At 40.6% G+C, this 121896-nt stretch overlaps 1 protein-coding gene across 5 annotated transcripts; it reads right to left on the bottom strand.

The window, feature by feature from the left end:
* Window positions 1-10244: 10244 nt before the first annotated feature.
* Window positions 10245-79994, bottom strand: FAM110B (family with sequence similarity 110 member B). 5 transcript variants are annotated; one of them, XM_048507879.1, is made up of 2 exons: window positions 79552-79958; window positions 10245-13408 (listed from the first exon to the last, which is right to left on the bottom strand). In XM_048507879.1, the coding sequence occupies exon 2, from the start codon at window positions 13058-13060 to the stop codon at window positions 11948-11950; it is 1113 nt and encodes a 370-aa protein (XP_048363836.1). In that variant the 5' UTR covers window positions 13061-13408; window positions 79552-79958; the 3' UTR covers window positions 10245-11947. The 5 variants fall into 5 exon arrangements, 3 of the variants coding, with proteins under 3 accessions (XP_048363836.1, XP_048363837.1, XP_048363838.1); XM_048507880.1 differs by lacking the exon at window positions 79552-79958 and adding an exon at window positions 78841-79009; XM_048507881.1 differs by lacking the exon at window positions 79552-79958 and adding an exon at window positions 47771-47792.
* Between the last annotated feature and the right edge of the window lie 41902 nt (window positions 79995-121896).

The following is a 121896-nucleotide window of genomic DNA, read 5'->3' as shown; positions in this document are numbered from 1 at the left end:
CTATCTGTCTGCCAATTATTGCATTTCATCAACACTTTAGGCATTTGATATTTCAGCATTTTTGCTTGTAACAGGAGATGTTCAGTGTATGAGAAAGAGATTGGTGGGGGGGATAAGTAAAAATTGTCTACTGCAGGTGTCAACATTACATAGTTCATATGCTTACTAACTGCTATATATTTTGCTGTATTCCCATAATACAAAATAGGAAAAGTCCTGTTTGGCTGACCTACTTCCAACTCTAGTTGTTGATGAACATTGAATAAGATTTGGAAATATAACAACTAAATCAACATGTCCCCATTCCATTTATACTCCACTTATATAATAGTGTATGGCACAATTTTAAATCTAGGGAACACGCTTGATTTTGTCTTTTTGCTAATGCATGCTACAATGTTAAATTTAGGCATCACTTAGTTCAGTGGTGGCGAACCTATGGCACTCCAGATGTTCATGGACTACAATTCCCATCAGTCCCTGCCAGCATGGCCAATTGGGAATTGTAGTCCATGAACATCTGGAGTGCCATAGGTTTGACACCACTGACTTAGTTTGTCTTTTTGGCCTTATCTAAGTGAACATACCGGACAATTTGAATTCATTTGAACAACTATTTTGTATTTAACAGCTGGGGAAAGTGCAAAGATGAGAACCTTGGGAAACTTGCAGGCCTATGACAGCTCTCTTTATTCACAAACTTTATGAAACAGAAACATAAGCAGATGGGAGTCCAATCCATAAGCTCATAGGAAGGGTTTTCGGGAGAATAAATTCATTTTGTGCCAGATTCTTGTAAGCTGATACGCTTGGAGACATGCATAGCACAGATACAGCAAATTAAGCATTTATTGAGATTTAATACTATAATTTTCATGCAGCCAGGCACGTTAGCTGAACACACATTCCCAAGTCATTTGCAGGTCAAAGTTAATGGAGAAGAGATGTGGAAATTGTCTGACTTAAAACTGAAAAGAATTTATTGAACACTGCAGAGACAGCAGCATAATATCCTATTATTTTAAAATGAGTGGGGAATCGGCACAATTTTTTCCCTGCACATTGTCTGCAGATGTAATGGGAGGAAAAAAACTATTAAATCTAATAAAGACAAGATTATAAAAAATGCTTGAAAGGCAGATTACATTTCAGTGTTTCTTGACAGCAGTAAAGCTGTTTGTTCTTCTAAAATTCTAATTTTTATAATGGTAAGAAATGTATATAGATATTTCCCTTTTTCTTGTGTTTGTCACCCTCCCACTGTCCTCATCTGGGGCCAGCCTTGGCCAAAGAGTGCCATGGGCACTTGTCGTATAATTAGTGTTTCCTGGGTGCAGGATTTGTATTGCTTTAGGCATGGTATATATACACAGTCCATAATAGTTTCAGGGTATAAAGGCTATTCTCTTTTTCTGTGGCTATTTGATTTATTTTTAAAAAACAATTTGTAAAATTTCATCCCCCCCCCCTCCCCACAGATCTAAAGGCAATTATTTGGGAGGAATTTTGTACCTTTCAAAGAGTTGCAAATATTTTTAGTTCTATAGTGAGGAAAACTGCACCTAGCAGAAGTTCTTATTTTGTAAAGCTGTGAAGATGCAGGAGCCCGATTAAATTCTCCTAAGGTAAAGAAGGGATAATTTGGGGTTAAAAATGTCAGAAAACACTTCAGCGACATTTGCCTTTCTCCGCTACATCGCCCAAATGCAGCATTTCAATTATTTTTGTGTGAATTGGGCCCTCCTTAGTGCTGCTGCTATTGCTTCCTCCCTCTTTGTCTTTTTCATCTAAATTTTGTTATCAGAGAAACGGGACTTTGCTGCTAAAAACTTCATGCCTGGGCAGTTTTAATGTTTATGAAACTGAAAAACATCACAAAAGGTCAGTGAACTGTCATCAGAGGATTATCCCTGCCACCAAAATCTCTTAACGTAGGATAGCACATGTCATCTATATATATAAAAATCTAACAGTGTGTTTGTCCCTGATGGTCTCCCTCAGAAGCTGCTGGATGGATCGCCCCCAAATTTTCACAGGACGTTTCTCCCTGTTGCGAGCAGGTAATCAGACCTTTAAATTGCCAAAAGTACATACCTGAGCCAGGTAAAACATCTTTTTCCTGGTGCACCAGGCTATGAAGCTGGCTATGTTTAACTGTCACCCTTAGAATGTTCGTGCAGCCTGTCTGTGGCCTGAGGGCTTAGAATGTTCACGCAGATGACCAGAGATGAGCAGTGAAAACAGTAAATAAGTAATACTGTTAGGTAATACGAGTGGAAGTGAAACACATACACACTTTGCTGTGTGAGACGTCAGGTGGCGTTTTCCCCCACCTCACACACAGGTAACTTTCACTCTTTGTGCCTCACCCACTGCTACCACAATACACATACTCTCATAAACATCCAGCTCATCCTCACACACCTCACTCTGCCCTCCCTCACATCCAACCACCACTTACCCACTTCCTCACCCATATTTGCCACAGCTCTCTTTTACTAAAAGCGAGCTGAAGTTTGCCTTTTTCTTCTAAGAAAATCCGTGGTGTGGGGGCGAACCAACACACCGGCTCTGCTTCTTTTGTATGTGGCCCTTTAAGAACCCAGGGAGCTGGCCTCGATCTGAGCACCTCACCACCCTGCCTCTGCTGCCTCACTGGGATAGCCTGCTTGCCCCAGTTCTGCCTTACCCAAGCCAGGACTGTGTGTGTCAACCAGCCTCATGGACAACGAGATTCACACTCTGGACAGTTCCGTTGTGGAATGGGAAGGGTTACCTTATACTAAAAAAACAGCACCATATAATAATGTGCATTGAAAAGGGAAAGAGGGATTCCATTTGACCACCCCAAAAGGCTATGCTGGGGATCATTGGACCTGCATGGACATTTGTGTGGGTTGCGGACTGTGATGAGAAGGACAATTGCCACAGCAACGCATGGCTGGGCCCGCTAGTATATATATATGAACCCTGTGGGGATAGGGCAGGATATACATTTGAAAAATAAATAAATATCCTGAGCTGTAAATCACAAGGCCTCTATCATATGGCAGGCCGATTTGGACACATATTTATTTAGAAAGTCTTTGTTCCCCATTGCTTAATTAATATTGACTAACATATTGGGAAATTTTAGGAGTTCTGCCACCCACCTAAATTAGCAAACCATTGTATTCTAACCTTGTTGCATGTGGCACTGATATTCCTTTGTCCTGTACAAGGGTTGGATTGCAATTTTCTCAAAGTATTGTTCTAGGGTTAAGCATCATAAATCTAAGATTATGGCTATCTCCAAGAGGAGAAAATTGATCTCTTTTCATTGGCTATTGGATGGTAATAAAGTTGAACAGGTGAAAGGTTTAGTTTATTCTGACATTCTTTTTTCATATAACCAAAGTTGGAATTCTCACCCAAAGGTGGTATGTAATAAAATTAAACCTGATATTGAGGCTACTGTACATTCCTTTTATACTGAAGGTGGAAAATATATTCCACAACCTATTCAAGTTTTCAATTTTAAAGTTATTCCAATAGTTCTTTTTGGAGCTGCCATGTGGATAAATTCAGTTGAGACCATAGATTAACCTCTCATTCAGTTTTTATGAAGGTTGCTAAATGTTCCATGAGAATTTATGTGCAGTTCTCGGCACCGCAATTCAAGAAGGACATTGACAAGCTGGAACAGATCCAGAGGAGGGCAACCAAAATGGTAAAAAATCTGGAATCCATGCTCTACAAGGAGAGCCTTAGGAAGCTGGGTATGTTTAGTTTGGTGAAGAGAATATTAAGATGTGACATGATAGCCATATTTAGATATTTGAAGGTATGCCATTTGGTGAGGGAGCAAGCTTCTTTTCTGCTGCTCCAAAGACTAGGACCTGGAGTAATTATTATTATTATTATTATTTATTTAATTTGTATACCGCCCGATCCCCGAAGGGCTCCGGGTGGTGAACAACATTCACTACAACATCAACAGGAGCGGTCGTACAAATATAAACACATAGGCTCCATCCCATAAAATAGCTTAAAACTCATAAAACAGCAAAAAACCATAATGGGTTCAAGGTGAAGGAAAAGAGATTCCACCTAAACATAAAGGAAAACTTCCTGACAGTAAGGGCTGTTCGACAGTGGAATGTACTACCTAGGAGTGTGGTGGAGTCTCCTTCTTTGGAGGTTTTGAACAGAGGTTGGATGGCCATCTGTCAGGGGTGCTTTGATTATGTGTTCCTGCATTGCAGGGGATTGGACTTGATGGACTCATCCAATTCTATGATTCTATGAATTTCAAGTGTTGTTCTCTGTCATGACTTTGGTCAAAAGTCTCCTGAAGCTAGGGCATGGTTGTTTGCTTTTAAGCTACACATTGAGTTTTTCTTTGGTGTAGAGAGGGATATATAGCTCTTTTGATTCAAGATTCTTACAGGTCCTCCTGGAAAAAAGCTCTTTTTGAGAAATGGTTGCTGATTGGTTTATTGTAGGATTGCAGAGCTCAGGAATTTGAAGGCTGTTATAATAAAAATGTATTGAAGAAAGTGAGCATGCTAGCATGGTGACTTGAGCTCATTATGCTGGCTTATCTCAGTTTTTTGGTATTTCTCACCCAAAATGTTCACCATCATATACTTACTTTTTTGATAATCTCATGTCTTTTAATAGCTCTTTTTCTTGCCAGATTAAAAGTCAGCCCTTCTATAGTTATGAAAGGTAGGTATATTACATGAGCTTATTAAAAAAGGACCTATTTATGTTCCTCTGGTTCAATTGACTCTCTTGTGCATTTGTTATTGGTATGTCTCATTTATGAGGTTCTTAGATGGTGTTATAAATATTTTAATTGATTGACCTGGATTATATGTGCCTTTTTAAAATTGAGTGATATATATCCTAAAGTTACATTGGCAGTTGCAAAATTTGTTTCAATTCCATCCCTTAAGAAACAGGTTTTTTAAAATTCTGCTGCTCAAGATCTATGTATCCAGGAGCTTCTATGAAATAAAGGAGAGAAAAAGTTTTTAGAAAATGTACGTGTCACTTTTCCAAGGATCTGCTTGGTGCAGCTCACAAAGTAAAACCAACAGTTCTTAAGATCAATCACTATAAAATGGTCAAGCCATAAAGCCAAGATCTTGCCATTAAATAGCCTAAAACTCACAAAGGTTGGATACAAACAATGAAAATAGCTTAAAACGATGAAACTGTTCAGTTAAAAATCTAGGGAAATGGAACTATTACAATCTGAGGGTATAAGAGACAATGAGAAAGATCTGTCTTTTTAAGCTGAATGAGTGCCACATGGCAGGCTCAATTCACATCAGAACTGAGTGATATAAGATTCAAATTTACATACAAACTAAAATCTTCCCTTTCAGGGTCAATAGCCTTATAAAATAAAGAAAGCTATTTACCTTTTGTCTTCCTATTTTTCTTTAAAGGGATATGATAGCACTAGAAGGGGGGGGGGGTTCAGAGGGGCTGTTTTTATTAAAAATGGCCCCATTACAATTGACCTCTTGTGAGGTTATTACCTAGCTCAGAAGAATGGTAGGAAGTTCCAACCAAAGTTTTTTCAGCATATGTTTTGAACTTTAAGTGTATAAGTTCCCTTGTGTTAAGGTTTATCTTCTGGTTTGCATTCATTTTAAGTGTTTTTTTTAAAATCTGTGTTCATGGCATTACATGAAGGCAGGGAAAGTCTGCTCCAGCTGCTGACACTTGGCACTCTCCTGGTGATAGACTTCTGCACAGTTTATTCAGCTCTTCTCTCAGAGCTCCATTAAGCACTTTGTTTTTTACTGAATGAGCTGAGAGACTTGAATCAGAGCAGCTTCGATGTTTGGAAGAAGCTGCAATGAAAAAAAGAAAGAAAAGTCAGCAATGCTAATTGGCTGTGTTTTCTAAATGTGTCTTTTGATTGTTGAATTCCTGCCAGACACATTATTCCTTCTCAGCTTGCCCTTCAAAAGCCCTTGATCATCAGACGGTACGTTTCCTTCAAAACATACACAGCATTTTGTAGTGCAAAAAAAAAACATTCATAACTTCCATTCTAACATTTTCATCATCATTTCTCTTTCTGTTTTCATTCTAGCACTTAATTGCAAAAGATGAGGCAGAAGAACAGCTGTATTTCCACTTCCTTGCAACTTTCTCTTTTAGGCCTATGCAGGAAGGCACTGAATTGTCGTTCCAGAATTTTGAAAGAAAGTTCAAGATGATACACGCAAGTGCACATAGTATGTGTCTTCTGAAAACTGAGAATTCCTACAAACAACAATTGCCATTTGCGTTGTCAGTGAAGCAGGAGTGAAATTCAGTACAAGGGATGCCAACTCCTGAAATTAAAAAATATATATATCTGATACCCTTGTAGATTTTGCAGTTTTCTGAAGGACTCTATTCATCTATCTTCTGAAATTCCCCTACCATGAAACAATGCCATTTACACATGATACCAGGCCATCACAGAAAACACAACCCACAATGAGCAAGCAGGCAATAGTCTGCCCAGATCAAGTGTCACATTTTGAAATATATGGTCATGATTTAGGCATGCGAGAACAATTTAATCATTTTGCAATGGATACCGTTTCTGATTCTTCGGTTTGAGGGGGTGAGGTTAGTCTCCATGGTAATCAGTACATTAATGAAACAGAAATCAAAACACATCCACAGCAGATCATTCAAGACATTGAGCCAATGCAAGTCTTGTTCAAGTCAAGACACACAAGCAATACAGGGTTAATACATTATGTACGTCAGGCTCACCATTTTTCTACTTACAATAGGTCAAAAAGCCATCCACCCAAATGTACTCAAGGTTCTCCCACTTGCTGTTTGCTCATCTCCTCTATCATGCTGGCTGGTTATCTGTAGATCTCATGAATGATCCTTTGCTTGCAGGCAGATGGGACTTGCTGAAGGCTGGGTAACAAAGGTGGTAGCTGTGGTCTGGACTCAAGCAAGCCAAATGAACCAGTGTGGCTCCTCCTAAACACCTACCTTCCTATTTCATTTTGGTGTCCTGCAAGTTGCCACCTTGAGGCTATGAGTGATGTGGACAGCTGAATTTCTTCTTCTGGCTTCAGTTGCAATAGGGAGATCTGAAGTGACAGTGGTGGATTTGAACTGAGCATAGGTACTGCTGTATGTACAGAGTCTGCTGCTCAGTATTGTGTGTGAACAACACAGGCAAGTACCAGTTAAAAACACAAATGTAATTAATAAGGAAAATCAGAGAAAATGGGGGGCGGAAGGAAGGAAAAGTGACCTCCTTTAGTGCTGTCAGGCAACACTACTATAGACATCAAGAAAATCTCTTCTGCCAAACAGAGATTTCTTGTCCCAATTTGACTTCTTTACAGATGTTTACACTGAGTCTCATTTGCTATTTGGTTGCTTACTCAGCCGAAAGGTCAGTTTGTTTTAAGGTTAGTTGCAGGGCTTTCATCATTTTGAAACATTTGTGATCATTTGCTAATTTGGCTTCTGATTGCGAACTCTTGATTTCATGTTATTTATGAACCTGTCCCAAAGCAGACCCTGGATAATCCAACTGCTTATGTTTCACCATTGTGAACACTATTTACCATCCTTCTCCCAATACTTTACCCAGTTACTGATCATTAAAGGAATCTGTTCCTATGCCATGATTGTTGCCTTACTCAGACTTTGATGAAGGGCTTTGGGAGAAGGTTTCTAAGAAGTCCGAGTAAATAATATAGAGCGGATTGTTTCTTAATAAATCTCAAGGAACACCCTTTTCAAAAGGAATTTTTGTTTTTATGTAAGTTTGAATAATAATATTTGAATAATGCTTTTCACCAAATTACCATGACAGAATTTAGACTAACAGGGGCTGGTTTGCCTCCACATCCCTTTTAAAAATCATACTATATTCTAATAGAGAAATTGGCTAAATCTTTGGATGCTTAAACCTGATGAACAGAACTGTGAACAAGCAAGACATATCTTTTTGTTAGAATGAAAAGGGTTCTAGTTTTACTGAAAAATGTGAATTTTTTTAAAAAAACTAGTTAGCCCCCCCCCCCCCCAAATAATAATAAATGGAATACCTGTAGCTTTAAGCAGTGAATTTCCTCAGTGGCTGTTGCTAGGAAACCACAACTTTGCAAGCTTCAGTTTTGTGACTAAAAGGCAGGGAGAAGGGCAAGGCCTTTTCCAGACCTATTTTGGTCTTCAAGGGAGGTCTCACAGGGGCTAGGTCTAGGGTTACCAGCCCCAGGTTGGGAAATTCCTGGAGAGTATGTGGTGAAGTAGGAAGAGACAGGGTTTGGGAAGGGATTTTGTACTAGTCACATACTTTTAGTCTCACAGGGTTCTGTGGATAAAAAATAGAAAAAGAGACTAATGTAAGCTGCCTTGGTCCCACTGTGGAGAAAGACTGGAGTTATCCAAAACAGAGGCTACAGTGGAGAAGACAGAAGTAGGTTTGCTATCGTGTGGGAAGGAAATAAGGTTACTGATTCCAGGTTGGGAAATTTCTGGAAATTGAGGAGTGGAGCCTGGGAAAGGTGAAGTTTGAGGAGTGAAGAAACCTCAGAAGATTATAAGGCCTTATACTCCACCCTCCAAAGCAGCAGCTCCTCTAGGAGAACTGAGGTTGCCAACCTCCAGATGAGGACTGAAGATCACCAAAAACTACAACTGATCTTCAGATGACAGAGCTCAGTTTCCCAGGAGAAAATGGCTGCTTTTGAGGATATAGTCTATGGCATTATACCCTCCTAAGGTGGCTTCCCTCCCCAAATCTCACCCTTCCAAGGCTCCATCTCTGAATCTTCAGGAATTTCCCAACCTGGAACTGGCAAACCTAAGGATTCCAGAAGAACTGCTGCATTGTGATTCCAGAAGAACTGCTGCCACCACGACTGCTGTGGGAAGGAGAGCGGAAGCAAGCAGGAGACCAGGAGGGTGATTGGGAAAAGAAAAAGAATGATGGGGTCGCGGCCGGAAGGGAAAATGACAGACATGGAGTGGAGAAAGAGAGAAAGAAAAGGTGTATCAAGAGAAAAAAGAGTGAGAAACTGAGATAAGTGGGTGGGAGAGCAAAATTGGGGGAAATGGGATTGCTACTCCTGCAAGTTTTATATTGTACATTGTATTGGCTACTTTCCCATCTTCTGGCAAGAGGATTTGAATAAGCATATTTTTTGTTTGAAGATCAAGAACTGCACATTTCAGAATTTCTTACACAACTCTATGCTCCATACCGTTTGATGTGTTAATTTGTAATTAATCCTAGTATTTCATCTTATCTCCTCTTTTCGACTTTGCATTTCAGATGCCCTTCCTGAAAAAGGCATTTGGGTGTTTGTATCTCAATAACATCTCCCATTGCAAAGCTGACAACTAATTCATTCAGCTCTTCCTATCTACTTTCAGTAATGTTTTCACACCTTTGTTATCTAACGGACCAGCCGCTTTCCTGGCTGCTTTCCTGCTTCTGATGTATTTAAAATGTTTGTTTATTATTTTATATTTTTACCAATGTGATCCTCAAATTCTTTTTCAGCTTGCATTACCATCAAGTTACATTTTTTTTTACCAGGATTTATGCTCTTTCTTGCTCTTCAGACCTGTGTAAAACTTGTTCTTTGTGAAACTTGTTTGCTGACCAAACTGGCAGTCCAACAGACTAGTCTGTACCTTTATTGTAAATATTCTATTATAGTGGTTTTAATTAAGCAAATTAAAGAATTCACAATACACACATGCATAAATCCAGCATTCCCTTTCCAGTCCCTTCTTGAGTTGACTGCCTGTGTGTAAATTATATGTAACTATGCTTGACTATGGGAAGCTGTACACACGGATAGGATGGTAACATGCCAGGTTTCTATGATAATGTAGGATGAAATTTTTTGGTTCTTGGATTTTTTCTTTTTGTCAGCCCGCCAATGTTCAGTTCATTCTGGATTGAACTTGCTTCCAGTTGCCTAATACATTAACACAGGTACTGTTAACATCAGTGGCAGGAAGAGAAGACCAAAATTTGGAAGTAGGGTTTAATCTCGTCCATCCCTTGGATCAAGAGCACTCCATTTATTTTGTCTGAAAGAACTGCAGTTTTATAAACATTTGTGAGGGATGTGTGTGTTTTCTTGTAAGTTTATAACAAAGAGCTGCACTCATGTTCACTGAATTCCATCTCTCTTTTGTACCCACTTTTAGAGTGAAAGGTAAAAAGAGTGTAAGAGCAGAAACACATAACCAGTAGCTGCACCAAGAGCTATTTATTAGCATAATGCTCTCTCTTTTTTTAAAGATCTCATAAGAACTTAAATATGTACAAAGTCTTACAGCATTTACACAATAAAAAGTTTCCTATTAGCTGATGAAGTATTAGATAGTGCTGCAAAGTACTTCAAAGCATGAATATAATAAAGAAGCAAACCACTGCACTTTCAATTTCTCCACTACGCACCACAACTGTCACTTTGACATGACAGTTAAACCATTGGGAAGACACAAGATTGTCAAAAAAATGTGTAACAGATTGACGTGCAGCACTAAACACCGGGGGGGTGGGGGTGGGGCAAGAAGAGAAGAGGATGGAAAAAAGAGCTACATACTGTCTTGTTTCTACAGTTTCCTAGAGCTGTAACAAACCTCCACAGCCTTAAGATATAACATATTTAAGACAACATTATCACAATTTCTCAGATATAGTTCAGCTATATTGAGTGTGTTTCACATCCGGGTAAGAGGCTCTTATACTGATATGGCTGTGTACTTCCATTTTCAGTTCATGAACTGCTCAAACAGGTCTACAAAAATGTAGGCAGCAGTAGGAGCTTGTAATCATGATGTGCTTTGTCTAGTTTAAAGGCATTCAAGATCAGCAAACAGAATCTAATCATTCCTGTCAAAAGTTTAAGACAAGGAACCTTCCTTTAAAAAAAAAAGCCCGTCTTTTGATTGGTTACTTTTTGGACCTCTTTCTAACAATCTCTTGATTGGTTGAACCATAAGACCTTTCTTCACCAACCAACTGCAAAACTAATACACTTTTGAGTCCTTTTTAGAGGAAAACTTAGTGTGCGGGAGCAAAAGGCTTCCCCCCCCCCCCCACAGAAAACCTTAATCTAAAAAGGATTATTAAAAAGGTTCTAATTGAACCCTTAAAAATAAAGTTAACATCTTGTTTCAAAAGATTGCATCTTAGGTTAGACATTATGTACAGATATTTTTAATCACTTTCCATTGATTCTAGGTAAGGTTTTAGACAAGTGGTTTGTGCCAAAGGCCATTTTCTGCTGGTGTAAGGCAGTTCCACCAGCAGCCCAGGAGGACAATATTCGCTGATTTCCCTTCCCACTCTGCTCTTCTCACTGTTCCTGAGGGTTCCCTGTACCTCACAAGTAGCCTTACAGGGAGCTCAGTGGACTGAAGCAGGAAAGATGGGAAATTTCAATTCCTTTCTGAGAGCTGTACTAACAGGACACTGGACCAAGCTCATCTTCCTTATTTTGGCAATGTTCCTCTTTTTCTGCCTCCAAATTGATTTCAATTTAAGCTGAAAAAATACCTGTTCTTTAACTATACCTGTGATTAAGACACAAACGTCGTGAGATATTTTTTAAAAAAAAAACCCACAAGGAACTACAGATATATTGAAAAGAAGCCATACAGCCATTTAATGTAAACATATTTGTTTATAAACAAAGCCCTATATTGATTCTGGTCTTAAACTTTTGGCAGATAATGTGTGTAAGCTCAGCCAGGCTCTGTAGCTAATTATTGTTCAAGTGGAAGCCAGGTCAGTTCACACGTTGACAGGCATGCAACTTGAAAACATTGCACAACAAGCAACACAAAAAAAGATCTGAGAAGTGTATTAAGACTTCAAGTAGACTTCACAACCCTTCACAACTGACTATTCACAAAGATACAGTCCTCGCTTACTCCCCTGTGCATTCGCTTATACATGGGACACTTTCTGTGACTCTCTAGCTTGCTTAATGCTGTATAACCACTTGATGATTCTGGCATTTCTTTCAATTGCAGAAATGCCATATGGCACACGGTCATTGGCACTGTCATCGTTTCTAAGGTCACTGTTGCTGTCCTGAGACTGTTCACAGTCCGAACTGATCATACTTGCACTACGAAAATTGAGAGAGATAATATCAGAGTTAGCCCTTGCAAAATTTTCCATCCCAAGATTTTCAAGCTCTTCAGGATCCAGTCCACAGTAGTTAAAGAATCTTTCAACATCTGCATCAACACGAAAGTATCTGTCACTTAAGTCTGACTTTGAGCGCTGTAATGAAGGTCTTCTGTTGACTCCACAACTTGGCTCTACCACGTCCATCTCTGGTGATTTCAAAGAAGTGATGGCAGCAATTTTGGGTTTGGGAGGCAAAGGTGGAGCTGAACTACTGCATGGTATTGCTTTTAAGGATTTACCACTAGATACTTTTCTAATGTCTGATGAGCTATGGGAAACGTGCAAGAATGACTCTGGCGACTGTTCCAATAGTCTTCTGCTCACACTGGAGTGGCTTTCTTGAGGACTGCTACGGCCTTGAGTTGGAAATACCTTTAAGGACTCTGCAAATGAGTGCCGGTTTAGGTCTCCTGAATCAGATCTGTGGGGAAGCCAATTTCGTGAACTATGTTTGTGGCCTGAACCTGAACTGGAGCCCTCTGAGCTGTTAATGATGTTTTTCAAAATCTCTAATTTTAGATTCTCCCTCTGGACCCCACTCTCAGTCTTTACATTATTGTTGAACACTTTCAAGGTAGGGCTGCCCAAGGCTCGCTTAGCCGCAGGACATACCGGTGGCTTGGCAAGCACGGCAGGCTTTACAGGCTCTTGTTTGGCATTGATGACCTCTTGGCTCTTGACATATTTTGCCTTGTCAGCTTCCAGCCTCTCTACCGCACTCAGTCTTTTTGGATTAGGCTCTGCTTGCCTACGGAAATAGTCAGGTCCTTTGTTTAAAATGCGAAGAGGGACAGCAGAAGTGAACGTGATTGCAGGGCTGACGGGTTTGACCATGCTACCTGTCTGTAGTGTTTCTGTAGGCATGTTTGGTGGCTTTTCCCCAGCAGCCGTTTTGAACTTTCTGGAATCTTCTAAATGCACGGTACCGAAACATGTATATTAAGCAATGAAGAGCAGATGAATCTTGGAATGTGAGGGTTAGGAGCAGTGGCAGTGGTGGTGGCAGCAGCAGTCACAGAAATGGTGCTTCATTTCACAGCTTATTAAATACCACGATGTTTCTTCCTTTCTTTATTCCCCTCCAAGGCAGCCTTTGTACAAAAAGGCCACCAGAAAGAAGCCTGCATTAATCCTGCTCTGCTGGTTTCTTTCTTCTCACTGAAGGATGTGGAAAACTCTGTGGTTTCTTTGTGCTCAACTACAAGCAGTGATCTGAAACGCAAAATAACGAACCACATGTTAGTAACTGTGCATGATATCACAGTTATAGCAACAGAGATCTGTCTGCACATTCTTTTATTTGTTAGCTGGACTATAAGCTATGGTCTGCATTAGCCAAAGCATTAGCCACAGCACCCAGCCAAAGCATTCTTTCATTCTTTTTCCTACTTATTTGTATCTTATTAAGATGATAAGCAAACTGGGATTAACATCCAGTTGCTTGCTTATCTACACAGATGGCATTTATTCATTTTATAAAGATACTACTGATTCATAACATAAGGGTTAAAAACTATTCCAAATTATAGTAGAGTATCCCTAGGCTAATATGGGAATTTATATTCTCTGCTCCTCATGTGATTTTGGGCTTCCTCAATCCTGGTGCTGCATTTCTGACTTCTACTGGAAACAACGATGAAAATGTGTCTTATCCTTGAGTTAACTGGGAAAGTTGGAATAAATATAATTTAAAATAAAATAAATCAACTCCCATGCCTTACACAGAGTGTGTACACACACACATGTACACAAAGGATAGGCTGGTGTTCTGGATAATTGCTCTTTTTAGATACTTTATGTTGAGTATAGTTTTTGCAGAGTCAAAAACAATAATTCATTTTCTTTCCCCAGGACTAAAATATTGTTAAGCATACGATTAAAATCAATACATTTTCTGTTGAACCCCCATTTCCCCCCCAGCCGGAGAGGCGGCTCCACATGGAGACGCTTCTCGGTCAGCCCCCTCCACTGACCTTCATGTCCAGCGTCGCTCTGGAGGGCTGCAGGGACCTGTCCACGTTGCCCTCTGACCTCCAAGGGTCAGAGGGCAGCGTGGGCAGGTCTCTGCAGCCCTCCAGGGCAACACTGGACATGACGGTCAGTGGAGGCGATGGGGAAGACACCGCTTTGCAAAAACCTCGCTCGTTGAGCAAGGTTAAAAGTAGTGGCTTCACTCCGCTACCAGGACGGCCTCCTGTGTGAACAGCAGCCCAGGGATGGCATTTTTGCTGTCCCTAGGCCACTGTATATCGCCCATGCGGAAAGGGCCAGTGAGTCATGAAACAATGCAGGAGACTCATACACAAACAGAGAGGAGCCAATGACTGGCTCCATTACAGAGGAGCCAGTGACTACTAGCCAAGGCAGGCAGAAACACTGTTCTCATGTCAAACACCATATACCCATCATCCCTGTGGGTACTGTTAAACACCAACACCAGTATAAAGGTATGATAATCAAATCCTGTGTTTGGGAACTATAACTGGTCCCAAATAGGGCAGTCGGAATGCTGATAAGTTACAAGTGTTGAGATCAGCAAATCATTTGTAAGATGTTAAAAGCTATTTTATATATATATATATACACACATACACCTGTTGAATGAATTATTTTATGAATAAATTAATTTACTAATTTTAAGAGCCAAATCAGACAAGCAAAGAATTTCATGATGTGCTCTTCCCCTCATTAGAAAAAGGTAAATTATCAGATGCACAGGGCATGAATTAGAAGTGGGCATGAAAATGTTTACACAGTAGTTCTGTAGTTTACACACTATTAATATGTATATGCCAATAAAGGCTTTACTACTACTACTACTACTACTACTACTACTACTACTACACACTAGTTCTGTGATCTTAATGGCTCTAGGAGCCATTGTTTCTCTTACTGAGGAAGCATGTATGTTTACCTGAATAAAGCAATGATGACTCCCTGGGGCTATTTCTGATTAGAAAAACAATGTGGAAGGGAAGAAGACCTCTTGTCTCCTTGTGACATAGCCCCTCCTATGCATGATAAAGGCATTCAACAAAACAATTAGAACCCCAGTCATAGAACTCCCAGCATCTTGTCTGATTGGGCCCTCACTGGTCTGAAACAGCAATCAATGCTATTGTTCAAGGTGTGTGTGTATGCCTTCAAGCCACTTATGACTTATGGCAAACTCTCAGGTTTTGAAGGCAAGAGACATTCGCAGTAGTTTGCTATTGCCTGGCTCTATGTGGACTGTGCTTTGAGAGAATTGTGACTGAGCCAAGGTTACCCAGCAGGCTATATGTAGAATCAAACCCAATTCTCCAGATCAGAATCTGTCGTTCTTATCCCTTACACCACACTGGCTCTCTACAGTTCAAATTACAAACTATGATTAGTGTCTCCTCTATGACCAAACTCTCTAGCAAACTACATACTATTCATTTTAACCTTCAGGATTGCTACATGTTCAACAGCAAAGAGCAAGTGGAATTGGACCCTTGTAGCACCTTATTTGAAGCAGGGGAGTGGAAGGGGGGAGAATACGCTCAACAACTGGTCATGGCTCACCCACCCTGGGGAGAGGGGGGAAGGGTTTCAGGAAGGGAAGGGTCCCAGGGAGGTCTGTTCCCAGAAGGGAGGGGAGGTGTAAGAGCAAAGAACATATGCAAGAATAGTACCTCCAGTGAAATGAGTGGAGTATCCCTTGTATGTAGGGCTCCATGTCAGCACTTCTGAGACCTGTGTTTCAAGTCAGATAATTTTCCCTGGGCACCAAAGTGAGATCTTGATAGAAAAAGGATCTTCACTTTATAGGGCAAATCTTCTTTAATACATCTTTATTAAACAGTCCTATATTATTTTATTGCTATGATGCAAAACTCAAGTTTAAAAGTTCCCCAAGCACTTACTGGAACTAAAGCACTGTATTTGTAGAGAGTGAAGATCTTATGTAAGTTCACTTTTAATCAGCTGATTATTTTACCATCATGGGCATTTTATTAGATGCACCTGGTGTGCAGAAAAGTTGTTTCCTCTTTTAAGGATATCATATTGCATATAAATACTAAAATATTTACCATTCTTTACAATAAAATTAAGATGACAGTAATTCACATACATTATGTATTCTTAAGATCTCTATGTATAATGCACTTATTAGTATCCAACTCAATAAATGTTTTTATGCTACACTTCATATAGTGAGATAACTTTGTACTTCAATTCTAAATGCAGAAATAAACAATGCAATAAAGCCAGATAAACATCACTTAGTGAGTTTAGGAATATAAAATGAGCTCTTTAATAGGCATTATTAGACTAACTAGGAAACAGTAGGGCTACAAATCATTATAAAAAAACTGTACTGAATATCAAATGCAAAATGCATCTAGTGCTGGAAAACATAAGACTCTGGTAGAGTGTGGTTTGTTAAATTTTCCAGCTGTACAAGTTAATTCTGGGGACTCCTAAATGAGTATTCTTACCCCAAACAAACAAACAAACAAACAAACAAACAAACAAACAAACAAACAAACAAACAAACAAACAAGCAAACAAGCAAACAAACAAACAATGGAAATTCATCATTATCAATATATCTAATTCTCAATATGGCCTCATCTATAGTTACTTAAATCTATGGATCAAGACCAGAGAGAGAGAAAGAATTTTTTTCATACCTTGGGAGGAGAGTGACTTAGTTTTGCTGAAAAATCACGATTTTTTTGAAAAATGTGTGCACATTTTTTAAAAACAAAAACAATAACAACCCTGAACAGAAAACAGTTATCTGTGTAAAGGCACATAAATTGTTCTCTAGAAGTAGCTATATTTTTTAAAAAACAAAACAAATGCCCTCAGTAGAGACTTCAAACCAGGGGTTCCCAAACTTTTTAAACAGGGGGCCAGTTCACTGTCCCTCAGACTGTTGGAGGGCCGGACTAAAAAAAACTATGAACAAATTCCTATGCACAAATGATTGTAAAATGTTTGATTTCACCTTTCAGCCTTTCTGTCATGGTCTGTTTTTAGAACAGTAACCAAAGTATGTCAAGTACAGGGTGGGCTCCAAATATTGTTGGGGAGGCTGTCGAATACCTTCCCCTGTAAAAAAAAAAAAGCAGAACTTTCCCAATGAAGCATTCCATCTAACCCAGGATCAGGTATCTTCCTGGGTTCTTTCCTCCCTAGCAGCCAGTGAGCGATTCACCAGCCTGGCTGATGCCAATGTGGGAGTGTTGAGTATGTGAACAGAAAGCCTGAGGAAGCAGCTTACATGGGAGTGGAAGCTGAGAGGGAAGGGCGGAGCAGGAGTTGCCACGTGTAAGGTTTCCAACTCTGGGTCAGAAAATTCATGGAGATTTGGGGGTGCCATCATGTAATTGCAACCAACAGCCGTTGGGGCCGGTTCCTCCTCTCCCTCGAGCCCCCACTGCACATGAATGGAGCCATCGCCGCCATGCCTGGCGGACCGGATAAATGCCTTCAGGGGGCCACATTTGGCCCCCGGGCCATAGTTTGGGGACCCCTGCTTCAAACCATGATTCTGTTCCTTTTCAGGGCAGTTTGGGCATCTGAGGGAAGACTAATTGAGGCAAGGCCATGCAGCAACCACTGGGTAACTTGCTATCACACAAGTTTCTTGGCTCACCCCTGCCCAGCTGCTTGCTACTATTCAACAAAAACAACCTTGCAAAACTCAGTTTGAGTGTCAGACTAGAATCTGGAAGCCTCAGGTTTACCTAACACTCTATGGTGGAAGCTCACTGGGTTGGTCTTGGACCAGTCATGCACTCTCAGTCTAAAGTACCACAGGGCTGTTGAAAGAATAAAATGGAGATGTAAAATGATGTAAGCTGCTTTGGACCCCCAACTGTCAGAAAGGTGGAGTATAAAAAAGTAGCTAATAGATATGGCTTACGATGGGTACAGATAAAAGGTAAATTAGTTGGTGAGTGAGAAGGAAGCAGGGAATGACTAAGGAGAAGGGAATTTCCAGGAGGAAGGAAAGAAGAAATAGAGTGAGGAAGATGATTGAGGGGGAAATGATATTTTTCTCCTGCAAGACCTTGTGGATTCCCTGCTGTGCAACTGGGCTCAGAGTCTGGCACCTAAAACTGGGCCTGGCTTGGCAGGTCATACTGTGCAACTGAGTCCATTCGGCTAGTAGGTGGGAAGGCGAGAAGGAAACAGAAAAAGGGGGAGAGATTAAGGGGGCTTTCAGGAATGGACACAGGAAACAATGGGAGACAGGAAAATAAGATGCCCCCTGCAAATCCGTGTGAGTTCTCCACTTGTCAAGATACCTAATTCCCCAAATGATCTGACTTGTGGATACTTGAATCTGGAGATAGTAGCCATGAACAGACAAATGTTCTCACAAAAGTGACAAAAATCCCAGATTTGCAGGGAAAAAATAGAAATATTAAAAACAAACTTGTTCTGGTGCTTTCATAATATGTACTGGATTAAATTAGTTTTAATTCATTTGTACACTTTCTCCTCCCCTACTATTCCTCTTTTCATTTCCTAAAAATCTCCATAGTCTCTTCCCTTTTCTACTAACTTGTTTCCTTCCCACTCACCAGCCACCCTACCATTATCTTTCCTGGGAAGAGTCTGGCCCCTTCCCCTTCTTTTTTATTGACAGAAACCAAAACTTGAAGGCTGGCAATGTTGTATTTTCCTAGTAATTGCCCTTGAGGCCATTCAGTTCTTAAAAGTTCATGTGGAGCTTCTATTATGGGGGATAGGGGAGATACTTACCCTAAGGGGTTTTATGAAAGCATCAGGACAGGCCTACTTGCATAAAAATGTCAGGATCTCCGAAGGTACGCAGAACATTGCTATAAAAAGACCCCCCCCCCCGCAATTGCCTTAAAGAATGGTTATTTTCACAGTTCCTGGAATGTTGAAAAAATAAAGGCAGGGTACTAAAGGTGGATGGATCCAGGTAAGCTCTTGACAGCTTACAGTATCTAAGAAAAGGAGATTTGTGGTAGGGATCTGGACCATCTACTCTCCTGCAGCCATTTCTCATGTTACCTCTCATAATAGATTTTATGGATTAGTGTTTATTACTAAGAAAGTCCTCCAACAAGACAAGTTTGCAGAACAAGTATTACTTTGCTAATTAAAAAGGAAACCCGCCTCCTCCCCTACCCCCCCTGCCCCCCCAAAGAAGACTGAATACTTTCTGTGCCCTTTGAAACAAGCTGAGGGCCAGAAAAAAGATGTTTGAAAAGATGGGTGAGGGGAAGTTAACGTAAAACTGCATATAATATCCTGCACAAGGTGGTATGGGTCAGAAAGAAGGGAGGGAAAATCTGTTGATAAATTCCAAGATTCCTCATGGGTCTTCCTTTTGTAATACTTCTTACTATCCATCCTTCTATCCATCAGGACATGTTTGCATTCTTGATTCATCCCAGTTCTTCTGAGCAACTGCAGTACTTAGAACTGACATTTTTACCATATATTCATGTTGATTCAACAAAGTTGAACTGGTGAGTGAAAATAGATCTCATTTACCACAAGTATAAAAAGGGGGGAGAGACCACCCAGAGCTAGGAAGAAAGCAAAAGAAGCATTGAGAGTGTTTAAATCTGACACATTGTGTAAGAAAAAAAGAACTTTAAGACACAAGAGCCAGTGCTGTACAGTGCAAGGCCAACTTTTGTTGCATACCATCTGCTCAATAAGAGACCTCCTGGGCAGCAACTGACAGCTCTTCCTTAAATTGATAAGCAAGGACATAGAATTAAAATAGGACTACAAAAGACTGAGACATGATGCTCACAAATCAAACTTCATACAGTTATAGCACTAACGTTATTTAATCAAGTTAGAAGATCAGAATATCCTGCTAAATTTCATCTTGTTTTCTGAATGGTGGTTCATAAAACTTTATCAGGTTATGTCTTCTCACCTTCTAATCATTTCCTAAACCAGGCTTATGTCCAGTAACTACTGTCCAGTTTGCTGCCTTCTCATTTTCCTCATTTCAGTACTTCATTTAGGGCATTCTAAATGCTCTGGAGTTTTCTTTTAAAGCATGCAAAAATTGTCCCATTCACCACTTGCTGGGGACTACCCTGCTAAAGTTTTCAAAGCATCGGGGACAAGATCCATAACTGTGGACAATAGTCTTGGTGTAACCTAATTCTACATTACCAATTAATATAACCAGAACAAAAAAGTACCTAAATGCACATATGTGTACAAATATGTCTTTGAAATGTAGCGGACTCCTTTTAGACTGTGTTATTCAGTTGCCATTTCAGTTTAAGCATGATAAGGAAAAGGTACAGAATTTGGATGAGAAAAAGCAAGCAAGCAACAGTACTGCATTTGAGAGAGTCCGAGCATTTTAAAGTGAAAAAAAGGTTGTGATAAACTCAGGTGAATACTGGAAATCTTTGGGGATGGAGATGGAGAACCAACTCTTGAGATGTGAGCTATTATCACATTTCAAAAGCGAAGAATGCTTCAATTCTGATCTGCCTTACATGAATCTAATGAATAATTCATTTCTAGTAATTTTCTGGTTTTATGCAATGTAAATTGCATGATTGGTGTTTGGAATATGCTGCCACAGGAGGTGGTGATGGCCACTAACCTAGATAGCTTTAAAAGGGGCTTGGACAGATTTATGGAGGAGAAGTCGATCTGTGGCTACCAATCTTGATCCTCCTTGATGTGAAATTGCAAATGCCTTAGCAGACCAGGTGCTCGGGAGCAGCAGCAGCAGAAGGCCATTGCTTTCACATCCTGCATGTGAGCTCCCAAAGGCACCTGGTGGGCCACTGCGAGTAACAGTTGACCAGGTTTTTTAAAAGCTCCATTAAAGAAAGATTTCCCCCCAATATAAGTCAATACAGATTCTAACGATTCATCACTAATTCCCGATTTAATTCATCTTTTAGGTAATGAAGCAAGACCACTTCAGGATTCAAAGTTACAGGATATGCCAGTCCCACCGATTTCCACATAATTTTACAGCACACCAATAGACAGTTAAGCTGTAAGTGACCCAAGGTACACATTTGGAGGGTTTACTCTAATTTTAATCAATAAGGATGAAATCCAAAAATCGATATTTAGTTTTTAAGGAGAAAACATTGGGCATCCTCCCCAACAGAGTTACACATACATACACATACCAACTTCCCTTTGAAAAGGTTAAAAGCAGTTTCTGGGCAGAAAGCCAGTCTCCAACTGTGTTTTCCCCTGTTAATCTGTGCCTAGATTTTTGCAAGCTGAATATATGACATCTGCATAAGAGCTCTTGAAATTTCACAAACAATTCATTGCCTGCAAAGAGTCTGAATGCAGCTGATACTGCTGAGCAAGAGAACTGTATCTCTTCAGGCTAAGAAGAATAGCAATTTAGAACATTTTGATCTGAAATTCATCATATCCACAGCGGTACCTTATGATGTTACAATTCAGTGAAGCGTGTGAGGATTCAGAGAAGAACACCACAGATGAGACAGGTGTGCATCCTATAGATACTAAATTCCATTGACAGGTAATTAAGAAACAGAAAATGAAGGCAAGCAAAGAGAATGGGAAAACAGTGGACAACTACAGTTTAGACAATGAATATATCAGATCTTGTTTTTTTCACTATCCCTCTTATAATGGATACTTTCATTTAATCTTTGTAAATGCTACAGCTTTGTTAGGTTTTAGAAAGAACATGAAACTGACACGGAGATTAGGGACTAAAATAGGTTTCTGAAATACTTCAGGCAGAAATAGGGTGGCTATAAAAGTATTTTTCTTGCACACATGCAATTTACCTTCAGCAATGCAATGAAAATCATTGGCAGCTGCTGTCTCCTTTTAAAAGATCTACACAGCTAATCATACCTCCAATGACCAAATCAGAAACCTTGCCAGGCAAAAGCCCCATCTGGATCTGTCCATTTCCTAAAAAGATTTGGTGTGTGGCAGGAAAGATGGTTCAGATATTTCTCGGAGACACTGGGACTAAAAAACATAAAGTAAAACTTCTGCTTCATCCTCCTTGACCTGTATTAACACCATGACTGTGGATTCTTTTGAAAAAGTGAGGCCTGTGAAGAATCACAGGAGAGGGGATTAGTTTCCAAATCCCTTTTTCTGAGATTCAATAAGTTCTCAGATGTTCAAGAATGGCATGTTCTTCCTCTTTTTCCTTTTAACCAATTCTCAACTTTTCTTAATATTCTGCAACCGGGAAAACATTTAGCCCCTAACAGGCCATTTTTAAAGGGTTTTTTTTTTAAATCCTGTTTTCTTTTGGTTAATTTACAAAATTTTCTCTTTTTTTGCAAACTTGGGATGTTCTTGAGAAGTCTTGTATGAGACAGGTCTCATTTTGCTGCTTTTGTGATTGTACCAGGGATCAACCACTTTGCTATTATTTATTCATTTATTTATATATTCATTATTTATATTTATTTATTATTCATAAAACAATAAATATAATATTCAGCATTAAAAGTAAAGAAACGCCCACCACATTTAAAACCAGTAGACACAATGCCTGTCAACACTAGCTTCTTTTCCTTTCCACAATTGCAACTGAACAACTGAAGCATAGGTGCCTTCCATGGAATTTCTGTAAAGTGGAATAACCAACAACAGTACAATGTATATCACTTGGATCATTCTTTGACATTATTCTCCCTCACACTTTTCTCTGATGACTGCAGAGGCTTTCTTCCACTGTGGCGCTTGCTTCCTCACACACCAGCACGTTCATGTAAGGACCCTTGGGGGGGGGGGGGAACCGATCTTGTGTACCCAGAAGAAAGTAAGCACAGCAGAAGAGAAAAACTACCATAGCAGCTGGACAGAAACATGAGAACAATAACACAGCATACAAGTCCACATTTTTATCTTACCCATTCTTAAATTCTTTACATTATTTCATCCTTTCTTATTCCAGATAAGAGCTGAGATTACTTTTTCCCTTAATTTTCAAGGAAAGACAAAAAAATGTTGGGAAGAAAGAGGTGGGCAGGTGGAAAAATGATGTATTTTGAAGAAAATCAGAAACATATGAAGTCTTACAAAACACCCACTGTAGACAAATGCAATTTGCAAAGAAAGTTATAAATGTTAAATGCTTATATTTCTAGCCATTAAATCAGCTTAGTAAGTAACCACTGAGAGAATTCTTTGCTGAAGTCTTCCACAGAAAACCAGGAGGAATAATGATATCTCTTAATCCTTTACTCCTGTGGAGTTTTAATTGCTGATATAATCAGACTCATAAAATTCCTTCCCAGAAATTTTCTTAGCTCTGGTCATCCCACCTGACTTCCCAGCAAAAAAAACAAAACCCCTCTTGACAAGTCACATCACAGAAACAAGAGTTCATACAATGTGGAACCAAATCTCCAAAGAGGCAGGATCCACACAAACTCCTACCTGGCAAAGCATTTTAGATCTCACTAGGCTCCAGATCACTGTTGAAAAAACACTTTGAGCACTGGCTCTTTGAACAACACATTCTATCTAATATTTTTCATTAGGACCAAACCAAAGACACATCTCATCAACGCTCTGCAAATTATCTTAGTATCATTTTTTACCTCCACAGTGAACTGACCAAGGTGCTGATTGTGACCTTCCAGTAGTCCATCCTACTGACTGACTGCCCAGCCCTGCAACCTGGCAGGGGTCTGCAACCTGCGGCTATCCAGATGTTTAAGAGCTACAATTCCCATCAGCTCCTGTCAGCATGCTGGCAGGGGCTGATGGGAATTGTAGTTCATGAACCTCTGGAGAGCCGCAGGTTGCATACCCCTGTTTCAAAACCTCTGTTCCTTCACAGTTTGACCTTTCCATGCTGGGTAACAACTTTACCTGGGGTGGTAGACTTTACAAAATAATTTCAAGAAAGATAAATGTTTAGACATCAAAAGACCAAACTGAAAGGCAGCACATTTTTTCCTGATTGCCTTTGTAACATCAGCCACTTGTGAAAGTGTTTATTCTTTATTCTTATACTCAGACATTTAACAACCTACACATGATTGAATTGTATGTCTTTGTTCCACTGACAATGATAGTTCCCCCCACCACCCACCCCCCCAGCCTGTGGAAAGATCCCTCCACTGGAAAAAAAACCCTTCCTCCCCCACATAAGTGCAACACAAGTTATTGTTCATATTCCAGAAATGTTTACAAAAAAGAACAAAGCAGGAACATAAAAATTTAATTAAAATATTCAGGGGTAACCTGTCCATTAGACATAGTGTGCCAGAAGGCAGAAAGGGGGACCAGAAGCATGAAAACAAGCTTGCCTCTACTGGCACCCCTGGCCAGCTCGCCTGTTCTGCTCCCATGAAGGAGGAGAAGTGTGGTGGGGGAAAAGTGTGCTTATGACCTAAGATGCAAAAGTTGTAAAAGTTATAGGGTTTTGCTGCAACAAAATAATATCAGAGGAGTAAAAGAGTATAATGTAACATCTCCAACTTGTAATGTCTTTGCACATATATCCATTTAAAAAAAGGCAAAATGGACATCTTTCTGTTCCTCTTTATAATAATTTTATGCAATCAGATTGTACAATGAAAACTCATAGGAATGTATCATCACTCATTTACATGTCTTAATAGAGTTAATCTATTTAGTAACCGCATATGACATATACATATTTAGGCTTAGAAGCAGAAGAGTGCAAAAGAAGAGTTTTCTCATTATGTCCAATGAATTCCATCTGCTACGATGTCTTGTTTCCATTCAGTTGCATTGTTTTAGTCATCTGGCTGTTGTAACAATACATGTGCTCCACACTGGTGATTCCAGTTGTAAAATCTGTCCAACAATTGTGAAAATACCAATTATTCTGACATCCACCCTCTGTGACCATTTGGGTTACGCACAGAAGCAAATCTGTAAGACAGATCATCATTCTATAAGTAATTTGTCCAATTTATTCCAGAGACATAGAACTATCAGAGAAAGAGAAAAAATGCCAAACTATTTTTAAAGTAGTAGTGTTAGAAGACAACTAGGCTCTTTTTTTTCTTAAAACACAGATTCAATTTCACATGCATTTCTAAGACTTGACAAAATAAGAAAAACAACCTATTCTGAAGAATGTAATGAGACTTAAACGTCTTGACAGTCAGCCTGCCAACTGAGATCTGCCTCCACAGCCTTCCTTGGTGTGGCCTGGTATAGATGACGATCCCCAGCCACTGACTGAATGTCTGGGGAGGGAGAGCAGATGTGAGTATGCTGGCCCTGTCCCCTGCCTCCATACAATCATTTGGTCATCTGCAAGGTATGACCATGCAGTTAGTAGCCATGCAACCTATCACCAACATTCCTAATCTTAGGGATGGTGTATGTATGGACTTTTCTGGCCCCATTGTTGCACCTTCAGTCAGTGTATGCTGGGGTGTGTCTGTCCATCTGTACTGAACTTGTGCCTCCAGCTGCAGAGCTGAGGTCCGTGGCCACCAGTTAATAGCTTTTTCAGAAGATGCATCTTGCCTTTGGAACACTCTCCCATTAGTGGCTTGCCTGGCACCTCCTTTACTGTCTTCTAGGTGGCCAGCAAAAACTTTTCTTTTCATTCAGGCTTGTAACCAAGGCATTTTATGGATTTTTAAAAGGCAGCTCAGTAGTTGTTTTATGCCTCTAGCTTGTTTCTAATGTCTTTCGTTTCATATCAACAATTTATACTGCTGTTTTTAATAATTTTATGGTACTGATTTTATTTGGGAGCAGCTTCAAGCAGCATCTCTGGAATATACATTCAATAAATAAGTAAAAGCCTGCTTGAAGCATAAGCAATGCACTGAAATAGACAATAATTTTCAGGTGACATCTTTGTTTTCAAATAGTAATGGAATCATGAGAATCGTAAGAAAAAGTGAAGTACAAGTCACTTAATCCTACTTAGGGTTAATACTTTGACTAGAATTCGTTTTTCAGCATCTCAGATATGGTTTTTCACCTCACTGAATCCTTTTAAGTGGAGGTGCCAAAGATTGAACCTGGAACCATCAACATGAAAAGCAGATGCTCTGCTACCAAGAATGAAGGAAAACATCTTCAACAATGAAGGAAACAGACAATAATTATGTACAGAAAGGACTGTGAGATTCAAGGGAATATTTCACTGTGAAAGCTTGGCTCGTATAAAGGTGCTGCCCTGCAAATAGGTATGATCAATAACTGTATGTAGCTGAGCATTCTTTGTTGTGGGTGCCACCTGGCATAACAGCCTGCCTCACAGTCAGGTAGCTCCCATACTTTTATCAGATTATGTTAGACATAAATTACAATTTATGAAAATCCTATACAGGGTTAGGAGGAAAACCAAGGACATTAATAATTACTGTTTACAATTCTTTAGCTGGGCAGCAAGTTCCCTGAAATGCACGATTACAACTAGGATAGTCCCTGGCAATTTTAAAGTGCACAATTTTAACAAGCAAAAATGCACATACAGTCACTTCAACTAGATGTGCACATAAGTTTCACAGACCGCTTCTTCTGAGAGGATACATAAATGTAGGCTTGGCTTACTTTCCAGGGAAAATTCTCCTGATAGCCAAGCCGATTTTGCTGAAATCAAACAACATAGCAATTAGCTGTTAAGCTTCAGTCATTCAATATGCCATTGGTATAAATATTTCTATCCCAGCTTACTTACCCTCAATGCTCATCATATAATATATTGTAATCTTGGTGTTGTGCTAGAATAATTGCACCTGTAAATATATTAACTGGAGTCTACACCTTTAAATAACCAAGTTGGTTGCCAGCATGGGGGCGGGGGGGTGGCATTTCCAGGCTGAAAGTCTGGCCCTAGAAGCACCCCTGGAATGCCAGCAACGGTGTAGAAGAGCACTTACTGGTTCCTACACTGCTCAGTAAATCTCTCTGCGCTGTTACCCATTCTGCTTGGCATTGTGTTCGTAGCATGGACACCAGCACAACCTTTCAGCTGCTTCCAATGTGGCTTCAGCCCCACCCACTTTGGACTCACTGAAAACAGATTACATTTTTTCTCTATTAAAACTTGTATTTATTCATTAAACATTTATATCTTGTCTTTTCTCTTGAATAAAGGTGGCTCACCTAAAAATTGCAAAAAATCTAAATATTCATTCTATATTCATTCTGTAATGTAATATATTCTACAACAAACTGCTATTTTATTTGGCATAGTAAAATTAAATTCTTATTTCTGAAGGGTTAGTTTTGGACAGCCAGTTGGATAAATAAGAAAAATGCAAACTTGTGTTGAAATGAAAATGATTTCTTCTTCCACTTTCTGTGTTAGAAAATTCTTGCTTCACTTGGCCTAGGATACATGCTAAAAGTTACTGATAGTTTAGAAACAAATGTCAAAAAATAAATAATTCTAAGCAGCGACAAACAGTTTTCCAGTAACAAAACTGCAAAAACATACAGTAGTTTTTCACTAGCCAAATCTGAAATCATCATTACAGGATGGTTGTTAACACTAGTAAGAATTTGCATAATTTTTAGGCTAACAAAGAAATTTAATAGAATCTTAGGCTTTTCCGCACACGCAAAATAATTTGTTTTCAAACCACTTTCACAACTGTCTGCAAGTGGATTTTGCTATTCCGCATAGCTTCAAAGAGCACTGCAAGCAGTTTGAAAGTGCATTATTCTGCATGTGCGGAATGAGCCATAGAGTTGGAAGAGACCACAAGGACCATCCAAACCCCTGTCATTCAGAAATACATAATCAAAGCACTTTTGACAGATAGCCATCCAGCCTCTGTTTAAAAACCTCCAAAGAAGGAGACTCCACCACCCTCTGGTGCAGCATATTCCACTGTCAAACAGCCCTTACTGTCAGAAAGTTCTTCCTAATGTTTCCTAACCTATTTAGCTAGGTTGGAACTTGAGATCATTCTGTGGTTCGGACATTTAAAAGATAGCACCAGTGCAAAGACAGCTGATTTTTGGCCTCATCATTCATACAGGATGATAATTCACGGGCATGAAGTCTGAGCAGAACAGAAACAAAATGTCTTTCCAAGGCAAACATATCTGATAAACCATTTTAGTTCGATAGCCATTCTTCCTTACAGAAATGCATAATGAAAAGGTTTTGTTTTCAAAAATTTGCCTCTGGGCAACAGAATACCATGTCTATGTTAAAAAAGGGAAGTATAATATTTAGATGGCTTTTTCTAGTTGGGTGTAATATTGTAGTCAACCTCTTTCCTTTTACTACGGTTGCCTCAGATGCTGAGACAATAAGAACCTCCTGAATTCAAGCAGTACAAAATCTGAATGTTTTTCATTTGTTTATGTTGATTTATACCATCAAGACATTATTTTCTTAAAAGTGAGAGCAGCCAGGTGCTTTCTTTTGAAGCTAAAATGTGGATGACATTTATCTCTTCATTTCTGTGTCACAGTCTTTGGCTTTGTTGATTTTGTTTTTATTTGTTAGAAAAAACATGAAGGGCCTGGGGAAAAAGCCTACATGCCTTTTCTTCTTTGTTTTTCATTCTTTGCCAGTTGATTTGGAAACTAAAGAAGTCTGTATTTAAGTAATATTTCTGTGCATACGTGGAGCAACTTTCTTAGCTTCCCCTATCTGAGGCAGCTCAAAGCAGGATTTTGATGACTATTTTAGGCTGTCACGAGGGACAGGAACCAAGACAATTGTGCTTCACGGGCCAAAGTACTTACTCTCATAGAAAAGCACCACTGGATCAAACCCATTGTCAGAAGGACTGTAGAAGATCTGCTTTGCATGGAGAAAGTCCACATTCAGTCCTTGATTTTTGCAGCTAAAGGACCTCAGGTGGCAGGTGATGGGAAAACTTTTTTTCTGTGGTAGACTCTGGACAGCTGCTGTCAGTTTTACAATACTGAGTTAGAAAGACCAATGGGTTGACTTGATATAACAAATCTTCATAGGGCCACAGGGTTTATGATGGGACAATCTACTAAGATACACAGATGAGGCAAATATGTTCCTTGCACCATTTCAGTCAACAGTGTTATCAGACTGAACCATGGTGAGTGGGGGTGTCCTGTTTTTAAGACAACAGTGTCTCTACCTATCCATTAACCCTGGGGTGGCCTAGAAATGCAGAGCAAAGATGGGGTGCCATTCTCTGCATTGGCTCAGTGTCACCTATAAGGAAAATAAAACCTGTCTGGACTACCCCTTGCCAACATCAGCCTTGCAAACTAACATGCCTCACCCTCTTCCTAAAGAGATAAAATAAGAGACAATACTTTGGCTTTGAAAAGCCAGTTCCCATCTCCAACATGCTTCCATGAAACAAAGAGTATGCTAATATGACTTCATCAAGGAGTTCCTGCCAATCATTCTTCTATACTCTGTCCCACCAAAAGATAAAACTGCCATTCTGTGTTGTTTGAAGGAAGTGAAAGAAAGTAGTGTGCTTCTGCTGTAGAAAAAAAATCCCAATGCTAAAATGGTCTCCATGGATAAAACCATCTGTATCTCTGGAATCCCTTGGACTACCACAGTGGTTGTAACTGCATCCTGCTTGGGTCACCTAGGAATTCTTCTCCACCCATCAGTTTTTCAAAACTCAAACCTTCCTATTTTGTCATTTTTTTCCTGGTCCCCTAAGACAACTATCACCTCCTTTCAATACAAATAAGGTCCAGGAAGTGGCTGCAGATCAATTCAACACTGAGGTTCTATCTTTCTGTGACACAAGTTATAGAAATACTAATCTTTTTCCCATTTCTGACTAACCTCTTCCAAGACCACCTTCATTTATAGTCAGCATTGTTTAGAAACTGTGATTGAGTCAGCTTCCTCCTACTCTGGACACTCCCTGGCTTAGCAAATTAAGTCAAGTGTCCAGTAAAACATCTACCACTTACATCCAAACACTTAAGTTTCTGTCTATTGTTTTCCCTCCAAACGGTGAAAGCCTCTTTGCCTTGGAGGATCAGGATCACTCAGCATAACCCAAGGGTTTATTCCTCCCTAAAATTAGCCCTTTCACCCAGAACTCAGTGTTCAGTATTCTCCTGGACATCTCTTTGTCAGGTTAATACTGTTCTCAACACATTGCCTTTCTTGTCCTACTGGAGCTCAAGACGGGTCACAGGACTCTGCTTAAATGGACCATTTCACCACTAGATCAGGTAATTATTACCTTTATTCCCAAATCCCTCACTGTTCCAAACCTATCCACTCAACTCTATATACATCCTAGGACTATGTGAATTCTCTGTGTGCTGTGATTACTGTGTGCTTGTATTTTATTATTTTACTTTTTCTGAATAAATTTGTTAAACTTTTACTGTGTTCTAATGCAGATTTTTTGCAGATACTCATCTTTGTAAATGTTGGCAACAAAGATCTCGAGCTTACCCAGTGGTGGGATCCAAAAATTTTAATAACAGGTTCCGATGGTGGTGGGATTAAAACAGTGGCGGCACCACACACCGCGCCTCCAGTCCCTATTGGGCAGGGAGGTTGCTTTAGTAAGCCCTTCTCAGCACTCAGAAAAATTAGTAACCACTTCTAGAGAAGTGGTGAGAACTGGTTGGATCCTACCTCTGAGCTTACCTGGTGTTGCTGATTTACATAATTTTTAGAATTGATTTTACAAAATTTACATTCCATATTTCTGTCTTCACAAGTAACACCATAACATAACACCACACCAAGGTGGCTCATAAATTAAAATGTATGCAATAAATTCAGATTTTAAAATTATTAAAACCACCCCACAAAACTCTGTCATTAAAACAATGAGAATGACATCTTCAGGAATATTTCTGAGTAAGAAGCTTAAGACTCCAGACATACATTCCCAAAATATTTCAAAGAGGAAATAAATTCATTCATGGATTTCCTGCATCTGTATGACCATACACAATTTGATGTGGGATAACAATGAACTCTGACTATAGTAACTTTATTTCCAATAGATCTTTATCGTACATACTCTGAGATTCTGGGAAGAATATGGGGAAGCAGGAATGAGTCTACTGATAGAAATCTGGTCTACATTTTACCTGAGCCACCACTGAAAATTACACATCATCACATAAACTGCATCCTAGATTGTCTGTGTTTTGCTTTTCTGAACATCATGGTATATGTGTGGGCTGGTGCTCCCAAACAATCCTGGATCTAGTACTTTCAAGCCTAAAATAAAAGTAGGAAGCAAAAAGTGGCAGAAAAAACACATAAACATTTATACCTTGACTCGCAGACAGATAGAACCACTATGTTGAATTAATCCACTGCTACTTCCTGGACTTTCTTTGTATTGAAAAGAGATGGCAGTCATCATAGGGGACCAGGAAAACATGATGAAATAGGAAGGTTTGAGTTCCAAAAAACTGATGGGTGAAGAAGAATCCCTTGGTGACCCCCAGCAGAATGCAGTTAAACAACTGTCACAGCCCACAGAATTCTAGAGATACAGCCCTTTTTACTCACAGAAGCCATTTTGGAAAAATTAAGGGTATGAATTAAAAATAAATAGTGGGGGATAATCCACAGAGTTCAGTTAAAATTGCTGTGATAGCCTAGGGGATTCCAAAGATACAGGTGGTTTTATCCGTGGCAACCATTTTAATATTAGGACATGTTGTCTATAGCAGGGGCACGCAGCTTTCATTTCCTCTGAACCATGCAGAACTACATTTTATCTTTTGGTGGGACAGAGTATAGAAATAATTCAGACTTAAAGCCAAACTAAATGTGATGGTGTCCTTATGACTGCTATGAAGCCACCACCTCCATTTTGAAATGCTACAAGAGTCCACAGCACAGTGCTCTTGTTCCCCTCTCCATAACTTTAAAAATGTTGAAAAAGTGGTGGTGATTGAAGGGGTGGGAGTAGGGATTTGGGGAAGAATGGAGGGGACTGCAGGTCCGATCAAGATCAGGCCTTGGTGTTTTTAAAATTGCACTGGTGTCCTCATGATGCCGATGAGGAAGCCAAGTTTATATGGTAGCATATAAAGCCCTAAATGGCTTTGGCCCTGTCTACCTAAAGGAATGCCTATGCCTGCATGTACTTGCCCAGGCACTGAGGTCACAGGGGGAAGCTCTCCTTCTCGTATCCCCTGCTGAGATACAGGGATTGGGGCATGTGAGAGGGCTTTCTCTATGATTGCCCTCAGGCTTTGGAACAATCTCCCCTCAAAGGTTCGTCGGGCACCTATCCTTTAGAGATTTGGGCGCCTGGTGAGGACTTTCCTCTTTACCCAGCATATGGGTTAGTCTCCCTGGATGTCCACTCTGTGTTGCTGCTGGTTGGGAGGCTACGGGTGGGGTTGGGATTTTAACCTTTGTATGATGTAGTGTTTTACTGGGGATGTTTTAATATTGTAACCGCCTGGAGTTCTTGCATGTAGGCAGGGTATAAATAAATAATGTTTACTTCAGACCCCACGGAACAGGATTGATTGAGAATAATGTATTATCATGCCTAACCAAAGATATGACCAATCGGCAGCAGAATAATAGCTCTTAAGCAACTACCTAAAAGATTTTGTTTATTTTGATCCGGATGTGCCAACTGATTTTCCCACCACTTGGTAACTTTTGTGATTGGGATACTGCTCCAATTTAGATTTTCATTTGGGGCTGGATTTTAAATCAAAGCAAAGCTGGCCTTCCACAGCAGATTTTGTGTCAGGGTGTGTGTATTTTTTTTAAATATGAGAATGATGTAGTTCCTCAGTTACTAAAGCTTGATTGGCTCTAAAGCAGGACATTTTACTTCTAAGGCATCGTCAGAGATTTGAAAAAATCCAAGGAAGGAGAGATTCTACACATCCTCTTAATACTTTTTCACTCTGATTGTAAGCATTTAACAGTTACTTAAGACACAGGATTTTTAATATCTTCTTTGAATACAGACATAGGAATAATAGCCTGAAGGGTTTTTTAAACTGGTAAGAGTGTTTCTATAGTAACATGTTAACAAACTGAAATCATCTTTCACATTTACAAAGGAGGCAGCCAGGCAGTGTATTAGTTAGAGAATTCATTTTTGACAATAGTACTACATAGGCTTCTTACTCCCAACAATTTATACATAAATACATCATAATGGTCACAATTATGCAAAGGACCTGCCATAGGGACCAGAACTTCCATCTGAAATATTCTCTTGGTCTAAAATTGCTGCTTGTTGCTAATAAGAATAAAATTCTAGATCCATAGCTTGGGTCGGGGCTTGCTGTTAGACCCAGGTCACCAGTTTGATAACAAAAACAATGCTGGCCAGGGGGCACCCTTAATCAACTTTGGTTGGTGATCCAGCTGAAGTCCTTTCTGAGCAAGAAAGATCTTGCCACTGTGATACATGATGTAGTAAAATCTTAACTTAACAGACAGAACAAGTAGATCAAACTGGCCTGTATCCAGATTCCAAGCATCTAAGCACACCTATTTTCTTAAGAAAGAATGGCAATTTCTGCTGATCGCTCCTTTCTATTGCAGATACCTATACTGCTCACTGTGTTGTTCCTGAGAATCCACTGGCCTTCAAGGCTATAGTGAGAGTGGGGAATCCGTGGAAAGTGATGTTGTTGTATAGTTCAATAAAGCATTTAAATGGTCAGCCTCGGAGAGGTCATACTGCCTGCTTTTTTTCTTTTTTGCTTTCACAGGTTTGTGGCCAGATACCAAAAGCAAACAGAAACACTATATGGGAAGTCTCAACTCAAAATCTCAAGATCTCCCTCCCACATTTTACAGGAGGAGGGGAAAAGGAATGGTGAGCAATTCAGTGATTTTCAGAAGTATGGCCATGACTTAAGGGAATATTGCCTCTACACTGGCAAACGAGCTGAATTTCTTAGACAGGGCAAAAAGATCCATAAGCTGCAGTGAGCAAGCAGCAGTCATACAGAACTGCTTGGTAAGATGCTGAGCTTGAGATGAACTTCACCAGAGAACATTGAGATGTGGTCAGGGGCTCACCTTGCATATAAATTGAGGGGGCCTGAAAAAGAAAGTTTTCCAACAATCATATTAGTATTTACATTTGCTGCATGCCCAGCCATATGTGAAGGGTTTTTTTGTCAGGAGTGGATGGGACACACACTAGTCTCATTACCATTTAAGGCAGAGAAAGGGGGCAAAGTTTTAAATCACATTTTCACTGCTTGTTACAGAGATGTTCCCTTGTAAAAAAAAAAAGCTGAAAACACCAGTGGCTCCTTCTAAAAAGTAACAAGAAGGTGTTACAAAGAAGTTGAACCATATTTAAAATCGGATAGCAAAAGTGACCCAATAAAGCAAAAATGTTCTGCTTTTGGCCCAAATATCATTTCTCCTTATTGAAACACTCACACTTCTTTGCTCATCATTTAGATCCAGGAAAAGTAACCAACAAGAGTTAAAATACTATCATGTGCATTCTACTTCTCTAAGTAGTTAAGAAGTTCCAGGAATAGTGGTTTTCTGGAATTGCTTTCTCTAGAAGACAAAAGCACTGGATACTTTTTGAAGTATTAGCCTTATTTACAGTTATCTAGGTAGCTGTCAACTTTAGATTCTGGCAGACACCTATCAGGCACTTCCTTCAGCTGGAGGGGGTGGGGAGAATCCTTCTCTGCATGGCCTGATGAACACTTGGTTAGAGCCACTTCCTGCCACTTTTGGACCCACTGGGTTGATATCTGCTACCCTTAAAACACATTACCATGCCTCTTGGAATGCAGGATAGAGTTATCCACAGTAATCAGGAACCATCACACTTCTATTTTAGATTCAGATATGATTTCTTATAATCCTTCCAATCAAAGAGATCACCCAAGATCCACACAGCCTTGTGACCTGACTATAAGCTCTTTGTATCCCCAAAACTATTTTCTGTATCACTAGCTGCACTCTAAATTATGAACCAGGAAGACAGGGGGCTTGTTGTACAAAGCAGTCTCTGAAAAATGACTATAGCTCAGCAACACATTTTTAAAACAGGAACTGTATTTTAAAATGACCCATTGGCCCATGACCTGGCTCACATCCATCCATCCAGATCAGCATAAAACACTGGTAGATCATCTGCTCCTATCCTACTAGGATGGAGATGTAGTGTGGTGACAGGCAACCCCCACAATTAAAGGTGTAATTTAATTGTGAATTGCAAGCCTCTCTATTTTCCAACATAATTCAAAATTAGCTCATAAGTTCCTTCGCATGTTCAGGACAAAGTGCTACCTGAGGTCTACTTTTAGCCCTAATCAGACAATGATTGCTCAGCATTTTTGGAAGTACAAACACCCCCAAACATCATGGGCATGCTCTGGAAAGCCACAGAGTCTCTGGGAAAAGAAAAGCACACTTGTCAAAGTTGGCCTCAAATGCAAAAGGTAACAATGGTCTGTTCACACTGTCTCACTCTAAAACAAAAGTAACTGTCAAAAGCCATTGTATCAAATCTATTTGCATTATGCAAATATATTTTAAACCAAACTTCCTGCAAAATGGTGCTCCCCAAAGCCTATGCTTGAAATACATTTATGTTATGCATGTCATCATTCAGGCTCTTGAAAATACCCCCCCCCCCCCAATATCTTCAAAAATATAACACTATAGAAAAATAGCTAAAATGGAATCAATTCAAGACAAACCATTGGATGGAGAAGTTTCCCAGAGTTTGCTCAGATAGGCTCAGGCATTGCAAAACATATTACTGTAAGCTTTGCAAAGCCTGAACTTACCTGAGTGTGATACTCAAAACTCCTACCACCAGCTGTCACTCTTTGGGGCTTTCCTACTTAGTTCTGTTAAAGCTGAAACTTAGGGCCATAATAGTTTTAAACATTTGTAGTGCAGATGTGAAAGCTCTTATTATATGGTGTTAACTAATTTAGAATTTTTCAGGAAACTAATTTCAGCTAAGTAGTATTGAGCATTTGACTGGAGATTTGGTCAACTGACTGATTACATTCAGATAATAGACAAATGTTTTATTTGTGTTGGTTGCTAAAAGTGTCATTTGATTGTTTTATTTATTTATGTTGATGGCTTCCTTGAGCAGTATTTGGAGAAGCAGCATATATACATTGTAAACAGCTAACAAATCACTGACTTCAGAGCAACAGAAAAGTTACTTTAACTGCTGACTGATCTGATATCATAATGAATCTAATTGTTATTTAATTATAACTTAACAATATTAGATAACGTTGCTATAAATGTACCCAATAGGCACATCCTGGAACACCAGGGTCTGACTACAGTTAAAAGTTAAATAATTAGAACAAAATCAGACCCAATATACAAAAAAAGCACCCACTAAAAATACTAAAATCCGTTCTTAAAAGGCAGATTTGCCAGTGCTTTCAGATCCTTCCACTATTACAAACCAGTTTTCTACAGTTGGTTTGTGACATTCACAGGAATGTCACAAAGCATACAGTCAAACCACATGGAAAGGACAGTCCCTGGTTCGTACAGTTAAGGGTTGTGGATAGCCTTTTGCCTCTGAAGACAGCTTACGTTCCTGGCTTATTCTGTGCACAGAAGATGCCTACCAATACATCAGGAAGCTAATAGGAAAAGCTTTACTATAACATAACAATTTCCTTGACTGTTGCAGGAAAAGGGGTAAGCATATCCAATCTTTCCTCTGCCAATGAGCTACACCATGATGAAATTACAAGGGTAAATTTCCAGATACACAATGGCATTTCTTGATACGATGGAATACTGGAATGCAATAAAATAATGGGCTTAAAGGACTTTTGGAGGCTTGTCCACAAGTTGAGTTAGATGGACTTAGGTCAGGAAAGCATGGCTCAATGAACTTTCTGGCAGGAGTCATTCCTATGGTCATGGATCAATTCAAAACCAGTGCAGGTCTGACTATATATTCCTATGAGACAAACTGTCTCTACTACCAATGGCTTTTTGGTGAAAAAGGAAAAGTTCTTCCATGTATTCAAGATTTCAAAGTATTTTTGAGGATATTTTCTCATGCCATTATAAAACTATGTGAGAGAGAGAGAGAGAGAGAGAGAGAGAGAGACAGACAGACAGACAGACAGACAGACAGACAGACATATATGCCATTATAGAACTGGGAACACAGAACTGGGAACACATCCAGCCTGTGCTGCATCAGCTGCACTGGCTCCCAGTAGAGTTCCGGATCATCTTCAAGGTGTTGGTGTTGACCTTTAAGGCCTTACGCGGCCTGGGACCATCGTATCTTCGGGACCGCATCACCCCATATGTCCCTGTACGGCCTCTTCGATCAGTTGAGGCCAACCTACTGGTGGTCCCTGGCCCCTCGATGATGCGGCTGGCCTCCACGCAGGCCAGGGCACTTCTGACTCTGGCCCAAGCCTGAGGTGGAAGCATCTCCCTCCAGCTGTCCTGGGCCCTCTCACTTGGCGAGTCTTGAGTGAAGTTCCACAGGGCCTGTAAAGGTGGAGGACTGTTCCGCCCGGGCCTTTGGAGGAACCCGGCAGCTGATGGTGCCCCCCCCTTTTATGGCCTGACCCATCTGGGCCGATTTGTTCACCCTAATGGGACTCGCCATCCCTCCCTCTTGGGGAGAGGACTTTGAAAATGGAGCTGCTGGACGCCACTTATATTTATACTTGTATTTATTATATCTATTATACTCAGCTCTTATTGCTTTTATCGCTGCTTTTAAAGGTTTTTAGCCATTTTATGATTGTACTATGTTTACATGTTGTACACCGCCCGGAGCCCCTCGGGGATAGGGCGGTATAAAAGTCTAAAGAATAAATAAATAAAATAAGTAAACTATTATATATATATACATACACACACAAAGAGGTTTTTGGGAACTTCATCTGCAAGCGATACTGATTAGTATTTTACATGTTCCTCCTTACAGTAGTGTAAAAATTGTGAGAGAAACAGGATAAAAGATTCTGACCTATGCTCATAGACATAAAAAGCGATATTCCATTTAAGTTAACTGGGAAATAGATTAAATAGAACCAGGAAACTTGACCTAAATAAGCATGCATAAATAAACAACTTAATCTATATTACTATATTTCATGATTTGTTTTACCCTAATAGTCATGAAAATCACTGCTATTAGCTATTACCTTCTTTACAGGACATCAATGGATAGAACAGCAAAAATTACAGACTAACATTTTTCAAACCAATAATCTTCACCTTGTCCATAGAAGCCGATGTGTTCTCCTTACCATCATAAACTAAATAATTCATCTACTCAGAAACATCCTGAGGGAACTCTGTTTTCTGCTTTAAAACCACAGTTCCTTAATGGCAAGAACAGTGTATTTTTGAAGAACTCTGTGTATCTTTAATACATTTTGTTTTTAGTTCTAGGACGCTAGCAAATATAAGGATGTGGAATCCCTGAGAATTTAAAAATAATTAATAACTATTTTACTTGTAAAAACACACTAGTAAAACAGATGATACAAGTATAAGACATAACTATTCATAGCTAACATATTACTATATTCTTTTAATATGTCACTATATCCTTTTCTCTCACAGCCACTGTTGAACCTTCCTTCTCTGCTTTCTTGCTCTCTCCTTACCATGAGGCACAGTAGGTAGGCTGAGGTAGTAAGATTGTCAGTGTGTCCAGAGGTGTGCCAGCTATCACTCTACTGTGCTCAGATTGCTGTTTTTTTCTGGGTGGCTGTTGTGGTAGTAGTTTTATTCTGTCTTCTCTGCAGCCAGCTCACTCTCTTTCTGGCAGCCAGCTAGGAGCTGGAATGAATGCGCAGAGACTACAGAGAAGAGAGGTAAATTGCTGGAGATGGCAGGCCCTTTACTTCCATCCATGGCCCAAGGCCCACAACCCAGAGAGGGCTCACAGCCTACCCATCCTGCAGTCCCTCTGGTAGTGTCTGCTTCAAGGTAGGCACCACATGACAACCGCAGCCTCACCAGCCAAAAACAATGGCTTTCTCACTTTCCTGAACCATGGGGTAGGTGGCCCATTGGGGAAGCAGTACACAGAAGAGCCATGGACACATGTGAAAGACCATACCACATGTGACTTCTGGGCAACTGAGTATCCTGAGCAACCACACAGTGTCACTGAAGATATGCACTACTTGGAAGTGGGGCATTTGTAAGTGCCATGTTTGTAAAACAAAGTTCAATGTTCCACTGTTGGATGATACTAAACAGTGAAAAAAACAGACTAAGCTTATTTTTCATTTGAGGTGATTTTTTTTTCCTTAGAAAAAGGAAACACACACACTCGAAGTCAAGGTATATATGATACTTCAACTAGCAGGGGGGGGGACACCAATTATGTGCTTCACTATGCATACTTCATCACTGGCTCTCTGAATTTCGGGGTGACATTCAGCATACTTTTTTACAGCCTTTTTGTGAACTTTGGGCTAACATGCAGCATATTTCCTCACAGCCTGTCTGTGGACTGATGGGTTTGTTTTCAAATAGGTTTACGTGCGTTGTGGAGGGTGGTGGTAGAGTGCAGTTGGTGAAGGACATGAAGCTGGTGGTGTTGAACTGTCACCCTTAGAATGTTCATGCGGCATGTCTGGACTGAGCGGTTGGATTGCCCTTAGAATGTTCGTGCAGATGGCCAGAGATGAGCAGTTAAAACAGTAAATCTATATATATAAAATGGAACCATGCGTTTGTTGCTTCGAGAATAACCCCGCACCTACTGCCTCAAATGCTCTGAAAATTTCAGACACTTACTCATTCCCCCGACTGTGTTTTATGTACCTCCCACTGTCAGACAACACACCTGAGCCAGGTAAAACATCTTTTTCCTGGCACACCAGGCCATGAAGCTGCCTGTGTGTAACTGTCACCCTTAGAATGTTTGTGCCCTTAGAATGTTAGCTCAGATGGCCTCTCTAGCAAAGGGAAAGGGGAGGGAGGGAGGGGGAGGGGTGCCATGCAAGGGAAGAGAAGTGAGGGAAGATGCGGTCACACACATCAATGACTTCCCACAGTATCAGCTAGCGCGTTTCCATGAGCACGTACTGCTGGCCTCTAAAATTGATTTGTTGCTACTGTTCCTTTCCCATTTCACCACAATAAGCCACATGTGAAAGACCATACCACATGTGACTTCTGGGCAACTGAGTAACCTCAGCAACCACACAGAGTCACTGAGGATATGCACTACTTGGAAGTGGGGCATACCACATGTGACTAGCGGGCTGGGCCCCGCTAGTAGGTAATAAATCGAGTGAAAGTGAATATTTTGGGAAATCCTTTCTTAGTGAGCACATGGAGTATGTAAGGAACAGGTGTGCCAAATTTCATGTGTGTGGCTTCGGTGGTTTTTGAGTTCTGTTGATGAGTCAGTCAGTGAGTCAGTCAGTGGTATTTCGCGTTTATAGATATAGATATATAAAACAACCCCCAGAGCCTTTGAAAACACTGAATATTCAAAGTTTCTCTGTATAACTTTTTCAACATAAAGAACCAAGGGGGATGGTTATTTAAACGCCACCATTTCCCTCAGGACCTTCTTTTTAGAACTGTGCTTCATGGGGTTATAGTGCCTGCCTGTTTCTAGAGGCCGTCATTTTATGTCTCCCTCAATAGCTACCATGGTTAGGTGAATGCAGCAAGGGACATGAAAGGCAATTGAGAAGCAGAGGTAGTTTACCATTGCCTTCCTCTGCAGAGCCTTCCTTGATGGTCTCCCTTCCAAGTACTCAATCTGCTTAACTTCCCTGATGTGATAAGATCGTGTTACACCATGTTGCTTTCCCTCCCCGTTCTGACAGACTTCACAAAATCCTAGCAAAAAGACTGGCCAATCACTTACATCTTGTTTTGAAAAATACGGTTCTAGCAGCTAATGGATTGAGTGGGAAACCACTTTATGCTCTTAACTGTGCAAGCACAACATAGAGCAAAGGTAGTTGCTTTCTGTCTACAGTCCTTTGCTAGACTATACAGAAGGTGAGCGGCTGAGCATATAAGGTCCCTTCCTGTTGGGCAGTGGCAAGCTGGCGCCAATGCTTTGAAAGAGCATGTGGAGGTTTGCTGACTGCCTCCCACTCTTCCTCCCCTGGCTGTGTTGGAATGTGCCATGGTGGTGCCCTTGCCAGCTCCAGCTGTCCACATAGAAAGGAGAGAAAACTCCCAGAGTTTGTTAACAGTTCTCATGGAGCCCCCCCCCCCCCCCCCGGCCATAGTTTTGCATGCAGGACTACTATCTGCCTCACTTGGGGTGGCTTTTTTTGCTCTTAGGGCTCGTTCTGGGGATCTGTGAAACATGCTTTTTAGATCACTTGTACTAACAACTGCAGGAGGTGCAAAGGGAGGCAAGGGAGGTGGATTAATGGGGGCAAAGGGGCAGTTCAAAGCCACTGGTGAGAAAGTGCAGCCCAACAAGTCGGCTCCCAGCAACTGGGACTAAAATCAGCAGTGTGCTCTTGGCTTTCTCTCCTCCACAAAATCTGCTTGTTTTGTTTGTTTTTATTAAATGACCATCAGTTCTTGGGACTTTATACTTTATAAAGTGGAAAGACACTAACTGAACACAGGACCAAATTCTGAACACAAATTCTAAGATACAGCTGAGCAATTACCTTAGTTGTGAAATAAGAAACTTCTAGTCTGCAGCAGCAGAAAGGGAAGATGCTCTCTTTTCACTTCTGCTAAATGAGATTGAAACAGTTGCTCCCCTGAATTCATTCTTAAACAGTGAACAACTCTACCACCAGTTTAGAAACTGAACGCAACAATGCTACATGAGTTAGAACAGCATCAGCATCACCCAAATGCCACTCTTTCCTGTCACTTCACAACTGCCTCAGCAATCTCAGAACAAACAGGACTCTCAGGTATGCCCTATATCGGGGGTCTGCAACCCGTAGCTCCAGAGCCGCATGTGACTCTTTCAGCCTTATACTGCTGCTCCGCATGGCCTGGAGGTCAGAAGGCAGCGTGGGTGTGTCCCTCCAGTCCTCCAGAGCAGTGCTGGAAGGAAAGGTGAGTGGAGGGGCCGAACTGGAAGCAGCTCCATGCATGAGGGCACTGCTTTTCGTGTCCCCTCCACTCACCCAGGTTAAGTCACCCAGCAAGCTTCCAGAGTAGAGTACTCAGACGATATGATGCCAGCAGGCTTTAGAATGCCGCAGGGGCTCAATCCTGCTCAGGACTGTGGCACAGGGAGTAAGGGCTGCTGTATCCATCCTTTGGCATTTCAGATTACACTATGTAATCTGCTTACGTTTCAGTGAGAACGATAGACAATAAACTAGATGCATAAATATACAAAAACTGTTGGATACTTTCCATGTCACACTAACACGTTAACAAAATTCTTACAAGTTTTCAATTGATTGGTGAGATGTTTATCCTATCCTCCTTGTTCTATTTTTGGCGATATTATAATTGGTTGCTGCAGTTTTTAGTTATTGCTTTCAATTCTTTAAAACTGCTTTCAATTTTAGCTGTACAGATCAGGGAACCCCAATGCGGATCCAAGGTGTCATGGGACCTGCCAACACCTTTTCTGGTACTCATCAAGTATTTTTAGAACGTAAGTGGAGCCAATGGGGCTTTTGCCCAGCTGAATGTCTGATTGGCCACTGGAGATCTAACAGGCTTTGCAGATTAAAAACCATCAAACAAACAAACACTGTTTTGGCAGCAGCTGCCACATAACACAAGCATCTTCACAGTGTGACTGAAGATAAATTGTGGGTATGCAAGGAATATTTTTAAACAATATGTTCATATTAAAAGACATCCTGTTAATCAGAGCTTCTGCCTAAAACATCGAAGAGTTACTATTCAAGTTACGCAAGACCTTTCTTCATGATATTTGGTGGCAAGCTATGCTTTCTGTGGCAGTCTTTTTTTTGGTTGGCTCCCCTTCTTAAACAGTCATTTTTTATTATGCCCTCCACGTTATGTCAGAATTCAAAATGCCTGTAAGCTTAAAAAGGTTGGGAACCCCTGGTACAGATTATATTGTTATATGTGCTGTTTTCATTGGAGTATATAGTTGAAAACCTCTTGGGATACTTACAACGTGGGGACAGTACATAAACATTTTAAGCAAATGTTATATTCCTGCTGCAACAGAACAAAAACAGTAGGTTCTCAAGCAACTATAGATCAAAATACAACGTTGCTAGCCAACAAGTCGCAGGTCACTTTTTAGTTAAGCAATTTTGACTGATCTTGAACCAGCTCAGACTAACATTAGTTTCATTATCACAACAATTGTGTCAGGTAGGTTAACTCAGAGAAAACCACAAAGCACACAAAGCAGATGAACACTCAAACCATTTCGTTATTTGCCTATACTCCAGCAAAAAATGGGAAGTGAAAGTGTTCCAAGAAATCACACAGGTGTGTAGACAATGGTATCTAAAACTTAAATTACTGCACTGTTTCCCCACCACCACCACACATACACACAGAGCCAGAGTGGTGTAGTGGTATAGAGCCAGTGTAGTGAGCAGTGGACTCTTATATGGTGAACTAGATTTGTTTCTTGCTCTTACATGAAGCCTGCTGGGTGAACCTGGGTTAGTCACAGTTCTCTCCAAACTCTCTCAGCTCCAACTACCTCACCAGGTGTCTGTTGTGAGGAGAAGAAGGAAAAGAGTTTGTAAGGTGCCCTGAGACTTCTTACAGTTGAGAAAAGCTGGATATAAATCTAGATTCTTCTATACACAAATGAATCAGAACAGGCCAACCAGACAGAAGTCAGAACTGCATCAGGTTGTATTAACCAAATGCTGTACCAAAGAATTATTTAACTTCTCTGTAATGCTACAAGTTCAAAGTAAAGTCATTTCATACGCAAACAGTCCTGAAAAGCCTCTTGGGCAAAGAATCTTAAAAGGATTTTTTTTGTCAAAGCAGTTTTCAAACCAACTTCTGAAGATACAAGCTGGCATTTTACAATTCAATCAAGCACACAAAAAGAGGGTCATATTTGGAATAGAAATAAAAAAACTCCTGTGCATTTGCCTTAAGCCACTCCTTGAAAATATATATCCATTCAGATATATTCTGGTAGCAGCCTCTTATTCTCTACAAATCGCAGTTCATCCAAGTGCAAATCCCACAGCACAAATAGTTCAGCAATTCCTTAAATACCCGTGACTATTTCCACATGAACACACAAGGCTGCCTGACACAGGTTCACACCCTTGGTTATTCAAAGTCCATAAATGTCTTCTCAGACTGGCAGCAGCTGTCCAAGGTTTCAGGCAGAAGTCTTTCATGTCACCCACTACCTGATCTTTTCAACCAGAGAAGCTAGAGACTGATGCTTCTACACACCCAGCAGATGCTCCACCACGGAGCCACAGCCCCTCCCTTGCATATAATGCTTCTCATTGCTGGAGTAAAAGAAAAATGGTGTCCCTTTTTTCGACTTGTTAAAAATCTTTTTTATATACAGCAGTAAAAATATATATATTCTTGATCAATCCAAGCCTGCACAAAGCCTGAATAAAACTATCTGTCCACAAAACACCTGTTTTAATGTAGCTGCGCTATTTTATAAAACCAACCAATAACACATGACACTATGCTATGCAGGAGCCATAGATAAATGAATTGAGGCAACTCGAAAGAAAGAAAGAAAGAAAGAAAGAAAGAAAGAAAGAAAGAAAGAAAGAAAGAAAGAAAGAAAGAAAGAAAGAAAGAAAGAAAGAAAGAAAGAAAGAAAGAAAGAAAGAAAGAAAGAAAGAAAGAAGAGAGGAAGGAAGGGTAACATCGATGGAATAACTGATTTCAAAACAAAGGTCATGTTTATTGACAATGTTATTTCAAGACACCAGTTCAAAATCTGAGTGGTTAGTATTTTGTAGCAATAGTGCAAGCATTGCTTATGAAATTCATGGACAAAAATGCAAAATTCAGCAGCTGGAGTTTTAGTCTGGAACTGGAGTACACTCTGGAGCAGTGATGCTTTTTCAAAGAAGTACTGACTACTCCAAATAAAACCAAGGTCCAAGAAACAGTCATGGCCCATCATGAAACACTCTTTAATGATCATGTTTCTTTGCAGCCCTTGCCGCACATGGTTCTGCCACCTGCTTTTATTCCAGCCAGACCCTGGATGAGAGTGAGCACTACCAAACATCGAACTCATCTTTACATAGCCAACACTGGAAACATCAGACTACTCACTTGTCTCAACCTGGGGTCAATGTCTCCATGAGAGTGTCTGACCAGTATCAGTGAACATATTTCATAACTGTTGTGAATAATTATGCTCAACAGCATAATATGAAACTTTCAAACAGAGATGGAAGCACATTCTCACTCAATATATAATTTAGGAAAGATGTAGGAAAATTAGCCAAATGTATAGTTTTCAAAAGAACTATTTTCCTGCAAAAATATGTTAATTGCAAAATTCTCAATAAATGCATGATTACGTCCTTCATGCTTCTGTTTACAAGGAACCCTAAAAGGAAAAGGGGACAAAAGACCCTTAACATGAGTCACTCAAAAGATGTTATACTTCAGGGAGCTGGGATCATGTGCCTAGAAGGCTAGATCTGATCACCCCAAACTACTGCTTGAGCAGAAAAGCAGGTTATTATTTTGTATTAAAGCTGTCTAGAGTTTTCACATAAGCAACAGTCAACATCCTCCAAGCACCTGCAGCATGATGCCATAGCAGAAACAAAGGAGAGTGCAACATTATATATCCCATCCTCACTGATGATTAGAAGAAGCAGCAGGTTTATTTTTCAAATAAAAACATGGGCGAGTATAGCTGCATATAGAGGGACAAAAGGATAGCAAGCTAGCATGACTGCAACTGTGCTCCCATTCTCACCATTCATCACTGTCCTAGATTCAACTGTTGCTATGCAGGAAGAATCTTCTACGGCTACAACCTCAAGCCGACTCTCTCACACATTTCCTGTTGTGTACAGGTTCAAAGCTGAGGTCCGTAAAGCAAACAAGTTCTAGAAATACAATACCGAAATTTCCTGAAGACAATTAAGTACATACATCATGTGTTTGTGTAGCATATCCCCTACCTACATGCTTAAAACACATTATGCTAGCAATATTTCAACTACCATACAAGATAAACAGCATTATACATCTATGTTGCATTTCCAAGTTGGATGAATGTCAATATTGGTGAGAAGTTTGTCTAAAGCCACCATATAAGTTCCTGACTGTCCAAGATTCTAGACTGATACACATTTAGATGTCACAATGTTAACCACGGAATCTTTGAATATCACAATACTATGTACTACATTAAAAATAAATATAGGCTGAAAGGAGAAGTTGGAGACTCATTTGATAAATACCTAGTTGCTTTTGTTTCTTCCAATTTGGTCAGTTTTGCATTTGAAATGTGCAAAGTTCATGGAACAACCAAAATCTACTTGTAGGGACTTAAGGCAGCTAGCTATATGCTTCCATCAGACTTTACTTTTCATGCTACTTAAAACTTCACTAATGATATGGTAAGAAATGAAAGGAAAATAGTTAAAATACATCAGTTCTGTTGTCACTCAAGAGAAGCAAACTCCCGTCACCCAGACGCATGGTGGCTATGTGCCAGCTGGACAACCAGAGACCTACTGCATGTTTTATGTAGCCTTTAGCAGTCAAAACAAACCAAACAAACAGCCTCAAAGAACCTCTCCTAGAAGAGCCCTGTTGCAATGAACATCAACACGTGCAGCTTCCCCCACAGTTCACACAGGTGGAGACCCATATCCAGACACCACCTCCACCAGGAATGGGACCACATCAGGAGAGATCTCTGAGTAGTGGCTTCATGCTTTTCCTGCTCTTTTATTAATCAACTCTAATGGTAAATATGCCCTTAACAGCATAGTTTTGGATAAGTTCAGATCAGATGATATGCAAATCTCGAAAGGTAAAGAGAGCAAAATACAAGCATCCAGTTCTGAAAACATTTCACAGACCCACCCCCTCCCCACATCCAACGTATTGATGCATCGTATGTATGTTGATTCATTTCACTGAAGGCAGGGCAAGGTCTTTAAAAACAAAGATGATCGGTCCTACTATTTGTCTTTTTGGAACAATGAGTGTGTGGCAACGGGTATCTTTCATCATAGATGGGACAACGGTTGTTGCTTTTAATAGCAAATTCAAAAGATCGAACAAAGAATCCATCCAAATACGAAGGTTTCAAGCCAGACAATGAAGCGTATTAATCTAAATTCCTCTCTCAGTGTAGAAATATGCAAGCAGTTAATTCCCTGACCAAATTAAAGCGCGTCTCTCAGACTGTAACTGCTTATTATCTAGAAATATTTTCCTTTCCATTAAGAGGAAACATCATACATGCTCCTATTCAATTGTTCAGACCACCTCCCCCGCCCACCACAAAATTAATGCGCTGCTTTCACCACAACAAAAAGAGAATTGAGGACAATTATTTACATGCCAGGCTCCTTATTTCATATGAAAGTAATTTCCTCATGCAATATACATTATACTTCCAGGTTAAATCCTTACTATAATGATGTGTTTTGTAATGTGATGATCATCCCTCCAGAGTACACATGATATTAACGAAAGCAAGATCAAATTAAACAGATGACATGATTAACTGTATTCATTTCATGCATGGATGTGTTTTATGGGGGGGGAGATAAAGACTTGAAAGTAATTACCACAAAATGAAACTCCTTCACTGACCTCTGCTTGCAGCTAGCATGGTGGACAATCAGATGCTGGTGGGTTTGCTGAGCAATGCCTCTCATCATGGCAAACACTTCCTTTATGCTACTGGAAAACTTGGGCTCTTCCACAGTTGCATGGGTACTGGCACTAATCCATGTCTCGTGCAGCATAAAGCTAACTGTGGAAACCTATCATATTGGTAAGTGCAATGTCAGCAGCCAATGGGAGAGAGGCACATGCAGAATCTAGCACATGCTCTCTGAGGCTTGGATACTGTCACTGCTGTTTAGCCGGCTGCTAATCTAATTATAGCAGTTTGCTAGCACAGAACTATGAAAGCAGAGCACATGACCAGGGGAAAAAAATCAAACACCACAAAGAAGGTAGGTGTGCAAGAAAAGTGTGTTGAGGTTTTGGCTTTAAAAATAATTAAAAGGCTAAATTCAATTTCACACACATTATTTCAATACCCACCCTTGGTATCTAAAGTGGTGGGGATCATTCAGCAATTTCAAAATCTTTCCTTTCATGTGATACGTTACATTCAATCTAACATTTAAGTCTTTAAATGCAACACCTCTACATTTATAAAAAGAGCGACACTTTTCCTTGGCAAAGGAGGTAACTGGCTGCTGAATAATTTCAGTCCTGCTTCAGTACTCCCACATAATCGGAAATATGTAAACTTTTAGTACAATGCTACTTCAGAAGAATTTAATGAGGCTACTTGAACAATATTTCATGAATATTTCTGCTTAAAACTTCAGTTTAACACTTCTTTTTGTTATGATTAGGAATTTAGAAATATCTTGCCCAGTTGGCCAGAAGCTTGTGGTTTGGCTCTGGCAAACAACCCTGTCTGGAACAACTGCAGAAAACACAAGAGCAGAAAATTCTCTCCACATTGGAATCTGAAGTAAACCCTATGCTTCCAAAGCCCGGTGGGCACATTACCATGAGTCAGGGGCAGAGCACAGTTAAAACATATAAGCAATCACGGAAGAGAGAGGAGGCTCACCAATTTCCTGGGACAGGTCTTTGAAGTTATTAGAGGAGGGAAACGCAGCCTGGGCGCTATGTTATATTTTCAGCTACAGAACTGAAAGGAGGGAAATGGAAAGGTGGACTTTGGAAGGAACAGGACTGAGTAGATAAAGGAGCAATCCAGTTTTAGCCGACATCACTCTTGCTCCCGAGGTGCAGGGGATCTGCAACCTGCTTTCTCCAGATGTTCGCAGTTTACCAATTCCCATCATCCCCCGCCAGCATGGCCAATTGGCCATGCTGGCAGGGGCTGATGGGCTTTGTAGTCCATGAACATCTGGAGAGTTGCAGGTTGCAGACCCCTGTCCCAGTGCATATCCCTGTGAACTGTTCAGTAGAGATGCATTCATTGCTGGATAAAACACACAGCCAGGAAATTGGTAAGCCCCCTCCCTGTCAGTTTGTAAGTGACAGAAGCAAGATATGAGAAAACAGACTCTTCCTTAGAGATGAGCAGTTTAGTGGTGGTGATGATATCCATTACCTGATTGAAAGAGAAATCACAATAACAAATTTCTGCATTAATTATACATATTAATTATATGTCTCACACTGTGTTACAAATTTCCAAGTGATGCTACATTCAGTGGCTCTAATTCAACCTAGTATGTAACATGTTCACATTCCGCCACAATAAATGGGATGTAAAAATTTTTATTTGTGTTCTGCATTGAACTCACGTAGTACAATGAAAATAAATTAACCACACTAAGTCCAATTTATTTCAGTTGTTGTTAAGCACAATTTTTTTTAAAAAAAACTGGACTGAATGAAAGAGGTCTGCAATTGATTCCCGCCCCCCAAGTTCTGTAATCATCAATCACTGTTCTGTGATCAATTAATGTTCAATTGGTCAAATAGACATATAAATCTTACCAAAAGCATGTGAATCAGATATTTGGATGAGAACTGAATGGTTTGTTGGGCCAGGACAACAAATCTGAAGCATCTTTCATTCACTAAACTCCGAATTGCTGTTTCAAAATAGTAAGCTGCCTCTATTTCATGTGCAGACATGAATTTAAAATTGAAGGATTAATATCATCAAGCTAACTCCTTCCTTTCATTGGATTGCCTGCATCTCCGAACTGAAACTTAGACACCAGAACACATAACTTGTTTTCTCAAGAACAGGGCAAAGGGTCAAACTATCTCAGTCTTTTAATGCAAAAGTATATGCAGCTAAGAAGTCCTTGCTAAACCATTTTTTAAAGTCTGATCCATCATGAGAGAAACAAGTCACAGAAAGGGAGTTCTGTGCCTCAAAAAGGAGGAAAAGAACATATGAGATTTTTCTTTCAGTTTTGACAAAATTGCAAATAAACATGACAAATAAATATGAGAGCCAGCGTGGTGTAGTGGTTAAGAGCAGGTAGACTCTAATCTGGAGAATTAGGTTTGATTCCCCCACTCCTCCACATCAGCAGCAGATTCTGGTAACCTGATTTGTTTCCCCACTCCTACATTCCTGCTGGGTGACCTTAGGCTAGTCACAGTTCTTCGGAACTCTCTCAGCCCCACCTACCTCACAAGGTCTCTGCTGTGGGGAGAGGAAGGGAAAGGAGCTTGTAGGCTGCCTTGAGTCGTCTTACAGGAGAGAAAGGTAGGGTATAAATCTAAACTCTTCTTCATATACATACAGTTGTCAAACAATAGCTCAACTCTATTAGTGAACACTTTGTCTAATAAACATCCACTAATGTTTAATTGTTCTCAGCCTATCAGGGCTAAAGTTTGGTGACATAATTGTGCCTTCTGAAGTGCAGATAGTTCAATATTTTACTCTTTATTTGTATAAGTTCATTTTATATCTTATGAAGCATGCTGTGCTGAGTCAACAATGGCTCTTTACCACCACATTTGTTAAAATATAGGGGCATTTCAGAACCCATCAGTTTCTATTTCAAAGGAACTTCTAAACTTCTAAACTATGTTTGATTTCCTAAGAAAATTAGAGGAGACATTTGAAAGCATGAACATGTTGGTAATTACCTCTCATCTAGATCTGTCTAGTATGAGTACTTTTAAACTAGTCAGATCCTGTTGCATCTGCCTTCGGATACATGTTGCTTTTAAGTTAAAAGTAATAAAATAGCTGTTCTATTCATTTTAGAGTAATATGTTCTGATCTCTACTGGTGAACAAAATAATTGTATTTGAAAGCTAAAAACTCACTTACTTTGTGTGTTAAACTTGAAAAACCAATTATGAAAGTAAACAGAGATAATGAAAGTCTCTTTTCAATAGATGCTTACATGAGCACACAGGGAAGATCCAAATAACTTCTTTAGGTTTTCTCAAGGGTTAGGATATGTCCAGTTGAAAACTTATGGGGCCCTTAACCATCCCCCACCCCCCTTTGCAAATGAGATCCATAACTGGTTTTAATGATATCAATAGTTTCAAAGGCATATACATGAAAAGGGGAATGATGTTTTAGAAGACCTTTTTTACATGCTAGACTAGTTGTACTTCGCTTTGGATTTCAGCGCTATTCATAGATTCTTCGAATATCAGCTGGATTGCAGCCCAAGTAATTTTCATTTTCTTCTGGCCCACTCAGGATTGCAGATTTCCATGTATTGTCAGGGTTCATGGACCACACTGTAAAATCCTAAACTAATGGAGTTCCTGAAAAGTTACAGATCCACACATTTAATCTAGACTAGCCTTTGAGCATAGCTGCAATTCATTTTACAAACAAAAATCACCAAGAAGGTACCTCTTGATTGTCTCTGTTTCACACATCACTTCCTCATTACACTCTGATCAGTAGGCTGGGCTCCTAAAAGCATCAGTAATACATTTCAGGAATGATCTTGCTCTGATTCAAACAATGTGAAAATAATATAATTGCATGATAATCAGGAAGAAAAAAAATCAAATCCAAACACTCAAACTTATTTTATTTCTTTCTCAGTTAGGACCAAACTCCTGTCTTACAGATAGAAATATACCATCAGAAACATCCTCATGCTTTTGTGTAGGTAACAGAATAAGAGGGCTTCACGTTGGCAAACAGTTTATATTTAACTCAATGCCATAGGCTCTTCATATTTATTAAACTTAATCTCTCAAAATACTTCCATATGACAGTTAAAGTTCTTCAGGCAAACCTCTCCTTATTGTGTCCTCTTTAAATGATTGGTATGATTAAAGTTAGGTTTTTCTGTTTTGGGTCTAATCTAATGGCATGGCTACCAGAGTGGACCTGGACAGCACCTTGATTTGTTACACTGAGAAATGTGCTCATGAAACATTTTGTATTCCATGGTAAATTGCTTTGGAAGATTCAGTTGTGGTTTCTTAATTCCTACTATGCAGTTAGTGCACAGTTAGCTATAGGAGACAAGGCAAATTTGAAATGTTTTAAAATAAATAAGTTTGCCATTTTGTTGTCCATCAATGTAATATAGAAAGATACTTGCAAGGATTTTCATTAGCTGGTTAGGTTTTTACCATAATTTGATGTCACCTGTAGCCAACCCATATACCTGTGAGTGGACTATACCATAAGCTTTTTAAAATCTTTCAATTTATGCTAAATATAGCCAATTAAAGTGTTTGTTCATTCTGTATGGTATAATAGTAATCTAACAAACAGAAATATTAATCTAACAATGTTGAAAAACATAGAAATGGTATCTGCCCTTGACCTTTTTTCATAAATACCTATTAGCTGAAGTCACGTTATCTATTTACAAGTCTCAATGAGAACTTCCAAGAACTAATTGCAAATGTTTCAAACACAAAATCTATCTACTGAATGGAACTGCTGGTAACTTATAATTGTCAAGTTTTCTTCTAGCGATGTAGGCACACTTTATGGATAAGTACGTTTAATTTACATAGTCTTCAAGGCAGCCAGATGGAAAAAACAGCATTGATTTCTCAACTGAAGCCTGTGGCTACGTTTGCCACTGCGTTTTCCCCCTTAATGCCCCAGTAGTACTCACTCATAATTGCAACAAAAGAAAAGTCAAGCACAGAAAATAGTTTTCAGATCAGGGAAAAAAACTTCAACATCTTGTAGCACAAATCCCTTATGCCATTGCTTTCATCACAAATCCAGCAAACTGGACATTCATCTTACCTGAAATATAAGCTTGACTTTGTTGTTTACTTCGTGGAGATACAAAAACTATAACATACTGTAAGCAAAGGCTTCATATTAAACTCACATTTTTAATTACAAAATTAAAAAGATAAAAAGTCAAGTTGTAAATTTACCACCACTTCTCAAGTGACAAATCTGTATACTGCCAAGTTACAGAAAATGTTAGCCTAACTACCTGATATGCCAGATTCCTTGCTCAATTCTGAATGCAAACTACAACTTTTGACATTTTCAAAGAGGAGTGCTGCATCTTGTGGTTAAATCCAGCTGTCCAGTTAGCAAGCTGAAACTTAATCCTGACATGGCAGAGATACTGCTGTTGGAGAGGTTGAGGTATTGGAGAGCTTCCCACAGCTGATGGGATTCAGCTAACGCTTGCTGACCAGCGTCCAGTGGTTATACTGGACTCAGAATTTTTGATGGAGAAGTGACAAAACATGCTTTCTTCCATTTGCATGCAGCCCAGGAGATAGCTCCCTACATTGGCCCTGATCTGGCAACATAGACCCATGCCACAGTAACCCGAAAGTTAGACTACTGTAATCTGTTCTACGTGGGTCTGTCCTAAAATCTAGCTGACAGAGAATTCCATAACTCAATAATTATTGGGAGAAGGCACATCATCTTGTTCTGTAGTCAGTCACTCTATTAGTTACTAATTAGTTCTAGGTTTCCATTCAAGATATTGACCATTACCTACAAAACCCTTCACAGTTTAGGATGCATATATCTAAAAAATCACCCTTACCAATAGTGCTAACTGATCTGAACACAGCAAGATGAAGATGTCACTAGGGTGTGCATTCCTTTCCTTTCCTTCTTTCAAGCTAAATATCTTGAGCAGTAAATAGGAAGCTCTTATTTCTTTAATGAAAATATGTTGAGATACTTAACCATTACAGTGTGATTCTTGGATCTCTATCCACCAACAAGTAGGGGACTATATTATCTTTTATTATGATAGAGGGTAGCTTAGTTAAAATAGGAGCAATCTATAAATCGTAAGAATTATGAGGGCATTCCAAAATCACATGTAATAGAGGGTCAACCTTTTTCAAATCAGCTTGTTAGAGTCTACATGAATAGGGTAGATTATGATGTCTCCCAGAAAAGACTGCCAAAGGTGCATTATTCAAACATGCAAGTATGAATGCTCTATAGTACTTATGAACTATTAGGTTTCTAATGTAAGCTAGGATATTTAAAGGTGGGAGAATGGCAAAGAACTGGGTGGACCATATTCTTTGAGTCCGTGTAACTGAGCTAAAATAATCTAGTTATTTTATATGTTTTTTTAATATTTAATAGAGGTTTGCTTCTTCCAAGCTTTAGTACATCATTCTTTGTTAAGCCAAGGTTGAGCAATTTCTTATCGATTTCTTACATCCAGTGGGAATAGAACTGATCTTTATTAAGTTCATAGAGCAGGCTGTCGTTTTTTTGTAGAAAAAAAAATGACCTTTAGCCTATGTCTGAATACTTGCAACCACACTTTAGCTTCAACAGATCCTTGGACCAGTTCTAACCTTAAAGATATCCCAGCAACACATCTTGGGATCCCTGTAATTCGCTACAAAATTTGTTTAAGAGGCTGGTCTTAACTCTCACTAATGTGAAGGATCCATAATGAAGCTCTGTGTATGAGCTGTGTAATAATTTTCATACTGAATACCTGCATTCCCCCTGGGGGAAAAAAGGTCAATTGCTGCCACTGAAGGTTTAATTTTGTTTGTTATGAATTTGAAATGGGGTTAACAATTAAGTTCAGAGTCAAAGACTATGCCCATGTATGGAAATTTGGGAACTTGTTCTGGGATGTGCATTTGGCAAAAGCTGAACCCAAAATCCCCCCAAGATACCTTATTGGTATTTTTTTCAATTCTGAAAAAATGGTGGCAATTTAAAGGAACTGAAAAGCAGATCCAGAATAATGGTGAATTTTTCAGCATTATTCCAGCCAATTTTTTTTAAACCCACAGGGTTTTTAAGGCAAGAAACTTCAGATGCAGTTTGCCATTGCCTACCTCTGCAATCATGACCCTGGCATTCCCAGAAAGTCTCTCATCAAAATACTTGGGAAGCTCAAGGCTGAGAGTTTGTGATTGGCCCAAGGTCACCCAACAAGTTTCCATGCCAGAGCGGGCATTTGAGCCTCTGTTTCCCAGATCCTAGGAACACCTGAACCACAACACTATTCTGGCTTTCTTACTAAACAAGAAATTAAAAACTTCATAAGATCTATGGAAATTCTGTCCTAGGATAATGGATGCATCTCTGGAAACATCTATGCTGGAAGAATAGCCTACTTTTGGGATAGTCTCTAGAAGCAAGTTTGACATTCCATTATGGATTTATAATCTTAAAGTTTCTGGTAACAAATCAGTTCTGGAATTTTCTCAAATACCCACACAATGTATACAAAAGTTCTTAAGCCACTACACGCATTCTTCCTTCCTTAAAATGAGTGGTGGAGGGAATCCCCAACATAATGACAAAGATGATATCATTCTAACTGCTGTGACAAATCTGGTGATAACTACAAAACAGCAGAAAGAAACATGCCTTTGAGACACACTGTATAGGAAAGACAATTGTTACAGTAACGGAAAAGAAGCTATGCTATCTGAGCAGCTGTTCAGTGTCAACAGTACCCACAACAATGAGATGCTATTATAACATTCAAAATAGGGAGCAACACCCATATACCAAATACTCCACCAAAGTATCCTAATCTCTCCTGCAATGTCCCTCCTTAAATTCTTACAAACCATAACCCATGAGGGCAAGGAAGAACAGCGGCATCTTTGAGAGCTTTACTTGCTGAATTTGCTAGAGCAAACTTTCAATAAGTTCCTAATGGAAACAAAGCAGTCAATTAAAGCTTACCCCATAATGTCTTAGAGCTAAAGTGCTGACTAAAAAACCAAAACCAAGAGTCATTACTTTCGGTTTGCGGTATAGAAGTTTATACTTGAACACAGCTGGATCTCAGTCAGACAGTTCCCATGGCAGCCCCTCCAAGCTGTATTGATTTCTGGAGGAAAAGGCACTATAAATCTACTTTAGCAGAATTGCATCATTTCTAGAGATTGGCTTGAGAAGGCAAATTAAATGTCTTCTGTTAGCAACAGAAAGACAAACTTTTTTTCATTTTTTGGAGTTCCCAATTATAGAATGCCGTGTGCCAATACTTCGCATTTAGTATATGTAAAGGCAACAAATTCATGCTTACAAGAAAACTTCTCTTTATACTACAGAGTTCCCAGTAGCTGTGATTTTTTAAAAAGAGAAAATAGCACTGTTGATTTTTGAAGTTTTCATTTAAATCATAGGAGGAAATTGAAGCAAAAGCCAGCACTTCCTCCGGGGAATGAAAGATCAGGGAAAAAATCACAAACATATGAGCAGGGCTGAGATACAACAAAGACAGAAGTATTGCTCTGAGCAATGAGAAACCAGAATTTCATTTCAGGTAACAAGCAAAGTATCCTTGATCAATTATTCATACAATATGCAGCAACAGTTAACACTTGCTTCAGTGAAGAGAAATAAACTAGGGCAAGCTTTGCCTTGACAGCTTTGGAGTAGAATCTTCCATTTTCCTTGAATGCCTGGCAATTGTTTCGTGTCATGTGTTTTTCATTAGTATCTTCTTCACACTCTTCAGGGCCCGGGAGGGTGGGAGGTGGCAGGGAGTAACAAAATTCATTTGCTGTAAAAAGGAACAATACTTAAACCATCCTACCATTGCTTCTTCAAGATCATCTTACTAGCAATCTAAAACTGCAATTTAGTTAAGTCCCCTCAACTCAGTGAGACTGAAGCCTCCACGTAAACATGGTAGAGACTGAACTATATATGGAAAGCAGGCAATTTTTCTGCAGCAGTTAGTCATATAATCCTTGTTTTTTGGATTGTTACCTCTTAGTTATTTTGATTCAAAAAAGTATGCATTTCAAGCTTATTTTCAACTATGGTTTTTAATAGCCATAAATAAGGTTGCACATCATTCTCAAGAATGCAAAAAAAAAAAAAGGAAAACCAGAAATGGAGTAAACATCATTGATCATCAAGAGATGTGTAATACTACTACAATTTCTCAGTCAACTAGGAATCTAACACTGAATACTTACTGCCTAAGAGTTACCCACCAGAGTTTTAAGAACAGCTAACAGTAAAACTTCTTGCATTATTCAAAGCATATTTTTAATTGATGACTTGGAAAAAAAGATTTCATTCAGAAGAACGAAATTCATTTATTCATTCTGTAAGTGCTAAGCTGGCAACATTCCTTTCAAAATAGTCTACATTTAACTTTGATGAACTGTGCTAGTGTGGGTCATTCCAGTCACCCAAGTGCCAGTCAAATAAACACAGCAAGCTGCAAGCCAAAGAATTACAAGTCTGGCTTAAGTCCAAAAGCTCTCTTCTCAGTACGCTGGTACAAAGAATTGGCCCAGGCCAGTATAAGTAGCTAAACTGCCTGGGCAGCTACTTGGGATTCCACCACCTCCAAGGAATTCCTGGATAAGCTCCATCATTAGAACAGAAACAGGACATTGGGAGCCCTAAAGCACAAGGGAAACAAGGAGACTTGGAAAAAAATGTTCTCAGCTTATTACTCCTAATTACCCTGTCTGAGCTCTAGGGACACATTTTTTAAAGCCATAAAATCTATCCAAGACCTTATCAAACCACTTGCCTTGATAAGAAAGCATAAGTTAGAGACAGCCTAATAATAGAAGTATAGCTTGAGGTTTTTAAACATTGTCAGTGACTGGGTTTAAACTGTAATGGAAGACTTAAAGAAATAAAAATAGACTAATTGTTTTTAAAAGCACCTTCCTTCTCCCAACCTGTGCAGAATCACCCAACCTGTGTGGAAAGGCAGTGAGACTGAAAATGTATTACTTCACTTCTACATCAGCAGATGTATTTCATTTTAGAAGACCAGATAAGCTAGTATTGGTTAGTCAGCTTGTCCACAGTCTCTCAAAAAGAGGTGGCAGGGAATACATGATAAAGCACAAAGCAAGAATTGCAACTATAAAGGTTATTTAACTGAGAAAACTTTGGAAAATCCAGTCAAAGCTGACTGACTGTTGAAATTCAACTGATTCCAATCAGAGCATTGTGTTAGCATTTAAATATATCCTGTTAAAAATAACTGGTACTCAAATATGTTTTGTTTTTGCTAACCCAGTTTCCATAAGTTTTGTAACTGTTTTATGGAAAATGTTAGGAATAGCCTTTCTTTGGATATTAAATGATCAGATAATGTGTGTAAAAATGTTCATTATTAGAGGTAGGAAGAATATTATTCAACCTGATAGAAAATCTGTTTTCATAGGCAAATGAGCAATGCTGAATAAGTCAACCACTGAAATTCTGTTCCAAATGAAAGCAGCTATTGATGGATGGGGCCTTTACCACAACACACTCCAGCAGCTGTATGAAAGGGGTGAAAAGGCTACTAAAAGGTACATGAACCATAGCAATTTCAAACTAAACGATGGTTGGTTTTGTTTTACATAGACCAATAATATTAGCAGTCAGAACCCAATCCCTCTTAAATAAGAGTCCCTTGCTCTATAGAGTACAATGATATCTTTGTGAATTCTTTTCAGTATCAGCTGAAGATGCACACCAAGTCACAGGCAACACTTGGCAAGAGACAGCTGCTTAATCTTTGCCAGATTTTACATCAAGTCAAGCAGCACTGGCTTTAATATATTTAGAAGGACATAACTGTGTTTAGCATTGCCCCAGATGGCATTTCTGAACACTGATAAGACACACCTGTGAGCATATCTTGGTCAATATAAAATCTGCTCTGTTATGAATTGTTGCAGCAAAATAATTCTCTTCCCAGAGCCATAGTTGTGAACCCATAAATATGTATATGTTGTCTATTTCAGGGGACATTTTCAAAACCTTACATTCATAAACAAACAGCACAAATTACAAAGAACTCTACTATAGCCTCTTATTCAGTTATTAAATGTAGCATTCTTTTCTTTGCAATTTGTTTTTGAAATCAGAGGTTTTATACACCAGCTCTATTTTGGTGTCCTATTGGGGTTCCCCCACCAGACCTTTAGTTATGGAAATTCAAGCACCACTAATTACTTAACAAGTTCCCCCATTAGTTCAATTTTGGATATCAGTTCTGTTTATACTAGCTGAAGTTTGCTCATTTGACATCTTCTGACATCCTTTTACTCTGTTGTATACATTCCACTGCTTGTGAAAGTATACAGTCCCAGGTTCCCAAAACAAGCCAAGGTTAGCTTGGAACAGTCTAAGATTAAATTCATTTATTATTTGAACATATTTGAACAGTCACAACATGCATTTACATCTATAAAATAGGGCATTAAAGATTATTAATGATAACTATTTTGATACTGGAGTTAATATATGAAAGTTATCAATACAATCTTTTACTATGGTAGACAATTAAGATGCTAATGAAAGAAAGAAAAAAGAACTCTGATTAACCAACCATATACCGTGTTTCCCCGAATATAAGACAGTGTCTTATATTAATTTTTGCTCCCAAAGATGCGCTATGTCTTATATTTCTGTATTCTGTTCGTCAGGCATGCTACCAAACAAAAACTTTGCTACGTCTTACTTTTGGGGGATGCCTTATATTTTGCACTTCAGCAAAACCTCTACTACATCTTATTTTCCGGGGATGTCTTATATTCGGGGAAACAGGGTAGTTCTAACTATACCAGAAATTGTTTTCTGAGCTTGTGGGCACATATAAAATTCTGACACCACACCCATGGGCACCATGTTGGGGGATTCCTGATCCAAGCTATTCAACTGAAGCATGACAGTCTATTCGAAAACGAATCTTTTCCTTATGCTGCACCACTAAATTAGGATACACAGTGCTATTCTTCAGTAAAACAGAAAAGGTGTAGGAGATCCTGGACTTCCATCTAATTGGAAACAGAAACTGCTTGCCAGTGGACATTATGACAAATAAAATAAGCCTGTAAAATATATGTTTCTAGTTTGTGGAGACAGGCAGGATGAATCACCATTCTTTAAAGTATATATAGCATCTTGGCACAAATAACCCAAATCCAAGTAAAGATGCAAAACTGAATTCATAGTTATCTAGAAATATTAGAAATGAGCTTATAGTTTAAGGATCTAGCAAAATAGAATTCTGCGACATGAAGTATCCTTGCATTTAAGTCTTAGTACTTCCGCTTCAAGTGTGTGTGCGGGGGCAGTTTCATCAAGTTGCAGCCAACTTGTGGCAATCCAGTAAGGGTTTCAGAAGAAAGAGACTAACAAAGGTGGTTTGCCATTGACTTCTTCTTCATAGCAACCTTGGACTTCTTTGGTAGTTTCCCATCCAAGTTCTAACCAGGGCTGACCCTACTTAACTTCTGAAATCTGATGAGATCTGGCTAGCGTGGATCACTTCAGTTGTACTAAGATTAAAAAAACAAGAAAAGGAAATCAAGATATTGTATCATCAATGTATGCAACCAGGACAGCTGAAATAGTTTCACAGTTCAGATAAAGATGCCATGTGAGATTCAGTTGGCTGCTCATACTGGCTCTGTGTTAATTAGCTGACCATCATTTTGCTATGACTCATAAGAGCTTAGATAAGAACTACAGTAATTAATCAGTAGCACAGTCTTTAGAACAGTTCATCTGAAAAGGTTTACCAGGATTTGAATGAGATTTCAAAGGTATCTACCCACCAGATCACTTTCTAATCTGAACAACTACTGAAATAAGTAACCCTAAATCCTAGCTACCGACTAGGATGTACAGTTCTTGTATAACACGCAGCAAGGGCTAAATAACCAGAAACATTAACTCTAGTAGTCGATTCAGCACCATGTGATCCAGAACCCCCAAACAACAGAGGTTCAGGCAGAGAGTTACTTGTGTGCCTCAGCTGTTCATAGTTACTTGCCCATTTCTTGTCTTGTAGGTAGCAGGGGGCAGCTAAGATACAGAACTCTACAGGAGGTGGGGAAGTGTCAGAGAAGCTTTTCCCTACAATTCACATATGAGAGCTGGTAAGTTGCATAATAAAAGTAGGGGATAAGGCTATGCTAGGGATCCAGTATCAGGCTCCAGTATCCAAGCCACAAATTGCTTGAAATAAAAATATGCTGATACAGTTATTAACACAACTAGGGAACAGCATGGAAAACAAAATTCTTTTTAATTAAGCATACAAGAATACATGAACTCAGTCCATTTGCTCAGTCAAAAAACATTTGACTTTATTCTGAGTGGGCCATATGCAAGTATTTAAAATTTAACAGATTTTTATTGTATTAAAATTGGGGAACCATTTCGTTTATTTATATGTATTTTCAGCCCACCCTATACCACAGGTTAGAGCAGGTTACACTACAAGATAAAAATCATAAAATATTGATAAACCTAAAAACAATTATAATATATGACACTACAACAACAAAACTTATTTAAATCCATAAAACCTATTAAAACCTACCAAAATTCACAAAACCTATTAAAATTCATAAAACCTATTTAAAAAATTCATATTACCAGAAGGAAGAAACCATCTCTTCAGCCAAAGGCCAAGGAAAAATAGGGCATCTTTACTAGTTTTCCAAATGCATATAAAGAAGATGCTTGACGAGCTTCAGGGGGAAATCATTCCACAGTCTTGGACCACCACTGACAAAGCCCTATCTCGGGTCTCCACCTTTTTTTTTTTACTACTAAAGGGGGTGGTATCACCAGAAGGGCTTCATCTGCTGACCTTAGGGCATGGGCAGGTTGATATGGGAGAAGGTGTTCCTTCAGATAACTGGGGGAAGGCATTATTTTAATCAGTATATCTAGTTGTCCCCATAGGTGGGTATTTAAATCTAAATATTAGAACCATAAGCAGATAAGACTTCTTTCTACAAACCTGAAAAAGCCCTACGTTTGCAGAAAAAGCTGAAATTGGAATTAAAAGAACACATTGGTGTTAAAACCAACCCCCACAAATAATATAAGTGCCTTGGGTGCTGTGTGGTTTCCGGGCTGTATGGCTGTGTTCTAGCAGCATTCTCTCCTGACGTTTCGCCTGCGTCTGTGGCTGGCATCTTCAGAGGATCATGATCCTCTGAAGATGCCAGCCACAGACGCAGGCGAAACGTCAGGAGAGAATGCTGCTAGAACACGGCCATACAGCCCGGAAACCACACAGCACCCAAGTGATTCCGGCCGTGAAAGCCTTCGACAATACAATATAAGTGCCATTAGCATAATTAGGCTCCAAACCCTAACCGGAAGTTGTCAGCCCAAAGATCCCTGGGAATTCCAGTTTTCTATAGTTTCTAGAGATCTTTCTCATGGAAATTTCCTGTCAGTAAGAATTCTGCCCCATCCCAGTTACAAGTCATGCTTGTGGGAAGTAAGTTTATTGGGAAAAGAGATAGGGAGGGCTTACAGGTTGGGTATGTTTTTGGGGCATCTCTTCAAATGCTTTGAAGGAACAAGCCTAATGTGACTTGAAATTTGGTGAGTTTGACCATGTCTAATTAAGAATGGATTCACCTGCAATTTAGACACTGTTAAACATTAACATTAAATAACTAGAAATAAAGTCCATTGTAGGGACACACAGAATTGCTCTAAAAACTGTTTAGGGTTAACCGCACCCACTGAGGTAGCCAACCCTCCTGCCTTTCCTCCTCTCTCAGCGATGTGTCACCAGCCTTCCTCTTTTTCCTCCTGTTCCCAGATGCCTGCTCTTCTTCCTGGATGTTTGTATCATCTCACAACTGTTAATGGTGCTGTTGCAGCCTCTAGCAGTCACAACCCCTCATGGGGAGTGGCTGATGCCTGTGCCTGCCCCTCCTCAGGCAGATGCACACAGTACACTGACTGTAACTATTCAGTAGTGGGGGAGAAGGGTGAACACACGAGAGGCTGAGTAACCAGCACATTCTGCTGTTTTGTGTTGCTTTTTACCTATTTTAAGCCCCACCCTCAAGCTGTAAGAACATGGCTATTGGCTGAAAGTGAGCTGTCACCACCATGGCTAGCCTTTTATATAATAGGACACCTGAGTATAAGGGTGTGCCCATCTCATTCATACAACTTCAGAGCACAAGCCTCAGAATTTACAACATTATCTCTTCCTCAGTTTTACATCCCTTATTATTAATCTAGCCAGTGCAGTTATGTACATTGTGTACATATGTGAGCAAAATCAAAGTAAAGTATGCAAGCCTTAGGCTCCAGTTGGGATCACACAATGCCATGATTGTGGATGTGAGTTTACAGACATTTATTCTTCCTGAGTATCTCACTTCTTTTTTTCCCAAATGCAAAAGGTGCAATATAATGGATTGTCCAACAGATAGCTCAGAAATTGTGTTCAGTTTCAAAATGAAAACCACACACTGTACAATAGGGTAAGATGATCAGTGCCTGTTCTGCAATTGCCAAATACTCTAGTACTGCTCTGGGACAGCATTTACTAAGTTGGTATGAAGCCATTCAAATCAACTGGGTTTTTAAAAAAATTAAATTGGAAAATAGTGCTGTGCTGATTGCCGGTATTACAATATTTTAAGGCAGCTCACTAGTGATTTTACAAATCAAAGGACTTGCATTGTTTTCAAACTGAGGTAGGGAGGTAAGGGCAAACATAAACTTTTTGTGAAGTTCCACAGAAAATGCTCCCTGTCTTGTGGCACCACGCTGATCATTTAACAGCCAACCGTCACTGGAGGGCAAAACGTTCTTTGTGACCCAACCAGAATCCCATACACTTGTATGCAAATATGTTGAAGTAATTTTAGGGTACATGCACAACATTATGACAAGGGAGTGTTGGCCTGGCTTCCTCAACAGAAGAATTATCAGAAGAAGAGGCAAAAACATTATACAGAGAGTTATGTATCACAGGTTTAATAATCTTCTAGCCATTACTGCATATTTAGTATTGTTAAATTGCTTACTTAGGACAGTGTATTTGACATTTAACACTCTAGGAAAAGCCATATGTTTGTGTCTTCTAGCATGTCACTTAATATGAAACAGATTTTTATATACAGGGAAGTTCCACAGAAGCAGATGGGAAAAGTTTTCCCAGCACTCCCAGTTTTTCCCAGCCTGTAGCTGCCAGAAACCTCAAGGAAACTATTTGATGCCACTATACAAACACAGCCAAGGAATATAAGAGAGAAAGAGAGAGAGAGAGCACTGTTGCAAGATGTGAACAACCAATTACTTAAGTGGCACTCATTACTACAAAAATAAGTGAAAGAACGCTGTCATTAGCAAAGAAAAAAATGTAACCATAAGACAAGCTGGGAACAAATTCATCCATAGCATTCTCTAAGATGGAGGATCACCACGGACACTATTATATCTGCCAACTCAAGGATCTTGACTGTGTGAATGAAGGTAAGCTGCAGCAGCTATTTGTGGCTGGCAGTAGCCATCCTGTGGTTGTGCCCACAATACTGAGTCAGAATTCCAAAGGTGGCCACAGTCTCAAAAGGGTTATAGCGCCAGCTTAGAATATTTCCAGCTTTTAAGCAACATGTTATACATTTCCTGGTATGTCTTACACCACAGACTTTGAGTTTCTCTTCCTTCCCAAAGGTATCAAAATTCTCAAATAGAAAACTAGCTATTTTATGCTAATCCACCTGCTTCAGTATCTAATAAGGTTGATGTTGCTCTACTGATGCAGACAATTACTATGCTCCTTCCCAATTCTATCTGATTTACTTTCCACTGGGGAAAAATATCAATGGCTGGGCAAGCAGTGAAATAGAGCAAGAATGTTCATCTGAGCAAAGACATCTGTCAATGATACATCACTCTCAATGGGATGCATGTCCAAAGACCATGTCCCTCCACAACTAAAACAAACAGTAAACATGCATTACAATATGCTCCTGTTTACATATTTAATTTTGACATTTTGAAATATCTCCCTTGAATTTAATGGGGCTTACACTCAGGCAACTAGTTGAACATATGAAACTGCCTTATATTGAGACAGACCAGGACTCTGTCCAACCCAGCATTGTTTACTGTGACTGGCAAGGGATTTCAAAATCTCAAATATAAATGATTGCAGATCTTCCAAATCCAGATTGGAAGAGAGAATGGAAAGAGAGAATGGAAGAGAGAATGATGTAAGTTGGTTTGGATCCCAATTAGAGTGAAAGTTTGGTATAAATGAAATAAAAGACCTAAATGGTCACCACAGATGTTGTAGTGTAATATGGTTCACCTTGACATAAGCTACAGTGGAAGTAAAATGAAACAAATTTAAACAGTATGAATTTCTGGTCTACTCATGAGCAAGCTTGGGCATTCATTCGCCTCACACAAATGCACCAACCTATGTTTCAAGTCTGGTTAACAATCCCAGTTAGTTGAAGGAACAGTGGTGGAGAGTTCTTGGTTAATTAGATGCTGGACTACAGGTCAGCCCCTGCCAGCATGGCCAATTGTCCATGCTGGCAGGGGCTGAAGGGAATTGTAGTCCATAACATCTGGAGTGCCAAAAGTTCGCCACCATGGGAATAGAAACAAACCTCACCCTATGGAAGTACATATATTTAGTACACTGAAGACTTTCATTATTTTTCCTTTGAAACTAGAACTCACCCCATACCCCAACTATAATCCCACCACTGGGATATATTTCATCTGAGGTGATCTCACAAAATATTTACATTAAAACAAATATTCATTTCCAACCAGGAAGAGTGCAGAGCTGCAACCTTATGCAAACTTAGAATCCCCTCTACACTTCCATAGGAAGGGAGCCCATTCATGTGAAAACATGTAGTCAGGGCCAATCAGCCGAGTTTCCCTTACAGAACTGGAATCTCACAGAACCAGGAAGTTGCCAACTCTACAAGAAAGATCCCTGCAATCAGCACAACTCAAATACTCACAACCCTCCCTTCAAAAATTTACTTGTGCAAGCCTGAAGTGGGGGTCACAGCAGATTGAAGGACCTGCAGCATGTGTGAATGGAGCCCTATTCTCACTGAAAACAGTAGGGCTTCTTAACACATACAAAGCTGTAAATCATGCTGGGGGATGCTGTGTGGTTTCCGGGCTGTATGGTCGTGTTCTAGCAGCATTCTCTCCTGACATTTCGCCTGCATCTGTGGCTGGCATCTTCAGATCCACACAGCACCCCAGTGATTCCGGCCATGAAAGCCTTCAACAATACATGCTGGGGGATCTTGCTAATAGAACTACAGAAGCGTAAATGCCTTATCCAGCAGTACCAGTCGTATGAAAATTAAAACAAACAACTTTGTTGACTGCACAGTATGTGGAAAGATAAGTAAAGGAAGGTCAGGACACAGGGCATTTTTTAAAAAAGAAACTAGGAGAGAAGGCAGCTGCTGAGGATAATTTCAGTTGAACAGAGCCCTAAGTTATTAATAAAAGAGAATCTCTTGACCTAGATTTTTTCCCTAGCTTCAGGAAGGAAAGAGACTCTATTTTTTCCCCCAAGGCAACATATTATACCATACTCTGAATTATATTAAAAAGAAATACTAACAAGTAAAACTGTAAGTAGTACCTACTTATAGTTGATAACTTAAGTAGGTACTTATAGTATATCTGATTCCATAACCCTGATGAAAGGAAACTCTTCTGCTATTATTTGTATTTAAGGTGAAATCCCTGTTCTCTTGAACTTAATGTTATAAACATGGATTTTTAAAAAGTCATTGCTGTTTGATTTTGTCTTTATCAATGTGGTAAAACTGTAATCAAAATTACATGCAGAAATCTCCAACACAATATCCATGTGTCCCTTAAGATATTCCCATTTTAATTTTATTTATAACAGCCTTAATATACAAAATCAGAGTAATGTCTTTAAATGAATTCCTATATTCCCAATGAAGCACTAAGCATGCAAATAAAGGCCTTTTCTGCTTGCACAGCTTATCACATATTTTCCCAATGGTTAGACCTTGTGTCTTGGAAACGTTTTCTGTAAAATCATTCCACACACCTTCATTCCCCTGGCAGTTTTTCCCTTATATATTCAGTTGCATTTAGTTCACACATACTGCTGAAAGCATATTATTTATAATGGTGGTGGGATGCCATCTGTGACACAGAAGAACAACCTTCCCTCCCCTTTTTTCCCTTTTGCGCAGGTGGTCCAGTGTTACTGATCAGTGGCATTTTGAAGCCGCAATTCAAAAATGTCTCAGCCTCCATACTGGAGCAGGCACCGTTATCTAAATATTTCCTACACACACCAAACCACATTTTTTGGACAAACCTGATGAACAGTAATGCATAATCATTACTGCAGCAGTCCCAAGTTACAAACAGCAATTACTCCTAGTACTCTTTTCAATCAGACCCAGCTTCAAAACAGCTGTCTGCCCTTACCTTATATCAGTAGTTCGATACGAAACAGACAAAGGTGATCCAATCCATGCTAGTTTGTATCTCTGCCTTGATGATAAGATTGCAAGTTCTATATGAAATTGACAAATTAGATCCAAGTGATGATGTTAGCTTGCCTCAACATTACATAAATAGTTCAATATGACAAAGACAAACAAAATTAAAATTCCTTTTGAAAACAGAGTGTGGGGGGAAAAATGGCTGCAGGGGATGTTGGGTAACTACATAGGGCATGGATAAGGGCTAGGTAGATGCACAACATGGAAGAAAAACATCTCAGCCAAGTACCATCACCTGAAGGAACAGAAATACGTAGTCCAATCCCCAACAAAAAAAATCACATTTTTCAGCCAAATTAGAATTGTGGAATTATAGAGTTGGAAGAGACCTCAAGGACCATCAAGTCCAACACCCTGCCATGCAGGAATACACAATCAAAGCACTCCTGACAGATGGTCATCCACTCTCTTGCTTAAAAAACTCCAAAAAAGGAGACTCCACCATACCCTGAGGAAGTTTATTCCATTGTTGAACAGCCCTTATAGTCAGGAAGTTCTTCGTGTTTAGGTGAAATCTCTTTTCCTATATCTTCAATTCATTATCCCTTGTTCTTGTCTTAGAGCAACAGAAAACATGCTTGCTCCTGCTTCAACATGACATCTCTTCAAATATTTAAACAAGGCTATCATGTTACCCCTTAACCTTCTCTTACCCAGACTAAACATACCTAGCTCCCTAAGCCGTTCCTCACAGGGCATGGAATCCAGACCTTTACAATTTTGGTTGCCTTCCTCAGAACCCATTCCACCTTGTCACTATCCTTCTTGAATTGTGATGCCCAGAACTGGACACCAGAGGCGTTTGTCCCATAGGGCAAAGTGGGCAGTTGCCCTGGGCGCAGCCCTGTGGGAGGCGCAAAAACTGCAGGTTTGTTTGTGGGATTTTTTGTATTTTCAGTGTTTTCTTTGGCCTGCAGAGGGTGCAGTTTTTAGGCTAGCAGCACCAAAATTTCAGGGATGTTTCGGGAGACTCTCCTGATGTTATCACCCAGGTTTGGTGAGGTTTGGTTCTGGGAGTCCAAAGTTATGGACTCCCGGGGGGGGGGCATCCCCCATTGTTTCCAATGGGAGCTAATAGGAGATAAGGCTACACCTTTGAAGGTCGATAACTTTGGACCCCCTGAACCAAACTTCACCAAACCTGGGAGGTATCATCAGGAGAGTCTCTTACTGATACAACCCAGGTTTTGTGAAGTTTGGTCCAGGGGGTCCAAAGCTATGGACTCCCAAAGTGGGTGCCCCATCATCCATTGTTTCCAATGGGAGCTAACAGAAGATGGGGGCTACACCTTTTAGGGTCCATAACTTTGGATCCCCTGAACCAAACTTCACCAAACCTGGGAGGTATCATCAGGAGAGCCTCTTACTGATAACACCCAGGTTTTGTGAAGTTTGGTCCAGGGGGTCCAAAGCTATGGACTCCCAAAGGGGGTGCCCCATCATCCATTGTATTTCAATAGGGAGCTAATAACAGGAAGATGGGGGCTACACCTTTTTCCCAGGAGTCCATAACTTTGGATCCCACCCTAGAACCAAACTTCACCAAAACCTGAGGAGGTATGCATCAGGAGAGGTTCTCTTTACTGAAATAACAACCCAGGTTTTGTGAAGTTTGGTCCAAAGGAGTTCAAGAAAGCATATGGACTCCCAAGAGATTCCCCATCATCCATTGTTTCCACATGGGGAGCCTAACGAGAAGATGGGGAGCTACACCTTTTAGAGGGTCCATAACTTTGGATCCTTCTGAACCAGAACTTCACGCAAAACCTGCCGGTGGTAATCTCATTAGGAGAGTCTCCTAAATACTACCCTAAGAAAGTTTGGTGCTGCTAGCTTAACTGAATTGCACCCTGACAGCACCAGGCACTTCCCAAATTTCCCCAGATTTTCCTTTTAAATCCCTCCACTATACATGGTGGATTTAAAGGGAGAATCTGAGTGACCCCAGTTTAAACATTGAAAGTGCATGCTGTTTCAGGGTGGGGGAGAATCAACCCCAAAATAGCATCACTTTGAAACAATGAAAGTGATGCTGTTTCCCTCAATCGGGGGGACTGGATACAACACCATAAAATGTTTTCATAGCAGTAATAAAACATTTTGAAAGCATTATTTTGAAAAATGTTTTTCAAAACATTTATTTCTAAGCTGTGTGGCATGGCTTTATTGCTGTGAATTCAGATTTGTGAGTTAGGGGCAAGTTCTATAATGCTTGATGAGTGACTTTGAGAACAACCTGGTGTAAAAAATCATTGCTTGGTCACAGTAAGGGAGGGTGGCTGCCCATGGGTGCTTCAAGTAAGCTCCAGTTTGATTTACTAGATACGCCACTGGAAAAATTGCTTAGCTACAAGGGGGGGTGCTGCCATAGATTGCATTGGGCATCGCCTGGGAAAGCATCAAACTCAGGTTTTGCCCAGGGCTCCAGTTTGCCTAGTTACGCCACTGCTGGACACAGTATTCCATGTGATGTCTGACCCATGCAGAATAGAGTGGTACTAGTACATCCCATCTAGACACCATATTCCTATTGATGCAGTCTTAGAATCTCATTGGCTTTCTTGACTGCCGAATCACACTGTGGTCTACTAAGACTCCCAGATCCCTGTCATGTGCATTGTTGTTGAGTCAGGTGTCACCCATCCTATACCTGTGAATTTTGTCAGGCCTGCAAAACACTGCTTCTGTTCCCCTCAGCACAGAGACCTCTATCACTACCACTATCCTCTGAAGATGCCAGTTACAGATGCAAGCAAAACATCAGGAGAAAATGCTACTAGAAGATGGTTATATAGCCCGAAAACCTCACAATATCCCAATAGGTTGAGTGATTATGCAGTAAAAGTGCTCAGAAAAGCAATGAAGGAAAAATGAAGGAAAAATATTTTTGGAACCAAACAGAGGAAGAAACTTGAGGAATTCAAGGAAAATGTAGCATTTGTTGGAACAATACGTTATAAACAATTCATGTGGCAAAATCAGAACTGTGTTGTGCCAGTTAAAAACAGAATAAGAACTTGGAAAGGCTTCAAAGAGCAGTTATCTCATCCTTTTTGTACAACAGAATTCGGTGGCTTTAAATCATACCAGAGCTTGCACAGAGTTTGGTTTCCATTTAGACTTCCCACCCAGCTATGAAGCTTAAATGTGGATTGCAGAGACAGCTGAATTTAAGCCATGCTTTTCAATCCCCCCATAAACCAGAATCAGACTTCATGGGTTAAATACATTTTCAAACCATGGTTTGCATTTACTATAGTTTAGAAGATCACCAAAACTAATACACTATAGCTCTGCCTCTTGGCTATAAAAAGCTAAGAGGAGCAGTGCTTCGAGCAGAAAAACAGAGCAGGTGTTGAAGGGTTAAACAGCCTCTCTCTTCCTTTCACGGCCCAAAAGCAAATTAATGCTGCACAACACTGCAATGTCCATTATCTAGCTGAATGGATATGCATAGTTTTTGTCCTGTGAGTAAAAAGCCAAAAACCCAATGTGCTTTAAAATGATACACAGAACTGCAGTTTGTAATTACCTGGTTTAGAACACAAATTTATACAGCTTTAATGCTCAGTTCCATCATAAAAAACCCCCAATCAATTCCCTCTAGAACTTATTCTACAGCTTGGAATGCTAAAGACAATCCAGTATCTCATAGACCAAATGCTCAAAAACAGCTGCACAGAGTTTTTTAAGTTCTTATTCTCAAAGACTGTCTCACTGATAGCTATGAAGCCACATGAACTGTTTAAATGGGCATGTAATTCATAAAACAATTCTGTGTTGTATGAACAAGAATAAAAGCCACACTGTGTTCCAGAAGCCATGGATACTGAAGTTTCAACTGTGTATCAAGTCACAAACCAGTAAGTAACAAGCTTACTACCAGGCCAGTAAGATAATACATGCATGGAGCCCCATCAACATACCCCTAAAAAAACAAATATAAATGTGACTAACTTTACAACACCTAAGAAACCCTCCTCCTTTAACTAACTACTTGCCTATTGCCTAAAAGGCATGTAATTATTTTATGTTATGCTAACTTCTTCAGGGCACTGGATTCTTCTGGTCATCAACAAATTAATAGAGCAATTGACTAGCACTTCAGTGAAGTCCTTCAATGACCTTTTCCCCTTCAGACAAAGAAAATGCCACTGTGGATACTGTCATGACCCAAAAACATTTTTTTACAGTTTTATAATAAATCAGGTGTGTGGGGTGGGGGAGGAGTAGGAATAGGAATAGGTGGTTGAAATGTGGGAAGTCACTAGTGTGGAAGCAGCTCTGCCAGCACAATGGATCTTTCCCACCTCTTCCCATCTTTCTCTCACACACCTCCAAAAATGCCTCTAGGATCAAGCAAACAGTACAGCTCGCAGCAGGAATGGGAAATTTACAGATGTCTCTTTTAACAACTGGAAGAACCTCTATTTGGACAAGGGCACAACTGTGCGATTCTATTAAGACATGTATACAAAATCTCTTCTCCTTGCAGTATTACAACAATGATGCCCCACTTTCCCTCTGACAGTTAAATACTGTTGCAGTTTTCTAGTTGTACAAGCAGTCAAGGATATTTAGGCATGAAGTGTGATAAAGACTGCCAGTCAGTCATAACAAACATTAAAAGTTCTTTTTTTAGTGCTTCTCACCTATGTTTCCCCTTTTCCTCAACAGAATGACAGTAATGTAAAATTTCTTCAGCATTTGTCTTTTCCCACACTAGCTCTGTTTCTTGATTTCCCATGGGCTGGCCAAAGGCAGGCATGAAGGAGATGGAGCTGGCTAAAGCCCAGGCAAGAGAATGAAAGATTAGATTGCTAAAAACACATCTGGAAATGGTTATATAAATGAGGTTTCTTTTCTCCTCACAAGGACTGCATTTTAATTGAATGGGATTTTGTAACATTTAGTTGCCTACAACTGGAAAAGTGAATCACTCAGTTGCTCAGCAGCGAGAATGTCATCCACCTCACCTCTGTCCCACCCACCTTTAAAAAGTGTACAATGGTGATAAGCTTCTTATAGGTGTGCAAGGTTAAGAAGCTGGATTCACAAAGTGAATCACATCATCACTATATTACAGTAACTGAGTGAGCGAGATTTCTGATCAGCTGGAGGGATGGCTTGAAAGGAAAACCCACATACCAAGACCATCCTTCCCTTTAGGAGCAAGTGTGTCAACTAAGGTTATCAACTAAGGCATTTGTGATTTCCCCCCTCCCTATCTGAGACACTGATTCAGCTCCAGCTAGTGCCCATTCTTCTTCAGTGGGCATGCCCACAATTTTGAATGGCACAGAAAGCTGCTACATTCTTTGTTCCACAAAAACTGTGAAGCTGAATTATATGAACAGGACTATTACAGGCAGTAACTAATGAATGTCTCTAGCAGCTAGCAGCAACAATGCTTTAACCTGATATACTTTAATTTATGAATTTTATAATTGTGTATACTTACATTTTGTAAGTCACCTTGGGTACTGTGGAAAGGTGGGACAGAACTATTTTGAATACAGTTATTTTATTGAAACCATTTTTATGTTGCTTTGCTTTCCATCTTAAGGTCCCCATTAAAACATTAAAATACAAATATTCAAATGTTTAAAATAATTAAGCAAAAAACCCAGAGACACAAAAACAAGGAGGACCAATGAGAGTCATTGAGGGAATGCCAAACAAAGCAAAAGTCTTTACCCCTGATGGAAGAAAATAATTCAGGATGAAAGATATACATGCAGCCGTGGCCAGCTTTTTCCATTGCTGAAACATCTGGAGGACAAAATTCCTTTTCTTTCTAAACTTACAGAGCAATCCCAAGAAGATTTTTCTCAGAGTAAGCCCCATTTAATAAAATAATAAAAATGGGACTTGCTTAATAAAATGGGATTAACTTCTGAAGAAACATGCTTAGAATTACTTCCTATATCTAGTTTTTGCATTGATTAAGAACAGAATATAAAGCAGTAGATCAAACTTGGTCCCAAACTATGCTCTGAATATGTAAGCCCCAGTTCAAGTACTTTCTGAGGTATGATGTGCACTGAGGTGAACTTAAGCCAAGTCACTGCCTCTATGTAACGCTAATGGTTTTTATGGTAATAAAATAGGTTGGAAAATCCATTTAAACACTTTCCCTCACCCTTTGAAGAAAAGTGTGTTAAAAGTGTAACAAAACAGAAGGCATTATCAAGTATTCACCTTGCTTGATATATATATATATATATATATGGGGGGACAACAGAACAACAATACTTCATTAGCCCAACTTCAAAGACTGGATGCTGTTTTCTTTTTCTTTTTTCCCCTGAGAGTCATATTCACGCGCTGATATATATATATATATATATATGGGGGGACAACAGAACAACAATACTTCATTAGCCCAACTTCAAAGACTGGATGCTGTTTTCTTTTTCTTTTTTCCCCTGAGAGTCATACTCAGTATGCTACTACACCTGTCATTTACACAGTGTATCAGTGCAATATAAGGAATACCTGGAAGGTATTTGATTTAGTATTTATTTGATTTTGTAACCTCCTTCATTCACAAACCACATTATAATCAGCAAACATCAACTGGGTCACATCTTTTTCTGCATCATTTTAGCACCTTTTTTGTAATGCTAACTTGCAGACATGATTCCCAGGGTGGGTCAGGACTCACAAGCGTACCAGGTTCGAGGGAATTCTTCAACTGCTTAAGAACCTGCATATTGCTAACTTACAGACTTGATCCCCAAAGGTGCGTCAGAATCCAGAATGAGGATTTCATCAAGATTTTTCAGAGTTTGTCGCAAGAACAAACCTGAATACAGAACTAGAAGAACCACTGGGCCTAAAAAAAGAAAAACCCTACTAAACCAATGCTATATTTAAGTTGCAGTTAATAAATAGAGGTAACTGTACTTCAGTTGTCCAAATAAACCATGCAATTTTAGCAGCAAGAAATCCATCACTTATCCACAACTTATTTTAAAAATTTGTATAATTGTTATTTATTTTTAAATACCAGGAACAGTTGTTTTCTGCCACAGTTATCTTCCTTGTGCAAACACTGCTTTTTTTGAACACTGAACAATCCAAAAAAGGAGAGACTAAGCCATCAGATACATTCAGAAAATTCTTAATGAACTCATTGAAAGGACATTGCCCTAGCCATTTAACCTTTATATAACAGCCACAATTTACAATACATGACAATGCTCTTCAGTTGCTTATTAGTACAAATTCAAAAATAGTACCCCTCACTAAAAATAACTGACTAGACCAGGGGTAGGGAACCTGCGGCTCTCCAGATGTTCAGGAACTACAATTCCCATCAGCCCCTACCAGCATGGCCAATTGGCCATGCTGACAGAGGCTGATGGGAATTGTAGTTCCTGAACATCTGGAGAGCCGCAGGTTCCCTACCCCTGGGTCACTAGACCTATCACCTGCTTTATGCCTGCAAATATTCCTATATATTCCATTAGTTAGGATAACAGACTTCATTAACATATTTAATATGATTATTCTCTGAATAACATAACACATTTTGTGACTAAAAATTTACTTTTTTTATTTTGCTTTTAATATATGGGATTCCATCTATACCAAGACAAACCCGCAAGTGCAAAAATCTAAAATTCAGTGGGACAAGAGCAAGACTAAGAGTTTTTGAAGCAGCTGAAGAAGACAAAGTAGTATGAGTAAATAAGTACTTCAAGGCGTCATAATTATGGCTTTGAGACCCTCAGTAAGACCAACACTGTAATCCTATCATTACTTATGTGTGGGTCATAGCCTTTTTCATTACAACCTCTGTAGACATGGCAGCTGTTGCTCCAGCTGACTGCAAACCATTGCTACTTCAAACTGTTTTTAGTGTGTATTTCAACTCAGTCTCTTTAACCTCCTTTACATACTACAGAGATCAGTTCCCCAGGAGAATGCAGATGCTTCAGAGGGTGGCATTGTATCCCATGAGATTTCCAACCTCCCTAGGCTCCAACCTCAAATCTCCAAGGATTACCCAACTGGGATTTGGCAACCCTACCCCACACCCAGACCCTGCCAGTGGCCACAAGGAGCCCACCCCTGTCCCCAGGTTGCAGAAGTAGAGAGAGAAGAAAGGTTCCAGTACCATCAGTTAAAATCACCACTTGATCCAACCATTACAGCACAATCCTAGACATTTTTACTCATGAGTTAGTCCCCCTGGAATTAATGGAGTTTACTCCCTAGTGTATGTAGATTGCAACCTTGATGTGCGCAGTGCAAATCTGAATTAAGTGAACAATGCTGAAGAGAACAGCTTATCTTTAAAAAAAAGAAAAGAAAGAACCAGCATTTTGAAGCCCAAGGCAGGCCCATGATCTTAGGAGTCTATTGTTTAAACATGAAGAAACAAAGGTGTGAAGGTCATGAAAGCAAAGGAGCTGAAGGTCAGGATGAACTGGGAAGAAGACATGTTCACCTCAGATTGATATGCTTAGCCTTGGCTAGGTTTTATTCACAAATTTAGAAGGAATCAAACAAAGGGAATATGAAATACATGCTACTTTGAAGACCGTCAGCTTTTAACTGCATCAATGCTTACCCTTCCTCGATAATACTGAGACAATGAATCCTTTGTCATTGCTTATTTTAAATGCAACTATATGAATGCCAGCTTCTCAGCAAGTCTTATGTATATTTCTAGCTTTTGATGATATCATTCTGCAAATTTCCCAGTTCTATTCTGCCTACTGGGAATACACTTCACATGGTTTTGGAAACTGGGTTTTCTGGCCTACTTTATTATGGACTTAACATCCACTATGAAATTGTATGGTCCTTGATGTTTGAACAAATGGTGAGGGTACTTGGGAAACCTGCACAGCCTACTGTATTTCTCATCAAAAAGGTGAGCTACTATCTCTGGAAGGGCATTCTTGCATCCAAGGAATATTTTATTGCTGACAAGAAGCAATCAATTGACTATACTGCCATTCCCCTCCGGGGAAGAGGCGGCCTATAAATCTAAAATATAAATAAATAAATAAATAAATAAATAAATAAATAAATAAATAAATAAATAAATAAATAAATAAATAAATAAATAAATAAATAAATATCTTTTAAACAGATGTGGAATATGCAGAAATAATATATATGTATTATTTTGTCCACATAAGGTCCTCCATCCCGGCCCCCACTGTCACCCCAAGAAAAATGCTTGCCTTTGAAATCTGAACAGTTCGCAGCCTCTTGAAAAAGCTGGCATTATACAACCCTAGCTTCATGTAATTTTGTGACAGATGGAAACCAGATTTGAGACAGGACAGAAGCCCGGCCCCCAGTAAAGAGCCTTGCATTTATCCATTCATCATCGTAAGAGAATACAGGTACATCACAAAAATCAAAGCATAAATATGCAAACTCTTGACTCAATGGGTGAATCTTCAGGGCTAAGTCATATTTCTGGGCCACTCTGCAGACATAATATCTGTGCAAACATTTGCTCCTTTGCCAGTTTTAAATAGTTATTTCAGCTGTCCTGAAGGTGCAGTCATTGAAGTCCCATCTTTGGACACATGAAAGAACACCTTTCAAACAACCTCTTGTTAGTCAGGTATGAGTAACCTGAAGTGATATTTTATGCTGACTCGGTATTGCATCAACATTTTGCTACCCATAACCCTAAACATAACAAAATGGATATTAATGTCAAGGTCTCTGCCCTACATCATGTAATTTCCTAATGAGAAATTGAAAAAAAAAAAAACACCAGTGCACTGTTGTTGCCATTATCATCAACAGAAAAAACAAGAAGCCAATTCAAGCATTACAAACTGCATATATAGAGAACAATGACAAATGCTTCTGTATTGGGACAAGAGCATGGTCATGGAGAATCTGTCCTAAAACAATTCCTTCACAAAACTCTTGCCACGTTAACTTCCAAGAATTCCTGCTACAGAAAATAAGCACATTGAAGAACCTGAGCATGTTGGGAAAACCACACTATACAAATGCAGGTGCTGATCAGGATGCTGGATCTTATATCATCAGTTTGCATTGTTTTCTAAGTCTGTATGCAGGTTATAAATGAAGCAAAACAAAATTCTGTGTGAACTGAAAGAGCAGCCTAGAATATAAATCTATAACATTTCTAAACCTGGAAGGCAGCATTACTGCACTGCTATCTTATTTGTTTACTTTAATTATATCTCACCTTTTCCCCCAATGAGGAGTCAATGTGGATTACATCGTCTGTTTTACGACAGCAGCACAGGGACCCAACAAACTGACAAGCATCTGACATCAGATGAGAAACCCCAGTTATGACCTCACCAATAGAGAGAGGAGTTTGCACTGAAGCTGCATGACATGCTGAGGGCCAAGGGATGGTCAGGTCAAGGGAAGACAGAAAAGGCTAAGGAGAATTCTGTCAGGAGAGGATCTCTGAACCTGCCTGAGCTGAAAGCAAAGGTTTCCACGCCCAAGGGAATCTGCCTTGCCACTCGGCTGTTCTCTCAGCAGGTAAGCAAGAAGATGAAGGAGGGGTTGCATCCCTTGCTCTATACAAAAGCACACCAAGGTCAGGTCTCTTCCAAAGCAGCAGGGGAAAAAAACAGCTCTACAGACATTTGCAACCCACCTGAGAATCAGGGCATGAGGACTGAAGACCTCTAGCCTAGAATACTCTAAACATTCCCCTATGGCTGTGCATCACAGAACAATAAGTGGAAGGAATAAGCCATCTTCTGTACAAAGGTTGTCTGCTCCTGTTGATCTTATCCAGAGTACCCCAGAGCTCTCCAGAGCACAGGGTAAACACTAAGGTTCCACGTGATAAAGCTGACATACCTGGTAAGCAGCCTTCAGCACACAATGTGGCTATACATGAAAGTCTTTTTTCTACAACCTGTTTCAGGCCCATTCGTTTCTGAACCACTGAGCCCAAAGTCAGAAACAAGAATATATCGTGTTTTTCTCCAAATGTTGAAAATATTATTTAAAGTAGGGCAATGTTATTATACCTATTTAAACAGAATTTCTCTCAACTAAGGTCAGTTAGGGGGTCAGTCCAGCGGTGAGATTTTTGTGCAATTAGAATATTTCCCTAAGTGGAGGTCTCGCATTCTTAATTACATTACACCTACTCATGCATGGGAGCGAAACAATGAGTTAATGGTGTCATCACAAGGGATTCCACACACGAACAGTGGATCACAAGAATTTGGGCCAGCATCTGTCAGGGATGTTTTAGATATTAAAACAGCTTCTACTTGCTCTTCAATTCACTTATGGACCCTTGCCAACTCTAGGTCTTTGTACTTTAAAACAGTTTTTACAGAATATTAAAATGTTTTGAAATACAAAAAGCAAAAGCATTAAAATGCCAAAAGAGAGTTCTCTATGTAAACCTTTCCAATAAATATACCTTTTGAAAGGCAGTCCTTAGAAAATAGACGTATTATTCTACAGTGGCACTTGGAGGCATTTGTTTTCAGGGAAGAGAACGCAGGGCCATCTCTTCGCATGTACCTTCCTCGGTACGGCTTTGTTATTTCTAAGCGCTACTCCGACTGTAGTCGTAGGTCCTGGGAAGCTTCTAGTCAACAGTCTCTTCGATTCAGAAGGATCATGACTACCAGACAGAGCAAACCCCACCTCGACATGGAGCAAATCGCTGTCGCCGTCCAGGGCTCGCCCCCCCCCCTCCCTCTGTAATCTCCCCAGGTCCCTCGGATCGTCCAGGTCTGCCAGCAACCCACAAAACACGATGACCCCTGTCTCCCCTCCCCCGGGCAGCACAAAACCAGCTTTCCGTTTCCTGATCAAACTTAGGAGAAAAACTTCCTCTCCTGCTTCTCGTCCCGCTATCCCAAATGCCTCCCCCAATAGCAGAGCTCCATCTTCTCTCGGGGAGGAGGCAGGCACAGGCCAGGTGGGAAGGGTCCCCAACACAAAGCCCAAGCGCTCCCCTCCCCATGCCTGTGGCCAGGGAGTGAGGGCTGCCGGTCGCTAGCCCGGACAGCGGAGCTGGAGCTGCCTGGGGCCAGACGAGCGACCAGCGCCCTCCTTCCGCCCCCGCCGCCGTCTGGAGCCAGTCGACGGCTGCGCGGCCACGCTCTCGGGCTCCTTCTCTTACCTGCCCTGCTGTCCTTTGCCGTGTCTCCATTCTCACATTGCAAAGCCTGGGCAAGAAGCCAGATCGCCGCAGAGGGAAAAGGAGGCGGATCGCTGTTGCAAAGAGGAGCCGAGGAGCCAGATGCGCGGATCCCCAAGCCGTGCGCTCCCAAGGGCTTCGTCCGCGCATTGAATGAAACTCTCCCACGGCCGAACTGCCGCGGCTCCCGCAGCCGCTAGCGGCGCCCCGCTCCGTCCTTCCCACTGCACAGCCAACATGCAGGGGAGGCAAAGAACCGGCGTCTTCCTCCCGCGGGACGGGCCTTCCCTAGAGGTGCCCCTCAAGAGAGACCCAGAAGCCAATGAAGCGGTCGCCGCGCTTCGGCCTTTAACTGCGCAATCCAGCGCCTTGTAACCAGCTTTGGCGCTCGTTTTTATTCCACGCGCCCCCGTTAAGCTTTCATGGTTTGGTCCACACCGAAATGGGGAAGGGGGCGGGGCAGGGATGCTTCTCACACACAATAGGCTTGATTCGGTGTAACGGAGCAGACGCGGTGGAAGAAGCTGGTGCCTTTCTCCGCTTCCTCCTTTATTATTTTTTTTTTGGGGGGGGGGAGGTGTAATGGGGTTGGTTAGGAGCCAATCGCCAGCCTGCGCCAGCAACCGAAGACGTGGGAGGTTAAAAATGAATAGTTTGGTAGCTGTATCTGTATTGATTTCTTAAGAGTTGCAGGAAAATCGACGCCCCAGTCAGAACCGTGGTTTACTCGGAAGTAAGCCCATTGACTTCAATAGCGTTCACTCCTAGGTCCGAAAAGCTGCCCTTTAAAACAATGACATTTTCGCAGATGGGTGATTCGATTCAGTTTTGCATGTATTAAGCTGCAATGCTAATGAAAAACTCTTGTTGAGTACAGAAGTTCAAAAATAGCCTTCTTCTGCACACTTGAGCTATATTGATAAAATTGACACATGGAATGAGCAGAGGATCAAATGTATAAAATTCAGTACTGAAAAGGAAAACATGAAAACAGTACAGGCACAATTCACTCTGTAAACTGCAGTGCCCTCGTTCCAGAATATTTGAGTCTTTACTGGAAAGGGGAGGGAGGGCTTCTTTTTTAGAGCCTTTTTGGAATACAGATGATATTCCAAAACAGGACATGAATGAACAAAATGGCCTGGCCCTCTCTTGGGACGCCTAGTGCACCACAAGGGCCAGAAAGCTACACAATGCAATTATAAATTATATAATGCTCAACCACCTCAAACATATTGGCCAAGCTAACCTGTAACTTTCCTGTTTCAGTAGAGCATCTTGGCTTCTACCTTCATTCAGAAAATAGAGGAAATTTACATCAGGAAGCGGAGGAAAAGCAGAATAGTAAATAGAATGTCTGATCTTGGAAGCTAAGGAGGGTTAGTAATTGGGTGGAGACCACTAAGGTAAAGGGTGCAGAGGAAGTCAATGGCAAACCACCTCTGCTTCTACCTCACTTTGTGAGCCCCTTACAGGGGTTGCCATAAGTCAGTTGTGACTTGACATAAATCAAGAAGGGTACAAGTAACTTAAAAACCTATACCCCCACCCCTACTCCCCAGAACTTCTAATGACATCATCAGCTCATTCAAGGCATTTAATCCTGGAAAAAATAATATATCAAATTTCTACATGGCCAAATCTGTAAGCGTTTAATTCTAAGGACTGGAGCCATGAACAGACAAGTCAGTTCTTTCTATAAACCTAAAACTTGGTTTGGATAAAAATCTGCAAGCTTGAAAAAATAGAAGCAACACCTGAAGCTCTAATGACAACCACAATAGTATTGTTAGCCTTGAAACCTTGGGGTGCTTTCCCCCACCCACCATAAAAGGCAGGGGTAGGAGGTAGGCCCCCTTCCAGGATTGTTTGGGCCATCAAGGGAGGCTTCATCAAAGCCAAGCCCAGCAGTAACCACTGTGCGCCTAGATGCATATGTCTTGTAGGACTCACTCAGGCCAGCTGCTTGCTACTGTTTAATGGTAACACCCCCCCCCCCCGCCAGTTTGGTGCAGTGGTTAAAGGTTTAGACTAGGACTGAGTGACCCAGTTTTATTCACCCCTCTGCCAATGAAGCTCACTCTGCCAAGGAAGCTCACCTTTGCCCAATTACATATTCTCAGCCTGATTTACCTCACAAGGTTGTTGGGAGGATAAAATGGAAGAGAGAGTAATGAAGTGAGAAACTTTAGGTCCCCATTGTGGCGAAAGGTGGAGTATAAATGAAATAAATAATAAATATAGTTGAAGATGGGCAGAGAAAAGGTAAGTTGGTGAGTGAGAGGAAGGGAAAAAAGATAGCAAGGAAATATGAAAATATAGTTGTCAGAAGTAGAAATAGTGTGGGGGAGAGATACAGGGGACAATGAGGCCCCTCCCACAAGTCTTTGTGGGTTCCCACTGTGCAACTGGGTCTGACCTGATGGCCAGCATTGTGCAACTGGTTATGGGATTCCTTAGTAGAGGCTTCCAGGGAGAGGGAAGATTGGCAGATAGAGGTAGGTTGGCTAACTGAATGGAAGATGGAAGGATGAAAGGTGGAGATTCTATGGGAACTACCATGGGAATTGCAGTTGAAGTAGTTGGGAAAGCTGAAATGAGATGCTCCCTACAAGTTCTTGTGGGACCCATCTATTGACAGGTTATAATTTTTGGATAGCCAGGGGCCTGTTAAGAGTGTGCTGACCCTAAGTATGCTTAGGCAAGCCACTCTCAGAACCAGCCCCCTTTCCATTTATTTAGATTATTTTACCTTGCTTTTGTGCCCAACAGGGAGCCAAAATGACTTACAGCATAATTCTTTCTCCCACTTACATGTGTACTCTAGTGAAGTACATTTTTTCTTTTGAAAACTCTTCTCACAGAATACTAGAAACATCTTAAGATACCACCAGCTGGGGATCTGAATTATCCTATTTGTACCATTGCATCCAAAGCATCTACTTCATATGGAAACCCGCTGCTTCAAACGAGTGCTTTGAAAAGCTGTTCCTGAAAGTCAGAGAGGCTTCCTTAAGGGGCAGCCTGTGATGGAGTAGTTCTACTCAGAAGAGAAAACCACAGAAGCAGTTCCACATGGGGTGCACAGACTGGGCTTGACATACTACACTTCTCTGTTTTCATTTCCTGGCCTTTATTTCCGCATAAGGTTGCTTTTTCACAATTGCAACAAACTACTGCCTCATGTTGTGTTTTGGATCTAGTTGTGTCTGCTTTTATGCTGTTCAAAACTGACCATCTTTTCCTCACCCTGCCTACACCTAATGCTTTATCTTGTAAAAGTTCCCACTTATAAGGTATTAAAGTGTTATTCTTACCATGCTATCAAAAGCCAGCTAACATCTGTTATTAATGCTAGCCTTAAATTGTATAAGAAACATGGAATTTTGTTAGAATTACATTCTCTAAAATACTAGGTAAATGTAAAGTTGTCCCCTATACAAGCACCAGACTCCATCTTTCAAAGCAGATATTTTCTTCAGGTGAACTGATTCTTCAGGTGAACTGGAGATCAGTTGTAATCCCAGGAGATCTTCGACATGATCTTATGAAAATATTCAGTTAGCCTTACCCATTATGAATCAATCTGAAGGTTGATTTTTCATTTGTTCACAAAACTGTAGAATGCCACAATTAGACAGGGTAGTGCAGTAACTTTACCGCTACAAGCAGTAAAACAATATTTGCTTTAAAGCAAATGTTTAAATGTTTGGTTTCTCCTGCCTTTGGGAAATATGTACAGTGGTTCTTTCTCCCCCACATAGGTTGTGCTTTGTGGTGTGTTTTATTTTGTAGCAGAACAGCAGAAAAATATTTCTATTTGGTAAGGACATGTTGGTTAAGCTAACAGCGTTTTAATGACATATGAGGGACTAAGCAAAATCCTGGTGGAGCAGTCAGCCTTCTAGAAGAAATTCACAGCTGGCTAATCGGTAAAGGAATTTCCTCAGAAAACTTTGAGAAGTGTTTTGCAAACTTCTGTGAGGGTTGATTGTTGTTAAGAGAATTTTAAGACTGAACATTTGGTGAAATAACATGAAGGTTTCCAGCTTTATTCATAATGCAAAGAACTAAATGGTTAACTGCCTTCTGAGTGATCCTAGTCCACACTTACTTCGGCGTGCACTTGCTGAGGATTGCTCCCTGTGTTTCATAGGTTAGGGTGCTTTTTTGAGGTGAAAAACACAGTAAGTAAATACTTAGAATTTACTTAGAATTCCTGATGTTTAGGTGGAATCTCTTTCCCTTCACCTTCACTTGGGTATCACTTTTCATTTTTTTTAATGCCAGCGAGGGTTTTTTTTATGCCAACTGAGATCAGCTAGTAGTGGCACATTACTAAGGTATTGTACATCTTCAAACACATTGTGACCCATAAGAACACACACACAAAAAGTTTTTGTAATCATTGCTATCAGTTTGGCATTTAAGTTGTGAACACTTTCCTCAGAGTAAGCACCACTGAATCAAATGGGATCAGCTTAGGATGGCTCCCTTGGAGTAGTAAAATGGTGCTCTCCTCCTGAATCCAGCCACCACAATGTACCTATTTAGCCAAACTGTGAATGCTACCTGGGCCTGCTGCACAATCCTAGAGCTGTGACAACCAGACATCCCTTTTTGAGAGTTCTGAATAGCTCTCTCCCTTTATGCCTGTTTGTGAACTCTGTAACTCCGATCTGTAGTAGGAGATGCTGCTGTTCCCTTTCCCACTTTACATTCCTGCTGCTTGGTTTGTAGAACATTTTGCTCTCCATCTCCTGATGCCATCAAGACTTATTGTTGTTCAGTCATCCCTTGTCACACTGTAGCTTCTGTTCGTCCAGAAAAGCAGAAATATATGCATCAAAGTGGTGCTGAAAAAAGACCATCTGCTACAGCAAAAGCATTTCCTCAAGCATTCCTCATAATCTAAGGCCACTTATGAATACAAATATGCCTAACTTAATTTTTTTCGTACTGACATGTACTTCCTGCTAACAAAGTCTTGCATACCTCCTTCAACCATCTCTGTTTCATTGGAGTTGAATAGAGAGGTCTGCTGCTTCTAGTCTTTCTAGTCCGTTATTGCTCCTCCAATTAAGAACAGCCATTGTTTCTTTAACAGACAGTTTCGGAGCATCCTGTAGGGAGTGTTCACAACTGTATAGACAGAATTGCAGATGTGAAAAGGTTTGTCCCCATAATGTGAAGGAAAGGATCAAATGAGAAAGTAGATTTGAAACTGAGTGGAATTCAAGTCAGTTTCAGGCAATGACCTAGCAAGATCATGATGAACTGTGGGTTGGCTCTGAAAACTGTCTTGTGCAAAAGGAAAGGCATGTTCGTTCATGGAAAAGAGGGAAAAGCCTCTTTACCTCCAGTTCCAAGAGCATCTTTGTTGTTGTTGCATAGCAGGGTACAGATGGAATGGAGAGGCAGGAAAGATGTCCCATGAGTGCAGCTTGGCCCTGCCCATGATCCTATGGACATACCGGAATATAACAATGTGCAGTTGTACTGAAGCTTCCAAGAACCACCACCATGTGTAGAGTATTGGCCCTGAAAAGCCAAGTTTAAATTCTGTGCTGGCTATCGCAGTTCGCTATCATTCTGATTCATGAGCTGAATCAGAGGACCGTTGTGAGGCTAAAGTATTATGAAAGTGATACTTTGAGTGTATTTTTGGTATTTAGAGATATTGCACAGATGTCTCATAAAGCTACCATTAATATGGCTGAATAGACAACATGAAAACTCTGATTCTAATCCTCCTAATTCTATGATAAATCTTCATTATTTTGTTCAAATACACACAAAGGCAGAATGCACTTTTTGCTGCCTTTAATCCTGTTTGGTGTATCTCAAGATTATGATAAACACCATGAAATTAAAAGCTGTTCCTTGGAGTAAGATGGAAAAGCAAATCTTACTACTACAAATGTTACACTTTTTTTTTTAAAAAAAGGTATTATTTTGATTGTGGGATTAATAGTCCCATCAAAGGGGGTGGAGTGGCAAATCATTTGGTGGGAAAGGTGCAGAGCTGCACCAGTGGATTTGCCCTCAGGGCATTTGCTTCAGTGGACAGCTTCTGAGGCCCTTCCTGGCAGTGGGATGCCATGCCAGTGTCCGCGCACCCTCATCAACATTGGCATTGCAGGGGGAATCCAGGGGTGCGACTGGGGGAGGAACCAACACTTGTCGGCTTCCATCCTTGCTTTACTGCCAGACACACAGGCACTCCTGAATTTATGTCACCTTTTTGGAGGCATAAGTCCATGGGGGCCCTATGGAGGGTTTTCTGGTGGTGGCGCTTTTTTTTGGCCTTTTTGGCTCCGTGCACCGCTGGAAAGCCCTTCTCGAAACGGCAGGGCAGCATGACTGCAGCTCATGGTCAGGTGTTCTCCTGCTTGGATGGAGCTGCCCATTATGTGAATTCTGACATTTCCAGTTAAATAGACTTAATAGCAGAATTAAGTGAACATTTTGGAACTAATGTGAGGTAAACTTGCAGGAATGAAAAATTTATCACCAGTTGTTGGAGTATACAAAGTAACTTTGGGGGCACACAAAATGCAGGCTAAAAATCTGAGGCCATTCAGGACATTGGCCTAAAGATTTTGGGAGCTATGATTTAATTTTTTAAAAATTATTGCTAGGGGCCTCAAAAACTGTAAGTTGCCCAGGCCTGCTGAAGCATGATGGGTAATTTAGATAGCTAGAAAGCTTTATCACAACCAGTATTCGGAAGGGAGGACACCAAGGAAGACTATAAAGGCAATGGCAAACCACCTCTGCTTCTCACTTGCCTTGAAAGCTCTTGCTGGGATTGCTATAAGTGGACTGCAATTTGCTGGCACTTTATATACACCCACATATAAACATCCCACGGGGCTTTGTAATAAATACCACAAGTAAGTGGAATAGGAAATGCAGAATCTTTCTTTCCACATTCCAGTCAAGGTAAAAGCTGTCCATTCCTTTTCTATAGCACAAATGAGAGTGGTTCCCAAGAAAATGTGGCTATAAACAGTTACCCCTGTAGGCATCATAAACTTCATATCAAAGCACCAATTCCTTGGGAATGTTCTAGCAACTCTCTTGCCATATGGTAATATTGACACTTGAATGGTTTTAAAACTTCAAAGTATTCTATAGAATTGTTTGAAGAAAGCAGTTTTCTCACCTTTCAATCACCCATATTTATAACAAAAGTTTTAGACATTATGCGCAATGTTTGCTACTAATAAACCAACTAAAGACTTCTAGTGGAAACTGGTGCCCTTGAACTGAAACTGAAATCATTAAAAAAATAAAAATCTTAAAGACAATATTAAACCTATTGACTTACAACACATTCACCCGTGGATATTCCTTTAACCCCATTTCAGTGCTATCAGCCATTTTAGATGTGTATTTTTAAATTTTATTTTAATTACGCTTCATCTAATCCATGTGGAACAAAAATAATATATTTTAGTGCAGGCACTGTTGAAATTGTGTGACTCTTTTGTGATCGTCAAATACAAATAAAGATATTATATTATCTTTTCACTGTGATTACTCAATGAGATGTCATTTGTTAGAGATTAATTTATATCTTTTGTATCAAGCAAATTGCACAAATTCTCAAAAATTTGCAATTCTCAGCATAAATAATACTAAAATCAGTACCTACACCTAAATTATTCCACTTATTCATTTCATTACTTAACCTTAAAATAAATCTCTCACTTTAAAATTATTCATACATGCGTGGGCTTACCTACATATTGGATTACAGCCCATCTGCACTCCCATTTATTCAATCCTAAATTTAAAAGAATAATTGTGAGCCAGTCATGTATATATGTATATCACTACTATTGTATCTGCTGCTTCCTCCCTAATCTGCATTTCTTGAAACAAATGTACAAAATTTGGCAACCAATCTTCCAGGGGCTTCCTTATACATACATTTTCAGAATAGCCCCTAAGATTGTTTAATATTACATCTTAGTTTTTATTTCTCCAAAGCAGTAGTTCTCAACCTTCCTAATACCGCGACATTTTAATACAGTTCCTCATGTTGTGGTGACCCACAACATTTATCCATTTTACAGATGGAGAACACTGATGCAGAAAGTCTTAGGAGACCCCTGTGAAAGGGTCGTTTGACCCCCAAAGAGTTGCGACCCATAGGTTGAGGACCACTGCTCCAAAGTGAGGGCAGCGAAGGAGGATGTAACCTGTTGTGTCTATTTCTTCTAGATCACAGGAAAAAGTTCTTTTTTATTTGGGTAGCTTCCCATATCTTCCTTCTAAGATCGCAGACGGAAGTGAGGCGCATCTCACTAAGGTAAAGGCCCTTCTGAATGAAAGCATTTCAAAGTTAGAAACATAAAGGGCTGGAGACTATATGTATCTACAACAAGATGCAGCTAACATGAAATTGGGATAGTTGAACAAATATTGTTGTCTAGCGATATCTTGTGCCCTTCATTTGAGAATGTTTGGCTGTAGATATGGGTTGGGATTTCAAGGCATGGAGTGATAAGCCCATTTTGTTGCCTTCTCATTGACTTCTGAAAGCCATCTAAGTTGAAAGGAATCACTGACAATAAGTGGCCATAATCCTTTTTGATTACTGTGGGCCTTCAACCATATGTAGCCTAACCATGATAGGCAAAAACTGCTGCTGCCTGAGTGTAGCTCCTGAAGATTCTTAGAATGCTCTTTTTAAAGTACCTGACAGGGCAATTTTAAACACATGCATATCAATGTAATTAGACTAGAGTATCTTTGCATAAGGTTGCAGTATTTGAAGGGTACAACTCTGCATAGGATGGCAACATTACTAATTCCATGTCACAGTGATCTATTCTCTTACAGAAGAGCAAAGAGGAGATCTTATAGTAAGTGCATCAATAAAGCATCAAAACTTTTTTTAAAAAAATCAACTTATTAATGGACCTCATTAACAAGTAAATCTGTATGTAATTGCAACTTTCTTATTCTTAGAATCTGCTGATTCCACATGACAACTTTGTAGATATTTATGTAGCACCTCTTAACCATAAGATTTTCTAGGTAATGTACAAATAGTTAATCAACACATTGTAAGCTTCATACCATAAATTAATGTAGAAACAATAAAACTCAAGCAACTGAATGAGAAAACAAAACAAGCCAGCCTAACATATTAAGCTTATCACTAAGTGCCCAAGAACAAATGTTCCTATTCCTTATAACTGTGATCAGTAAACAGAGACAAATGCAACAGACCTTAGATATAGGTTCATGTCCTTCTTTGGGGGAGCCAGCTGCTGATAGTGCCATGCAGTGACGTAGGTATAGATTTTTATGAGGGGTTGGGAGGCCGGGGCCATACCCCCACCTGTCCCTGCCACCTGCCATGCCTCCCCAAGCCCTACTCCTGGCCTCAGTGCTTAGAAAAGCAGCTCTCTGAGGTCAGGGATGGCAGACTCCCCTACCCCCACCCCCCACTGGCTGGGCTTCCAGCCAGCAGCTGGCAGTTCCTTCTGCCTTCCCCTCCGGGCAGAGGCGTAGCTAGGGAAAATGGAACCCGGTGCAAAAATCTGAGTTTTACCCCCCCCCCCCAAGAATGGCTGCTGTGATGCTGGAATCCACCCCCAAACAGCATCACTTTCAATAGTGTTTAAACTAGGGAGCCCAGATTCTCCTTTAAAATCCACCTTAAAGGAGGAATCTGTGGTCCCCAATTAAAACAACATTGAAAGTGATGCTGTTTTTGGATGGATTATCCCCCACCATGAAACAGCATCACTTTCAATGTTTCAATTGGGGACCTCAGATTCTTCCTTTAAATCCATGCCAAAGAGGGTGGATTTAAAAGGAGAATCTGGGGAAATTTGGGGGGTGCCTGCTGCCAGAGGTGTAATTGTTTAGCTAGAAGCACAAATTTTCAGGGTATCTTTAGGATACTCTCCTGATGATAACACCCAGGTTTGGTGAAGTTTGGTTCAGGGGGTCCAAAGTTATGGACCCTCAAATGTGTAGCCCCATCTTCTTTTAGCTCTCATTGGAAACAATGGGGGATGGGGCACCCCCTTTGGGACTCCATAACTTTGACCCCCTGAACCAAACCTCACCAAACTTGGGTGGTATCATCAGGAGAGTCTTCTGAAAAACCCCTGAAATTTTGGTGCTATTAGTCTAAAAACTGCACCCCCTGAAGGCCAAAAACAGGAAAAAAATTAGAAATACAAACAAACCACAAATGGGGGAGTAGCTTTGGACATGTAATTGGGGGGGGGAGTTGAACCCTTACCTCATCCTTGGTGCCATCCCCTCTGCCCTCTGCTCTATGTTGTATTCTGTATGCTGGTTGTGGGGGCATGAGATCTTTTGACTGCCCTGTTGATTATTGATTGCTATCCGATAGTGATTTTAGGCTCCCCCCCCCCCTGTATTTTAAAATGTGTGTTTATGATGTATTTTATCTGATGTTTTAGATTGTGCACCGGCCAAAGCCCTTTGGGGGTGGGTGGTTATAATAAATTTAATTAATAAAATTAAAATAAATAAATAAATAAAAAGGCAACTCTTGGGACACAGTCTGATCTGTAGAGGTAAGCAGTGGCACATCAAATTACCTCAAACGCAAAGTTAGTGCAGGTCCTTCAAGGCTGCTCAGATATTCTCTTGTGCTTATATATCAGTCAGCAACCTTATTGCAACAATCTGTCCTCCTCGTAGCAGTTTTTTTGAATGGTCAACCCCATAATCAAACACTAACAACTGTCATCAGATGTTGCTTTTCTAAGAATGGACACAGTTGGGAGCTCGAACTATAATAGATTGTTGGACTAAAGTCTGGGAGACCCTGATTTGAATTGCCATTCTGGATGCTTACAGGGTGATCTTTTTAATTTTTTTTGAAAAATTATTAAAACAACAAAGAAATAGAGAAAATAACAACAGTGGTAGCAATTGTACCCATAAGTTTGCTAGATAACTTTGGGCCAGTCACACAACTTTAGTTTAACCTACCTCACAGGGTTATTGTGAGGATAAAATGCAGAAGAGAACAACAATGTTAGTTGCTTTGGGTTCCCATGAGAAAAAACATGGGGTATAAATCAAGCAAATAAATAAATAATAAATAAATAAAGCTGGTGAATTTAGCTAAAGCCGGTTAAAGACCTAGTTACCATGAGTTCTGCATGTTCGATACCAGCTCTCTCTCTATAAAAGTACCTTCAAGTACAATTCTTCCCTAATGTATAAAGTTATTCATTCCAATGAAGGTGAAGGTAGATTTCTACATATGGCTGTTTCCTGATTTGAGTTGGCTGTTGTGAACTGCTCTGTGCCCCCTTCTGCAAGGGCCCGCTGACTAGGTTCCCCGTGTTAAGAACATAAGAACATAAGAACAAGCCAGCTGGATCAGACCAAAGTCCATCTAGTCCAGCTCTCTGCTACTCGCAGTGGCCCACCAGGTGCCTTTGGGAGCTCACATGTAGGATGTGAACGCAATGGCCTTCTGCGGCTGTTGCTCCCGATCACCTGGTCTGTTAAGGCATTTGCAATCTCAGATCAAGGAGGATCAAGATTGGTAGCCATAAATCAACTTCTCCTCCATAAATCTGTCCAAGCCCCTTTTAAAGCTATCCAGGTTAGTGGCCATCACCACCTCCTGTGGCAGCATATTCCAAACACCAATCACACGTTGTGTGAAAAAGTGTTTCCTTTTATTAGTCCTAATTCTTCCCCCCAGCATTTTCAATGAATGTCCCCTGGTTCTAGTATTGTGAGAAAGAGAGAAAAATGTCTCTCTGTCAACATTTTCTACCCCATGCATAATTTTGTAGACTTCAATCATATCCCTCCTCAGCTGCCTCCTCTCCAAACTAAAGAGTCCCAAACGCTGCAGCCTCTCCTCATAGGGAAGGTGCTCCAGTCCCTCAATCATCCTTGTTGCCCTTCTCTGCACTTTTTCTATCTCCTCAATATCCTTTTTGAGATGCGGCGACCAGAACTGGACACAGTACTCCAAGTGCGGTCGCACCACTGCTTTATATAAGGGCATGACAATCTTTGCAGTTTTATTATCAATTCCTTTTCTAATGATCCCCAGCATAGAGTTTGCCTTTTTCACAGCTGCCATGCATTGAGTTGACATTCCCATGGAACTATCAACTAAGACGCCTAAATCCCTTTCCTGGTCTGTGACTGATAGCACTGACCCCTGTAGCGTGTATGTGAAGTTTGGATTTTTTGCCCCTATGTGCATCACTTTACATTTTGCTACGTTGACCCAGGTCTTCCCCAGCAGCTGGGCTGGGGAAAAGGTGTTGCACTGGGTTCAGCAAGTGTGCTGATTGACAACAGGATCTAACCCATATGCTGTGCTCTTTGCTCTTATGTCTTTAAACAATAAACAAGCTATTCCCAGCTATTTTATTACTTAATAATAGTGTGGAGTGCTATCATTTATGGGCCTCCCCTCCCCATCCCCAGCTCGGAGTGGCAATGCATAAAGTATTCCATTCCAGTGAAGGTAGGTTTTTTTTATATATATGACTGCTTCCTGATTTGAGTTGGTTTTTGTAAATTACACTGTGTCCCCTATAGAGAATCAGATAGCCATAAGGCATCCTGCAGCAACTGTTTCACTCTTTTCATAAGTCTCTAAAAATGTATTTACTTTGACCCTAAGAAAGTTGTTGTTGTTGTAAGAGATATACATATAAATTGACTAAGCCTTTGCGTTGGAAAAAAAACTCTGAATAAACAAAAGCCACAATTAGATCTATATCATATTGTGGAAATGTTTAATAAAAGTGATCTGGATGAAAGAGATGATAAATTTTTTTACATATACTAGAGATTACCGTATATACTCGCATATAAGCTGACCTGCATATAAGCCGAGGCACTCAATTTTACCTCAAAAAGCTGGGAAATTTTACTGACTCGCGTATAAGCCAAGGGTGGGAAAGATCCATCAGGAGGCAGGGTGCTGAGCCGGAAAAGGAGCCACAGCTGGAGGAAAGGAACACCCCAGAAGCCTTTTGGAGGCTTTTTAAGGAGGGGCGAGGCAGGTGCGCATGGGTCTGAGGAGAGGGAAATTGGCTGAATACAGGAGAAAGCCCTATAAGAAAACCATAGAACAGGCTGCCCCGAGCAGCAGTTTCCCTGTAGACTTAGAACCTGCAAGAAAGAAAGCCGGCAGCTTCCCTGAAACCACGCCTTAAACTTAGAGCCTGCGAAAAAGAAAGCATGAGTTAAAGAGGGGGACGAGGCTTCATGACTCATGAGTAAGCGCTGTGGCTCCGCGTGGGGGGTGACCCGTGTATAAGCCGAGGGGGGCATTTTTCAGCCTAAAAAAAGGCTGAAAATTCAGTTTATATGCGAGTATATACGGTACAAAGGAGCAAAGAAAATTCATATTGTTTTCAATATGGTTAACAAAATGCAAGTTAGACTCAAGCATCTGGTTTCTTCCATTTAATTGATTGGCCTCAGTTATGAAGCTAGAAGCCAGAACTATCTCTGGCTAACAATCCACTACCCTTCATAACTTGTGCAGAGTTCTCTGGTACTATACTTTCCTGGAGGAAATGAGTCTATTTTTAAGTCACTTCCCACACATGCGTAGCTATGCAGGCAAGCACCAATGAACCTCCCCCAGCCATGTCGATGTCCCACGATACAACCATCTGCACCTGCATAGCTACACAGATGCAAGTTGCAAAATTTTAAAAAGGAAGGCAAATAAAGGGCCTCCTGCCTGGCTGTTTACTCATGAGCGGCTGCAACCTGGGATTTTTTAACAGACTTGCTTGTGTAACGATTTGTTTTTTTTTAAAGAACGGGTTGGGGGAAATAAAATGGGGCAGACTAGTTGGGGGTGGGATCAGTGTGAAGTCTGCTCCAAACACGTTATTTAGTGTTCTACACCCATGTTTATTGGCCAGTGTGGAAGGGGCCTGAGCCTTACAGTCCCAAGAAAAACTGAATTTCTGGCTTGTTACAAAACTAGCATTAAGGCTGTACATTAAGAAATAGCCATGTGTTCATGTCAGAACCACCTAAATCTTGGGGTTCCACGTCATAGTAATAACCGCTTCATCTGTAGTCTTTTTCAGAAACATTCTTTCTTCCTACTTTTAAAGGAATTTTATAATGTTCTTATGAAGAACATTTAAATATCCTGACAATCTTCACGCACCTCTGAACTGAAATTTATGTAAATGTGTCAAACATTAGCTAGAGGAGTGAAAGATTCTGTTTGCTTACATTTCATCATGGATTTATTTCTGCTTATTTCCAGGCTTGATTTAAATGCTAAAGACTGCTTCCATTGATTAATGTAAAAGTGACAGATAAAGAACCACTGTCTGTGCAAATTCTAATTCACACCATTTGACTGTGACCCAACTTTTCATGTGTGCCTCTTCTGTGCTACAGAAGAGGAAGCTAATAGTATTAAACAGAACACTGTATTGCTGAATTGAAGGGCAGTCTGTTTCTTAGGAAGACTTGAGACAAGGTTACTATGAATAAACCCCCAAATAAAGCAGTAGCCTGAGAATGATTGTTAAATGTTTGTACCACAGTCTAAAGCTCTGTGGGGAGGCTGTAATGCACACATGGAGCTCTATACAAGAGAATGTGTACATGGAACACTGAAGTGAATGGTGAAGCCTTCACCTAATTTAATGCTACATTAGGCATGTTGATAGATGATATATCTGAAGGGTTGAATGCTGGTGGATGGTATACCTGTACTGAACATTTCAGAATTGGGGAAATTGCTTGTGTGGATTGTGGCTATATGTGTATGTCTGTATGACAAAATGCATGACAAAATGACAATTCTAAGCTGAAAGCTGAAGAGAGGTCTGATGACTCAGCACCTGCAGTAATATGTAGACTTTCCAGGTGCTAAGCTGGAGATTCTGCCAGTTAGGAAGAACTGAAAAACCATACAGTGTAGAAGCATTTTCTAACTTTCTTTGCCTATTACAGATTTCATTGAAAGCAGGCAAGATAGAAAGAAATTGTTAGATTACTAGGGTGAGACTGCTGTATACAGTTTCTTTATATAGAATGCACATAGCGATGAGTTAAGTCCTGCAGGAATGCAATCAACAAGTGATTTATTACCTTTATTGTTAAATAATTAACTGCTTACTTAAAAGCAGTAGTAGTGCAGAATTTTTTAAAAAATAACTAAGTGAGATAACTCATTTCTTGTTATATGGCAAATGAATACAAAAACCAGAAATGTATACCTATATTCTATTTGCACAAAAGTGTTGGAATGATATGCAAGTTTGGAAGGTAGTGGTAAATTATTGCTTTATGGCAGATCAAACAAACCACGCCTGAAGTCCTTTTATGTCTCAGCTACAGGTCTATAGATCAACAGTAGAGTACATGTTTGTGTGCAGGAGATCCCAGATTTGCCCCTGGTGCCTCAACCTAAAGAATCTCAGGCAGCTAGTATTGTAAAAAAACTTCTATATCTAAATGTTTAGAAAATGCTGCCACAGAATACATAATAATATGCTAGGTGGACCAGTGATCTGATTAATTTTAAGTCAATGTTGTATGTATTGGAGTGGTGACACCATGTTAGACATTTTGTGTTAATATATGTACAGGGTATACCTTGTTTTATAGCACTTTGCTTTTTTGTGATTTGTAGATATTGCATTCTTTACAAATTGAAGGTTTGTGACACCCCCATATCTCTGTGTCACGTCTGGTAATTCTCTCAATATTTCTAACCTTTTTATTATTCCAAATTCCAAAAGAACTTTAATGGCATAAAACAGGATAACTATTTACAGAGTAAAACAAAATTATTACTGAAATAGAGGATTCCCTCTAGAGCCAAGGGTCTTGTAAAGGAATCTGGTGACTGTTGCTGGGACGAATGTCTGGGAGTCGCTGAGAAGAGATGCTACCAGGTCCCTATCTGATTTCACTGAGTCCTTTACCTTCCTAATGGCTTAGAGGAAAGCAGGGCGATGGAGAACGAGTTGGTTGCATTTGAGAATAATATGTTCAGTCGATTCCAGACAGCCTTCATTACAGGGGCATATTCTGTTTTCATGTGGCGTGTTGTTATATCTTCCTCTCGTTTGGGCAGTTGGGAGAATATTCAATTATGCCATCATGAAAAATCTGTGTAGATGGGGAGTAATCAGATTGTTGATGTATTTGAGCATAGAGCCAGGGAGAGGTGGGGAGATGCTGTAGAACATGGGGGAGCAAGTTCTTTGGGCTCCTGTAAGGAGCAGCTGCCCATCAATGTTCACTTTATTGCAGTAGTTTGGAATCAGACCTGCAATACCTCTGTGGTATACCTGTACTAATATGCAGTCTGTTTTTGTTCATTTGAACTCCAGGGAGAGCTGTAATGTACACTCACTATTTTCCAAGGCGCTTCTTTTATAGTTTTTTTCTGCATCTTCTTGTTCTTTTTCTCTACTTAAGAAGGATTGTTTTTTGTGTCCTGAAGTCCTCTGTGACGTTGAAATGCCTACAGTCTGTTAAGGTCTTTATTGCAAGTGCTGCTGCAATGAAAGCAACATTGTGGGACTAAGGTTGCCAACTGGGTTGGGAAATTCCTGGATTTGATGGTATAAGCCAACTTCATATGTTCCTTCAATATATGAATGTGTGACTGATGTTTACAGCAGCTAGAATGTTTGTTTTCCCTCATATTTCTACAGTTAAATTACTATCTATATAAAAGTACAAATATTTTAAAAAATCTGGAAGTATTTGTACATTCTCTAGTGTCAGTAAGAAACTGAAGTTAGCCTTTTGAAGATGATAAACATAAGAACATAAGAAAGAGCCTGCTGGATGAGACCAGAGTCCATCTAGTCCAACACTTTGCTACTTGCAGTGGCCCACCAGATGCCTTTGGGAGCTCACATGCAGGATGTGAAAGCAATGGCCTGCTGCTGCTGCTGCTGCTCCTGAGCACCTGGTCTACTAAGGCATTTACAATCTCAGATCAAGGAGGATCAAGATTGGTAGCCATAGATTAACTTCTCCTCCAGAAATCTGCCCAAACCCCTTAAAGCTATCCAGGTTAGTGGCCATTACCACCTCCTGTGGCAGCATATTCCAAACACCAATCATGCGTTGCGTGAATAAGTGTTTCCTTTTTAGTCCTAATTCTTCCCCCCAGCATTTTCAATGTATGCTCCCTGGTTCTAGTATTGTGAGAAAGAGAGAAAAAGTTCTGTCTGTCAACATTTTCCACCCCATGCATAATTTTATAGACGTCCCTCAGACGTCTCCTCTCCAAACTAAAGTCTTAAACACTGCAGCCTCTCCTCATAAGGAAGGTGTTCCAATCCTTCAATCATCCTCGTTGCCCTTCTCTGCACTTTTTCTATCTCTTTCATATTCTTTTTGAGATGTGGCAACCAGAACTGAACAGAGTACTCCGAGTGCGGTCGCACCACTTCTTCATATAAAGGCATGACAATCTTTGCAGTTTTATTATCAACTCCTTTCCTAATTATTCCCAGCATAGAGTTTGCCTTTTTCACAGCTGCCATGCATTGAGTTGACATTCCCATGGAACTATCAACTAAGACGCCCAAATCCCTTTCCTGGTCTGTGACTGATAGCACTGACCCCTGTAGTGTGTATGTGAAGTTTGGATTTTTTGCCCCTATGTGCATCACTTTACATTTTGCTCCATTGAACTGCATTTGCCATTTCTTAGCCCACTCACCTAATTTATAAAGGTCCTAATTTATAAAGATAAACAGTAGCAGATTCTGCACAGAATATATATATTTCATTTATAACGAGTTCATTTATAATGATTGCAATTCATTATAAATATGCTATGTGGAATCCACTAGTTTCTTTCTTCCCAAATGTATTTCCAATGGCATGGCCAATTCTGCCTCTATACACCTCTGATTTGGGGTTGGTTAATTGGGGAGACAGCTGGTGTTCCTCCGAGGACTGTATGTGGCCTTAATATCTCCATTTGTGAATGACTTCCCAAAGGACCATCCTGTCTTGCAACCTTCCCTGTATAAAATATCCTACTTGTATCACACTGAAGTATTCCAAACCCTTCCCCTCCCTTGCTAGAACTTATGACAAGAAGTGCTCCAAATGCAAGGAAGTCTAATTTAAATTCATAAAACAACATCTATTTTGATAAGAAATTGGACCGAACTCAGTGTGAATTAATAGATGACATCTATTTCCTATTTATTTCGCATGTTGCCAAAGAGACTCTCTGTGGGCATATTTAAATGAAAGGTCTGTGGCATTGGCTTGCTCACTTAGACATAAAAGCTGCAACAGCAAATTAGATTACAGAGCCCAGCACTGATAAAATGTTTAGTTAAAGCCTGTTTAATTTGACCTACTGGTCCAAGGCCAAATTCTTCATTCAGCCATGAAGCAGTTGGGGAGCATGTGTGAAATTGAGGCTAGAATGACTGTTGCTGCACACAAACCTTCTGCAAGCTCATTAAACCACTCCTCTGTCCAGCTCCAAAAATAAATAGTCAGTGAAAAGAATATTACACTGGTTGCGATTCAAAAGGCTCAAGGATTTAAGCATGAAATTTTGACTTTTCTCTGATAGATTAGAGTGCAGTATCATATCACACAGTTCTTTAAACCTCTCAATTTCAAAAGAGACTCATTATGTGATGGTGGTGGTAGGCATCCTGGGACATACACCAGTGGTTCCTAGGGTGTGTGGACCTAGTTGCAAGGTTAACTCTGTGACAGCAAGACAGGGCCATGCCTCAGGGGTGTGGGAATCCAGAACACACTATATAACACTTAGAAGTTTTGAAAGACTTCTGTTTTCTCAGCAACAGATTGATATTCATGGCAGAAAAGCCATCACTTCCAAGAAACCATTCTAACCACAGAGATGGCCCTGCCTTCCAGCTCCCTGGCAGTGTCTCTGTGGGGGAAAGTACATAGAGTCACAGAGTCCATATCATGATTGATACTCAGGGTGGAGAAGCCACCACTTCCAAGAAACCATGCTAGCAACCAAGGAGATGCCCCTATCACCCAGCTGACTGACAGTGTGTCTGGAGAAACCATTACATGGTGTCACAGGGTCCATATGATAACTGAGGACCACATCACCATGCACTTTCAGTTCCAGGACCAACACCACAGTGGCTGATTGAACTTTCTTAAGAAGTGGTTCTTCCACCCTGAATGTCAGCTGGCTATTCCACAAAAATGATATTGTTGCTCAGGCAGTTGTTGAAGGCTTGGGGTTGAAAACACGTGGTGTCATTCATTGATCCCTCTTTAAAGGTTATCAGTGGTTTCTCTGGGGACCCCAGAAGTGGTGCCTGGGATGATCACCTTTATTCACCCTGCTGAAGAGATGGTTCAGACAATGTATATTCTCTGGTCTCAGAATATCTTCCACTTCTGCACAGCACAGGGAGAGTGGGTTGCAGGCAAGATAAAGCAACTGGCTCTCCTGTTTTCCCATTCACATACCTCTGTTGCAGGCAGCCACCGGAGCCCATGGAAACAATGCAGGTTGCTGTCGCACTTTCGCATGAAGGCACAGCCTTACTTCCCTTGTGGTGTAGCTACGCAGGCAGGCTGGTATGAACCCTCACAGCCATGCTGCCACCTGTGACCCTGCGTGGCTATGCAGCCACAAGCTGTAGACTGCTAAAAATCGGAAAGTGCGGCTAAGGAAAACGCTTCCCAGGGCTGCCGTTTGCTTGGCCACAGCTGCAATCTGTGTTACAACTAAAGAATCGCTGATGGTGTAATTTTTGAAAAAATTGGGTTGTGTGGGGAAACATGGAGCGGACTCATGTTAGGAGCAGGATCTGTGCAAAGTCCCCCTCCCACGGGTTTTATCCAGTGGTTAGCCCAGGTTTATTGACCCATGTGGAAAGGGCCTCTGACCTTTTTTGACTTGGATTTTATATCTAAACAAAATTAAAATTCCTCCCACCCCCACTGTAATTTACTTACCTTGTGTCTGCTGTTATTGTAACAGACTGGAGGTGGTGATGACTTGCTGGCCTATATGAATAGGTAAATTGAACAAACAGGTGATCCATCCCTTGCTACCTTCTCCAGTGCCTCAGATGATTCAAGTGTGATTGTATTTGAAATGCATCAAATCAGTGGCCTTTAATTTTGCAAATATCTGGAGTTCTGCATTCCATCTCCTATCCTCCTGGATCCCAAACAGAGACAACAAGAAGAGCTGATTGTCCCTTTGGTGTTATTTTTCTCTGTGTGTCAAGTGTTTAATATATAAAGGCTTTCTTAGCATTACTTCTGAAATCATCTTGAGAATTCAAGTATCAGTGTGGTCATAAATGATTTGGGTATCATAGGACTAGCTGTTAGGTCCTCTTTAAGCAATATATTTTATGCTTGTAATATCAAAACTGAGCACAAAGCACATAGTACATGGAATCAATTACTGATGGTATGGCACATGTAAATTGTAGGTTATGACTGAAATACATATGGGCACAATAACCAGGAGATGACTGGGGTCATCGTTAACAGGCTATGTCATGAATGTACTTTTTAAAACTTCAGGGAATTAATATAGGGAATTTCACTTGTCCATAGCAGGAAAGTTTGGGACTTACCTAATAGTGACTTTTTCCCCTAGGAAATTTACTGCTACAAATTTTTCCCCTAGGAAGTCTACTGCTACAAAGTAAAGAAAGGGTTACTTTTCATCCTTGCTTATCATCAGAATGAATTATTTTCTCTCCCCCACACCTATGAATGTATGACCTAGTGCCATTTGGACAGAACAGATCAGAGGAGAGAAATCAATTTAAAAGAACCATGCTAAAACCAGGTTCTGATCTTGAGATATTCAGCAGAAATGAATAAACAGTTTAGATCAGATATAACAATAGTGAAAATATCCTGTCATAGAAATGAAACACCACGCTGTCTATGAGTAGAAGTCAGTCTTTGTGTTAATCTCTCTGATTCAGACACATATTCACAAAGCTACCAATATGCATGCAAAGAGCTGAACATAAGGTTGCCCTCTGCCTACACAGTGATAAATACACTGTTAGATTTTACTTGTATGTGAAAGTGGGACTTATCTCATTGACTCATAATGATTGAGATGGTGTGGGAAAATAAAACTGTTTGACATTTGGAGGACAATGTGAGTGTGAGTTGTCTGAAGAACATGTTTAACTATTTCTCAAATACTTTTTTGGCACAAAGGGACTGTAGGAGCATTGAGTATGATTTGCTTGGGTATGATACAAGATTCTCTTTACTAAAGTCAGAACCTCACAACAGATACATGCTTTGACCTAGAAACTTTTAAATCCATCCATCCAATATTTCTAGATGATTTAAAAGGGAGGTTGGTAGGTGGCTTGGAGGACCCTAGTTCTAACATGGTTTAAAATGGTCTGATCTGTCTTTCAGACAACAGATATGCACGCAATAACACTGTCCGACTCAAACCTATTCAAAGGACAGAAGTCCCAATTATATCATGCAAGAGCAAAAACCAGTTGACAGGCACACTGAAATCCATTATTCGCTTGTTTAGCTAGGCTCTGTGCCCAGCTGTATTAAGCGTGTCCATGGCTAACCTCTCAGTCAGCCACATTAGCCTGCATTTACCTGTCCTGCATTTACACAAGAGGTGCATTTACACAAAAGGTGTAAGAAATGCATTTAGGTCTAAAGCAATCTCATGCAATAAAAATTCAAACAAACTAGCGCTAGCTCCAGGCAGAATCATGAACTAGGAACTCAGGTTGGAAAAGACTTATTATTTGATTTTGAGAACCCGATCAAATTGAGCTGTTATGGAGACAGTATCCTGGCTGTCCATGTGTCTGGACAGGAGAGATAAACAAAAATCAAGACTGTATAAGTCGTACAAAAATAGAGTTGTAAGGTGCCCCCTGGTAACTCATGGGGCGGGGGGTAGGGTTGTCAGATCCAGGTTTTGAACTCCTGGAGATTTGGGTATGGAATCTTCCGAGGACAGGAACCTCATTCGTATACAATGCCACAGAAACAACTATTTTCTGGAGGGGGACATCTTTGTGCCACCTGGAGGCTGGCATCCCTATGCAAGAATAAATAGCAAAACAAAAAAAAGACCAAGAAAAGTAAAATAGGATTTGATTTTTGTGGTAATGTTTCTAGACACCAGGGTGAGGTAGTGGGTAAGAGCAGTGAACTCTAATCTGGTGAACTAGTTTTGTTCCCCTACACATGATGGCTGCTGGGTGACCTTGGGCTTGTTACAGTTCTCTCAGCTCCACCTACCTCACAAGGTATCTGTTGTAGGGAAAAAAAGGGACGGCAATTGAAAGCCACTTAAGGAGTGATTCCGCACAGCATGTTACCAGCGGAGCTCGACTAGGGTCGAGCTCAGGTCATCTGCACAGCTGCAGATCTCGACACAAGTTCGACTCTCCTTCAACCCGCCTAAGCCGGAGTATCTCGATCCTGCTGAGAGGGAGTACTTTTTTGCGAAGTCGTGTCGACCTCTCGTCTCTGTGGTCTGTCTGTTGAGCTCGACTCGACTCATCCCTCCAGCCAATCGCGTTGTTCCTTTCTCTGGCCAATCAGGGCTTAGTTTCGCTTTAACCAATCACGGCGCTTTTTTGGCAAGCCAATCATAATCAACCATGCAGAGCATGCATACAGCCGGAAACCCCCACCCCAGCAATCTGTTGCTTTAGTTGTGGTAGAAGGGATGGAGGATACAGTTCCTGCAGCCAGGGGTGTAACGAGGCAAACTGAAGCCCCCCCCAGCCAGCATCCCCCATTGACAGCAATGCAGAAAACTCACTCCAGAACAAAGATTCTTGGGCAAATTTCTGGGATGTTCCTGCAGCGGGTGCATTTTTGGCCATATTGGCACTAAAATGTCAGGGTATCATTTGGAGACTGTCTTGATGGTACCCCCCCCCAAGTTTGGTGCAGTTTGGTTCAGGGGGACCAAAGTTATGGACCCTCAAAGGGGCAGCCCCATCTCCTTAACTCTTATTGGAAAGAATGGAGAATGGGGCACCCCTTTTGAGGGTCCCCAACTTTGGCCCCCCTGACCCAAACTGCACCAAACCTGAGGGGTGTCAGCAGGGCAGTCTCCTGATGAGACCCTGGAAGTTTTCAATCCACTTGTCATCATCCCAGTGTGGCAACATGCAGTTTTTCCACCATTGTGTGGAGTGGTGGGGATACACCCATTGATGTGGACTCTGGGGAATTGCTGAAAGGGCTGTCAAGAAGGCAAGAGGAACAGAGTAGCTGTGACTCAGCAGCCTGACAATGAGGCAGCAAACCATCGCCGCTGTCTCCAGCAGATTGCTCAAATATGCAAGCACCACCAGAATGGTGGCAAACAGCTCCTCAAAATCAGGATCCATGATGGTTCACCAGGATGTTTCTGTGGAAGGACGTAAAGTTGCAACTTCGAGACGGTGTTGCACAGTTCCTCCGACTTTGCGACATGCTCGTAAACAATCGGAATTTCACGTCTCCTGCCATGGGAAAGGGAACCAATCGGGGCAGAGGGGTGGATGACGCACAGAGTTGAGCCCGCCCACTGAGCTCTGGTAAGGAGAGCCAAGCCTGGCAATGTGCAGATTAATAGTGAATCAAACTCATGTGCCAACTTTTCATGGCTGCCAATAGTATGGAAAGCAAGAGGAGGAACTATAGTAAAGGGTCGCGGCATTAGGAAGGTTGAGAACCACTGCCTTAGAGGTTGAGAAAATTGGGTGTGAAAGCAACTCTTTTTCATGTTATATGGTTTATTTGGAAAGTAAATAATATGTTATGTTTTGTACATAAATGTCCAGTAAAATATAAATAAAAGGATATAAAAGTCACTACCATTTTGTGTAGGGATGTATTTAATATCTAGGTTAACAATGGCCAGAACCTATTCCAGAGCCACTATCTGAAAAGGACAGGTTAGAAGAGATACCTAGTTTGAGTGAACTTTTTCCCCATTACCTAGTCTTCCAGCCAATAATCAGTGCTTAAATTATGCAAAGTACTTTTGAATGAGATTCTCAAAGGAGGTGTACCAGCACAGGTAGACTTTTGGCATGCACAGTAACTATGTTGTATCCTTACAGGCAGATTGGGATATGGAAATGTACCTCCTTCCATAAATGTTGTCAGTGGATAAAACAGCTGATTATTGTTGGTACTCTGAGAGTCAAACAAGACCAAACTGGGATGGCCAAAGTCTTTAAAATATAAATTTTCAGGCATGTGTGACTTTTGTTCACATTCCTATTAGACCTGGAGAGGGGGAAAGAAGGGTACTAATCATCTAAAATAAGATTTGCAAATTCAACATACTGTTTCATCTATTTATGAATTTATTATTACAGTCGTTAAGATATTTATATCTTGCCTTTCTTCACGAGCAAGGAAACTTACAAATTACAATTTAAAACATACAAAACAAAGCTCCAGATAAACCCTTCCTCCCACAAATAATGCCTGTAGCCTGTATTCTATTAAAAGTCATGGCAAATGAAGGGGCCTCATAGCATCTCCAAAGACAGAGCCTTCTCACCTTCTCAGGAAGCCTATTCCATGAAGGAAGCTTCAGGGGAGAAGGTATGCCTAGCAGGTTGGCTTAAGTGTAGGAACAGCCAGTAGATGGCAGTCCGAGGACTGCAGATGGCACACAGGGATATACAGGGGAGTCCTTTAGGTATGTGGGTCAAGCCATAAAGGGCTTTGAATGTCATAACTAGCACCTTGAATTATATGTGGAAATACATGGCTAGAAGAGAGGTACATGTTCCCATTTTCTAGTTCATTACAGTAATCTCACTCTGAATTCTGAACCAACGAACATTTCTGGGTTGTCAAGGCATCCCAATGAAGAATGCATTAAAGTAATCCAAACACCAGGTTACCAAAGCATGCATCACTGTGGTCAGACTGGCTGAATAAGAAAGAGAATGAGCAAAACCAGTGTAGCTGAGCAGGAGACACTCCTGGCTACTACAACCAACCTGCATTTCAAACAGCAAGGCTGGGCATCAGGGGGATGCTATCTAGGTGATTGAGATACATTCCCAAGTCAATGTAACTGATTAAAATAAAAAATTAATGCTGTTAGAAACATATATGCAACCAGACTGCTATATGTATCAACTGCTATCTGTGCATTCTTTCCTTGATCTGTACTTTATGGTTTCACATGTTTGTTAGACAACTAGGCTTCCCCTGGTACCTCTGTCCCATGCTAATTGTATTACATCCATTATCTCGTAGGACAGGAAGCCAGGTGGCTTTCTCTTGCTATCTGCCGCTGACCTTGGGGCACTTCAGCTCCAAGACTGTTTTTCACAACCTCTTGGTAAACAGGAGGGGGGCTTTCAACGGGGGATAAAATGGACTGTGAATGTCTGCTTTGTCAGAATTGGCTTTACCAAGTATGGTGCTTCAATGCCTAAACTGTTAACATACTGTAAATGCCAGTTCTACTACAAGTGAATTTAATCCCTCTAAGACATCTGCCTTCCCAACTGATAAAGTTCTAGGTAATATTTAATGCAAGGGTGGCAGTCCTGTCATTTAGTTGTATGTCTGACTTTCTATTCCTTGGCTCCACCGGCAACTAAGAGGGAGTCCACAACCAAAAAACGTGAAGGAGATTAAGAGTAGGAAAGGCAGTCATGAAGGAGCCTGAAGAATTTCTTAAGTATAAGGATATGTCACCAATGACCAAGCTCAAATTAATACATGCTATGGTAATCTCTATTATGAAGAAAGCCAGCAGGAAGCAGAAAGAAAAGTAGATTCCTTTAAAATGTGGTAGTGGAGATTAGTGTTATGGATTCCATAGACTGCTCCCCCCCAAAAAAAGTGGGGGAAGGGAAGGAGATAAGTGGGTTTTAGATTGAATCAAGCCTGAACTGTTACTAGAAGCTAAAATGGCTAAACTGAGGCTGTCGATTCCTGGTCACATTATGAGAAGGCAAGATTACTGGAAAAGACAGTAAAGCTAGGAAAGGTTGAAGTCAGCAGAAAAAGAAAAAGACCCAACATGAGATGGACTGATTCTACAAAAGAAGCCACAGTCCTCCATTTGTAAAACCTGAGCAAGGCTGTTAATGAGAGGATGTTTTGGAGGACATTGATTCATAGGGCCCTCATGAATCAGAAGCGATTTGATGACACTAAACACATGCACACTGCTCCATTCATATTAAAAATATTAGGCACGGCTAATCTTTACCGTAACAGGGATGCGTTGTTGAATCTTCACATCTCTTATCTTGCACACCAGGAACTTTTTCTCCCAGTCCAGTTACAGTGACACAGCAACATTGGTTGGGATAAAAGTGCCTGAAGGATGAATTGCATGGAGCTGGCTCAGGAGTTAAGCTTTATATCTGAATGGGGCAGACACAGGAATCAATGTGGCTGTCAGCATCATATTGAGTTTGACCCTTAGATTCACGAGGACCAGCCTGTGCAGGAATCTGGCTTCAGCAAAATAAAACTTATAAATCACAATTTCCTTTTAGTTTGCTACTCTCTAACTGAACTGTGGTTTAGTTACAAAATTCTGTTTGATAAATGTACCTGAAAAATATCTGTTGGACAAATGCATCAGAAAAATCTAAAGACTGCACTGCTTTTCAAGAAGTGTTAGGGATAATCCTGTGCCATCTGTCTTTATTTTGCTAAGCCACTCAACTAGAGACAGTATTTATGAAGAAGAAACAACAACACTTACTACAATGAGGAGCACAGCAAAACAATCTTCAGGGAGATACTTTCACACTCCCATTTAAATCCTCACAAACAAAGCCTTTATTTTAAAATATGGAATTGTATTTTTTATTCATTCAATTTTTTTCTGTATTCCATCTTTTTAAAAAAGTTGTCTTCTGTTTAAGCTTCAAAATCAGTCACACGATCCTGATGAGTTACTGAATATTAAAAACATTCAGTCAAAAAGAGATCATGTTCAAAACACAAGGTTGTTTAATATACAGAGGTCAAAGTATGATGGTGTATTATTGGAGAGCAAGTATTTTAATCAACAATGCAGTGCTAAGAAAACTCTTCTGACTGTAAGCTTCATTGACTAGACTTCTATAGCATTCTAAGTACACCTGTTCGGGATTGTCCTGTGTGTCTTGATTACACTTTTCCTCATTGGATGCAATGTCTAACAGTGTGCAACAGAGAATGGTCCAACAGATTATTATGCTTGTATTCTGTAGCAGAAAAGGATAGGGAATCTTCATTGTTCCAAAATGATTACGTGGTGAAGCAGATTTGCTTCCTATACCTACTATCTAAAGCCCATCAACTGAAGTATGGCAGATATAGCAAGGAAGATATTTGATTATAAGAAAATTATGGTATTTTCTACCATTGACATACAGATCATCCCAATTTAGTAAGATGGGTGTGTGTTTTACATGAACACAAGGATTCAATTAACCCATATTTCTAACAATCTTCATTATTAGAGAAATTCATTCACACACATATTAATCATAATGCACGTTTCCATTATAGCAGGTGCATCTACTTTTTATTGTACTTTTATTGCATCCATTTTATTGTACTTCATTTCATGTATTTGCTTTAATGATGGAAGCCACCCTGATCCAGCAAGGGGAAGGATGGCCTACAAATGTAATAAATAAATAAAAACACAACAAAAACAGACAAGAATTCCATTCAAATGAAATCAAATGAGCCTTGAATCTGTCCATATCTCATGCTAAATCTGGGTTCATGCTAAATTTGAGTTCAGTGTCACATTAGTTCAAATATGACTGTGGACATATTGAAATAGTTCTGCAATATAAGCAGTGAATTATTTGTTAATGTCAGATGTCATCCTTTCAAAATGACATCAATCTTTCTCAACATGCCAGCTGTGCAGTAAATAGTACTTTGTGACATCAAGTTTTGAGAATATCAAGAGAAATTCTGCCAGGAACTATTAAAACTGATCCCATGTATTTACTGTCCTGACTATATCTTCTTCCGTATGCAGAGTTTATAGCCTGAGATCACTAAACAGGAATGAAACATACTTCAATCTCAACATTTCTTTATAAAACATTTTAAATAAGTTATTAAGGTTTTATAGCAACTAACCTTTAAATAAATTCTAAATCAAATTTTGGATCAACATTGAATCAATGACATAGGTTAAGATAATGCCAAAAACAGACAAATAAAGCTAAGCACTAAGAGTCTGATCCTGTGCTAAATTGTATACTTCATAGGATAGAAAGCCAGTATGGTGTAGCAATTGAAGCATTAAACTAGGACTGGGTTCAAATCCCATTCAGTCATGAAGTTCACTGGGCACCATATAATCTAATCTAATCACAGAATTGGTGTGATGCTAACCTACTCACAGAGTTGGTGTGATGCAAATTAATGTATTGTCGAAGGCTTTCACGGCCAGGCTCAACTTGTTGTTGTGGGCTTTCGGAGCTGTGTGGCTGTGGTCTGGTAGATCTTGTTCCTAACATTTCACCTGCATCTGTGGCTGGCATCTTCAGAGGTGTATCACAGAAGCAGCATCTTGGCTCCATAAGTACTTCTTCCTACTATAACATTGATTTTAAATTGATTCTTGTGGTCAATGAGTTTTGACAGTTCAGGTTTTTAATAAAACTGAATGCTACATTCTACGAAGCACAGATCTATAGTGTTCTCTTCTACTTTGCTTTACACATAGAAAAAAACCAAGAACCTAACAGCATGCACAAAATATTAAAACACTATCCTTTTTTAAATGAAGGCATCAGTAATATAGATTTGCCCCCTACCAGCATTCCTACTTGAGAAGTAGTAAAATAAATTGATCATTTTATGGTAACAACTGAGATTTATGCTGATAATTCTAAAATATTGTTTAAGTCTGAGGCCCATCCTGTGAGACAGAACATTTTAATGCAGATCTGAGTCTTTAAAGCAACCTATTATCCGAATTTGCATTTTTAATTGTCTATTACGCATTAATTTCATGCCCACAAACACAACTGCCCTAAGCAATCTATAGTAATTATGCACAAACACCTGCTGATTTATTTCTGTTCAGAGTTGATCGTTCAGCAAGCTGTTCAGATGCATCTGAGTGAATTTGGATATGATCATTCACATTATTATTCTTGTTTTCTCATGATTAGATTTCCCCACTATTCCTTCTCCACGTCCTCTATCAGTTGCTACCATTGTCTCCAATTTTAAGGGCATATAGTAAATTGGGAAAGGTGTATGTGTGTGTGTGTGTTTGAGCTTTACTATTTAGTATCTCACTGTGTTTTCAGTGTCTGATGATGAATTGAGTTAATCTTGTGATCAGCTCTTCAATAGATGTTGTCACCTACACAGGTACAAATCTAGCTTACGTCTATTATTTAAAAGATGCATTTGATTGCACTGGCACCCAGCTGCTCAACAGAGTATGGCATTTGAGATTAACTTTGCCATGGGACATCAAAGCAAGCCAGAGAACAGAATTCACAAAATCCTTCCCGTTTCTCATCATTTGTGGACCTGCAGAAACCAATAAAGGCTTGAAGTACCACAGTTTACATCGGGACTACTAATATTTCAAAATCCTTCCTATAGATTTTTATGTCACCAAATGATTTTTTTTAAAGTCTACAAATGACTTAGATCAAAATAACATAAATGACTATCTCCACCAACACTTGCCTCGCTTGAGATTGCTAGGTTCAGAACTGAACCTAGTGAGCAGAGCATCCTTTAGCAATGCTTCAGTGGCATAGGAGAGCAGCAGTGGCGTAGGAGGTTAAGAGCTCGTGTATGTAATCTGGAGGAACCGGGTTTGATTCCCAGCTCTGTCAGTCACTCGAGCTGTGGGAGGCTTATCTGTGGGAATTCCCAGATTAGCACTGTACACTCCCCCCACATCACGCCAGCCCTGGGTGACCTTGGGCTAAGTCACAGCTTCTCGGAGCTCTCTCAGCCCCACCTACCTCACAGGGTGTTTGTTGTGAGGGGGGAAGGGCAAGGAGATTGTAAGCCCCTTTGAGTCTCCTACAGGAGAGAAAGAGGGGGATATAAATCCAAACTCCTCCTCCTCCTCTTCTTCTTCTTCCCAAGATGTAGATTTCTTTTCTTTAGAAGCATATTTACTTCTTCCTTATTGACCTTCTGGTTGAATTTTGAAGACTTATTTTTTTCCAGATGAAGTTTTTTAAAAATTGTGTGTGAGAGCTTCTTGAGGTCAAAGTGTGCCATTGCAGTTGATATCAAATTGCTCTGATGTTTTATATCACGTTGTGTGCATCCTTTGTTCTTTGCATTATATTGTTATTTTCTTTTGTCAGGTGTTTTGTATACCAGTGATTGTACATTTTAGCTGAAATTTTGCATTCAGCTGAAATTTTGTTGTGATGCTCCCTCTCATCAAGGCTGCATTCCCCATTCATCAAGGCAGTGCAATCCTGAGGGGGGTAGTTGCGCTACGGCTTGGGACAGTGCTGCCCTGCTACCTCCAAAGAGGCTTGCTATGCTGCAGCTACCAAACCAACAGGGATACTTCCCCAAATCCTGTGGAACTATCTAGTTCCATGGTCTGAGCCTACCTTTTTGCTGGCATTAAGTCTATACATGAAAATAGGGGCATTCATGGGCTGAAAGGAGCCATCTAAAGCTGACCCCACACCTAGGAACACCCCTTTCAGTGTGGGCATAGTCTCCTGAGCTGGCGACATGGTGTTGCTGGCACCTGAGCATCATGCTGCAATGCAGCTCCCCAAACTCCAACATGTGCCTCTGAACCGGTATAAATGTCCCTTTTGCCAGCACAAGCAGCATTTGTGGCAGTGCCTTCTGAGGGCAAGATCACACAGCCTCTTGAGGGGTTTCATCCTCCCTTCAAAATCTCACTGCTAGTACAGCTTGTGTTGGTTCAAGTTTCCTAATGTTTTTTCCCCCCTGATGAAGTTTGGGAACTCATTTACTCAAGTTTGTGAGAGAGTATCATTGCATGCTTGACAAAACTGACTGCTGTGCATGTTATTGTATTTTACAAGATGCAGAGCAGTGCACATTCCATATCTGAGGGTTCAGTTAATCCCTTAGCACAGCAGAATGCTCTTACTATAGCAGGGGATTTGATAATTGGGCAGATGAAGCATGAAGGAATAAGACTGGAGTGCAGGTGACAGATATTCTAGTTTAAAACTAAACCATCCCACATAATTTATCAAAGGAAAAAACTGTTCGTCTTCATTTCCTATCTCTTATAGTTGCTATCTTGAAGCAATGTGCACCTCTTGATGGGTAGTAGTAGCAATACTTGATACTTGACAACGTTTTCAGAAATTTTAGTGACTTTACAAGCAGTTTGGAGAAAGAAAATGCCAATTTTACAATAACTGAGCTCATCAGCTAATCAAAAAATTCATAAGATAATCTAATTTGTATTATCAGTTCACTGAAATTTGACTCAATTTCTCTGGTAAAGTATACAATTTGGCAAAAAACATTGGGTGGGGGAACTGATGAAGAATGGCTTGATTGTTGGTGTTTGTCAAGTTATTTCCTTAAGAAAAGATAGGTCTGTTACTAATAGAAACTTGTACCAGGCAAATAAAGTTGTGCTCATATATTTCCTGGAAAGAAATGTCAAGGTAAAACCAGTGATTTGTGCAGCTCAGTTAGCCTAATTGTTTTTTCCCTGCTTTTTGTTAGTTTTTGTAACTCTAGTCTGATACTACATTGCTATGCTTCTAGAAAACAGAGATGTATGTTAGAAAATAATCTTTTTTTTCCTTTTAAAGGTCTCACACTAAGATCAAAAATTTATATCGTTAAGTGCCTGGCCATTTATCTAGATTAGACATCTGACCAGGCTGGAATGCTATCAGGCAAGGGGAGAGGGGCATGTGTAGCAGCAGCAGATGAGCGGCCTACAACATGTTTTGAACTGGTTTAATTTATTCCTTATGAACTGGCTTAGAAAGTTGCTGTTGGAGGTCAGTCATCCTCAGAGTACGATTTGTCCTGGGGTGTTCCACAGGGTTCAGTGTTATTCTGCCTGCTATCCGATCTCTATATAAAGCCCTTTGGAGAATTGGATGCCTTCAGTATGTTGATGATACCCAGTTCTATTACTCTGTTTAAAGGAGGAGTCAGGACAGCAGCCATGAATTCTGCAGCTTTCTCAGTAGAATGAGTCATAGAAAGTAGGCCTCTATATCTAAACACTGTTAAAATCAATGTAGCCACAACAAGCACCAACATCACATGGGCACCAGAAACAGAGCGAAAACATGCCATGTTCCAGATTGGTTAATTCGAGCTGCCAGAAGAAAACCACATCCCCAGTGAGACAAAAGACAGTCTGCTGAACAGTAGGCTGTATGTGTCACATCCCCTATTAGCCTAAATCCCACACACTTCTTGGCAGGCATCAAGAGAAAATGAATTCAAGAGGGAAAAGAGTGTGTATAAATTGCTGAACTCCCAATGATTGTCTTAAAAGGCATCTTCATCTTCTTGTAAGAAAAAGACACAAGATTTTGGCCCTCCCAAACTGTTCTAATTTTTATAAGTGTTAGGTACTTCATACCTCCTACCTGCTCTGTGCTACCACTGTACCTCCCTTCCCCCACCAATTGCCTAGTGGATAGATATGTCCTCTCAAGGCACAAGAGCCAAGCATCAATCGTCTAAAGATGCATAGGAAGAGGTTAAGCATTTCTGAAATACTACTAGCAGAAATATCTTTTAACATTCTAAAGTTTTTTTCAGAAGCCTAAGTTGTCAGATATGAAAGATATCCAAGAGAGCTAGTCTCTCACAATTGATCTTAGTTCTCTAATGGGATGTGAGGAGTCTCTAAAAGCAGAGTTTCTTTCATTTAGCACTAGTGGGCCAATAGGGAAAAAGAAAACTGAGTTGTGTGTTTTTCAGTCCACTGACCTAGAAAGTCAGTACTAGAAATCTTTTTGTAAGGAACGTGATCAGAAGGAGACTATATTCTTTCTTGCCTTTTTTCTTTCTTTGTGGACAGTTATGCTGGTCACTGAAGAGTGTATTAAATTAAGCAAAAAAGTATTAAAAGGAAAGAGACTTAACATTACTTAATTGGATTGGATATTCCACACAGTTAATTGCTCAACAATAAAATGAGTGAAAATATGAAGTCACATTAAAAAACAGAAATGTTCACTCACCTCTCAATTGTTTGCCCAAAAAGAAAATGTGAGTTTTTAAAAGAGTGCTTTTAAATAGGAAGCCTCATTTCCTTGGACTTTTATCAACAAGTGTAGATTTCAAGTGCTTCTACTTCAAGTAACTAACAGTTATACCATTATTGAACTTTGCGAGGCACCGCCCCCAAATACGTGGCCTCGCTTCTCCAGGGTCGTTAGGGTGGCAGGTATGGAGTGCGGGGATGAGGCCTCCCACAGAGCCCCACTGGGTACTAATTGTGGGTTCCTCAGGGGCCTTGCTCTCCCATCACTTATTTAACATCTACATGCGCCCTCACCAGCTGGTGCGGAGTTTTGGGCTGAGTCTGTCACCAATATCACGCGATGACAACCAGCTCATTCTGTTTGACGGAGGGGGGGAGCGCCTCCCGCTTCCTGCAGCCTCTGCCAGCACTGTCTGGAGTCCGCTGCTGGTTGGATTTAGAGACAGAAGTACAGGATTTAAAAGCTTAACCCAACGAAGACGGAGGTCCTTTGGCTGGAGCCGGGGAGAGACCAGGAATTTTGCCGGCCAAATTTGAAGGGGCCGCGTGTGGCCCCAACATCTCTGGCTCACAGCCACAAGCCCGCCACTGACTCTTCATTATCAATGGAGAGCCAGATTTATTGGCCCATGTTACCCAGGTTGGCGTTTTTTTCCACCTTCGCCAGGCACGGGCGGCTGCTGCTCCCTATCTCTCCCAGTCCGAATCTGGCCACTGCTTGATCCCATGCGACGGTCACCTGAGGCTGGATTATTGTAACTTTCGCCCGTGGAGGCCTTCCCTCATATCATCCGGAAGCTGAAGCTGGTCCAGAATGCAGCGGCGCCGCTTCTAACAGGTGGTGGTGGTTATTCAGATCATATCACCCCTGTGCCAGTACCGCCTGCACTGGCTTCCGTGGAGTTCGGATGCGCTTTCAAGGTGTTGGTATTAACCTTTAAGGCTCACAGCTGCATGGGGCCCACATACCTGCGGGATCAAGCATCACCCCCCTATGTCCCATATAGGTCGCCAAGCTTCGCAACGGCAGATCTACTGGTGACCCCTGGTCCCTGTACGATGAATGCTGAAAGCTCCCAACCTCGGCCAGGAGCCGCTTTACGTTCTGGCCCCTCGCCTGGTGGAATGCCTTACCTCCGGGCGTGCCCGGGACGCCTTCTGTGGACCTGCTAACGAGTTCCGTGAGGGCCTGCAAGATCGGAGCTTTTCCACCCGAGGCTTTGGGGAGGTCGGCCGTGGATTAACTGCCCCTATCGACACTGAAATTGAAATCGTAAAACTGAGACCGCCGCTCCATCTTACTACAAAGTTGGGCCTGCTTTATCTACAAATTCCATCGCAGGCCCTGCCCACTTCCTCCCACTTCCTCCCTTCTTTTCCTTTTCCTTGGCCTTCGGTGGGGCGCCTGTTTTAAATAATTTATAAATTGGGTTGTTTAACCTATAGTTTTGTTGTAAACTGCTGCTTAGATCTTAGGTTTTAATGATTTTAGTATTTTATGCTGTTAATTTGCTGTTTGATGTAACAGCCATATTGGAAGCCGCCTTGAGCCCTCCGGGGATAAGGCGGCCTATAAGTTTAATAAAAAAAATAATAATAATAATTTACTGAAATGTCAGTTCCAACTGAAAGCCCCAAAAGATGACCAGGCCCTGTTCTCTCTGCATTTGTTTTGTTTACCAGCTGGACTCCTATAAATGTGTACAGAACCTTCCCCCATTGTGTTGGGTCCTTTCTTTAATTAGCACAAAAGGGATTGACTGCTTTTGGTTTCCACACTGGGATTAATAACAGTTTATCAAGAACCCAGATCAGGGGACAAAGTATTCCACCTCCCAAATTGCCTTCCTGCTTTTAAGGAATATTAAAATCATGGAAATATCAGTGATTCCTCACATCTGATCTGAGTATCATCTATGTTTGAATCCCATCCCTTCCCATCCCATCATTACATACTGCAGTTCTCACACTGAAATGTGTGGAAGGAGAGAAAGTGAACCTCAGATTTGTAGAACTGTCTGCCTGGATGACAGCATATGCAATCCAAATGTTTGTCTGTGTTTTCCATTTCTGATTTGGCCTGTCAGGGTATAGCATTTGCTGAATTTCACCCCCACACTGTATTCTACCCCCACACTAAGAAACACATATTTCTTTCCCTGGAAAGTCTGCTTGTCTGCCCTGTTGTACAAGCAAACTATTGTCCTGTGTTTAGAACGTACAGCACCAGAGACAACGGAACAGCAAACAGAAACAGTGGGCCTTTCCCCACTTACCTTAAGCCCTGCGCTTACTTTCGAGGGAGAGAAGCTGGGTCCTCGGCACTTCACTGAGGTGGGCGGCGCCAGCCTCCCCGAAGTTGCTGCTGTCGCGCCTCTCAGTGCACAATAGCATCCCAGAGCTTCTTCTTAACGGGCGCTTTTGATGGCCCTCACAGAGCGCATCGGAGTCGATAAGGGACTGACTCGGCGCCCTTGATGCTCTTGGCGCTGAGGCCAGAGCAGCGCTGCTGGCATAGAGAGGAACGACGAGAGTGGGGAAAGGCCCAGTGACATCTATATAAGATCAAATCAAAGCTCTTCCCATACTAATTGCCAGCAATGTGCCAGTGGAAATTACTGATACTGAGAATGTGTGGGAGCTCCATTCATCTGCGGAAGCTCTTTCAAAAAGCAGGGGCATCCAGCTGATCACACAGAGCAAAATTCCCATGTGGAAGTGGCCCCGATTGGTAAATATTCTTGTCAAGATCATCATATGTGCTTTTAATTGATATTGATATTGTAGTGACACCCTAGAAGGATTGACATTCTTATTAGCTTCCAAATAGAATACATACACATTCTAAACCCATGGGGTTGCATGCTCAGGGTTGGAATATGTGAACCTTCTTGACTCAGGTTTTACTTAACTCTCACTTATGGGAAATATTATACCACCAGAATTATCTACTCATTAAACTGCTGCTCCTCATGTTGCATGAATGTGGTCAAAATATTAGAAGACAGACCTACCTCTCATATCAGCTTTATGTGGGACTCAAGGAAGTGTGAGTCCTTAACCCTGCGATTACTTACCACTGAAATAGGCCTGCAACCTGTATGCAGGACAGAGCAGAAGGGTTGGTAGGTTAACAGCCTCCTAGCCCTTGACACTAGCAATGTCAAAATGCACGTACTCAGAAAGATTGTGTAGAAATTCAATAAACATCTGCTTTTCCTTTGTTGTATGCAGAATTCTTGTCCAGGATGCAGGTTGGTTAAAAGACAGATTAGAGACAGAACATTTTCTGCCACTGGCAAAGCTGACATTATGAAATATTGTCTTATGAACATCAGTTTTGCTGTTCAAAGTATTAAGGGAACATTCCACACATTCTGGGAATAGCCTTGTTCAAAAATATTTAAGCAAGATTTCAAAAGATGATGAATGGTGAGGACAAGGTAAATTCAGTCAATAAGTGGAAGTTACAGCAGAAGTGCTTATTCATCTTTGGCTTTCATGGTTTGTGGGACCAGTGAGAACCAAGAGTTCAATATATTGTCGAAGGCTTTCATGGCCGGATTCAACTGAAGGAGGGTTTTCTGGCTGTGGTTGCCATAGACCAGTTGATCTTGTTTTCACTTGGACGCGAGCTAGAGCATCTAGAGTTGGCACATCTTCAGAGGTGTATCCCAGAGGGAAGACTGGACACAGTGTGTAACAGACTTCCCTCTGTGATACACCTCTGAAGATGCCAGCCACAGATGCAGGCGAAACGTTAGGAACAAGATCCAGCAGATCACGGCCACACAGCCCGGAAAACCCACCAGAACCAAGAGTTCGATCATTTTTTTCCCAAAAACTTGTCCTTCCTGTGGGAGTGACACTGTCAAACCAGAAAACCACTGCACAACGCTTTCTAAACAAGTTATACTTCAGAACAGTTCCATTTCACACAGTGACAACATTTTAAGGGGAAATTAATTATTGAAATTTAGGTAAATGAAAAGTCTGCTTACATAACCTTGACTTGAAATCAGCATACTACATCCTAGCAGCCTCAGTCCAGATGCAGGGGAGCTATGGGCTATGGGAGCTGCACTGGGCTGTGCCAACACGTTTGCCCTCTGCCAGTAAAAGGGGTACTTCCTCCAGCATAGAGGAACCAGTGGCCAGGCATCCCACAGCTCCACAACAGCAAAACCAGGAAGTGGGCATTGCTGTGGAGCAATGCTGGCATCTGTTGGTGTAAGAGGAGGCTTGCCATGGCATCCCCAGGGGTGGAGATGAATTTAATTAGCTTCCATCTGGGCTTTAGGGCTGGGAACACTGCAGCTAGGATTTTTGGATTTACATCTCCCTAAAGGGTGGTGTAACCCTGTTAAGCCCTAGGGAGGGCTTCCAGGAAATTAGCAGGCTCCATGCACAGTTAGGAATTCCTCTGGAGGTGGCACAATGGTGTGGCAGTAGTGCTATCCTCGGCCACCTCAGGCTTTGGATTGGACTGTAAAAGTGGTGGGATTCAGCAGGTTCGCACCACTTTGGCAGATCTGGCTGTTAAAATGGTGCTTGTAAATGACCAGTTGTTAAATTATGTGAATCCCACCACAGGGCAAACATACCAGTGGATACCACATCAGTTCTTCTGTGCAGTTGTCAGTCCTACTGGCACAGCGAAGTCATGGTGTGGGCATTCTCAGCATGGAGTTGGCATTAGTCAGCTCAAATCCTGGGTGTGCAGGGAAGTGTGTAGCAATCTGGGCCTGGGCCTTTTGAGCGGTGTAAGTCCTTTGAACCCTATGGAAGTCCTTCTGGTGGTGAGGAGTTTTTTTTGGGGGGGGGTTCCTCCCTTCTTGCACCACAGGAAAACCCTCTGGAGGCGGCAGGGCAGTGGTGCAGGCCATGGCCACCTGTGGCTCTGGATTGGGCTGCTCGTGTTCCTGTAAGGGTTGGTGGAACTCACGATGCCAAAAATGGGAGCAATCAATCACCTCCCTCCCCCATAATGAACAGACCCTCTTCCCAGCAGGGACATAGGTATAGATTTTTAGAGGGGGTTGGGGGGGCATGCCCCAAGTCCTGCCCACAGCCTCAGTGTTTATAAAAGCAGCTTTCAGAGGCTGGGGACGGCAGACTCCCCTGCCCCACCCCTCCCCCCACCGGCTGGGCACCCAGCCGGCAGCTAACAGTCCCTTCTGCCCTTCCCTCCAAGCAGAGGCGTAGCTAGGGAAATGGAGCCTGGTGCAAAATCTGAGTTTTGTGGGGGGGCCCCAATGGTCGGCCGCTGTGATGTTGGAATCCACCCCCAAACAGCATCATTTTCAATGGTATTTAAACTAGGGAGCCCAAATTCTCCTTTTAAATCCACCTTAAAGAGAGAATCTGAGGCCCCCAGTTTAAACATTGAAAGTGATGCTGTTTTGGGGTGGATTATCCCTCACCCTGAAACAGCATCACCATCAATGTTTAAACTGGGGACCTCAGATTCTCCCTTTAAATCTATGCCGAAGGGGGTAGATTTAAAAGGAGAATCTGGGGAAATTTGGGGGGTGCCTGCTGTCAGGGGTGCAAGCAGCACCAAAATTTCAGAGAATCTTTAGGAGACCCTCCTGATGATACCACCTAGGTTTGGTGAAGTTTGGTTTGGCGGGGGCAAAGTTATGGGCTCTCAAATGTGTAGCCTCCATCTGCTATTACCTCCCATTGGAAACAATGGGGGATGGGGCACCCCCTTTGGGAGTCCATAACTTTGGACTCCCTAGACCAAACTTCACCAAACCTGGGTGGTATCAGTAGGAGACTCCCCTGATGATGCCACCCAGGTATGGTGAAGTTTGGTTCAGGGGGGCCAAATTTATGGACCCTCAAATTTGTAGCCTCCATCTTCTATTAGCTCCCATTGGAAACAATGGGGGATGGGGCACCCCCTTTGGAAGCCCATAACTTTGGACCCCCTAGACCAAACTTCACCAAACCTGGCTGGTATCAGCAGGAGAGTCTCCCGAAGATACCCTGAAGTTGTGGTTTTTCTAGCCTAGAAACTGTGCCTCATGCAGGCAAAAAACAGAAGTAACACTGGAAAAAATACAAAAAACTCACAAACGGGGCGGAGCTTCGGACATGCAATGGGGGCGTTGAACCCAAGAACCCCCTTACCTACATCTTTGCTTCCCAGCATTTAAATGAGGCCCTCCCAGCCCCACAGAACCCCCAGCTAGGACACAGCACAATTCACGAGGTCACACAAACAGCATAGAACTCTGCCTCAGAGCTCCCTGCCATGTGGGGATAATAAAAACAACTCAGAAGCAAATGAAACAAAAAAGAATTGATTTTAAAGAATAGGAAGAGCAGTCATTTTTTTAACTGATGCAGCCTGAATTATAAATAGCAACAAATTATTCCATGCCTTGCATTGTCATCTTAGCAATAACAAGATTTTTTTCTGTCATTTTAAAATGTGGGGAGGCATTCCAAAGATTCAGTAGTTCTTGTTGCCCTAGACTCATTTTCCTTTCGGCAATAATAAGCTGATGACTGGTTAGAGAAGGACAAAGCGTATTCTTGCCACTTGGCTGCTTTTATTGTGAGTCAGATGTTTTCTCTCCTTTTGTTTAGAAAAGAGAAATATACTGTAGACAGGGAATTATTATTTTTTTCTGATGCCAGTCACAATTATGTCCCATGACTGTTCAAACAAGCATCATGATGAGAAATATGTACATCTGATATCTGTGCTGCAACTCCTCTGAAATAAATTATCCATCACAGAGTCTAGAGAATACTATCAATTCAGAGAATACTACTCAATCCACTGAGAAGTTCGTCTGCATTTGATCCATTCAAATGAATAAGAGGGGGACCTGCTAGGGCTTGTGGAGGAGGAAAAATGCAGTTTCGCTTCTACTGAACTCTACTTCAAGCTTCCTTCCTATCTGCATCTCTGGCTGGCTTCCCGCTAGGTATTCATCTGCCCTGTCTTGCATCCTTCTGACTTCCCTCCATCTACTTAGGCATTCCTACTCCCACCTACCTGATAAATCTTCCCAGTATAGCAAAGCTACTGTATCTTGTGAGTTTTTGTGTATCAATTTGGATTGCTTTGCAACCCCAAACTCTATTTGAACTATGTTGAGTTTTTTTTTAAAGCAGGTGGTATTGTGATGCCTGCACCTGCACAGGTGATGTGGATGTACTTACTTAGGGGGGGCTACGACCCATTCCCCTCCCCCCCCCCGAAACTCAGGGTTGTCTCCGATGGGAATTTCCATTGACGAAGGTGTGTATATGAATTTTTCATCAATATTCCCTCTAGCAGAACTTTGACTCCCCACTTCTGCAATTCTTGAAAGAAACCTGTCCCCCAGCACCAGCATTTTATTTTATTTTATTTATTTATTTTATTTTATTAAACTTATAGGCCGCCTTATCCCTGGAAATTTTAGGTGGTATATGGTGCTACAGCATGAAGTATAGTCAGGGAACTCCTGCTCCACTGACGGAAATTTTTCTGTCAGTGGATATTTTGGGCTCCAGCCCGAAGGTTTTTCTGCAAACATGAGAGTTCCCCTGAATTTGAGGAACCAAGTCCTGTGTTAGTTTCTATTGGTTTATTTACTCTATTTATACTCCACTTTTCTCCAACATGGGCACCCAAAGTGGTTTACAACATTCTCACCTTCTGTATTTTACCCTCATAGTAACCCTATGGGTTAGGCTGAGAGCAATTGACTGAGAATGAGTTACCCACCAAGCTTCTATGTGAGATCTGAGACTTTTAATTGCTACATTACTCTGGTTCTGGTGCTTCAAAATAGGATTTCTAGGGTATCAATACAAACTCTTCCTCCTTCTTAACGATAACTTTCCTAGTCGATCTGGGAGCTCATGTATGTCTTGTGTTCTATTTCTCAGAAGAAAAAATCTTCAGGAGAATTGTGAGGAGATCCATGGTACAGCTGATTGGCCTGGTGGCTTTTAACATTTTGCAACCACACCTATTCATCATCAAGAAAAGGCTGGTGTGAAGACAGCTGGTGCATCCTATGCTTTGGGAACAAGGATCAGATCATTTTAGCTAGTGCCTGTCTATTTAAATACTGTTATTCAGGCCTTGTCCAGTGAAAAGGCTTCATTCCCTGTACTTAAATCAGCAACTCGAAATGACCAATTGGAAAACAAAGAACAGGTAAGCAGTTTTCAAAGGACCCATGAAATGGTTTATGAATTGGCATCATGTCATATAATTTTCAGTGATGTGTAAAAGTCAAATTCCAGGCCAGTACATTAGTACACTAGTACAGACAAATCTGCTTCTATTTGTTTTGGGTGTTTTGCTCCTTGCACTGCACAGCTTAGATGAGTCATGGAAGGATGATTATGTAAGTCTGATGAAATAGGTAGGAGTCAGACAGATTTGACAAAGATCCATTAGAAGGTATCTGCTAAGGATCATTTTAGCATTTTGTAAGCCTGCGTGCCAGAGGGCACCTTTGCTTTTGGCAAGTAAAAAACTGGTGAGAGGTTTTTACAGCATGAGAAACTAGTAACGACTCATCTCTGATGATGTGTTCTCAACCATGTAAACCACTAGCCTTAGTTACTTCAGTAGAGGTTTTATTCAGGTCTTGATATACTGTACTTCTGTACAATTCACATACAGTTTAAAAACTGAAGCAAATAACATTGTTCAGTGAAGTCAAGTGGTGATACCTAAAGTTTTTTCTTGCTCTGCGGTGTATAGTTTTAAAACATCTACTTTTTGCAGTGAATAACTGCAGTAGCCTGGAAAATGCAAGGGTAAAGTGCACCCTATGTTTGTAACAGTCACGGGGGGGGTGGGGGGTGGGGGGTGGGATGTGCATGATTCTCATGAAAGAAGAGTTCTATACTTCTGGTATTTTTTCAAAATAACTTCTATAAACAGCACAGAAGTTGGTGAGTATTAAGAACATAAAGTGCGACTCAAGTAACAATGTTTGATTGATGCTCACTGAAGCCAGGAAATTATGAACTAAGGTATCTCATTCCTTCCTGTAAATCAAAGACATTGCATTGGATTTCTGATGCTTAAGGAAGGTCAGTAATAAATATTACATAGAGTATAATATTTCGCCTATTCTAGAACACAGATT

The sequence above is a fragment of the Sphaerodactylus townsendi genome, linkage group LG09 (genome assembly GCF_021028975.2).
Source record: "Sphaerodactylus townsendi isolate TG3544 linkage group LG09, MPM_Stown_v2.3, whole genome shotgun sequence".
Classification (NCBI taxonomy): Eukaryota; Metazoa; Chordata; class Lepidosauria; order Squamata; family Sphaerodactylidae; genus Sphaerodactylus; species Sphaerodactylus townsendi.
The sequence above is the reverse complement of the archived record's forward strand: the minus strand, read 5'-3'. Positions and strand labels throughout refer to the sequence as shown.

Excerpts from the sequence above, each read along its gene's own strand:
- FAM110B (XM_048507879.1), bottom strand. The coding sequence starts at position 13,060 with ATGCCTACAGAAACACTACAGACAGGTAGCATGGTCAAACCCGTCAGC.